This window comes from Xyrauchen texanus, chromosome 8, assembly GCF_025860055.1.
Source record: "Xyrauchen texanus isolate HMW12.3.18 chromosome 8, RBS_HiC_50CHRs, whole genome shotgun sequence".
Classification (NCBI taxonomy): domain Eukaryota; kingdom Metazoa; phylum Chordata; class Actinopteri; order Cypriniformes; family Catostomidae; genus Xyrauchen; species Xyrauchen texanus.
The window spans coordinates 24281926-24387008 of NC_068283.1; the positions used below are offsets into that span (position 1 = coordinate 24281926).

Here is a 105083-nt window from a genome sequence, read left to right on the forward strand (position 1 = left end):
ATAAAACTATACTCTACTGTACGAAACATGGGCCACGTTGATTTTACTATAACGTTTACTATAGTTTTTACTATAACGGCTGTTCTTAATTATTCTGTATAACAGAGAAGAAAAAGCCATCAGGTTGGTACAACTTAAGACACTTCAGTTTCTAATTATTCTGGACAGAAAATATTTTTTAACTTTTAAACTTAAAATTGTCTTTTCTGTTCTGTTTCTTTTCCAAAACTGCATCACAGCATTTGCTGCCGTATCAATACAGAATCATCCGTATCGATACGCGAATCAGCAAGGAATGTGTCACGATATATTACTGTATTGATATTTTGAGCACCGCGCTATTTAAAGCCTTGTTCCATGTGCCCCTTTTATACTTTGAGCACCTGCCCCTCCAAAGGTCTCTGCACGGCCCTGCTCTGTTGACCTCTCCATTCAACAAGGTGTTTCTGTCAACAGAACTGCCGCTCACTGGATGTATTTTGTTTTTGGCACCATGCAGAGTAAATTCTAGTGACTGTTGTGTGAGAAAATCCCAGAAGATCAGCAGTTACAGAAATACTCAAACCAGCCTGTCTGGCACCAACATTAGGCAGGTGGGTTTAATTTTGTGGCTGATCGGTTTATGTACTGTAGATCATAGATCTGTCACAGACTCTGTATGTGTTATTTTCTTTAGCTACACATATTTATATTCTTTGGTCCTCTCATCAGTACAGAAAAGTTCTGTATAGTTCTGAATTCTTGATTCCTTCACTCTATGGATCTTAACTCAAACTGCTCAGCTCTGCTCTGTAACCAGTCAATTACTGCCCACCCTCACAGCACCCTTCACCCTTCGTTTGCCTGCCAATCAACCTCCCTCATCCACAGGGTTTCCTGCTTCATCTCTGCCCCTTTCTCCCTCATCTTTACTTTATTCTTTGCAATGTACCTATTTGTGGGACAGCTTGCAGTACCATGGTACAGTGATGTACAGTGATGATCACATAGTAATATTGTGCTACTTTGGCATATAGATAGTTGACAAAATATTTTTTTTGAAATTGACGTGTCCTGTGAAGGGACATGCTTATCTATTCATCTAAATCTATTGAAACTGAAGCTATTCCTAAATAATTATTATGCAGGCCATTTTCATAGCCTAATAATAAATGTGAGGCAACATGGAACATTCATACTACTTAGTCAGTCACGCTGCAGGAACACATAAAATGAATTAGTAAAGGCAGAAATTAAATTACAATGGTTAAAAAAACCTACACAAATATGGTGATCTAAAATATACACTTTCCCTAATACATTCATATACTTTTCAACCTAAACTCTTCATGTTGTACTGAATGAGAATACACATTGCAGTCAGGTATAAGGTTCTGACACACAGGAAGAACTTTGGTTTAAGATTCAGAAGAGCTACACTACACAATCTACATCAATAAATTATTTTCCCCAGAAGCACTAGGTCTGGCTTACTCTTCTTAATGTATTAGAAGAACTCAGATACATTGGCGAGCCTGATATCTGGTCAGTCAACTATAAGAAGATATCACAGATGGTACTAACATGATACATTTTTGTTAATGCTTTGTTGGTTAATTTGATCCGCTATAGGCCTATGTTTTTATCATGTGGCATTTACATTATCTGTATACCATTAAGAGAGTAACATCCAGAGACCATTTAATGATTGTAGGATGAACACAGTAAAATGGCTAAAAATAGAATAAAAGCCAGGGAGAAACAGGGGAGAGAGATGACAGCAAATGCTGAACATACACAAACAGACGTGCAAACACTTATGAACAAGCATGGAAACAAACACAGGAAAAACAGATCACATGAGATTCAATAACCAGTCCAAACAATCATGTGTAACTATTTATACTGTATCCTTTTTTGTTTTTTGTTTTAATTACCTATGTCTTGCTGCTGTTTTTAGTATTGTTTGTATTGTTGAACACTGGAAGCTTCTGTCACCAAGACAAATTCCTTGTATGTGTAAGCATACATTTACATTTTACGCATTTGGCAGACGCTTTTATCCAAAGCAACTTACAGTGCAATTATTACAGGGACAATCCCCCCCAGAACAACCTGGAGTTAAGTGCCTTGCTCAAGGACACAATGGTGGTGGCCGTGGGGTTAGAACCTGCAACCTTCTGATTAACAGCACAGTGCTTTAACCACTACGCCACCACCATTGTGTCCTTGAAGGTGCATACTTGGCAATAAAGGAAGGTGCATACTTGGCAATAAAGCTGATTCTGATTCTGATTCTGATCATCTACCCACCCATTTAGTTGGAAGGTGCTATGGCATATAGCTTTTTAAATAAAAGAGATAAGAAGTGAATCGCTTGAGTTTTGTAGGAAGAGTAGAAGTGATGTGAAAAAAGCAATGAAAGCTGTGACAACAGCTTATAAGTCTCTGGAGAGGAAAAGTGATGAAAGCATCTCGACGAGAACTCTCCTCTCCCTGTCACCCACTCCCAGAACAATGTTCTTTACCATTCCCTCTGTTTCTTTATGCCCTTAATTTTCTCGACTCTCTACCAAAGACTTGCAGAAGAGATCTGAAAGGACCTCTTGGGTGCAATTGGAATTTTTAATAATACTGGCTGTTTACGTAACCTTCGTTCTCTGATGGAGGGAACAAGATGTTGTGTCAATGTTGTGACATTAGGGGTCACTCTTGGGAGCCCCAAAACACCTCAGATCTTTGAGAAAAGGCCAATGAAAATTGCCAAGTGGAATTTGTATGCCACTCCCCTGTATATACGGGTATAAAAGGAGAAGGATTGCCCACTCTCATTCAGGTTTTGTGCTGAGGACCCGAGAAAAGGTCCCGGCCATTTCACCGGCTAGTACAGCGTTGTGGCAAGAGGGACACAACGTCTCATTCCCTCCATCAGGGAACGGAGGTTACAATAGTAACCGAGACGTTCCCCTTCTGTCACTCACTTGACGTTGTGTTGATGTATTGACACTAGGGCTCCCTATAGAAAAACGCCACAACAGCTGAACCATGTTGCCGATGCAGGTGCAAGCAAGCTGCTGCATGCATAATAGCAGGTGCATCAATCTCACCACCTGATCCCTGAAGGGGGTCTTGGGAACCTTGGGCACATTGCCTGGCTGGGGTCTCAGGATCGCATGAGAATCTGCCGGACCGAACTCCAGGCAAGTGTCACTGACAGAAAAAACTTGTAGGTCCCCAACCCTCTTGATAGAGGTGAGCGCAATCAGGAGGGCCATCTTCAAGGAGGGGGCTTCCAGCTCGACTGACTCTAGCGGCTCAAAGGAGGCTCCCGAAGGCCCAGGAGGAGATCCTGCCTCTGGGCGCCACTGAAGAATCTGATGATAAGGTCGTGCTTCCCTAGGGACTTACTGTCCACTGCGTCGTGGTGGGCCGCTATAGTGGCTACGTATACCATAAAAGTGGCGGGACTGCATTCGCGGGGCCCTTGCTGCGAGTGTTCAGTATCTGGTTGCCATGACAACAGTGATTGTGAACACCAATTATGTGACCCAAGGATTGAGGAAATCACTCCTTTTTGACAATTTGGCAAACAAAAAGGAGAAGGAAACAATAGATTTATCTACTCCACCGGGAGATTGAGAGGTCTGATACCAGCTCCGTAGCGGACATCTCACTCCCTGGGTCCTCTGTCTCTGCTGCGGGGGGCTCTACACTAGGGCCAAAAGCTGGGCTTGGGCTGAGGCAGAGCCACTTGGGCTTTCGCTGTCGCAGGGGGGCATCCTCGGCAAGCAGATGGGGTGCGGGATCTTGAGCCACACGGGGCAAGATGTGCTGGATGGCCTCCAACTGCTTCTTCACAGCCGAGAACTGCTGGGCGAAGTCCTCAATGGTGTCACTGAAAAGTACAATCTGGGAGACAGACGCGTTGAGAAAGTGTGCTTTGTCGGCGTCCCTCATCTCGACTAGATTCAGCCACAGGTGGCACTCCTGGACCACCAAGGGCAGCTCCTGCATCACATGAGGATCATGTGCCTTGTCCTGTTGTACCTACAGGAGTGCCATGGCATACAGGGCGGAGGCGGCCTGTCCAGCGGCACTGTAGGCTTTGGTCGCCAGAGACGATGTAGTTCTACAAGCTTTGGAGGGGAGCGCTGGACGATCCCACCAGGTGGCAACGTTTTGTGGGCACAGGTGCATTGCAACCGCCTTATCTAGCTGAGGGACCTCTGTGTTCCCATGGAACGCCTCGCCATTGAGGGTAGTGAGAGTGTACGAACCCGTAAGTCTGTTTGGGGCAGCGAAAGGTGCCCTCCACAAACTCGTCTGTTCGTCGTGCACCTCCGGGAAGAAAGGAACCGGAGGGGGCGTGGCCGTGTGCGGCGGCCCAAACCCAGGAACCAATCATAAAGTCGTGAGCACTCAGGGGATGGTGGAGGGTACCACTCCAATCCGATACTCACGGTGGCCTGGGAAAGCATGGCGGTCAGCTCTGTGTCAGCCTCAGACTGGGCGGGCAGACCCAAAGGTGGCAGCCCAGTCGAGTCCTCAGCGTCCGACATCACCAGTGCGCTGTCTGATGCAGCGATCAAAGACTCATCCTGCTTGCAGGCCCCCAAAGAGACGTGATGGGGAACGGGAGGTCCACAGGGAATTTCCCGGTAAGACCATGCCCATTGTACTCCACAAATTGCCTCCAATGCCAGCCGGTCTGGCCTCATACATGTGAGTAGAATGCGCAGCGCTGGGGGCAGCCAGAGTGGCTTTTCCACTTCGGAAGAAGGAAAGCTGCGACCGCAACGTTGCCATGGTCATATTCTCGCAATGAGAACATGAACCATCCACAAATGCTGCATCAGTGTGATCGTTGCCCAGACTCATGAGGCAGCGCCCGTAACCGTCGGAGGTGGAGAGATAACGACTGCATCCAGGAATCACACAAATACGGAAAGGCATCTTTATAAAGATGCGTCTTTAAAAAGACGTTCAATGTCAATGTGTGTGCTCTAATAGAGAAAAAATACTCTTTAGCAGGAATATACACTCTTTTAGCAATGTCGATGCGCCCAGGGGCGAAATCTGCACTCATCGTGCAGAAGGAGAGAACGCTGCAGGAAATGCGCCATATATCCAACAGCATACACTTCTTAAGAGGTGAATGGAATAGCAGAAGTATTCAGCTCGCTGATAGTACAACCGTTTTGCTCCGTAGAAAAATCTGAATGTGAGAGGGCATTTCTTCTCCTTTTATACACGTATGTCCAGGGGAGTGGCATGAAAATTCCACTCTCCAATTTTCATTGGCCTTCTCTCAAAGATCTGAGGTGTTTTTGGGCTCCCAAGAGCGACCTCTAGTGTCACTACATCGACACAACATCAAGTGAGTGACAGAAGGGGAACTTTAGTTTGTCTTCAGAAAGACAAATGCAAGTGGACTGTAGAGGTGAATTGGTATGGACAATTTAATTATTCTTAATTGTGAGTTACATGAAATGACTGTCATTAAGTTTAAAGGGTTAGTTCACCCCAAAAAGAATGTTAATCTCAGTCACAATTCATTTTCATTGAATGGTAGAAGGTGCATAACAAGTCTAATTTCTGTCTGACATCTCCTTTTGTGTTTCATGGAAGAAAGAATGTCATACAAGTTTGAAACATCATGAGGGTGAGTAGTTGAAGACAGAATTTAACATTTTAGGTGAATTATCACTTTAACTTGAAACAAATAAACAAATAAATTCAGAAGATGTGTTTTATGGTACTGCTGTGACAGTAGCAATATGATTTTAAGAATTGCTTAATGTGCAGTAATGAGACATTTAAGTATGGAGCCAGAAATAAGACAAAACAATTTCAATTAGAATTGTGTACATTTGAATTATAGACTTTTGAATTTGAATTATAAGTGTGATTTTGCCAAATTTAATATTACGTTGTATTTTAAATAGGTTTGAATTTTAATTTTTAAACTCCAATCCTGGACATTTCATATTTAACCAAATTGAATTGTTTTTTTTTATGGCATAACTGTATAAATATGTATTTTCAAACAGAAAATACACTGTAAATATTCCATTTAAAATAAATAGAGCTTCAAGTTTTCAATATGAAGAACCAATTCAGAACACCAAATTCAATATTCTAAAATTCAAAACATCCGACTTGGATCTGATGTGGATTCTTATCACAGAATGAAGCAGAATACATTCATTATTGAGTAATATGTGATGCTTTCTCTTACGCATACTTTCATACTAAATATGATTTATACTAAAACAAATGCCAGAGACCATTAGACAAATGTCTCATGTGCTGAGAATGTGCTAACATGCTAGCCATAAAAATATAAATCATAAAAGTTTAAGAACCACTTCATGGTCAGAATGGCGACCTTTTGAATCACACTCGCACCAGAGAATTATTGCACCTCGACCTTTAATTGGCCAAAATGGTCCATTCGACTTTTCCTAGACCCTCTATTTTTCCCTGTGGAACACTGAAGCTTGATCTCTGACCCACTTTCTGTAGATCTGAATTTCTGCGAATAATGAATTTGGTGTTCTGAATTTGTTCTTCATCTTGAAAACTTTTTTTTTTTATACAGAATATTTAGTGTAAGAATTCAGACCAGAAATGTGCTGTTTAAAACACATAGAATACTTAAAGTGTAAGTTGGTTAAATATGACATTTCCAGGATTGGAGTTTAAAAAATTCAAATTCAAACCTATTTAAAATACAACGTAATATTAAATTTGGTAAAATCACACTTATCACACTACAAGTCTATAATTCAAATGTACACAATTCTAATTCAAATTGTTTTGTCGTATTTCTGGCTCCATATTTAAGGGTCAATGGAGCAATTTTAAGTAGGATATGAAAATTAATTAAATACGCAGCATAACCTGAAATTGTCACAGTCTGTCTCCCTCATGTTTTCCAAAGGACTCTTTTTGTGAAGAACTACATCTCCCAGAATCCAATGCCCTCATCACTTCCATCTGTTTCCAATCCTCCTCACCTGTCCTCCATTCTATCTACAGTCGTTGTTTGTATATATACCCTGCTGTTTTGTTAATTCCTTTGTCAGTCCTTAAAGTGTTACGTTGATGTGTTATGTTTAATGATTATGTTGTGATGTTAGTTTTATAGTTTGTTCCACTCCAGCGTTTGTTCCTCTCCAGCATGTATTAATAAATCATTGAAAGTATCCACTCCTGCATCTCCTCTCTTATTCTTCCACTCCTAGAAACCAACGTTACAGAAATCACCTTACATATTCACATCAATAAATGGCAATTCATGTAAAAGAGAACATTTATTTTGAAGTAAAATAAGGACACTACCTCATTCCCTGATTTCTTTTGAAAATGAAATATGGCAGTTAGGGAACATTATCTAATAAACTGATTGTCATTGGTGGGCTTTCAAACACTCACAGATTCAACAGCTCTGCTCCACTTATGAAGCTCACATGTGAATTTAGTTCTCAATCAGCTGTTAACCTGTTCTCTTTTTCAGATCTATTGTAGGGCCAGACAGTAAGTGTCAAGAAAGCTCTATATACAGAAATATATGTAAATCCCTTCATATTGGCATTGGGACTAATCTGAGCCACCAAACTGGGAGTGAATCAGGCTGTTTTAGATGTAATCTTAAACAAATTGGTCAGATTCAAGCCTAAATCAAAACCAACAAACCGCACTTATGCACCCATTCCAGATAGACAACCAGAAGACAATTAGAAAAGAAGACAATAATAAAATAATAAAATAGTATATAATCTGATATATTTTGTAAGAAATAACATGTACAATCTGTATGTATTTGGGATACGGATAATTCACCACTGCTGCACAGAAAATTAATGAATGGTATAGTAATCATTTGTAAGAACATATTACTCATTTCTCTTGTAATATAAAAATAAATATATATCCTTTGATAACAAATTAAATAGATAAAATAGGAGTCGGGAGCATTGATGATTCACAGGATGTGTAAAAATCTTGGTCTTACAGATATTTGGAGACTTTTGAATCTGGCAGGGACTATAATTTTTTTCATCAGTCCATAAGATTTACTCTAGAATAGATTTTTTCTTGAAATCAAAGTCATCTGTTGTGGATTGCTCAATCATTTTAGTCTCAGATCATGCCCTGGTGAGTTTAGAGGTATTGCCACATATGGAGAAAAGTAAATCATATAGTTGGTGCTTTAATGTATCCCTTTTGCAAAATCCTGATTTCCAACAGATGTTACAGGCTGAAATCAATGTTAATATGGAGACCAACTGGTCCTCAGTATCTTCTGTGGGCGTGGATGGGAGGCACTTAAGGCACTTAAGTTCTTAGGGTTCGGATCATACAGTATGCCTGATTCATCAAAAAATCCAAAGCACGAGAACTTGTGGAGAAGGAAATATTAAAAGTACAGAGACAGAACTGAAGCACTGAATGTCGTCTGATGGCCTCAGAGAATTGTCCTGATTGAAATACAGATATAATACTATTTTGTCACGGAAGGTGGAGTTTTGGTTATTTAGGGCAAGACAGTATAGTTTGAGTCGGGGAACAAAGCAGGGAAGCTTTTGGCTAGATATATAAAGCAGAGTTAATCCTTTTCTGCCATTTCCTCAGTGAAATCCGCTGATGGCTATTGATATTAATAATGCTTTTAAAGAATTATTTAATCTTGATCTCTATAGTTCCACGTCTTTGTCTATTGTTGAAGATTTTAGAAACTTTGTGGAACCATTGGATCTCTCTAAACTGATGACTGAGCAAAAAAAAATCTTTTGATTATGAGATAACCTTGGAGGAGCTTTACGTGGTAATTAAGGCCCTGCCTACAGACAAGACTCCGGGGCAAGATGGTTTTTCTGCCAATTTTTAGATCTTATGCTATAGAACTGGCTCCAATTTGTTAGAAGTTTATACGGAATCATTAAAGAATGGAAAGCTTCCGCCAACCATTACACAAGCCCGGAGAAGTCTGATTCTTAAAAAGACAAAGATCCAATTGAGTGTAAGAGTTACAGTCCAATTTCCCTTATCCAACTAGATGTTAAACTCTTGTCAAAAATTCTGGCTAACCGATTAAGTGAAGTTATGACATCTCTTATATGTATAGATCAGGTGGGGTTTATTCGGGGCCGCAGCTCTTCTGATAACATTAGGTGTTTCATCAATATCATGTGGTCAGTGCGGAATGATCAGACTCCGGTCGCTGCCATCTCACTTGATGCCAGAAAGGCATTTGATATGGTAGAATGGGATTACGTATGTTTTTAAGATTTTGGAAATATACGGGTTCGCAAAACTTTTATTAGTTGGATTAAGTTACTTTATAGACACCCAGTAGCGGCGGTACAAACAAATGTATTCATTTCAGATTATTTTACTCTGGATAGGGGCACCTGGCAGGGTTGCCCTCTTTCCCCATTATTGTTCTGTCTTGCCATGGAACCATTAGCAGCTGTGATAAGAAAGGAAGATGATTTTCTTGGGGTGGTGGCGGGAGGTGTGGCGCATAATATTTTGCTTTATCCAGATGATATTTCATTATTCGTCACCGACCCCACTAGATCTGTGCCTTGCCTCCACAGAATTATTAATTCCTTTTCTACATTTTCAGGATATAGTATCAAAAGGTCTAAATCCGAAGCTTTGGCTCTGACAGGTACTGCCCAGTAACAGCTTTTCAGCTGGGCGCTTTCCATTGGCCCAAACAGGGCATTAAGTATTTGGGCATTTTATTCCCAGCAAAATTGTGTGATTTATTTAGAGTTAATTTTAACCCCTTAATAAAACAGTTTTCGAGTGATGTGGAAAGATGGGCTTCATTACATTTATCTATGATTGGGAAAGTTAATAATATTAAAATTAATTGTATTCCAAAATTCAACTACCTGCTACAATCTCTCCCTGTATTCGCTAGTTGATTTTACGAACGTTCCATGATTGTCAGACGTCACTGGTGGGCGATGGCAGTTTCGGTCTAACGTTACGTTAGCTTCATCGACGACGCTGGTAACTGTCAGGTAAGACTAGGACCAGATAAACATGGCTTTCTACACCATATCCCTTCAACATCTGCCAAGGATAACGATAAACGACATACACCGAATAATTCAAGCGTCATCATCGTCTCCCAAGAGCAAGAGGGAAAAGGGTTTCAAGATATACGTCTCTTCATTCATTGACAATTATGAAGGTAAGTTATGCTATGTCTTTAGCTAGCTGTAGCCCTAATGTTAGCGATGATGCTAGGTGATGTTAGGCTAGAAAGTAACCTTTACAAAATACTTATTAAACGATTAATTTTAGTTGTTGGTCACATGTGGTTTATTATATGTTCATTTTACTATCTGACATTGAATAAATGTATGGCCGTTTCTTCAACAAAGGGCACTTTTAGGCTTGTGAAGTTGAATAAAAAAACTTGTTCAAAAGTCACGTAACACCGTCTCATAAGTTTAAATAATTTGTCTAGTTTTAAGGTCTGTAAGAGGACAAACTTAGATTACAAGAGAAGTTATGAGACTGTGTTAGTCTCATAACTAAGAAGTTATGAGTTATTCTGTTTTTAAATAACAGCATTGAAATGTCATTTATACCACATCTCAATGCTGTTATTTAAAAACAGAATAACTTATGTCAGTCAAGAATTGTCTAAGATCATTGTTGTAACTAGTTTTATCAGTTTTTCCACAATGTACAATAATTACACATTTGTCAATGAGATAAATTAACTGCCCTAAGGACCAAACGGTGAACTGTACACCTGTCACACTCTTAAGTAGAGCATGATCTCGTAAATTGTGGATACATTTTTAATGTGTGATGAGAACTTTTTAAATATTAAAAAAAAATGTGTGTGGTGATGGATGTGGTCACCGATGTCGTCGGAGTTACAGAGGAGTCATGCTCCAGTGGTAACGTTACTTCCATCTCGCAATCAGAGCCAGCAGTCTCTGACAGGGGGTCCGGCGGGGGAGAGGGGCGTTTACGGCAGCGCTCCCAAACGCTGCACTTTGGCGCTGGTAAACAAAAATTGTTCCACTTAAAAAGACATGGCACAGCTCCTTGAACAAGTTTTCGGCGTCCTGTGGTTGTTATGATGAAATCTTCTAGCTTAAAATGTCGACTGGCAGGAGGGTGAAGAGTTTGTGTGAGGGGTGTGTGGGGTCATTTACAATGCTGTTTGCTTTGCGAATGCAGTGTTTTTTGCAAATGTCTTTGATGGAGGGAAGAGAGACCCCTATGATCTTCTCAGCTGTTCTCACTATCCTCTGCAGGGCTTTGCGGTCCAAAATGAGGCAGTGATGCAGCAGCTCAGGATGCTCTCAAAAATCCCTCTATAGAATGTAGTGAGGATGGGGGGTGGGAGATGTGCTTTTCTCAGCCTTTGAAGAAAGTAGAGATGCTGCTGGGCTTTCTTGGTAATAGAGCTGGTGTTGTGGGACCAGGTGAGGTTCTCCAGGTGAACACCAATGAATTTGGTGCTTTTGATGATCTCCACAGAGGAGCCGTCGATGTTCAGCGGAGAGTGTTCACTCTGTGCTCTCCTGAAGTCAACGACCATCTCTTTTGTTTTGTCCATATTCAAAGACAGTTTGTTGGCTCTACACCAGTCCGTTAGCCGCTGCACCTCCTCTCTGTATGCTGACTCGTCGTTCTTGCTGATGAGACCCACCACGGTTATTATTTTAAATTATTACACCATTTATAAGAGAAAGATTGAGAAATACTAAAGAAGTGTGGCACAATTCCAAAAATGGATGAGGTATAGGGGGTGGAATGAGGTCGCAGGTCACTAAACAGGTATCGTTTAAGGGTTATTTAGACTTTTAAGAGGTTCAGTCTTTTAATAACCGCACTTTTGTTATTGTAGCTTGCCCTGCCAGAAAGGGGCCTGCTGCCAATTCATAAAGTTTCTAAGATAGTCATATTTATTACATTTCCTTCTTCATTCTCTTGTTTGGGATTTAATAAATTGCATCTTTTGTGTTTCTTTAGGTAAACAGGATTGTGCTTGAACAAGTGTTCAGCCATCAAAGCTGACAAAGAAGGGATGGCATGAATATACTTGCCCTACATTATTTCAGTCTATGGGATGTGTGTAGCATACTTAAAATCAAGCAAAAGCTCCTCACTGCAATGCTCCTTGCTGTAATGACAATAATAATGATACTGTCCCAATAGTAATCATGTTGTTGTTTTTAATTATTTAATCATCTAATTACAGTTTACCTGGTACAATTTAATATGGATGTGATTGTGTGTCAAAGAAAATTGTTAAACAGATAACAAGAATGAAACAGTACTCCAGATTTCCCACTTATGCTTTCATTATGGTGCTTGTAAAGGCATTGCTTATTTGTTACAAACATGAATGACACCTCAAATCATGTGGTTTGTTTGAGGAGAGGTGTGCTACTTCTTTTCTAAGCAATCAGACTTACAATTTTCACCTGACGGACAATAAAACAGGCAAGGAATCCCATAGACATTGAAGGAGTGCACTATGACATGGGCCCATGAACATTCACGTAACATCCCCCCAAGTAACTGCGTAGAAATGCACCAAAAAACACTTTGAACACCTTTGCAACTCCCAGGCAACCAACCACAACAGCCTTGCATTGTGGTGGCGACTTTCACGCAGACCAGCGCCATCACATTTCCAACAGAAAATATAAAATGTTATGTTCTTTTTACTCTATTAAACTTGATTTGGTCCAACTGACATTTTATTCATTCCCGATACATAAGGCTTTCAAACAAAGACAGGACATTTTTCTCCTTTATCTGTATTCTAATGAAAGTATTACCCTTTATAGTTTTCCACCTGAAATAGAACCCCTGGCCTAGAAATGATATGCCTACAATACAATATCCTCCTCTCCACATGCAACTTAAATGAGGATGATACCTTTGAATCTCTTCTGGGGCTTGAGCATTACTTTTGGTCTTGAATTTGTTCTTTGTATTCAGTGTGTGTTGTTTTTTGCTGATCTGATTTGATGTTTTTTGCATCTGAGCGAGAAGATAGCAGGTCTATGTGTTGCTCTAAGAAACGGACTGAGATTAATATAGATCACTTTAAATTCATTCACAGTTTTACAACAGTGTTCAGACAAGCATGAATTTATAAAGGAACATATGGTTGTTTCTCTCTTACTAAATGAGCAAATAAGTCTTTTTCTTGTTTTAAGCAGAACTAACACAATTTAGTCAAAATAAAAAAACACAACTTTAAAGTAAATTTATCTTGTTTAAAGAGTATTAAGATATAAGACAAAAATATTAATTAAGAAAATTATTTTTGCAACATATTTTCAATCGACTAAACCTTACAAGTGTTAAAATGTATTTTATTATAGTTATATCTGTTTAGTCTGTCTTAGTGGACAAACATGGATATTTTAACAATGTTGTTTTAAAATTGAGCTGTATATATTTTATGATCTGTATTTATGAAGACTGATGAAACAGACATTATTATTTTGGAGAGATGGCAAGAAATTCCAGTTCAACAGCGACAATGACAGGTGTCTAGGTAGATGCAGATGCTTTAATGTGTATATTCTTTAAAGCAGCAGTTCTTAACCTGGGGGTAAATAAATGGTAGCTGGGGGGGTCGTGGATAAACTTTAATATTGAACATAAAACACTCAACTAATGGCACCACCTACCGGTGACATGATAGAACTTATTAACTACTGATTGGAAGTAGTCATATGGGCATAGCAATTTGTGGTTCATAGTCATCATAGCTGGACTGATGATTAGAATTGGAGCGATTTTTAATTGGTGCCGACGCAAAAAAGCCTCCAGCCGAGAAAGAGTCAAAACAAGGAAAGAAGGCCAAAAGCAGGAAATATGAGGATTAGTACTTGGAATACGGCTTTACTCAGACCAGGGATGAGGGGATCCGCAACCACAGTGCATGATTTGCAGTGAGGTGTTGGCAAAGGAGAGCCTTAAACCTTCCAAAATGCTAAGGCACTTGACAACTAAACAGAAACCGCTGCTGACAAAGCCACCGGAGTTTTTCCAGTGAAAACGACATGAGTTACGTGGTCAAAAATCACTCATGCAGAAAGCCGTTACAGTGAATGAGAGGGTTCTTCACGCCTCTTTTATTATTTCTCATTGGATTGCCAAAACTGGGAAACCACACAATTTTGGTGAGAAGTTTTCCTTACTCAGTGCTAAAGAGACTGTTTATGTTCCCCTTCTGTCACTCGCTCAACGTTGTGTCGATGTAGTGACACTGGAGGTCTTCTCTCTTGAGAGCCTCGGTTACCTCTTAACTTTGAGAAAAGGCCAATGAGTATTGGCGAACAGAATTTGCATGCCCCTCCTCCCAACATACGGGTATAAAACGAGGGAAGAGTGCATCTGTTCAGACAGATTTTTTCTTCGAAGTTGAGCATATGTGTTCCACTCACCTCTATGAGATCATACACTGTTGGAGATATGGCATATTTTCAGCAGCTTTTCTCTTCTTCTGCACGCCAGCTTTGACAGCCCTCTAAAAGAGTATATATATAGAGGACACATTGACGTTGAACGTCTTTTTAAAGACACATCATTCTCAAGATGCCCTTCCGTCTTTGTGTTATTCCTGGATGCGGTCATTACCTCTCTGCTTCTGACGGCCATGGGTGCTACCTCACGTGTCTGGGCAGCGATCACACCGAGGCAGCGTTTGTGGATGGTTCATGTTCTCACTGAGAGAACATGACCATGGCAAAGTTGCGGTCACGACTTTCCTTCTTTCGGGGGAAAGCCACTCTAGCTGCCCCCCGCATCACACCTTCTACCCACGGGTATAGGGCCGGTGCACCTGGTGCTGGAGGCAATTTCGGGAGCTTAACGGGCGCGGTTTCGCCAGGTAAATCTCTGTGGACCACCCGTTCCCCAGCATGCTCTTCTGCCCTGTCCGGTTCCGAGATTAGACTGGCTCTCCTTACGGTCAGTCTGATGTCTCTTTTGGAGCCCCCGAGCTGGATGAGAGATTTGCTGCTGCATCGGAGACCGTCTTGGCGGACTCCGATTCTGAGGACTCGTCTGGGCTAGCGCCTTCGGTCTGAGGCCGATGCCGAGCTGACCGCTATGCTTGGGGCCACCACGAGTGTGGGGCTGGACTGGAACCCTCTATCATCCCCTCAACCCACGTGGCTAGACGATTGGTTCCTGGATTCGGGGCACCTCCATATGTGGCTGGTAAGCCCATGTGACGTATTTTGCCACAAGTTAACCTCCCCTGCTGAGCAGGATGTGGTCTCCGCGGGGTCTTGTCCCCTTGAAAGAATAGGATAGGAAAAGAAAGCCTTACCTGATGCGTGTTATAGCGTTAGATGACCCCAGCCGCATCTAACACTCTATGGAGAGAAAACATAGAGAGAGAAATGGCCGAGGCTGGCGCGGCCTGCTCCCATGCTAGTTACGTCACTTCCCCCCTCAGGGAAGTGGGGAACTACATGACGTCTTTTGTGCTGTTTGGGAAGCTTACGTGCAGTCTGATGTACCTGCTATTTTTGCATGCAGCAGCCTGCTTACACCTGCATCAGCAGTCCACGTAATACGGTTCAGTGTTGTAGCATTTTTAGATAGGGACCCCTTGTGTCACTACATCGACACAACGTTGCTGTCATAACCTCCGTTCCCTGCACTCTGACAGTGCACGGGCAATGACTGTTAAACACAGTGGATTTGTGACAAAAGTGTAGGCCGTCGCTCCACTTGCAGTATGGACACATTGCATGATACATAGACAAGATCTTGCGGCCAAGAAAATGCCACCCGATCTAAAAAAAGTAATGGATGAAGCTGTCTGCACAGTCGCAATAAAACGTGATAAAAACGAGTGCAACAAGCACCCGATCTTTCAAAGTTCTCTGTCAAGAGATGGGTGCAGAACACCAGCAGATGCTGTTCCGTAGTGAAGTACGGTGGCTTTCCAGAGGAAAAGTTCTCAGTCAACTGTATGAGCTCCAATAGGGGGTGAAGATCTTTCTTTTTGAGAAAAACTCCCTGCTAAAACATTTTCAGCCAACTTAATGATCTAAACGCGGGACTTCAGGGCAAAAATACATCACTCTTCACTCTTTCTGATAAGATTGAAGCATGGATCAGAAAAATGTCATTATGTTGAACACCCTTGGACAATGATATCTTTGATGTTTCCTGTTACTTGATGATTTTCTGAATGGGAACACCTTGAAAAAACCGAACTTGAGGACGATTATCGGGGCTCACCTAAATGACATGCAAATGCATTTCCGTGAGTATTTCCCTGAAAATCCAGCTATGTCTGTAACAGAAGTGTGGATTAGAAACCCCTTTACAGAGACATCATTGACAGGAATGGCATTGAATTGGAAGAGTCACTGGTTGACAGGGCAACAGACATGGCCTTGAAGCAGAGGTTCACAGAAAAGCCCCTGGCAGACATTTGGATATCCGTGCACACTGAACACCGAGAACTGAGTGATATTGCTTTGAAAAAACTTCTCCCATTTGCATCGACCTATCTCTGTGAGACTGGATTTTCAGCGCTAGTGTACCTGAAGAACAAGTATAGAGCCAGACTGTTGGATGAAGATAGTTTGCATCTTTTTCTAAGCCTACTCAGCAACGACTGGACTGCCTCACATCCTCTATCCAAGCTCAACCATCAAACTGAGTGAGTAGTCATAAACAGTGATGTTGTTTGATATTATAAAACTATACATTCATGAATACTGGGGGTGGGGAGTTCTTGAAAGGGAGTCACACTCGCAAAAAAGTTAAGAACCGCTGCTTTAAATGAACATATGTTTTACATCACTAGAATATGTTAAAATGCATGTGATAATGGTAAAAGATTCAGATGTCCTGGTTCAGCCTTACATAAAAATTTCTGTGTAAAGAACACCTGTCTTGAGGCAGACAGCTTACATTTACATTTTAGATTGATTCAGCAAACGCTTTTATCCAAAGTGACTTACAAATGTGAATAATAAACGCAAAAGCAATGATTCTTGAAACCTTATTCTGGAAATTCTTGAAAGTGTTTTTATAACACCAGTGAGTGGACAGCATCAAAGACTCTGGTTTAGGGATTAATGGTTATAAAATAGTCCAATCAATATCTGGATACCTATCTTTCCTTTAGGACCAATACTCTGGAAGATTTCTGAACACCAAATAAGGCTGATTTATCAGTCTTCTTTTTCTTTTTCTTTTTCTTTTTTTTTTTTTTTGGAGAGTTATAATTATATAATTCTGAGAGACATTTGAGTCATGAGTTGGATAAGATACATTTATTTTGCAAGCAGGTCTAGCTCTCAATCTCACACTGTGAGTAAACAGACTTCAAATAGCTATTTCAAACTTTTCTCTTCTTTTCTACAATTGTACTGTCAGAGCCAGATAATAATGAATCACATCATCACAAGGTTGAACTGTATACCAAAAACTAAACTGAATTCTAAGCTTCTGGAGACTTGAATTTTAATATTAAAATGCTGAAAGTGAGTCCTATACCAGCCAATCACCTCAAACATTATGCATACTGCAGACTGACTAGAATCCACTTTCTCTCCACGTCCTTTTATTTTTGTGATGTTACATAATTGAAGGGTGTGAATAATTTATAATTCCCAGATTATCTTTTCAGTGGTGTCGGCGTCTAAAAGATAGAGAGGAAACTTTAATGACATCCCAGGCTCGGTGAAGCCATCTTTCACAGTCTCTTTCACTCCCCACGGAATATCAGCCCCCTGGCCTTAAATAGACAATGCAGCAATATGTATGTGTCTGCATGAGGGGATATAATCTACTAAGAAAAAAAGTTGTAATCATGCATTTGAGAGGAGCATACAGTATGTTTGTTTCAGTTTTGAGTGCTGCATTTACATTAAAAAAAAATAAAAAAATAAAGACAAGGCTAAAGTCAGTTGGTAAAATACATGGAATCTCACACAAGACTTAATTAACGCCTGGCTTTAGACAATGGGGGTTATGCGCAACAAACTTCCGTATTCCGTAAAACAGGTCGCATTGCTTCCTGTTGTGTATGTTCTACGCTGACATGGTACTGTTTTACTCAAGATGCCATTAGGAACTACCTGTTAGGAATTCCTTGTCTTGTTTCACTGTTGCCCTTGTTTGCCTTTTTTGTCACCTTTGCTTTCCTTAGTTTTCTCTTCATTCCCCTTTTGTCTGCCCTGTGTCTCACTAATCTATTGTTTATGAACTACATTTCCATCAATCCACCTGCCGTCATCACTGCCATTTTGTTCATTGTTTTCACCTGTGTCTCATTTGTATTATCACTCCCTGTGTATTTAAGCCCTGCTTTTTGTTCACTCCTTGTCGTTCGTTGAATGTTGTTAGCCTGGTGTGTGTGTTCCCTGCCCGTGTTTTCTATGTTATGTTTATTTCCCCATTGAGGGTTTTCCTTTGTGTTTTGCCTGTTTGTTTATGTAATAAAGTTTAACTGCATTTGGATCCGCATCTCCTCGTCTGCCTTCGCTGCCCATTCGTAACACTACCAAAGATGAGCATAACCGATGTCTATTGCATATGCAAGTTTACATCTAAAACTTCTGCTACCAAAATAGATAAAGGATTTAAGCTATATGTTTCCTCATACATATGCGACTACGAGGGTATGTAGTAGACACTATGTCACTAGCTAGCTAGCGCTAACATAAACTACCTAGTCTTATCATGGATCTACATAAGCACATTAACACGTTGTTAATTTTTTCACCAGTATCAAATAAAGACAGGCTGACTGGTGCTGTCAGCATCAGGGCAGCCTGTCACAGGTCTATGAGGAAAAGCGAGAAGCCACACAGCCTGAGAGTAACGTTAGGGATGTTTGGGTGTTCTGTTCGAGTTCTCAGTTTTAATCAGGCCTTTCAGAGGTGGAATAAGAATAGATGAATCTGTGATCATGACCAAGACCCTTCGTTATCCTGAGATGCTTGTTAAATGCATGCACAATTGTTCCAAGTTCATTGTTGTAGTTGTTTGTCTACTTGTAAAAAGACGAGGATTGTGAGGTCACTGGGGTATAGTTGACTGACTGTAAATCCATGATTTTTGAGTGCCACCAATAACATTCCATGTTATTCCTAATCAGGCCTCCAAAATAAAAATCAACCAAGATCCTCCACTTTCTGCCACAAGAGAGCAGGCAGCAGAACAGGAGTGGCATCAGCTCTGTAGGTCTAGGATCACCTCCTCAGGTTTTAGAAATGTGTATTTTGTCAGGGGAGTGAGTTCTGTAGAGTCTCATGCAGAAAGAATCCTCAAAGGAACAAGTTAGACAGCTGTGACTTTTTAGTTATGTGTGGTGGTCTAAACTTTGCAGGGCACTAGGTCATTGATTCTGAATCCCTTGTCCACCTTTACAGCCATATTGTTATTCAAAAGAGGGATAATGCCAGATTGCCTGAACAATTCTTTGTCACTGACAGAACCAGAACACAGTGAGCAAACAAAAGTAACAGCACCATGTGGTGACAAACCAATCATTCCTTTTAGGGTATTGTGGGATTTATACTGAGAAAACATCTCACTCTGTAAGAGTAAAGATGAAGGCATCTGACATCTCAGCTCTGTACATTCAATTATGATTTAGGTGTCAGATTATTTGCCGAACATACTCTGCATTGTGGCTCTAATTTCCTCAGGAGACATCCATATTCCAACGGCACCCAGTAAGGTATACAATAGAATTGACCCAAGTTTTGACAATCCTGCTGACAGAGAACTGATGAATGTTGAAGCGATCACCTAGATCTTTCTCCTTCAGACCCATCGACAGGCACACCAAGAACAAGAACAGTTAATCAATCAGAGGAAGGCATCAGCTCTAGAAGGGAGGCAGGGGGACACGTCTTAGTGGTAATAATGATAATCATTGCCTGGTCATAATAAATGTATATATGTGTTTTTAATTAGATTGAAATATATATTAGTGTTGTCTTGGGTGCCGATTAATCAGCAAGCTGCTTTTAAAAACAAAATGATGGGTAACGCTTTATTTTACCGTGTCCTTGTTACACATGTTACATGCACTTACATGACATTACAGTAAATTATTGTAACCCGCACAAGAAGAGACAGTCACAATGTAAGTCAAACTGCGTTTTATTGCAGGCAGGCAAAAGTACAATCAAGGGGCAAATCCAGTGAAGAGTAGTCAAGGGGAGCGAGAGGTCGAAGCCGGGAATCGGAGAGAGTAAAGGGGGCAAATCCGGAGAGTAGTAGAGGGAGCGAGGGTCAAAGCCGGGGTAAACAGGATCAGCGAGACGGGACTAGAGGGAGCAAAAGACAGGGGAACAAGGGGAGCTGGCAAGCTAAGGGGTAAACGAGAGGAGTTTCAGAACTAGACGAGACTAGCGGGGGGCAAAGACACGGGAAACTAAATACAATAACCAACAACCGTGAGACGAAAGGGTAGTGATATATATAGGGCGAGTGCAGGTGTAAACCATGACAGGTGATGAGACGAGTGCAGGTGAAACTAATGTGCAGGAGTGCAGATGACGCGAGTGCAGGTGGTCATAATGTTCTGGGGGATTGGAAACGCGTGAGAAACTCGAGGAAGGGAGATTGCCTACGAGCATGTGAGCGAGTAGGAGCAAAGTGGGCGTGAGGGCTCGAGCGAGCAAAAAGAGCGTGCAAGCTCGAGGGGGCGGAACGAGCGTGGGAGCTCGAGGGGGCGGAACGAGTGTGGAAGCTCGAGGGGGCGGAACGAGGGAGCGGGGTTCGTGACAATTATGCATAATTGCATGCAACTAACTCTAAACCAAACTAATTCTAATCCTAACCCTATAGTAAGTGCATGCTGTTAATTAATATTTATCAGTACTTAACTGTATAATTACACTGTAACAAGGACACCTTAAAATAAAATGTAGCCAAATTATGTAGTATGAGCTATGCCTACCGGTTGGCGAGGTGGATCAGCTTCCTTGTCAGGAGCAGCTGTTGTGCTGGAAGTGGATATCCTTTTACCAACATGCACAATTCTCCTAGTTGTAGGTTCAATCTTTCTCAAAAATCCATGTAGATGACGGTAGCTGGCAAATCTAAAAGAGTGAAAGAAAATTATTTATTATCTGGTAGATCTTGCCAACAGGCTGTGGCATTACACATGTGAATTGCAGCATGATCTAAAAAATATTATATATGTAGTTCTATGTGTTCATGTATATCTTATCTTGCTTTTATTTATTGACTTTAGTATGGTTCTGTGTTCACAGTGTTCCCCTTATAAAAGAGTTCCTCTCATTGGTCACCCAGTATAAATAAAGGTTATTGAATGAATGAATGAATGATTGAATGAATGAATGAACGATTGAACGAATGAACAAATAAATGAATGTGAACACAATCTAGGTCTGCAACAAAGTCATTACCACAGGGGTATGCGTGATGAATATCATATGACAAAATACATACCTGGTATAGAATCTGATGTCATCGTCCAATTCTGAAAACCACTCCAAGCCAAATGATTGCTTCAGAGTAGCCTCTCCAGTTCCAGCCTCTTTCACAGTTGACATTTGTGCACTGTGCACATGTCTATCACCTGCTCTTGCGCTCCTTTCTATTTTCCCACATGCTATATCCAAAGCTGATGGTTCTGGTTTGGCATCGTAATCGTGGCTCTGAAGCAAAACTTCAACACACATATTTTCCTCTTCAGTTACTTCATCCTCTGGCCACTGTGTGCTCTCCCAAGATGCTTGGTCTGGCAGCCAGTAGCGATAAGTAATTCCAGGCAAACACAACAGGTACATCCCCCTCTTTTAAGCATCGTCGCCCACCGTGAATAACATCCATGGAGATTAAATATCTACTACAGACTATCGTGGCCTCTCAATTACCAAATTCTCACGTCTCACATTACGCATCCATATCTTTCTTAACGTTTCATCCTTTGGGAAGTGGTGGAAACTTAAGGTGGAATTGAACTTCCCTGACATCACGCATTGAGGTACACAGCAGAAATTACTGCTCGGATTTTCCCGCTTCTGGTACTTTATCAGTTTTGACAAAGACATTATCTTCTCACTAACATTCAGATATTAACAATAAAATAAAACACAAACAATAATCTGAATAATAATAACTATAGTATGAACTAGCTAGGTTAGCGGATTACTGTTACTTTTCCGGCAAGCGGATATGGTGAGACCAGTTTTCCGGTTTGGTCATGTGACATTCGACATATAACCTATACTGCCAGTTAGACACAGACTGTCACTGGTGGTGGCAGTGATGGAATCTTGCAGTCAATTAAATATCTATCGAAATACAATGAATAACTCCCCAAATAAATGTGGCTTCCTTTACTTCTTTATTGTTTTCTGTACACTGAATCTTTCAGATCCATCTAGTTTTTTAGGTGAGGAGGGACAGAAAGGGTTGAAGGCTTGCTCTTGCACTACTTGACCAACTGAATTCTCATTGTACTTAGATCTGTCACTTCAAAAGCACCACTGACATCATGGCATCTGGGATCAGCATCTCCAGTCTGCTTTACAAAGGCTAGGCTACTGAACATTCTTGAATGTATAGAATAATGTGGAGGTGAGGGCATGGTCGAGCGCCCGTCTGGGGAGAGAGAAAGCGGTAAGGACATCTACCTGAGATGTATTGTGACTAATTACCATCTCTATGTTCACAGTGAGAGTCGGGCAAAATAAAAAGATGGCCAGTTCACATAAAGTGGAGAGGGACAGACAGACCAGATTCTTCGTGTCTGACCCCTGAGAGAGAGTCTTGTGTTGTGTGAAGTGGACTGTTTATTTGAGTGACGCTGAAAAGCCGTCTTGTGTTTTGAGTGAAGCTGTACAGTGATTGCTGGTTATTTGTGAATAAAACTCACATGAACTGTGGAAACCGGTTCCCACTTTCTCCTTTATCTGCACAACCCGAATCTTTGTTACAAATAGTTTTTCTGAAATGACATTTTACTATTGTTTTTCTATTTGTAAAAAAAACTGCAATTTTACATAACAGAATTTCTTAATTATAGTACATTATCATTCTAGAACTAATCTTTTTAGTTAATTAACTAATGACACAACCTAAACCTAAGCCAATTTCTTATATCAAAAGATAAATATAAGAAAAGATGGAGCCAGGGAGGAGAGGAGAATGTGGGTAACTTCCTGTTTCATGGTAAATGCTTATATTGCAATATTAAGGCTCTGTGACTAACAATCATAGAAAAAATTATCCTGATGCACAGGGAATACAGAACCTAAGAATTATCATACACTTGCTTGGGGTATCATCAATCACATTTGATCTTGTAAAAACACATGACAAGCACATGTGCTATGACACACAAGTAAGGCCACCCCCACTAACACAGCCAAGAAATTCTGGGCATCCCTTCTCTTAGTCTTAGACTGACATGCCATTATTTAAATTAATTTCTAACCGCGACAGTTTTTTTTTTTAATGATATATCACAGATAGCCCCGCCTTTAAACAGCACATAATGACAGCACTTTAACTTTGCATGTCCTTTAGACTGCTTTCTGGCAATAGAGTTCAGGTATTTAGCCGTTAAGCCAAAAGTTGTGCAAGATGAAGGCATATGTGAGACTATCCTTGTCTCCATCTACCCTGTTGAAAAGAGCAGCATTTGTTGAGAAGACAAAAAAAACACTAAAACCCTAAAAGGCATGGCCATGAGCGGCACCCCGACCCCAAGAACCAATTGTCAAGCTGCAAGTGCTCAGGGGCGGGCAGAGGATTCTACTGTAGCCTGACACTTGTGGCAGCCAGGGCAAGCATGGTGGTCAACTCCGCGTTGGCCTAAGATTGGGCCGGCACACCCGAAAGTGTTAGCCCAATCGAGTCCTCGGCATCCGACATCACCACGGCGCTCTCAGATGCAGCGATCGAAATCTCATCCATCTCGCTCCAAAAAGAGATATTAGGCTGGCACTGTGGCGAGCTGCATATCTCGTCCCAGAGCTGGACGGGAACAAACAAGTGTGCTGGGAAAGCAAGATCTCGAGTTCCCCTTCTGTCGCTCTCTCCACATTGTGTCAGAGAAGCGACACTAGGGGTCTCTCTTGAGCACCGATATTCACCTCTGGACTATGAAAAAAGGCCAATGAGAGTTGGCAACCAGTATTTGCATGTCCCGCCCCCGGACATTCGGGTGTTTAAGCGGCGCAAATACGGGAGTTCATTCAGAAAATTTCTTCGGAGCCGATGGTCGTGCATGAACTCTGCTGCGAGTTACACACCAAGTTCCTGGTTAATCCTCTGACGCTCTGCATGCTGTTGGATCTGACGGCGCATAACAGCGGCTTTCTCCTTCGTGCACGGCTGTGCATTCTTGCCCTGAGCGCTCGACAGCGCAGACAACTCGAAAGAGTTATTCTGAAAGAGTAATTTCGCTCTAAAGAGCAAAACACAGCGGCGTTGAACGTCCTTCTCAGGACGTGTCTTTTTAAAGACGATATTTCCGCCCCTGTGTAGTTTCTGGATGTGGTTGATGTCTCCCCACCTCTGACGGTCATAAAAACTGCCTTGCATTCCTGGGTTGCGATCACATGCAGGCAGCGTTTTTATGAATGGTCTATGTTTTCAGTGCGAGAACATAGCCATGACAGCATTGCGGTCGTAGGCTTTCTCTTGTAGTGAGAGAAAGCCGCTTCAGCCGCCCCCCGCGCCTCGCCTCCTTCCCACGGGATTGAGGCAGGTGCCACGGGCGATGAAAACGATCTGGGTACAATGACGGGCTCCGTTTCGCCGGGTGAACCCCCTCAAAACCCCCTGCCTCCCCGGCACGCTTGCTTGTTTCTGTCCGAGCTCGGGATGAGCATTCTCTCCAATGGGTTATGTTTTCAGTGTGAGAACATAGCCGCGGCAGCGTTGCGATCTCTGCTTTCTCTTGTAGTGAGAGAGAGCCATCTCAGCCGCCCCCCCACGCCTCGCCTCCTTCCTACGGGATTGAGGCAAGCGCCGCGGGCGATGGAGAACGATCTGGGGAGAATAACGGGACGCTTTCGCCGGGTAAATCCCCCCGAAAACCTCCCGCCTCCCCGGCACACTTGCCTGCTTCCCTCGAGCTCAGGATTAGTGCGGTCCGCTTAACGGCCTACCATCCGGTCCCTCGAGCTCCCCAGCATTGGATGATGACATCACCGCTGCACTGGAGAGCGTAACAGCGGCGTCGGATGTGGATAACTCGCCTGGGCCGCCACCTTCGGGTCTCCGCCCAGTCTGAGCCTGACGCAAGAAGGTCCGCTATGCTTCCCCGGGCTTAATTGGTTCCGCGGGCATGTGCGCCGCTCACAGCCGCGCCCCCCCATGGATTCCTTCCCGGACGTGCATGACGAGCTGAGCAAGCCCAGCTTCCTCGCTCCTCCACTCTCACTACCCTCGGTGGTAGAACGGTCCCAGACCGCTCCCCCCTGCACGCCATGGCCCCCTCCTGCAAGTCCACCGGGCCAGGGTACTTCAAAATCTGCACTTGGGTAGTCCTGTTCTTGACGTGCTGCAGGAACTGCACTCGAACAGGCGATGGCCACTCCGTGGTCCAGAAACGCAACGATGGACAGGCAGTACGGGAGGCAGACAAAGCACGCTTTCTCAAACGCCCCCGTCTCCCAGCTCCATCCATTCGGCAACACCACTTGACGACTTCGCCCAGCAGTCCTCAGTGGTGAAGAAACAGATGAAGGCTATTTTCAAGCAAAAAAAGCATCCTGCCCTGCCGCAAACCTGCCGCCAGGGGCCATGCCCTGTCTGCTCGCCGAGGGCACCCTCCTGCGGCTTTCAAGAAAGAAAGAAAGTGGTGCTCCGCCTCAACTAACAAGTGAGTGGGCCAAGCTCTAAGCCCCAGCCTTGAGCCCCCCGCAGAAGTTGGATGCCCATCGTCTCACGGACCCCCTTGAGGACCCAGAAGGCTCCCAGGCTTAATTGGTTCTGGCACACAGCTGGCACACAGCTGGCCCGTGGGGCTGCGCAAGTACGCATTTCCCCCAGTGAGCCTTCTTGCACAGGTGCTATGCAAGGTCAGGGAGGACGAGGAGCAAGTCATTCTGGTAGCCCCCTATTGGCCTACCCGGACTTGGTTTTCGGACCTCACGCTCCTCACGACAGCCCTTCCCTGGGGAATTCCCCTGAGGAAGGACCTTCTTTCTCAGGGACGGGGCACGCTCTGGCACCCGCACCCAGACCTCTGGAACCTCCACGTCTGGCCCCTGGACGGGATGTGGAAGATCTAGCCGGTCTACCATCTACCGTCGTAGATACAATCAGCCAAGCCCCTCTACCAGGCATCTTTACGCCATAAAGTGGCGTCTGTTCGCGGACTGGTGTTCTTCCCGAGCCGAAGACCCGCAGAAGTGCGCAGTTAGGTCAGTGCTCGTGTTTCTTCAGGAGAGGCTGGAGAGGAGGCTGTCCCCCTCCACCCTCAAGGTTTATGTCGCCGCTATCGCGGCCCACCATGACACGGTAGACGGAAAGTCTCTTGGTAAGCACGACTTAATCGTCAGGTTCCTAAAAGACCCCCCTTCGAGCCGCTTGACTCAGTTGGACTCAGGGCCCTCTCTCTCAAGACCACCCTGCTGATCGCGCTTGTTTCCATCAAGAGAGTCGGGGACCTGCATGCGTTCTCTGTTAGCGACGCTTGCCTGGAGTTCGGTCCGGCAGACACTTTCGTGATCCTAAGACCGCGACCGGGCTATGTGCCCAAGGTTCCTACCACACCCTTCAGGGATCAGGTAGTGAACCTGCAAGCGCTGCCCCGGGAGGAGGCAGATCCAGCCCTTTCACTGCTGTGTCCAGTACGTGCCTTACGTATCTACCTGGACCGCACACATAGCACTAGACGCTCTGAGCAGCTCTTCGTCTGCTTTGGGGGACAGCAGAAAGGGAATGCTGTCTCCAAGCAGAGACTCGCCCACTGGGTTGTCGACGCCATTTCCCTGGCTTATCACACCCAGGCCGTGCCCCCCCCCTTTTGCGGGTCCGAGCCCACTCCACCAGGAGTGTTGCATCCTCATGGGCACTGGCTAGGGGCACTGCCCTAGCAGACATTTGTAGAGCAGCGGGCTGGGCAACACCTAACACTTTCGCGAGATTCTACAATCTCCGAGTTGGGTCAGTATCGTCCCGTGTTCTCTCAGGTACCGAGCCCGTAGAACTCGGTGGCACGCTTACGATCTGACCGGGTGAATCGCTTGCACCTAGCGCCCTTCCCCCTAACCAGGGGAAACAGTGCGCCTTCATTCCCAGGAGATCTCAGGTTTGGGAACTCACCGACCCAAGCCACTGCGGGTACCGCAAGCCACCCTGCACTGGTGTAGGTGCTCCACAGGTAAGGCCTCCTTCGGACTCCCCCTGTGTGTAATGCCACGGTTCTGTCCCCTCTGGCGAGCGGACTCCCGTGCTTCCCTTAGGCAGTCACGGCTGCCATTCTGTATGTTCCCCCCTCTATAGGCTGGATCCACCACCGCACCGACTTTTCCACATAGGCCCTAAGTCAGGCCTCTGATGGTTTTGCCACTTAAACTTGCCTCCCCTCTCGGGTAGGCGTGGCCTCCGCAGGGTCTTCTCCGCCCTGAATAAGGGCTAAGACCCCCTTCCCTCAATGTGTGTAAGGGCCCCGGCCTAAGTTGCTCTATGCGAGAAACATAGAGAGAAAAGAGGCCCGGCCAGGCTTGGCCCGTTCCCAGGTTGGCAGCCAGCACCTTGTTCCCCCTTCCAGGGTAACAATAAGGAATCCTGATGGCTTAAATGGGGCATTGGGGAAGGGTACGTGCAGCCTGATACAGTTGGTCGTCCTGCACGTAAGAATACCTGCTCGCTCCTGTATCAGCAGTTCACGTACACGGCTCAGCGCATGGCGCTTTTATAAGTGGACCCCTAGTGTCGCTTCTCTGACACAACGTGGAGAGAGCGACAGAAGGGGAACGTCTAGGTTACGTATGTAACCTCCGTTCGCCGATGGAGGGAACGAGATGTTGTGTCTCCCCTGCCACGTCGCTGAGCCGAGCCACTGTTGTGGCCGGACCATTTCCGGCTCCTCAGAAAAATCCTGAATGAACTCCCGTATTTGCGCCGCTTAAATACCCGTATGTCCGGGGGCGGGACATGCAAATACTGGTTGCCAACTCTCATTGGCCTTTTTTCATAGTCCAGAGGTGAATATCGGCACTCAAGAGAGACCCCTAGTGTCGCTTCTCTGACACAACATCTCGTTCCCTACATCTGGGAACGGAGGTTACATACGTAACCTAGACGATTTATTTGGCTCACACCAGTTTCATCATTGGCACAACCTTTCAGAGCTGGTATCATCCCTACAAGGACATTGTATATAAGAGTTTCTGGCTTTTAAACCATTGGCTTGCCTTCTATGAAGAAAAAAGGCTTCAGTTTATATTATTTATGCTTGGTGGAATTAAAAAACACAAGGGTACATCTGGCAACACCTTGTCTTGCTTCTTTTCAATTGTCAGATCTCTGCTGTCATATTTGAAAAACCAGTATTGTCATTCCCAGGCTGATTCATAGAGCATGAAATAGTGACATCAGCCTTGGTGTAATTTGTGTAGTTTGAAGGCGGCACAGACGCTGAACTCTTGACCTGCTCCTTAAGGCTGCAGAGCACCAACATAAAACTGTTATTTGGAAATGATTTGCTTGTCACACTCAGACAGATGGTGTAGGGATGCCTATAATCTGCTGAAAGATGTTGTATTAAGGCTTGTCAAAGCCTGTCATATTTCTTTTTGTGATGGTCAAGCACAAAGGGCGCCGTAGCCTCTGGGAATTTATTTATACTGATGTATTATTGTTGCCAAATGAATAAATGTAAATGTAAATGTAAATGTTTTCGCCCACACTGTGTACCTAGAGACTATGACCATTGCCCTAGTTTTCAAAGCCATTTATACACACATAGACACACATTCATACAAGAACATTACCGGGCGATTTGTGAAATCTGTAATGTAATGCAATCAACATGTTTCAATGTATATATTAAATGCCCACTCAAAATAGGACACAAACTGACACAAACATAGTCAGAACAGAATTTTCATAGGTATAATAAAGCAGTGAGACAGCTGATGGCATTACATTTACATTTACTTTTACATTTACATTTATTCATTTGGCAGACGCTTTTATCCAAAGCGACTTACAAAAGAGGAAAACATAAGCGAATCATCTCAAGGAGACAGTGGTATGAAAAGTGCCATACTACAAAGTTTCACTATCATCAGAATAGTGTACAAAACAGATTTAAGTTCAACAAGAATTGTATATATATATATATATATATATATATATATATATATATATATATATATATATATATATAGATATATATATATATTTAGTGACCGGTTAAGTGCTTTTGGAAAAGATGTGTTTTTAGCCGTTTTTTGAAAATAGAGAGTGAGTTAGCTTCACGGATTGAGTTGGGAAGGTCATTCCACCAACGTGGTATGATGAACCTGGAAGTCCGGGAAAGTGTTTTGGTGCCTCTTTGTTTTGGTATGACAAGGCGATATTCCTTAGCAGACCGCAGGCTTCTGGTGGGAACGTAGCTCTGCATAAATGTTTTTAGGTATGCTGGAGCAGACCCAGTGACTGTTTTGTATGCCAGCATCAGGGCCTTGAATTTAGTACGTGCATGAACCAGCAGCCAGTGGAGAGAGACAAAGAGTGGTGTAACATGTGCTCTCTTAGGTTCATTAAAGACCAGACGTGCTGCTGCATTCAGGATAATTTGGAGAGGTCTAATAGCACATCCAGGAAGGCCTGCGATGAGAGCGTTACAGTATTCCAGTCTAGTTATGACAAGTGACTGAATGAGCAGTTGTGTGGCATGTACAGAGAGGAAGGGTCTTATCTTCCTGATATTGTAGAGTGTAAATCTACATGATCTTGCAGTCTTTGAGATGTGGTCTGTGAAATTTAGCTCATCATCAATGGTTACCCCTAGATTTCTGACCGTTTTGGAAGGCGAAACTGTAGTTGGACCCAGCTGCACGGTGATGTTGTGTTCAACAGTTCAACAGGTCTTGGCTGGGTTGAGTTGATTTGCAGGTGGTGTTCCTTCATCCAGGCTGAGATGTCTGCCAGACAGGCAGCGATTCGAGCGGTTACTGTGGTGTCGTTGGGCTGGAAAGACAAGTAGAGTTGCGTGTCATCAGCGTAGCAGTGGTAAGAGAAACCATGTGACTGGATGATGGGTCCCAGTGATGTTGTGTATATGGAGAAGAGAAGTGGCCCAAGCACTGATCCCTGAGGTACCCCAGTAAGTAACTGATGTGGCTTGGATACCTCCCCTCTCCAGGCTACCTCAAAGGACCTTTCTGAGAGATAGGAGTTGAACCAACCAAGCACAATTCCAGTGATGCCCAGTTTAGAGAGGGTGGAGAGTAGGATCTGATGGTTGACTGTGTCAAAGGCAGCAGAAAGGTCAAGCAGAATCAGAACGGATGATCTGGATTCAGCTTTCGCCTGTCTCAGCGACTCCGTGACAGACAGCAGGGCAGTCTCAGTGGAGTGTCCACTTTTGAAGCCTGACTGATTGTCATAGTTTTTTTTTTTTTTTTTGCATCTAGCAATTTATTGAATTATGCCCATATATTTCAAATGTAAGCTATATAATTATTTAATTTATATTTATTTCTTGGGCTAATGTTAATGTTCTAATAAAGCACATTGAAGCTATTCTTCTACTATTGTGTATTTATTTTCCATTTAATACACCTTCTACATGGAAGGTTGTGATATTAAAAAGCATACTAAAATAACTTTACAGTGGAGAGGTTGTTAGGCACTAATTTTGCCATGGAGCGAACAGGGAGCGGGGTTTCTCTAATCCAGGAGTGTGGAGTGAGCGAGGAGCGGGAAATGGACAACCCGGAGTGGAGCTGGAGCAGAGTGATCAAAGAATGCCTTGCATAAGGAGAGGAAATTGTAGCTGCCTGGCAGCCATGCCTTACAAAACAATTGTAATAAATGGTGAATGTGGCAATTAGCAAATCTTTTGTGAATGTGAGTTGAAATCTTAACCCATGCTATATGAATACGTACATTATCTGAGATACAATACAAGAGGTGGACTGAGATTGGCTAATGCACATATACTAGCACCAACACATCCAATGCATTTGAAACGTCACATCCGTCAGCTGAAAAATGGCAAATAATCCAGTGTGGAAAAAAAACATTCCATTCCACGTGTCCCATTTGAGACAATACTGCACTTTGAATCACACTAAAAGGGCCAAGTGCATAGTGTAAAAGTAAGTGCACAATGTATTTGGGACACATATGTTGTTTAAGACATTGTTGTCACATTACCACACTATATTAGATGTTTAATTAATTGAGTGCCATTAAGTTATCTCAAAAATAAATAGACTTATATTGCATTTTGAGCTACAATTTCCTAATGATTTGCATTTCAATCAAGTAATGAGCCATGATGAGCCTTGTGGTCATTTGTTACTTTTAACATAATCTCAAGTCCACCATGTTTCATTGCAGAATATAGTAGTCCATGCAATGTGCTCTGTTAGTATAATGCACAATTGGTCAGATGTAACTATCCAAGGTAGGAATTAGAGGTCAACCTACAGTGGATTTTGCAGATAACAATAACTAAGGTGGTGGAAAAGGCAGATAACCTTTCTTAGTCTTTCCTTACAATTGCAGGCACAGACCCAAGATTACAAAATGGATAAAATCCCAGATGCAGTTAGTTGTCCAACCAAAATCCCAACAAAAAACTAAAAAATAAAGATTTAATGCATTATCCATTACAATGCTCGTTAAGTAGGCTATTTACCTAATTAAGCTTTTTATAGCCTATATATTACCACATGGTGGGTTTTGAATATATTATGTATGAATAATTGATGATGGACCATTGAATTGTTGAAAAATAATGCACCCCTGAGGTGGTAATGCGTTCACGATGTGCTGCGCAGATAGTTGTTGACAAGTTTTAAGGGGTTTTTTTGTACGTTTTTTTTTTTTCCATTCCTTTGTGTTCCTTTGTGGCCAGTGCTGAAGGATTCTATAGTTAAAACGGCTTGGTTCATCAGTAGCCTATAACAGCAGCCGTTAGAGGTAATAAACATGATTGGTTTTATGTAAGGAATAATAGATGACAGACCATTGAATTGTTGAAAAATACTGCACACCCGAGGTGGTAATGCAGTCACGACGCGCAGCGGATTCATCAGATTCAAATTCAGCATCCTGCTTTAATACATCTCAAGTCTTCGTTGTTCATTCGAAAACATCACATTAGAACTAGCAACGGAGGCTCGCGCTGCTCCATTCAACAATTCAACGGTCCATTGTCAATTATTCCTTACATAAAACCCATTATGTTTATTACCTCTATAGGCTGCTGTTATACTGCTGAACCAAGTTGTTTTAACTGTAGAATCCTTCAGTGCTGGCCACAGAGGAACAAAAAAAAACTGTCAACAACTATCTGCAAAGATTGTTGCAGATAAATGATAAAAGCAACTATCTGCACCAAATCTGTAAAACCGATATATGGTGTAGGAATGTCATAAATTACCGACTGGTTGCAATGGTATAAGATTTTAATGGTGCGATAACCATCTCTGAAAATATCACGGATTCACAGTATCACGGTATTACACTATTATTATTATCAGTTACAATGACCCTTAAAGGAGTGAAAACAGAAGTTATTTATTTATTTATTTTGGTTGAACAAACGCTTCATTATAATTTACATTTGAAACAATGGAAGTAGGTGTAAAAAAAAAAGTCTCTCTTTTGAAAATAAATAGAATAAATAAGAAAGCTAACAGAATTATAATAATAAACCAAATTACATGATGTAAATATATGTAACTATAACATGTTATATAACTAAAGCATGTTAGTTTACATGTTAGAAATGCATGTTAAATGAACTACTAAATGAAAAATAACACCAGCTGTGTGAGCTTTTAAAATAATTTCCTATGATTATTAATAATTAACATATACTGCTCCTGTCTGGACCTTTAACTCAGTGGTCCTCGTGTGTTTTTGCTTCTGGACCAGAATTTACATTGGAAATCAAGTGGTGACCACCATAGTAAGTTTTCTCTCCCCCCTTTTCGAAGAGCTATGAGCCCATTATTATCCTGTTTGTTTCCTAGTTTCAAACAGAATACATATTACTCAAGAGGAAAGGCTCCTCATTACCATGGTTAGTTCAGTGTAGTTAGTCTTAAATAATAGTAATAATAATAACAAATTATATTATTTATGAAAAATAAATACTAGCTGAAACACATCTTGAAACTTTAACTACAATTGCCACTGTTGATATTAAATGAGGTCTAATAGATTTTACCTTTAGATTATTTCATATGAAACTATACAATTTTCTCAAAATATAACTATTACTTTTACTCATGTAAAATCGTGAAACTATTTTTTAAAGGTGATGATTTATAATGAAAAAAATTTGTGTTGCTCTTTTTCTCCGCATGTCAGGGCTGCCTACTGTTTGAGAAATTCGACTTGACTTCCTCCATAATGCTTTAAACTCGAAAATTCTCACTCGAACTGAAGTTGGTCACTTCAGTTTTGAGGTCTGCGCTTCGCAATACAGAGGGAAGCCCGGTTACTGCACGCACACGCCAAAGAGAAGAGTTGATCATGATCGCAAACTTTTCCATTACACTCGTGCAAAATGCAGATGAGACGCATTTAGCTGATTGTGTAGATTATCATTAAATCTGCCTCGGCAGTCCTAAATCACTTGAATACTTGAGCCACGAAATATCTTCAATGGAAGAACCATGGCATGTTCTTTCCCTGCTGTCCGCTACCCAGTCCGAATAGACCTGCAACCCACTTTTGGGTCACGACCCATCAGTTGAGAAACACTGCTTTAACTCACACACTCACTCACTCACTCACTCAGACCCCCTCGCTTCTCTCTGACATTTTCTCTGCTGCATATGTGTGGTGCAAGTTGAGTCTAACATGCAGTCAAGGAGGAAAGGAGATGTGCAAGTGCAGGTTGCATTTTTTTAAATACTGTAGATAAGCAAATGTACATGGTATGACAACCGTAAATTTTCATACATTGGTATACCGTGAAACCGGTATACTGCTGCAACACTAATACCGACACATCGATTATTGATCGGCACATTATTTTCTTGATATATTTTTGAGGCATCGATGTTTTAACATTAGTCAAAATTTTATTTAGAATTAGAAAATTAGCTTAATTTGTGTGCTTTCCAATTCACAGTCAGTTGGCCTTACATTTAATGTTGTCTGGCATAATGGCTTTGGAAGACCTGCAAGAGGTTGGTATAAAATGTACTGTATTTAATACTAAGTTGGTGTTTCATTTAGTGTTTCATTGTGGGTAATGTTATTGTGGATAAACAAATTGGAGAGTTTTGGGGAAAGCACAAAGAAGTAAAGTTTGGATCCATTTTGAAATCTGGGTTGATGGAGCTGGCAAATACCTTGATAAATCAAAAACAGTGTGTAAAAAGTGCAATGCAGAAATGCCATACTACAGGAACAAAACTGATCAAATATTCCATATAAACAGATATCATGGCAGATGGCAGGAATGTGCAGTGGAAGGCAATAAACGGTTACAACCTACAACTGCGGAAGCTTTGAACCCTAGGAAAAAATTAGCAATTGATTCACCACAGGCAAAGAAGCTAACAAATTGTGTAGCTACATTTATAGTTGGAGATATGCAGCAACTTAAATTGGTGGAGAATCACCTTTTACATTATGTTATGCCTCCTAAACACTACACGACTTTCAAAGACATCAGATTGTGCCGCAATAAGTTTTATTGTACACAAGAGCAATATCTAGCTGTTTCAATATTTTAGTGCAGAGCATAAATGCAGTGTAAAAATAAAAGGATACTCGAGGCACCATTTGGGGTTCCTCAACTGCCACACCAGTAGAACCCTCTGAAGATCCTAGAGACATCTTTTTACCTTTTTAATGATTCCTTCAGTAACCTCATCATAAGGGAAAGACTTTGATGCTCTTGAAATACATCTTGCATTTCCTTAAGTGCATAAATAGAATATTTCAGGCTCCTTCAAATGGATTTCCAAAGGGTTCTGCCAGTATGACATGTGAGGAACCTTAAATGGTGCCAAGAGTATCTTTCAATTTTTTATAGTGTAGAAAAAAGTATACAGGTTTATTGAAGAGTGCATTACATACTAGGGGTGTAAAGATCCATCAATCCAAAGAGCAAATGATCCAATGTTATCAATACGATGCATAAATATCGATACAGAATTGTTTTAAGATGTATCTTTATTTCCATCTTCCATCAGTATCGCTGCGCTCATGACCAATTCAAATTTTACATGAGAATTTGCTGTTTTAAAGTACCATGGAAAAGTTCAACCATGTGAAACATCTTGACAACAAACATTCTGAACAGCACTAATGAGGGAAAGAGAAATCACCTGCTCAGCACTACATATATACACATTTACTAACATTTATTCCAGTTAACTGTAACATAATTTTTCATTACAACTGTGGAAGTTGCAGCCATGATAAACACCCCAGGTCATGGTTATGTAAGTATTTTGAATTGGACTAAACTGAAAAATTAGCTTTCATCAAACGAGTGATGATCATTTACATACATCTATTACATACATGGCTTTTTTTCTTTTCTTTCTTTTTTCAAGAACAAAACATTTTGAAGCAAGCAAGGTGCTATGCTTTGCACATTCTGGTGCAGTTTCAACACACTAGCTCCAAAGACATGTGCCCATGGGATTCACACATGTGCATAAAAAATACATACTGCACTGCAGAAGTAGTATGAGTAGTACAATCGTATGCCATTCTGAAAATAGACATAGACAAAAGTGTATGACACATGTGAGCCAGTGAACATGATAAAAACCCATCTGAGATCCTATTTGTGCATCTGTTGAAAAGACTCACATTCGACCTAAGAGACCGCCAACTTAAAAGCCAGATGATGCCATATAATTACATAAAACTGTCATATAACTTAGATCTGGTAAGAAACAGGTTGCTTTATGATGTTGAAGAACCTCAAGTTGTATTCAGTTCCAAAGGCTGGACAAAAAGAGCACTTATTGACAACATTTGCTCACACTTTCTCACATCAATGAAACTACACAAACATTCTCAGATCCTCAAAATGTGAACATCCACTAACTCCAACAGTATAGTGCCAATAGGATCTTAAAATGCAATATCCAATCTTCATTATGCACACAGCATATACGTATGTATGCATAATGAATCAGTTCATGTTGGCAAGTACATGTACACATATATATTATTAAATTTGCATACTCTTAAAAGCTCTGACTATCTAGTATGTGGTATTCAAGAATGCAACATTGCCATCTTTTGAGCTGCTTGAGAAGCCGCATTAATGCAGTGAACTAGGTGGGTAAATGAGCAGCAGGATTTATTGAGGTTTAGAAAATCTCTCTCTCTCTCTCTCTCTCTCCCCCCTCCAGCCCTCTCCTCCACTCCTCCATCTCCCTGAGCGAGGCCTGCTGAATCACACCCCATAAATATTAACACTGCCATGTGGGTCAATATCACCCCCCAATCCTGAAGCCATCTCACGTTCCACACGGTCTAATAACATTGATTCAACAGCCACATGAAAGAAAGAAAAATGTGCAGTGTCTCTCTTAAAAATAACCCACCATCTCTCTCACCCTCTCTCTTACTCTCTCCACTGACGTCACAGAGACTGTAGCTGTCTCAACTTCTAATGCATATCCGACACACTGATGAGCCAGGAGCAGAGGGGTTCAGGCACAGATAAGAGAAACAGAATTTAAGACTGATGGAGAGAATGGAAAAAGGAGGATGGACAGAGGGGAAGGAGGATATAGCTAGCAACAAAAAAGACAGTTGAAGAAGCAACAGGGCAGATGGGGAACATGCGAAGGATAAGAATGAAAGGGACACGAATCAGAAGAGAGAGAGCGTGTTGGATTGGACTCTGTCTTTGATAAGATGATAGTGCAGAGACACAACTAAGAAACTTGTTAAGAAAAAGATCAATTTCTCTCTGTCTTTGCTGCATACAAAAGCATAAATGTAGTAACTACGCCAGCACTGAAACTGAGAAAAATGGCTTCAGATTTTTTTTGGTTGTCCCACTAAATGTAGACGATTTTCCACATTTTCTCTGTATCTGAGCATAGTTGAGCGAAACACATCTGTCACAGCTCAAATCATAGTCTCAGACAGACTTTCAAACTGGGGTCCAAATCCAGAGGGAGCCACTAGGAGACGCTAGGTGATCCGTGAACATTTTTTATAGAAACAAAGTTCTATAGTTCATAAATGTAAAAAGCTAAAAAACGAAATGCACAAAAGTTGACAGTATTGCTATTTCAGTTTAACTGAAATGTTTCTCTTCAGGTTTATACATTTAACATGACTCAAATATTGGGTAGACTAAAAATACACTGTCAACTTAATACAAAGCCGGCTAAATATCCATGTAATATTTTATTAATTTCATTTGGCTTTAGTGCAATAGCAAAATAAATGCCATTTATTAAAATGTTCTTTATAATATCACACTTACACTGTTTAAACTGGTCTTTAAACTTGAAAATATATACCAACCTTTTTAAGAGGGGGGGATCCTCACAAGTAATAAAAAAAATTCATGGATATGAACTCAGCAAAAAAAATATCTTCCCTTTTTTAGGACACTACATATTATTTTGTAAAAATCCAAATAACTTTACAGATATTTATTGTTTTATTAAAAGTTTTCCATGCTTGTTCATTGAACCATGAACAATTCATGAACATGCACCTGTGGAACGTTGTTAAGACTGTAACAGCTTACAGATGGTAGGCTATTAAGGTCACAGTTATAAAAACTTAGGACACTAAAGAGACATTCCTACTGACTCTGAAAAACACCAAAAGAAAGATGCCAGGGTGCCTGCTCATCTGTGTGAACGTGCCTTAGGCATGCTGCATGGAGGCATTAGTTCTGCAGATGTGGCCAGGACAATAAATTGCAATATCCGTACTATGAGATGCCCAAGACAGCGCTACAGGGAGACAGGAAGGACAGCTGATCAACCTCGCAGTGGCAGATCACATGTAACAACATGTAACAACACTTGCACAAGATTGGTACATCCGAATATCACACCCTCAGAAATGTCTGAGAACTTGCAAGTGCCTTGGTGGAAGTGTGGGGTAACATCTCACAGCAAGAATTGGCAAATCTGGTGCAGTCCATGAGGAGGAAATACACTGCAGTACTTAATTCAGCTGGTGGCCACACCAGATACTGACGTTTACTTTTGATTTTGACCCCCCCCCTTTGTTCACGGACACATTATTCCATTTCTGTTAGTCACATGTCTGTGAAACTTGTTAAGTTTATGTCTTAAGTTGTTGAATCTTTTTATGTTCATACAAATATTTACACATGTTATGTTTGCTGAAAATAGAAGCAGTTGAAAGTGAGAGGACGTTTCTTTTTTTGCTGAATTTATTATGCATCAACTAGCCCTTGTGCTGACGTGCACATAAGACTGAATAATAACAAAGTGTCAGTTGTCATATAATCTTTGGATTGATGTATAATACACACACACACACACACACACAGTCTAGACAAATGGGAAGCTGATTAGGATTCTAAGAAAGTACAATGCTGCTGCTGCTGACTCAGGGTCTGAGTAATGCTGCTGGTCTCTGTGTTTGATTAATAGCTACATATAAAAACCTTTTTATCTTCTGAATACATACAGGAGCATATAAGCACATGCACATTCCACTAACGAAAGACTTGTTACCACGCCTACAGCCTCTGACCCGGAACTCTAACACACTCTGAACTGAGTATGAATGCTGGTGAATAATGGCTATGAACATCCTTTCACACTAAGTACATAGTACACAGTAAAACATGTAAAGTAAAAAACATTTTCCAGACAAAGCAATAACTTCCAGCAATGCTTTGAATGGGTACAAAATCTTGAATTGACTGAAAAATGGGTAAAATCGACAATGCAGATATGCTGAACTCCACGATTGTGTTTGCCAGAAAACAGCAATTTTCTTTCAATTCCACATATTTTTAAATTGGATTCGAGCCTAAACTCTGGCTGGTCATTCCAGAATACAAAACCTTTTTTTCTCCAAGCCATTGTTGAAAAAATTAAACTCATATGTGTAAGTGACTGAAACAGGCTCTCCTTAGACAAGGGACTTACCTGTTTGTGACACATTCTACTAACAAGCTGTGGAAATGGAAATGGTTCTCCAGAGCACGATGCTGCCATCACCAGCCTGGACAGTATAGATGGTGCTACCTGTGTTTTGGGCTTCCCTTGCAGGTAGAAGATCTCATCTTTGGTCTCATCAGACTACAATTTTCCTTCAATGGTTTTTAGATCATCACATGGCTTCTAGCGAACTTCAGGCATAACTTATATTGATTGGTTTCCTTCAAGTCTCTGCACTCTGCAACTCTGACAGCGTTGTAGTTTTCCTCTTGATCACTTCTCTGACCTTTTGGCCAAGTTGCTTTGGTAGTGTGGCCTATATGAGTGTCTAGGTATTACCATGTGTCATTTTGTTACAATAGACTTCACTGTTCTTCTAAAGATTCAAAGATCTTCATGATTATAACACTGATGTGATCTGATGTGTTAGTTGTTAAATCTTAAAACATATATTTATTGTGCAAGCAAGCTAATTAGAAAAACAATTTTAGTCAAAACGTATGAAATGCTATAAAATTGTAAACTTATGAATCAAGTGAGTACATACTCAGCAATAGGCCAATCCATGTGTGTATATTTGATTACATTTTTACGCTATTTAACAGTTTCATACCTCAAGAGACAGAGAGATCATGTGCTCTGAGAAAGGAGGTTAGCCAACACTGTTAGCCACAAACCTGTACAGTTATTATTTCTCAGTGTGTACTATAACCATGGTTGGGAGGGTTACTTTTTAAATATATTCTACTACAGATTACAAAATACATGCTGTAAAATGTCATTTGTATTGTACTCCATTAGATTACTCAAGGTCAGTAAGGTTTTCTAAATTATTTGGATTACTTCTTCAGCACTGGTTGATTTTTTTCACTTATTTTGACTATAAAATTCTGCCAGTACAGTAAGACAAAATACATGTTACAAATACATTCTCTGAAAAACCTAAATATCTTATGCAGTGTTGTTTCTAAAACAAGATCAATTAAATTGATCTTGTTTTAAGTTTTTTTTATATATATATTTTTACTGGAAAACAATACAAAAATTATCATCAAGAATATGATTTTTGCCCTAATATCAAAGCTCTTACTAGGAAAAAATTATAATTATCACTCTCGTGTCTGAAATCACTCACTTTTGAGTGTCTAACCCCTATAAAAATTATATTTTTGCAGTAAAGTCGAGTATATTGTAGATTTTTCACATTTTGAAGAAAACCTGGAATCGAACACCCCTATGCTCACCTGTGTGTGCGCGCACGTGTCTGTGTGTGAGCATGTATAGACAGAAATGACATGCCGTCATGTAAATAAGATAAATAACATAAGGGCTATTTCGTTTTTTTAATAAAAGAATAAGGTATAGACCTGTTATATAGGAAAGGTAACCTTAAATTACTTCTGTTGTGATCTGGCGCAATATAGAAAATACAATTAAATAAAATTAACTTGACATTCAAGGTTAACTTGATCGTGTCTGGGAACATGTGCATGTACATGTGCATGTAACATGGCTAGAAATAGCATTTTAGCTTAAGCTGACAATTTACACAAGGTTTATTTCTATTTCTTCTGCTGCAAACTTCAAACTTACATCTCTGTCTGCTCCTATGAATGTAACACATCATAAGGAAGTGTTTCATCGCTGTTCAAATGCACTTTGGATCACTTCGCATAATTTATGTTTAAATGTTTTCCATCTGAAAGGACTAAATATTAAATGAAACAAATGATAATAAAATGCAAAGTAACCTCTTCAGTAATCAAAATATTTTTTGACTGTATCTGTATTCTAATTACCAATTATTTAAATTGTAACTTTTGTGGAATACAGTTACTTATATTTTGTATTTTAAATATGTAATCTTGTTACATGTATGCCGTTACTCCCCAAACCTGCTCTAAACTTCAGTCCACGTTTTGTTCCTCTGTGTCTGTGTGAAGTATGTCATAAATAAAATAGGACTTTTTCCAATTATGAAATTTCAGTGCAGTAGGAGTTTGTCCTACTCAAGTAATGTACAATATTCTCCTGACACCTTGCGGTGAAGATTGGAACTGGCACTTTTCACATTATTTTGGTAAGTTTTCTTATGTATATTTAGTGATTGCTAGTCATAAATTTCCGATTTGGCTTAATGATTGTGAACTGCTCCAACAGCTGAAAACACTCACAAGCCCAAAATATGTCGCGTCATCTACCTGGAAAGCAGACAAAAATATCTCCCAGGGTATTGAAGATGGCAACACTCGCTCTCCTGCGAGTAGCAGCCGGAGTGGCTCTCCTGCTCCGAGTCCAGAAAATAACCCAAGTGCTGCAAGCAGCAAAAGTCCTGTCACCACCGGATGACAGGCTTGTCAGAGGGGAAATACTCCCCCTGGCTGTACAAGACTGATATTGGTATGTATGTATGTATGTATGTGTGGATAAGAGAGAGAGCGTGTTGGATTGGACTCTGTCTTTGATAAGATGATAGTGCAGAGACACAACTAAGAAACTTGTTAAGAGAAAGATCAATTTCTCTCTGTCTTTGCTGCATACAAAAGCATAAATGTAGTAACTACGCCAGCACTGAAACTGAGAAAAATGGCTTCAGAGATTTTTGGTTGTCCAACTAAATGTAGACGATTTTCCACATTTTCTCTGTATCTGAGCATAGTTGAGCGAAACACATCTGTCACAGCTCAAATCATAGTCTCAGACAGACTTTCAAACTGGGGTCCAGATCCAGAGGGAGCCACTAGGAGACGCTAGGTGATCCGTGAACATTTTTTATAGAAACAAAGTTCTATAGTTCATAAATGTAAAAAGCTAAAAAACGAAATGCACAAAAGTTGACAGTATTGCTATTTCAGTTTAACTGAAATGTTTCTCTTCAGGTTTATACATTTAACATGACTCAAATATTGGGTAGAATAAAAATACACTGTCAACTTAATACAAAGCAGGCTAAATATCCATGTAATATTTTATTAATTTCATTTGGCTTTAGTGCAATAGCAAAATAAATGCCAATTATTAAAATGTTCTTTATAATATCACACTTACACTGTTTAAACTGGTCTTTAAACTTGAAAATATATACCAACCTTTTTAAGAGGGGGGGATCCTCACAAGTAATAAAAAAAAATTCATGGATATGAACTCAGCAAAAAAATTATCTTCCCTTTTTAGGACACTACATATTATTTTGTAAAAATCCAAATAACTTTACAGATATTTATTGTAAAGGGTTTTTGTAAAAGTTTTCCATGCTTGTTCATTGAACCATGAACAATTCATGAACATGCACCTGTGGAACGTTGTTAAGACTGTAACAGCTTACAGATGGTAGGCAATTAAGGTCACAGTTATAAAAACCTGGGACACTAAAGAGACATTTCTACTGACTCTGAAAAACACCAAAAGAAAGATGTCCAGGGTCTCTGCTCATCTGTGTGAACGTGCCTTAGGCATGCTGCATGGAGGCATTAGTTCTGCAGATGTGGCCAGGACAATAAATTGCAATATCCGTACTATGAGATGCCCAAGACAGCGCTACAGGGAGACAGGAAATACAGCTGATCATCCTCGCAGTGGCAGATCACATGTAACGACACTTGCAGAGGATTGGTACATCCGAATATCACACCTGTGGGACAGGTACAGGATGGCAACAACAACTGTCTGAGTTCACATCACCGGCAACAATGTCGCCAATGGGCACAAACCCACATTCGCTGGACCAGACAGGACTGGCAAAAAGTGCTCTTCGGTTTTGATGGTCGAACTCGTGTTTATCGTCGAAGGAATGAGCGTTACACCAAGGCCTGTACTCTGGAGTGGGATTGATATGGAGATGGAGGGTCTATCATGGTCTGGTGTGTCACGGCATTATTGGACTGAGCTTGTTGTCATCGCAGGCAATCTCAACACTGTGTGTTACAGGGAAGACATCCTCCTCCCTCATGTGATACCCTTCCCGCAGGCTCATCCTGAGATGACCCTCCAGTATGTTCTATTGCCACCAGCCATACTGCTCGTTCTGTGTGTGATTTCCTGCAAGACAGGAAGGTCAGTGTTCTGCCATGGCCAGCGAAGAGCCTGGATCTCAATCCCATTGAGCACATCTGGGACCTGTTGGATCGGAGGGTGAGGGCTATGGCCATTCCCCTCAGAAATGTCTGAGAACTTGCAAGTGCCTTGGTGGAAGTGTGGGGTAACATCTCACAGCAAGAATTGGCAAATCTGGTGCAGTCCATGAGGAGGAGATACACTGCAGTACTTAATGCAGCTGGTGGCCACACCAGATACTGACGTTTACTTTTGATTTTGACCCCCCCCCCCATTTCTGTTAGGGTATTGAAGATGGCAACACTCGCTCTCCTGCGAGTAGCAGCAGGAGTGGCTCTCCTGCTCCGAGTCCAAGTACAGAAAATAACCCAAGTGCTGCACGCCCTGCCCTTGACAAGCAGCAAAAGTCCTGTCACCACCGGATGACAGATTTGTCAGAGGGGAAATACTCCCCCTGGCTGTACAAGACTGATATTGGTATGTATGTATGTATGTATGTAGGTAGGTAGATAGATAGATAGATAGATAGATAGATAGATAGATAGATAGATAGATAGATAGATAGATAGATAGATAGATAGATAGATAGATAGATAGATAGATAGATAGATAGACAGACAGACAGACAGACAGACAGACAGACAGACAGACAGACAGACAGACAGACATTATCATGAACACTATACTGAGTTACTGATATCATTTTGAACCTTTTCAGAACAAGACACAGCTGGCCATACTCTCTGAACTGTCCTCAAAATATGAGGAATTTTGTGTCCTGTACCCAACTATGAGCCTTCTGGCTTCCATTACCCTGACGGTCCCGGTCAGCAGTGTAAACTGTGAGAGGGACTTCTCAACCATGAACAGGGTAATAAATACTTTTCACAATGGGATTTGCTGCTTTAAGCTATCACTATTTTAAGCTATCACTTTTAAAGCCTGACAGTTAATGTATTTGCAGGTCAAAACAAACATCCGCAATACGCAAAAGAACCCCCCCAGGGTAAATACTGATCATATTAGGTCATATAACGATTCCTGTCTTTCCACTCCCAAATTTATTATGTGTGTGTGTGTGTGTGTGTGTGTGTGTGTAATATGTATTATTTTATAAATATATATTATGTAATATATATTTATTATTATAATACATATATTATAGGCCTACATTATAACATTAGATTTATAACATTTATATAAAGTTTATTCAAAATCTGTCTTAGGTATTAGACATTAATCTCATTTTTGTATTCCAGATGTATTTTAAATTATTATAATTTTTTTTAATTATGAAGGGCATCACAAAATTTCGAAAATAATGCGAAGTTCCTCAGTACCAAATTCGAGGCGCGTGACTTTGTCCTACAACACCATCTGTTTATCTCTCGCAGTAGATGGAAATCCTGTAGAGAGAAAAAAGAATAATTACATGGGGGAGCAAAAAACACACTTTAAAGCTTTAAAAACTTCAAAAGAGGTCATACAACCGAATGAACTGATCAATCAACGCTGTACAGCTGCTACAGCATGAAGTTTGATCAAGACGGCGGATGAATATGATGTTTTGTTGACTGTCTGCTCTAGTTCCGGCTCTCCGGCTTGATTTGCAAGTCAAGCCCCATTGTGAAAACACCGCTGTCACAGAATGACAGGTATTACACTAAACAAAATGCGCTACATGACGCAGCTGATGTGAGCAGTTCGTACTAAATACGTCTCTCCTGCGATGAGAGTTTCACTCTAGGTGTCTAGATATGATGAAGTAAATAATTTCAAATATAAAAAAAAATCTAATGCACTATAAATATGACTAATGCATTATGACTGCTTCTACAAAAAGTATTTTCGCGCTCATATAAATTAAAAGGCCATTATGTTTGCTGGCTGGGAGCTATTTCTTTTTGGAAATCTCTTTCGGCGGAAGGATATTGCTGCTCTGTGCGAGCCACGACAGGTGTATGACGCAAAACAGTCGGTCGACGCAGTTAACCGTCCACAATCAGTAAAGAGGAGCGTGTACACATATCTGCAATACAAATGCGCAGTTGTGTCACGCGGTGCAGCCATTCTGAAAGAGATTCAACATGACATAAGGTAAGAAGATATGGTGACATTTGTTGTTTCGCTAGCTCGGTGGCTAATCATCTCTATTGATTAATGATTCTTGAACGGCTGCCACTGATGGTGTCTCTCGGAGCTAAAGCGGTCTATTTTTTATTTTAGTCCTTTTCAACTGTATATGTTAGTAACATTATCTGCCACGAAAGCAGCAGATAACTGTTCTCTCAGCCGTAGTTTGCAAATATCGAGAGCATCGTATATTTATGTGCATACATTAGCACTGTTGCTATAAGTTGTCATGCATTGGCAATTAAACTTTCCTCACGTAAAGCAAGATAATATTAATTTACAAACATTATATTGTTTCAAGATGTACAACTCATTCTTCGAAGTTTGCTTGACTGGCAGCATCTTGTCACACACTGTATACTTCATGAAAACTCTCCCCTGTACGTGTAGATTCGTCAGTAGCTCTTCTAATGTCAAATTGGTGATTGACCTTCGTGTGTTTTGGCAGGTTCGGTAACGCTAAACCGTTATTGCTACCGGTCCGTTATTCTAGAGTTGTAGCCTTCGGCTCGCTAGTTCGTACTGAAACTTATTTCAGACGACATAAGGTGAATGAGTGTGTCTTCCCCACCCGTGCCGGTGTTTTACACCACCTTTGTGTATTACACACGCCTTTTGCCCACACTAGTCTATGTTTTTCTCAAGGCCCCTCCTGGGAGAGATGATTTGAAAGGTTGTTTTAAACAAGGAATATGCATGCATTGTAGTAAAATTCACGTATTGCACAAAAACTGTGGTGGGTTACTGTCTGTCTACTTGAATTTTTGAATGTATTTTTTAAACTGACACTTCCTTGAAATGCGTATACCGTGGCTGTAAGGCTTGGCTCTGTTTGTCTTGCATGTCTCACACCCTCCTTAATAAGAACAAGGTGCAGGCCAACAGATCCTGTAAAGAGCATCAGCTTACGAGACCCTGGACAAGCCAGTGCTTCTGATGCACACACAGCTGGTGGGCTTCACTTCTGGCCTCTGAGTGCAATTTGGAGTAAATGGTATTCATGTACAGCTCAGCTGTGACCGTAATATAAAAGCTGTTACTGTAAAATACTCTAAAAAAGAGCATAGTCACCTTAAACTGAAGGATCCCCCTGGCTTTTATTAACCCCACCTCCATCTTTCCTTCCTCCAACTTTTTTAATTCACAACACAAAGTGAGTCATGTAGTATTCTGGCCCCATCCCTCCCCAGCTCCCCATGTTCTCCCTGTCTTGCTGTCGTCAGAGAGCCTCCACGTGTCTCTCCACTCAGCTCTCAGCCTGAATGGCCTTCGGTAGGCAGTTGTCTAATCACAGTTACACACACACAAACATTTGTGTACACAGATGCACAAGAATTTCAGTTAAGTTAAATGTGCACTAAGTAATAATTTTTTTTTTATGTTGTGCTTGCTTATACAGCAGACATCTTAGACTAATATTAACTGACACTTACGGCATGGGTGCAGTGTCAGGCAGAAGTTTTCAGATAACATTTAGAGGATGACCTAGTGGATTTTGCTGATACAGATAATTAAGGTGTTGGGAAAAGCTGATATAGTTTTATAAATCGATTTATAGGCTGTTAAAACGAACAACAACAACATTTCCTTACTATGCCTGGCACAGACATATAGGCTACAAGAGTCCAAAATAAATCAAATCTAGGGCTGCACGATTATGACAAAGAATTATAGTCGAGCATTTCCCTTGATATTGTTTCACAGTTATTAATTAATTGAATTTCCAAAATATATTACTCATTTTGTGTGGGTCAAATGCAACCATAGTCTTTATTTATGATACACTTTCAAAACAAGTTAAGAACTGTTTTCCTTAATTACTTAATCTTAATACTGTTAAATTTCAAAAAGAGTGTTCTAGTTTTGTCGCACACACATCTCTGATAGGCACATTTACTCAGCGGCTTTGTCTGTGATACAATGTGGTTACAATGCTTAACTAATGAAAAAATGTTTAATGGAAAATTTGTAATAATAGATCTAAATGAAATGTTGTTATTGACACTTTTCACAATTAGTTAATTGCATCAGCCATAACTGTAATCACGTTTATTTTTCAGATGAATTGTGCAGCCCTAATAATATCCCAGATGTAGTTTATTGTTCAACCAAAATCCCAATAATAACCAGAAAAACAACATTTTGATTTGTGCATAAAATGAGACTTTAGCAATAAACAAGCATGAAACAATGGGGACTCTTATTTTGAAATGATAGAGATAATAACTTAATAACTTATTATAATATTTACCAAATTATATATATATATATATATGTCTCTTTCTAAACATTAGGTGACAAAATATGCTTCATCCTGATGTATTTTTCAGTCATCCACACAAAACCTACCCCACCAAATGAGTTGAAAACAGGAAATGAACACAATCCTATTCAAATTATGTACAAGATATGTAGGGCTGACCCTGACCAAAGATTTTCCTAGTCAACTAGTAGTCATTAGTTTAAGCATTATTCGACAATTGGTCATGCTGAGTGACTCCAGTCAGGCTTCCTAAGCAGTCAATTGGCCCGGTTGCTAGTGTTAACCTCCTCTTGATCGCTATAATGTGGTTCTTGCTCTTATTGGGGCATGTGGTGAGTTGTTCGTGGATGCTTCGGAGAATAGCATGAAGTCTCCACACACGCTAGGTGTCCGTGGTAACGCGCTCAACAAACCACGTGATAAGATGCACGGATTGACTGTCTCAGATGCGTAGGCAACTGAGATTCATCCTCTGCCGCCCGGATTGGGGTGAGTGACTACGCCACCACAAGGACTGGAGCGCATTGGAAATTGGGCATGCCTAATTGGGGAGAAAAAGAAAGAAAAAATATATATATATATATATATATATATATATATATATATATATATATCAATTTTACAAGCGCACACACAAAGCAAGCCACAGCGACACCGGCAAAAGCTGTAATGATTCTGAATGTGTCAGAAAAACCAGCAAGGAGACTGTCTGAACAGTTAGTTAATTTATAGACGATGATCTATAATCATCAGACAGACAATGATCTCAGCGATCAATACCTGAGATATTTGGCTTGTTTTCCCATTAATGTATTTTTATTATTATTATTAGGCTATTATTATTATCAAATTTATATTACAAATAATTTGCCTGTAGAAACAGACACATGCTTGAAGAAACACACTTTATTATATTATTAAAGGTCTAGTGTGTTTGATTCAGAAACCCTTGTTATTACTTATTAAACTCAGCCTTTTGTGATTCACAGAGCTATTGCACTACTTCAAGTGGCTTTGAACAAAATGCACGAGTCATATTATCTACTTTAATGGTTATTTAATGTCATTTGATTTTGAGCTTGACAGTAATGAACATGACTAACACAGTATTGGATTTGGATCGGTTTTAATATAGATGGGAGAGTCATGTTGAATTAGTGATCAGACACATTTAAAGGAGTAACAAGAATATTTGTGTTGGTACAGTTACGGTTAAAAATGAGGTCCAGCTGGTTGCCCGATCTGTGAGTTGCTGTGGTGTGTAGTCTTTCCAAGTCAAATGAGGCCATTAGAGCAAGAAGTTCAGTGGCCTGGGGCTTGTCTTGGTGTATGTTTAAATCTCCAAGAAGCACAAGTGGCCTGCCATCTTCAGGGAAGGAGGACAGCTGGACATCCAGCTCCTCAAAGTTTGCCAGCAGACATGGAGGGTGATTAGATGATGACAACAACATGGATTTTTGTGGGTTGCAATGTAGTAATAGCATGGAATTCAAAAGAAGGATTGTTACATGGAGAGAAGTGTGTTGAAAATGTCCAGTTGTTTGGAATGAGCAAATCTGTTCCCCACCCGTATGTCGAGGGATGTGAGGGAAGGAGAAAGTCAGGGTAGGTTGGTACTACCCTATCAGACCCACACAGACAAGAGTTAGGAGTACCTTAAAGAAGCATCTCATCAGGACCCTTTTTAGCATAAAAGTCATTGGATCAAACTCATTGCAGCCTTTATGTAGATGACATTTATATTTGTTACAGAGGCAAATTCATGAACCGTATTGACCAGAAAATCCAGCTGACAAACCGGGTCCAGGCCTGGTTAGTGTGTCCAACAGGTTTAAGTTCTCAAAGACTAAAACAGTCTATATGCATTTTTGCCATAGTTACGCGCTCTCCATCATGACCCAGAACTATTTATGGATGGCGATCCTATCAAAGTTGTCAAGGAGACCAAATTTTTAAAAGATAAATGTTTTAAAGCAATTTTAAAGGTTTTAGCAAAGACTAAGTGGGGAGCAGAGAGCTCAGTTCTCCTAAACCTTTACAGAACTAGGGATGCACCGATACCACTTTTTCTCTTCAGATTCCGATATTGGAAATCTCAATATCGGCAATTTCCGATCCAATACTGATGTTGTTTTTTGCATAATCGGTTTAGAATATCTTTATTGTGTTGGAACTAATTGGGAGTACTCTTAAATATGTAAAGAAATACAAACAAACACAAAATACAAAGCTATAATGTATAGCTTATTTAGGAACCCTTTATTATTAACTAGTATACCGGATAATGTGGCAGCAAAATTAACAGTAATTCCTGTACAAGTCATCAGTAGAAAAGAATCCTGGGTTTTTTTTGTTTGTTTGTTTGTTTTTTTTTTTTTGCAAAAAATTTTCAGCTTGTATCTGGACTTTAAAGGATTCAGATCTCTTTTTTTTGTTCAATTTAGTTGTAAAATATCAGCTCACTTTTCATTCACACAGTTATTTTTTTGGAACCCATTCAACTTAAATATGGTTATAAATTGTAAACAAATAATAATATATTATAATAGTAATATATTGTAATATATCTCAATCGTGCACCTTTAACTTTTAAACCCTCACACTTTTATTTGACATTATGAATTCTCTAAGTGTGTCTCTTTGTAGGCAAGTTCACAGTAGTTTAATTCGATTCTTATTCAAATTCTGGTAAATAGCACCTCCATTGCCATTCAAAATGCATATTATATGTGATATAATGAGCATCTACATCTGAGATGTTGTTCGTGAGTAGCGCTAAATTGTTGCGCACCACTGTGATGGCTAAAAATAGCCGCGGGTGTGTGCAAACAGAGCAACGCCATTCAATAACGTGCTGGAGCTGCGCGTGCATTTTATATATTTACTTATTAAACACAGCCTTTTGTGATTCATAGAGCTATCGCACGTCTTCAAGTGGCTTTGAATAAAATGCACGAGTCACATGAACTACTTTAATGGTGTTTTAATGGTTCTTTAATGTAGTTTGTTTTTTAGCTTACACTAACGAACATGACTAACACAAAGTATTTGTTTTTTTAGTGACTGTCTGAACAGTATTGTGGCAGGGCGGAGGGCGGGGCCGGGTCGTGATCATACACACCCGGTCCCATATTAGGCTAATCAAGCCTCTGAGGTTTAAAGGCCGACTGCAGAGTATCGTGCGGGAGAGAGAGATCGTTAGCGGACATGTCCGTCATGTGTGTGTGTTTGTGTCTTCTATTAAGTTTATCATTAAAATATTATTTATGTTGACAAGCCGGTTTTCGCCTCCTCCTTGCCCATCCTTTAACTGTGTTACAAGTATATTTTCAAATAACAGGAGATGTCATAACCATTGTGTTTTAATATGCGTGTTAAGTTGAAGTTCAGTTTTGAAGATGCTGCATTGTGTTCCATTTAACTGCACTCTGTCTAGCTGTTTGAAACACTCGCCTGCTGTACACTACCACACGCACCTGGTGCGTGCGTTTGTTCGTCCAAATGTTCGCTCTTGTGAGGAAAGCCACGATGCTCTCTGTATTGTTGTTGCTGTGATTCATGAAGCATTCCATTTAACACTGAGAGTCTGAATTTACACCTTTTGTGCAACGGAATGTCACTTTATATCAGATATCTAACTTGGAAACTCGAGCGGAAATCTTAATTTATTTCGTCGAGATGCAGGTGTGTGTTAGGGCAGGGAGGTTTAGTTAGTGACAATCATTCACTTTTGTTAAATAATATCCATTAGCGAGTCAAAGTTCACACATTAAATGATAATAAAGTGTGTTTAGCAAATGTTTTACAGAGACAGGTTTTCAAAACATGGTTAATTACACTCTCTTTGTTTTGATTATTGTAACGATAGTATTGCAGAATCATATCAGTTTGTTTGCTATGAGAAGTCTCTGATAATCAATGTACCCCTCAAAGTCGCAATGTAATCAATCTCAAAATTAAAAATAAGCTCCCTCTTTGACACGTTTGTGTTTAGTTGCTAGGTAATTGTCACTGGAATTTAGTGAAAAGTCACATCATGCGTGATCACTATCGATGATCGTTTTCATGATTGGTCATTGCTGCCACGTCCGATGTCAACAACAAAAATAATGTCACTTGATGCATGTCCTTGTACTTGAAAACCATGAACAAACTATGCAACATGAAAGCAAATGCGACCCAGGATGCATTAAATACAGATTAAATTTTTACTATGGTGTGTCGCCAGAAGCAAAACCAGTTGATAACCACTAGAGGTGTGAATCCTCACTGTCGCGATTCGATTACGATTCAAAGGGTAGCGATTCGATTATAAAACAATTCTCGATGCATCACAATGCTTCTTGTCCTTCAATTTCTTTCTTTTTTCAATTTCTTCAAAAGTTATTTTTAACTCTCTATTTTTTTCCCTTTCAGCTTTTTATTTAACAGATGTTTTAAAGAATCAGAATGAGTCATATTACATAAACTGGCCTTTTACATTCAGTATGAGCTGTGAACAAAACATGGAACATCCACAAGATTAAATAAATGTTTCTATAGTATGAGAGTATCTCAGTTTTTCAGTTTCTTTAATTAGAACCTTATAAAAATCTCTTGAGCACAAGAAAAAAAATATTGGTTCTCCATCAGAACACATTGAATACTATTACTTCAACTGATTATATAATTTAAGCATTGTAAATCATTTAATAGTATTTAATTACTATAAAAAATTAATCCACGCCATGCTATTCATTTTAATTTTAATTTTTTTTTTTTTTTTAAATAATTTATCAATTTATTTTCCTCTGCAATATCATCTCTGTTGTCTCTCTGATCTCCGTAAAGGCCATCTCGAATGTAGAATGCTTGTTACGTCCGCATTAGCTGAACTCATTTTATTTATTTTTTTTATTGAGTGAAGAAGTACTCTGCTGCAGATGGTAACTTACTACTTTTGTTGTTTGGGAAAACTTTACTAGTTGTCAAAACTTTATCCCGCCCTATGCCCTACGCCCAACCAACATAATTGGTTGAGACAAGCAAACTTTTGGTGCCAGTGTCGAACCAGGTTTTCAGCCCCGGAACAGCCTTTTCTGCGGTGGAAATGCAGAACAGTTTGAAAATTGGCCCAGGAGCCCGTTGCGGAACCATGTCGGTGTAAAAGGGCTATGGGCAGGGGCGGATTGGCCATCGGGAATACCGGGAACAATCCCGAACGGCCGGTCCATTTCAGGCCGAAGACCGGCCGGTGGTCAAAGAGTTTTTTTTTTTTTAATGATACGCGACCGGCCTAACCGGCCTCTCAGCTGCAGCGGAATGCTGTGTGTGTGTGTGATTCAGACCGGGCCAGACCAATACTTTCAATCTGAGTGGGGATACGAGCGGCCCCTCCCAACTTGGACTGATCCTCGTTTTTCCTGACATCCGATTGGCTCAAACTAGGCACCGATCAAAGGAGTTTACTTTTGGTCATGTTTGGCGGGTTTGTGTGAATGCAACAGATACGAACGGTAAAAATGGCAAAAAGAAGAGAAAGAAATGGGTGGGGCGCAAAAATAAGAATTAAAAAGAAAAAAAATTTTGGCACAAGAGGCAGCTAAATGCGCCAAATTAACAGACCTTTTCCGTAGTGGAAAGAGTGCTGTGGCAGCCGGAGGTGCAGATGAGGAAGGACCCAGCAGCATGGACAGAACAGGTGCACGATTAGGGATATATTAGTGATTTATTATACACTGAAATTGTTTATATTTGCATTTAAATATAGGCATTTATTACATGGCTTGGTAGAATTCCAATGTAGGAAGAGAGAAGAGGAGGAGCAGGAGAAGAGAGGAGGAGACGGAGGAGCAGCAGAAACCAGGAAACAGACAGGTAGAGTGGCAGTGTGCAAGGCTGGGTAGGCAATCATATTAGGCATATCAATCAATCAAAGCTTTATTTAGGACACACACACACAAAATAGAACAATACAGCAAAATATTACATATTTACATATAGGATAAAATGCCAATAGTTCCACATACTAGATAATAACCTGACTGAAGAACAGATTGAATTAGAAAATGTATTATTCTTAGTCATATTTATTACTGATGTTCTTCTCATGTTCTTCTCAGCTGTACAATCAGTAAGCAGAGGCAGGGTCCAGCACAGGGGAAACTGAGCCAGGGAGAGTTGAAAGTGAGGACACACACACACACAAATCTCTATTTTATGGGACTGCATTGTGGTTTTTGAGTATCTGAGTGGGTATTTGTTAGTATTTGTAACCATTTTATCACTCCGACTGACTGTACACATGACATGCTTGCTGGTAGTTAGCAGTATACTAACTATACTGTGACTTATGTGTTCGAGATTAGGTTTTGCTGACCTGGTTATGTTCAGTGCAGTGGTGACTTGCTTATACAACCTGAAGAGGCAGGTGTCATCCTAAAATTTCTTGAAGGTCTTCAGTGTAATCTGATTCTCTTTATACCATAAAAACACTATTAGAATTAAAATAACTGCAAAAAATCCTTCTGCTCGTGCACCAAGGGCACTTGTGTAAAAGGCCTCTCCATCTTAAAGTCCCGGGCTGAATTTCAGTCCCAGTATGTCCCTGGCTATGGGATAGCCAAGCGCCCATTAATCAAAATATTGAGGTTGTGCAGTGAGCATCCCCTGCTAATTTCAGACCATCTGAGGTATCCTATGATATTGACATTTATGTCATGCGAGAAGCAGCTTGAACTCCATCCTCATGAACATGCATACCACAGCTGGCCATAAGGTAAAATTTTTAGTTAGAAAAAGTTTTAAATATTGACCATTTCTTACACATAGCGTTTTGCTTCAGAAGACTTCATCCACTGGAGCTATAGTGCGTTTTGGATCTTCTAAATTTTGGCACTTACAGAGCTGAAATATTCTTCCAAAAACCTTTGAGTTCTTCTGAAGAAAGAAAGTCATACACATCTGGAATGGTATGAGGGTGAGTAAATGATGAGAGAATTTTCATGTTCGGGTGAACTATTACTTAAATAAATATGGTATAATGGTAATCTGAAAGAAGAGCAGAGTAGAGTTGCTTTCTGAGCATTTTTTTTATTGAGTTGGCCAGCGAGACTTAACATAATGAAAAAATATGATACATTATATTTTGATTATGCAATCTTTTGTATTTATTGTAACATATTACATAATAACAGCCTATAATAATTAATAGGCAAGACACTGGAACATCGAGACGCAATGCAGCAGCCAAAAACTTATGCTAGCACACATGCAGAAAAAAGCACACCTTAAGACAATTAACAGTGAAACCCTTAAAGAGACAATTAATCGCCATAGCCTTGAAAAAGACAATTAAGCATCATAATCGTAATTATTTATTTGACAATGAATTGTCAGCCAAATGTCATAATCGTGACCGCCTTAAGTACTGACCAAAATGCCCATCCCTAATTTATACTTCCTGTATACAGACCATTTGTTGATCAGTTGTTCAGGCAACCCACCCACTAGTCGATTATGAAATAATGTACTTTTATACATCCCTATTTCTCACTGTATCCATTTAGAACCAACTAGCCATTCAGTCAGTAACACTAAGGAAACATGTATTTCTACTATATTTTGCAACTTATTGTGACATTCATGCCCACACAAGTCAGTTTAACAACACAGGATGTTCCTGTTCAGCTCTGAACTATATTTTTAATTTGTGATTCTATGGCTCAGTAATTGTCACCATAGTCAAATAATTCTAGAAGGCACTCTGTCTATATTTTATTCCCTCACTGAGATGGATCTTTCAAGACCAGGGACTTATATTTGAATAATGTATATCCAGATATTATCTAGGTTTTTCCATTGCTTTCATTCTACAAAACAAACATGTAGGCAGAGCAGGAAGATAAGCTCTGACATTGTGTTAAGGTCCATTTATAGAGCAGGCCTTCCATCCACTTCCAAACAGACCTTGGCTTACTTTCAACAAGGAAGAAATGTATTTTACACATGATGGAAATTAATTGTTCATTATAATATCCAAAAAGCCGCATGGCTATTTCAGCAGCCATAAACCTTTCAAAGACTTTTAGAACAGTTATGGCAGAAGTGTCTGGAATGTTCTCAGAAGACCAAAAGATCTACAGCAGCACTTTTTGGTGAGAATCCAGTTATAAGAATAAGGATCAGGTTTGCTTCAGTCTCTACTGATGTGGGTGACCCTATAATCCTATTTCCCACTGTCGCATGCCTAATGGGTATGTCATGAGTTTAGTCGAGAAACAAAGGCTGCCTTATACTGGGCTGTAAACACAGTTGATGTTAGTGTAATGGAAAGAGAAGTCACGTAAAGTTGTGTGTTGTCTGTGGGCCAATTGGTACGATTAATTTATCTGAACATGCTGTGCTGCTGAAAGTTTAGTGCTCCGTTCAGTCTGTCCGTGTTGATTTGGGGAACTGGAGCATGAAGGAATACAGTATCAAGGTGCCTGCAGCTCAAGTTCAAGCTTTAAAAAACTCTCAGCCTCTTTACTTCCTCATAGCATGCCTTTTTTGTCCTTGAATTTCACTAAAGTGGCTTTGGTAAAGGTTATTCTGCTTTGCTATGCCTTTATTTCTTTAAAAGACTTTTTTGTTGTGTGATCATTTTTACAGATTATTTTGCATTGACTATCAAGTAATAATGCATTTTGTGTGTGTTGATTATTTACCATTGTCTTGTGGGACTGTTCGGGATCAGTGTTTCGGGCTAAAATTTTGGATTTCTTTTCTCTTCTAGTCTAGGGCGTGTGAAAGCTGACCTGCTCAAGTTCATCTACTCTCTTTAAGCACTCTTCAAACTCCAGGACCATGTCAAGTAAGTACTCCATTAGAGCTGCACGATTAATTGTTAAAAGACTGCAATCTTGATTCAGACACCCATGCGATTTTATTCCTTAATTACGAGTCAGCTATGTATATTAACGTTCCAGTGGCATGCCTTTTTAAGGCAGTCAAATGTCATTTTGAAATTCGTTTTTGAAAGTTAACATGATATGACAGTGCTCCTGCATGTGATGCTGAATAAACTAGGAAACGCGATGGCCAAACATTTTAATCTAGCGCAGTGGTTCCCAAACTGCAAGGTGCCAAGTTCAGTATTTTAGTAGCTACCAATGCAAAAAAAAACGCAGTATCAAGCTCTGACTCAATTTGGTAGCCACATGCTGTTTGATTTTTAGCTGCTACCTGTACTTTCAAATGCTCACATGCGTATATCTGCCATTGCGCTTGTGTCCTGTGATGAATGGAGCTTTGTGCATGAACAGCCAAATGCTCTATTTTATTTTAAGACAAAATGCTTGACACAATATTAATATAAACACTGCTGTTAATATGTAAGCAGACGGGACATATCTTATATTTCAAAATATTTGATCTGTGCAATGTGAAAATGCAGAATACACTTGCTGCTCTCGGTATTAGACATTCTTACTGCATCAAATTAAGCTAGTATTAATGTATATATATAATAATCACACAGTAAAGATTTAGATGCATTATATAACTTTTTTATATAAATATTTCTTTTAATGTTTAATTGCTACTGCTGCTGAAAATTAAAGAACTATTACTCTGTGTCCTATTTAATACAAGCAACTTTTACTAAAGAAGGTTCCATTGTTTTAGTTTAATGAGTGTTTAAAGCATAATTGCTCATTTATTTACCAGTGCAACATAAGACCTAATTCTCAGGTTTTGTATATAATTGAAATAAAATGTTTTTCTTCAAAATTATAAGAATTGTGATCATTATTCTAAGCAGAAAATGTCACTGTTACTGTTGTAACCTCCATTCCCTGAGGGAGGGAACGAGACGTTGTGTCACAAGGGGTCTTCCTTGGTAGACTTGCGTACCTCTGAACTTGAGAAAAGGCATTTTTCTGATTCTAACCTGTGTTCGTCATCAAGATTGGTTCGTGGCGGTAGACCTGAAAGATGCATACTTCCATCTCCATCTTGCCTTGACACCAACCATTCCTACAGTTTGCGTTCGATGGCCAGGCGTATCAAAACAAGGTCCTCCCCTTCGGCCTGTCCCTGTCCCCACGCGTCTTCACGAAGGTCGCAGAGGCAGCCCTTACCCCGCTATGTGAAGTGGGCATCCGCATACTCTACTAACTCAACGACTGGCTTATTCTTGCTCACTCTCAAGAGTTACTATGTGCTCACAGGGACCAGATGCTCAGGCACCTCAGTTGTCTAGGGCTTCAGGTCAACTGGGAAAAGAGCAAGCTCGCCCCGGTACATAGCATCTCTTTTCTTGCCATGAGTTAGACTACGTCTCAATGACAGCATGCCTCATGAACGAGTGCGCGCAGTCAGTTCTCAGGTGCCTCGCTCTCTTCAAGCCCGGTACAGCGGTTCCTCTAAAACAATTCCAAAGGCCTCTGGGGCATATGGCATCCTAGGCCGCGGTCGCGCCTCTCGGGTTGATGCATATGAGACCGCTTCATGGCGCCGTGGCACATACCGTGTGTTAATCACCCCTTCCTGCCGTTAGACTTTCAACCCTTGGACAGACCTCTGTTTTCTGAGGGCCGGAGTCCCCCTACAACAGGTGTCCAGACGTGTCGTGGTCACCACAGACGCCTCTCAACTGGGTTGGGGTCCCGTGTGCAATGGGTGCAATGGCTTCTGGATAGGGCCCCTGCTGCGTTGGCACATCAACTGCCTAGAGTTGCTGGCTGTATTCCTTGCCCTACTGAGGTTTCTCCAGCGGATTCGGGGCGAGCACGTCCTTAGTATACATAAATTGCCAAGGCGGCGTGCAATCTCGTCATATGTCACAACTCGCCCGCCATCTCCTCCTTTGGAGTCAGCAGTGACTCAGGTTGCTGCACGCCACTCATATCCCAGGCAACTGCAACACAACAGCGGATGCGCTGTCACAACAGGTTTCGCCCAGCAGAGAGTGGAGGCTCCACCCCCAGGTTGTCCAGCTGATTTGGGACCGAATCGTCATGGCACAGGTAGATCTCTTTGCCTCCCAAGACAATTCTCGCTGCCCACTCTGGTACTTCTGACAGAAGCCCCTCTCGGGACAGATGCGCTGGCACACACAGCAAGTCCTTGGGCAAGCACGACTTGATTATCAGGTTCCTTAGAGGCGCCCAGAGGCTGAATCCTCCCCGGCCAAGCCTGTTCCCCTCCTGGGATCTCTGTGATTCTCTCAGGCCTTCAGAGACCTCCCCTTCGAGCTGCTTGACTTAGTTAAGCTCATGGCCCTCTCCTTGAAGACGGGCCTCCTGATACCGCTAGCTTCCATAAAGATGATTGGGGACCTGCAAGCGTTCTTGAGTTCGGTCTGGCAGATGCTCACATCATCCTAAGTCCATGACCGGGCTACGTGCCCAAGGTTCCTACGACCCCCTTCAGGGATCCGGTCGTGAATCTGCAAGCACTGCCCCGGGAGGAAGCAGACCCAGCCTTTTCATTACTGCGTCCGGTTTGTGCTTTGTGTATCTATTTGGACCGCACACAGAGCTTTAGATGTTTGGTGGACGGCGGAAAGGGAACTGCGTCTACAAACAGAGGTTGGCTCACTGGGTCGTTGACACCATCTCTCTGGCCTACCAGACCCAGGCCGTGTCCGCCCCCTTGCTGGTTCGAGCACACTCGACGAGAAGTGTGGCATCCTCCTGGGTACTGGCCAACGGCACGTCCCTAGCAGACATCTACAGAGCAGCGGGCTGGGCCACACCCAACACCTTTGCGAGATTCTACAATCTCAGGGTTGAGTTAGTCTCGTCCCGTGTTTTGTCAGGTCCGAGCCAGTAGAACTCTATAATATGGAACAGCCGACCAGGTTTTCCGCTTGCACCTAGCATCCTTCACCAAGTTGATCCAGTGTGCTTTCTCTCCCAGGTTAGCCACTAAGCTTTCGCTTCCTGGATGTTCTTCCTCCCTAGTCTTCTGGCTTGCGAATTCGGTGGAGGAATTTGCGACCAGACCCACTACGAGCCGGAAGTGCTCTGTACTGGGGTAGGGCTCCACAGGGCTCCTTAATTCCCTTTTCAGGCAACTCCCTGTGATTTGTATTTTCCATGGTTAGGTCCCCCTGTCGGCGGACCCGCATCTCCCTTGGGCAGTTCCACTGCCCCCGGTCGCTGTGTTTGTAGAGCTCCTCCCTCATCAAGTAGGACCTACCACCGCGCCGTTCCCAAGTGTGGTCTGACAACCCACGTGGTGTATTGGCCACATATCACCTCCCCCTAGTCTGGGCAGGATGTAATCTCCACAGGGTCTTTTCCCCCTGAAAGAATAGGATCGGGGAAGACCGCCTTCCCCGACGCATTTTCATAGCATTAAGATATTTACACTGTGCGAGAAAAATAAAGAGAGAGAAAAGGCCGCGGCTGGCTGACTTGCTCCCATGATGGTCATGTAGCGCCTCTTCCCCCCTTAGGGGTGTAGAGAATCTAATGTCTATATATGACACCTTTTTCTGGGGGCGTTGGGGAGGGTTACATGCGGCCGATATAGTTGCTTCTAGGACCCAGCAGCCTGCTTGCACCTGTGTCAGCAGTTCACGTAACACGGTCTAGTGGATGGCGCTTTTGAACAGGACCCCTTGTGTCACTACATTTGACACAACGTCGAGTGCGTGACAAGGGGAACTTCACGGTTACTGTTATAACCTCCCCCTTGAGGGAGGGAACGAGACGTTGTGTCCCTTCTGCCACAACACTAGACCTACCACTGTAAATGGCCGTACCTTATTCATGACTCCTCAGTGCAAAAACCTGACTGACAGACATCCGCCCGCTTCCATTTATACCCGTATGTCTGTGGGCGGGACATGCAAATTCTGTCTGCCAATTTCTCATTGGCCTTTTCTCAAGTTCAGAGGTACACAAGGCTCCCAAGGAAGACCGCTTGTGTCACTACATTCGACACAATGTCAAGTGAGTGACAGAACGGTAATCGTGATTTCTCAATTTATCCAGAATTGTGCATCTCTACACTCCTACATATATACTCAAAAAATAAAGGTCAAGAGAATATTAGTGTGATGTGAAAGTACACACATGTAAGCAGGTGAACCCCCCTCTTAAACTCTTCTTATCTGTTTTACAGGTAGTTATACTCCAGCCCCAGGGGGACCTTTTTCGGCCCTTACACCCAGCATGTGGCCTCAGGAAATCCTTACCAAGTACAATCAGGTATTTTACTCCTATTGCTGTCAAGTTATTAGTGGTTTTGTTTTTATAATGTTAGGATATTTGGTACCTTAAAAAAGGCTGGTAGTCCCAAGGCTGAAACGTTGATCAATAAATAAACTTGCATTTTGAGTTTTTTCCTAGAAAATGCTTTAAGTCATATAGCCTGTTGATACAAGGGCTACACTGATATGAAATGTGTGTGCCAATGTGGATGTCTGATTATTTAGAACAAAAAGATACTGATAGTTTGGTGATTCTGCTTTTTTCATTTTATCTTGTTTTAAATCACTGAAAATTAATTACACAACTTGGAGAGTAAAATATTTGTTTACATTTCTATGTATTTTTAATGTATATTTCTGTTTTCCTGGTTTCAGTCTTAGTTATAAACAAAATATTGAAACAAAAAATTTTTTTTAACTCACATTAACTTAATTCTGTTTAGCCTCCTATTAGGCTTGTATTAAATTGGTAAGATTACAATATTTTCTTTGTTCTTAACCCTAGAATGCATTTGTGGGTCAAAAATGTCCCAGCATCTAGTTTTCCATTGCCTTGCCTAGTTCTTTGGTCATAATTTTTTACATTAAGTGTTTTTTGAACTGCCACTCCAGGTTTTCGTCACTTTAAGTGCCTTCTTTGCTATTAATATTTGTATTGATTCTTATGTGAAATATGGAATAAACAAAACGTATACGCACAGAATCAACTTAACTCCCATTATTTATATTTGAAAATATAAAAATCAACTAACAAATGAGAAAAAGAATTAAAAGAATAGAATTTACAATTATTACCACAATTCTGTTTCTCTCCACTTGGTCCTCACTAGATGTGTTTCCAATGTTGGGCTAAATGAAGGCATGCTTGTGCGTGCCAAGGCCAGTCCACTGTCACTTCCGGTGATTAATCGTGTATCCTCAGGACTTATTCGTTGCCAGGGGCCAATGGCCTTTGGCCCAACGAATTACCCTTGGGCTAAAAAAGGCCAACTGGGTATTGAGATGCGGTCAAAGTCAAAGGCGGAGATTAGCGAGACACTATTGCTGCATTTCATTGGTGTCGGATGTGGGATAATCCTACTTGAATTCTCTGATCTCCGACCATAAAGGAATTCCATTGCCAGATGCTTGGAATATGACCTTGTGTTGGGACAGCATCCTGCTGCTTGTGGAGAGACCACTCTGGACACCATGGCAGTTAAAGTCAATGAGTTGTCAATGTTAAATTATCTTGCTAGCTAACATTTCCATACAATATAAACTTGATATTCTAGATAACTGGAAAGCATGCGTGTTTGTTTTGACTTGTAAAATGGGTGGGGTGTGTGACATTTGCAGTAGGGCGACATAGGGCTGCACGATAAAGAGTCAAATGATAATCACGATTATTCTGCCCTTTTTAAAGTTTTGTTTTATTTTATTATTGTAGGGCTGCACGATTTGGAAAAAAATACTGTTGCCACAGCTTTTATATTTTGTTCTGAAATAATCAATAAAATTACATTAAACAACAGGTCTCTTGTTGAACAAGGTGTTAAAACTACAAGTAGATTATTCTTTTTGACTAACAATGAACTCATGATTTGCCCATGCTTTACTTACAATTTAAGTTTTTACTTTAAGAAATATTTAAAAAATATTTACTTTTATTATTGCAATAAACTGTAGTAATATATTTCTGGTATAATTTAGCAGGTGGCAATGCTAAGCCTTTACTGTGATTGTAAAAATTAAAAAACGAATGAAGTATGTGTGTTGTTTTTGTTGACAACAGTTTTGGCAGGCTCTGATGCTCCATCCAAACATGGTGAAATGCGCTTATATCCTCCTCGACCCACGAAACCCTGGTGCCATGGGTATACTTCAGAATTTTTTAGACACTTGTAATGGCCAAACATACCTGAAATTACGCAAATGTGCAATGAGGTAAATCTGGAGCACTTTTTAGCGTGTCAACAAATGTTACTGACGTGCACTAACCGAACTCAGAGCACTGCTGTTCTGTATATAATATATAATGAGAGCACAAGATGAAATGAATCTCTGTTGAGCACAGAACCACATCAAAACTGCTGTAACCAAAGTTTATTCAGCGAAGTTGCAGCATAATCAGTTAATGGCTGAACCGACAGAGATGTTAAATGACTGGTCTCAGAACAGTTTGAAAGGCACCTGATTTTCATCCTACTTCCATATAGTCACCGAAAGCACCATGTTCCAGCTTTCTGATGCAAGCCTCATCAAAGCGAAGCACATAAGAAACATACTTGTAAACATCTGCGACTCTTTATGTCAGTGTGTGCACAAAACTGAAGAAGTGATTGGTCAGTGGCAAACTTCTGAAGAGAGCGCAATTGGTCAGTTGAGGTGAAAATAGACTTCAAAAGCACTTGTGATTTGACCTATCATCTGTAGACACAGCCTATTATAAAAATTAGCAACAATTTGCTACTTTACCTGGCAAATAATTTCTGTTTGTTAGCTCACAAATATCGCAGACGATTATGCTTAATTAACTGTGAGAGGCAGAAATTGTGATCGCGATTAGAATATGATTAATTGTGCAGCTCTAGGGTGGTGTATTAAAGGCAGGCTTTAGGGCAACGCTGTGGGGCTTTTGGCCCAATGGTGGGAATGCAGAGCGATTTTGGTCTCGCGGCTCGTGACCAATAGTGGAAAAGCGGCTGAGAGCCTTCCAGAAAGGCCAAATACCTGTCCCATTTCTTACCATATGCATCTAATCTGCCAAGATGTTTACATGACGTCTTTTCAAATGATGCCACCCTGCCCAATTCGATTAACCATTCTTGAAATGAGGGAGCTCCAATTGACTTCCATCCTCTAAAGAGTTATTTGTCTACCAATCATTACACTGTTTTGGACTAGTGTTGTCAAATGTACCAGTACCTCAGTACCAAGTCGATACTAAAATAAGAAAGTTATAACGATACCAGTTTTTCTGCACTACAAGTAGTACTGAGCACTGACTCTTATCCGGTACCAGCATGCAGTATGACTGACACATGACAACTTTAAAATGCTTGCATGCTTATTTTGTACGTGTGCTCTGTTAGTCTTTTTACACTGAAATGGACAATCAAATGAAAATCGTGACGTCCTAGTGTGATATGTTAAACCGCTGAAGGCTGCAAACTTAGTGTGGATGAGCTGTGTACTGTATAAATCTGGCTGTTCATACACTGGAAACTCAACAGACATTGAGAATCATTCACATTGTTTGAGATAACAGAGCAGAGCACTAATCTACTGTGAACCACGCAGCACATGTAACTATATATTTATATAATTAAATCACAGCATTTGCGCTTTCAGCTCAGCTTTATTTATATCACATTTAAAACAACAGAGTTGACCGAAGTGCTTCATAGTAATACAATTTAAAGCATAACATTTCAAAATTGCCATGTACACAAACACCAGTAATCTAAAATACAAACACTTCAAAACTGTGTCCTGTATTTCATTTGTCAGACTCAAAGGCCAGATGAGATGGAATACATGGAGACGAGATGAGATTTCAATCCTGACTTATGTCACTGGCCCGTGTCATAAACTGTTCATCTGGAAAAGTGAAGCTTGCGGCAAAATTGTGTCGTCATAAAATCATGATTCAAAATAAAATCTAGATGCCTGAAATTTAAGAAATTGAATACAAATATACAACTGTATAGTAAAATGTAATATTCACTGTAATAATAATAATTAATCAAAATATCACAAGCAAGACTAAATAAAAAATTTGGCCAAAAAAAAAAAAATGCAATGACCAGTTGAAAAGTTATATTTTCTATTATCTAAGTTTTATACATGTATTGATCATACACCATTTTGATGATTAAATTAAATAAAACTTTTTAAAAAATTCTGGAAAGTTCTGGAAAATAATAATTAGTATGTGTATAGCGCTTTTCATAACACACATAATTTCAAAGCAGCTTTACAGAAAATCATGCTTTAACAGAACATGAAACTGTATTAACTATAAAGTCTTTAAATATTTAAATAATAAATAATAATTATATTTAGAACCCCAGTGAGCAATCCGAAGGTGACTGTTGCAAGGAACACAAAACTCCATAAGATGTTGGTTAATGGAGAAAAATAACTTTGGGAGAAACCAGACTCACTGTAGAGGCCAGTTCCCCTCTGGCTAAACAGCATAAATATAATGCCAATATTAGTTATTTGTGTGCCAGGGCCAGTGTTTAAACAAAGATTTTGCATGAACTGTAAAATTAATGACTAATGTCTGGATTTTCTGGATTAACTGCAGACGTTCGCATAGATGCATTCCCCTTTGTTAGTTGGCTAATGAAGGCTTTTGTTGGCAATTAATTGATAGTTTATGTATTACATCTCAAGAGTGTATTCCATCAATAAACAAAGGTGATGCAGGCAGAGATCAATGAGGTGCATCGCCGTTCAACCGGCAAGTCATTTCGATTAGGTTCGGTGGGGGCCAACCTAAATCCAATGTTCAGTCAGTGGCATATGAAGTATCTGATGTCTTACAGTTGGAGTTGACAAAAAACTTAAGTGTTGTCTGGCTAATTATTAAATAATTAAAAATAACTAAACTGGTATCATATTAGCATATTTTTGCTGTGGTATTGAAATTGGTATCGAGAACCGTGAAATTTCTCTGGTATCAGTACTGACTACTGAAATTTTGGTACCGTTACAACACTAGTTTGGACCCAGCTTTTTGTATATTTGTCACCTACTTTAATAACTGCCCGATCACCCAATATACATAGTCTAGGGCAGAATGTAATTTGAGTATCTAAAACTCTTACAGATAAAATTCTTGAATCTCAGCTCAGAACCACAGAGCATGAGCTATGTCTCCATTCTCCAACTGACCTCACCAGCAGGTAGGTGTGTCTTTTAAACCAAGCCTAAACAATCTAGAGGGAGTCCTGTAGAAACGATGCAAACCCTTAAACTGAAGAAGGCATACCCTTGCATCCCTAGACCTTTTTTTTTTTTCTCCCCTTTTCTCCCTAATTTGGAATTCCCAATGTGCTCTTAAGTCCTTGTGGTGGTGTAGTGACTCCTCAATCCGGGTGGCGGAGGACGAATCTCGGTTGTCTCTGCGTCTTATCACATGGCGTGTGTGTTGACTTAACGCTATTCTCCATGGCATCCACGCACAAATCACCATGCGCCCCACTGAGAGCAAGAACCACATAATAGTGACCACGAGGAGGTTACCCCATGTGACTCTACCCTCCCTAGCAACCACGCCAATTTGGTTGATTAAGGGACCTGGCTTCGAACTCGTGACTCCAGGGGTGGTAGTCAGTGTCTTTAATTGCTGAGTTACCCAGGCCCCCTCCCTAGACATTTATTTTTTTATTCTTTCCCACTCCCCATCCTTCAATACCAAGTAACCTCTTAAGAGCTGTTAATTAAGGCCCCATCACCAAGACTCTGAATCAACAAGGAATAAATACACTGATGCTTCATGACCCTTTCCAAAGGCTGTGAGCACCATACAGAGGGTGTCTGCAGATTTAGGGGTTGTGTACTACCACCAAAATTAGTACAAAGTAGATGGCGCAACTGGAAATACCTGAAAAATTGAGACCTAGAAATTGTTGGGTTATATTTTCAAATTATCTTAAAGCTCAGTTTTCATAAAGGTCACAAAGTGTAGCAACACCCCTCTCCATCCATTCTTTCCAGCAAAAGGGGGACTTATTAATACATAATTTGGGGTTTAGCCATGTGCTTGTGGAAACATTTAGGTAAGTATCAAAATGTAATATACAGGAAACCTTTCCACACTAAATGTAAGTGTGAAATAATGGGATGCATTTTTACTTCTCTAGGCAATTTCATAGAAAGTCTTTGCAATGGTGAAATTGGGACAAGGACCACTTGTTCAATGTTGTACCAGGGAGGGGCTCTCTCAGGTGGAAGAGACCAATGTGCCAAGTGTCAAAGATTAAAAGCATAGTAATAAAATAAAATTGTGAAACCCACCTATTAACATCACATAAGATATTTTTCATTAATGGGTCAAAAATAACCAACTAAATCTCTCAAAATTGCAGAAATAAAATGCCTGAATTCCTAATGTTTTGCTTGGGCCATTATGAGGTGCCAGGTTGGAAAGCTGTGGTAGGGCAATATGCTGTCAGAGCAAGAGCTTCCGATTTAGACTAATTTACCCTGTATCCTGAAAATTTGGAGAAAGAATTAATAATATATCATCTGCATAGAGTAGAAGTTTATGCACCACACCTCCTGCTACAATACCAGGAAAATCATGGGCAAGATGGAATAATAAAGGGGAGAGAGGACAGCCTTGCCATCTTCCCCTACCAAGAGAACAAAATCTGAAATGAATCCATTAGTTGGCCCTGCCACTGAGAGTTGTTTATAAAGTAACTTAATCCACCTGATAGAAGTGCTCCAGAAACCCATACATTTCCAAAGTCTTAAAAAGATAGTCCCATTCCACCCTATCAAACACCTTCTCGGCGCCAAGTGAGATGGCAGCGATCAGATTCTTATATTCACTACTGACCACATAATATTTATAAAGCGTCTTATATAATCTGAAGATTAATATATTTTTTAAACGCATAAACCCCACTTGATCTATGTATAATATATGTAATTACTCTGCTTAATCGATTAGCCAGCATTTTAGATGATATTTTAACATCTAACTGGATCAGGGAAATTGGATGATAACTTTACATTCATTTGGGTCTTTATCTTTTTTAAGAATGAGACTGATCCGGGCTTGCGTCATGGTTGGGGTAGTTCACCTTTCTTTAATGACACTGTGTAAACTTCTAACATAAGTGGAGCCAGTTCTATGACATTAGATTGAAACATTTCTGCACCAAAACCATCTTGGCCCCAGTGCCTTACCTGTTGGCAAGGCTTTGATTACCCCAACAAGCTCCTCCAAAGTAATATCTGAGTCAAGATAATCTTTGACCATTCGTCAATTTAGGAAGTTCTAATGGCTCTACAAAGATGCTAATATCCATATCGGTAGACGTGGACATGGAACTATAAAGATTGAAATATATTTCTTTAAAGGCTTTTTTAATATCTGTGGCAGAAGTAAATATATTGCCTCCAGAAGACTTCTCTGTTTTATGTATCTAGCAAGAAGTCTTCCTGCCTTGTCCCCCGACTCAAAATATGTCTGTCTTGCATTGTCCTGAAAAACCAAAACTCTACCTTCTGTGGCAAAATAGTGTTGTACCTATGTTTTAGCTGAGTCAGCTCTCTAATGGTACGTTCACATACAACGTGAAGAAACTTTTCACCTCACATTGTCTTTTTTCGGCCGGTCTCTGTACATGTATGACATGGGTCATACAATTCCTGGTGCCCACACACTGCTACAACAATTTTTTCATCCATTTTTCCAGATTTCTTCTGCTACTACGTCAGTGCCATCCGGACAATCTCAATGCTTATAGGCATTCGCGACAACGCATCATAAGAATTTCTCACTAGAGATGAAAATTTAAACGGTAGTACCGTAAGTTATGTTGTATGTGCGATTAGTAAATATTATTTTCGCTAAAATCTTCATTTGAATCAGACCTATAATGTAGTCTTTTCGAGTGGCGTGCCCTTTAATAGCGCAAAATGCTGTTTGAAATTTGGTATTTTTTATTTTTTAATGTGTGGTTGTCCCATGCTTGTCTGAATCCCAGCATGTTAATTTGATAGTCATGTCTCCTAATGGATAATATTAATTAAAAATAAAACTTTTTAAAAAACACAATTAAATTAGAGATTTAAATCTTCACCGGCCTCCCGATTCAATTCAATTACAATGCCACTGCACTGCCGCACTTATGATCAAATTGGTTTTAACACATCCTAGAGAGGTGTGTGTGTGTGTGTGTGTAAACTTTTAATAAATGTTTAAAGGTGTTGTCATTTCATCTGGCTGTTTTGATGCGGCCAGTTTTTTTTTTTTTTTTTATATCAAACTATGTATTAGGTAACAAGTTCTTTCCTTCTATGTTCATCCATCAGTTTTTTTCACTACTTCTGGAGCAACAAGTGGAATTAATGTGCCTTCTATAATGTTAAGTAACTTTTTAAAATTTAGTTAGAATATTTTTTTTTTGATTATAAGAATTTGCATCATTACCCCTAGAATGCATATGTGGATTTCAATGCATTTGACACTGGCATTATTTTTGTAATGCATTGTTTGTAATTATGTTTAGTATATAAATATAGGAAGTTGTCATTCAGCCAATGCTTATATCCAAAGGAGTCTTAATGGAGCAACCTGAGGAATTGAATAAAAGATGTATCCGCTAACTAAAATTTTAATTACTGATAAAATTACTATCATAGTTAATTTTCCTTGGAAAAAGTTTTAAAAAAGAATAAGCATCTCTATTACACCTGGGTCTTTTAGACCCACTTATTTATAAATGGTTGATGAAGTTACAAATGCTTTGGAGGGCTGACCCTGTAACTAAATTCTGAATGATTTAACTTTAGCTGAAGCAGCCTCCACTTTAGCTGTAATAAACTTTTCATGTTCCTTGCTTTGAGTTTTAAGGTGCGTGATCAAATTAGTTGTGTTATATGTTTTAATGTTCGTTCCACCTTGTGAAATTCTAGCAATGCAAAGTTTACAAATTGCAACTCTGCTGTCTTTGTTACACAGTTCAAAGTAATTCCACACAAGAGATATTTTCTTTCATTTGTGCTCTATTTGTCCGATGCATTTTTCCACTCTCTTTTAATTAACACTAAATAATTGTCCTCATTCATTGGCTGTTGTTAAACAATCTGCTTACATCCAATAGCGCAGATAGCTGCTTTTATCGGCTGATACCATTTTTTTTGTTTTTGTTGATACATTGCTGCATCAATACTTGATACAGTGCTAGATTGAGAAGTGTTGATAAAAGCTACTGTAGTTTTATAATCTTCATTGTCATGGGAAGTTCACAAAGACACTGTTCTGACTGTTGCAGAAAGACCCCAGTATGGAATCAGAACTACTGTACGATGAATTTGGGTTCCGAATCGACAGTGAAGGTTGGTGTGGGAACATCAGCACTCATCAAAAGTTAAAGAGCATGTCTAGAGTCCTCTTTGTTTGCCTGTAGTATGATCTGGTACTGTCATTCTTTTTTGATGAGCATTTGAATCTGTGTTTGGTGTCAGATGGGGTGAAGACACAGAAATGGCTACATGGTGAGGAAGCCCCTCAAAGAGAAGACCCTCAGCAAAGACTTCGCTGGCAAGCCCATCTGGAGTTCACCCACAACCACACTGTTGGAGACCTGACATGGGACAAGATCTCCCCCAACCTGCCCCGTTCAGACCGCCTTCGGTCATTGGTTCTTGGAGGCATACCACACAGCATGAGACCACAGGTTAGCATTGAGACCGAAAATATGCTTTTGTGTGTTTAGTCTCCACAGCGTATTTAAGGCACTCTTTCTATTGTTACACACTATCAGGCAGCTAATCTGCTGATGTCATGTTCCCATGGCAACTATGTTCATGCTTGAGGGTATCTTGGTGTCACTGAAATAGGACATGTCTTGCAAATGTCTTGTTTATGCTGTCTTGCTATTTTTAGAGATACCCTAGAGAACAGTAAAGCAATCTTCCAACCACTTTTTTGCTAATTTTTTGTGTTTATCTGTCGCCCGCTTTCTCTCCACACTGTCTCTTTCATCCAATCCTTTAGTTGTGGATGCGTTTGTCAGGGGCCCTACAGAAAAAGAGAACATCTGATGTTTCCTACAGAGAAATAGTGAAAAACAGCTCTAATGACGACACCACAGAAGCCAAACAGGTACGTGGCATCTCTGCCGCATATCTGATGTAACGTGATACTGTGTAAAATTCATATGATATGATCTCATTGTAAATATTAAAAGGACAGTTATAACTTTCTAACATAATATAATTTGCTGTCTTTCGTGGAACACAAAAGGAGATAAAGGCAGAATGTTTGAATGGAAAAATGATGCAATAAAATTGAATGATGACTCAGGCTAACATTCTGCCTAACATCTCCTTTAGTGTTCCATGGAAGAAAATCTTTGATTTGTGCTAAAGAAGCAAAAATACCATTGCTGTAAGATTTTATTGTTGATTTGACATATGATATTGAAACTAAGCTTGGCAAACCATTTTGGAGGTTTCTTTGAGAGTTTTAGGATTCTTTCCCCATTTAAGTTTATAGGAGCTGTACTTGAATGATCACATGAATAGCTGCTCTAAGGTGTTGCCAAAATAATCTTTCACTATACCCTTCATGATGCCTCTCTCTCGCTTCATCTCTGTTGCAGATAGAGAAGGATCTTTTGCGGACCATGCCCACTAATGCATGTTTCAGCACTTTGTCAAGTGTGGGGGTGCCCAAGCTCAGGCGGGTCCTGAGAGGGCTGGCGTGGCTGTACCCAGACATTGGCTACTGTCAAGGCACAGGCATGGTGAGAGGCCACTATATCACAGAATCTATGATTCTCTGCTATCTCATGTTCTGGTCATTGACTCAGATATCAGCCTCTCAGTTGTGTGTATGGTCTCCGATACAGGTGGTGTCTTGCCTATTGTTGTTCCTGGAGGAGGAGGATGCTCTGTGGATGATGTGTGCTCTGATAGAGGACCTACTTCCTCCCTCTTACTTCTCCTCCACTCTGCTGGGAGTTCAGACTGATCAACGTGTGCTCAGACAGCTCATAGTGCAGTACCTGCCCTGCCTTGATCAGCTACTACAGGAGCATGACATCGGTGAGACACACAACATAGAGAGTATTCCTTGTGGAGAGAGGGAAAATGTATTTCTAAACAAAAATCACTTTTGTTCAAAGAGACTGGACTAATGAATGTTGCTTTCAAATCATGTCAGAATGATCATATGACAGATATGAAAAGCACCACAATGTCTTAATTACTATTGGGGAATCTGAATTGGTATTGGACATTATTATATTGTATGACGGTACAATTCATTTTGTATGCAGGTAGTTTGTCATATACTGTTTTTTCTGGAATAAAAGTCACAAGTGTTTTATTTTTTTAATCATCATCTTAAAGGTCCTGTGACTTAAAGTCTGAAGCGACTTATATATATAATTTTTGGGCAACGTAACCGGCCGGTGAAACAGGCTGCACAATAAAACACATATGCTTACATGAAAACAGTCATAGAAATGATAGTAGCTATTTAAAGTAGCCTATTCAGAGTATTATCCCCCCCCAAAGTGCTTTATGCAACCAGTTTAAATATTCTGTCCATCATAACATTGTTTCTAACAAACTGTAGACCGCTGACAGACTCCTCACATGCCCACAAAATAATTTTTCATCTCACACAGTTAAAACACTCAGTCAGTGAACAGGACAGTGCATACTGTAGCAAAAAGGACTGCAAATATAAGAAACATCTACAGATAGACCGTCGTTAACGGTGAATCCCAGGTGTGCTGAGTGACTCCAGCCAGGTCTCTTTAAGCAACCAAATTGGTCCGGATGCTATGGAGTGTAGAGTCACATGGGGTAACCTCTTCGTGTTTGCGATTAGGGGTTCTCGCTCTCAATGGGGCGTGTGGTAAGTTGTGTGTGGATCACAGAGAATAGCGTGAGCCTCCACATGCTGTGAGTCTCTGCGGTGCAATACACCGTGAGCCACGTGATAAGATGCGCGGATTGACACCAGCCATCCGGATTGAGGTGATTAACTGCGCCACCACGAGGACCTACCAAGTAGTGGAATTGAGCTTTCCAAATTGGGAGAAAAATGGGATCAAATTTAAATAAATAAATAAATTCTTCATGCTGATGCAAGTCTGACATGCTGCTGAATGGCCTAAGGGAAGTCGGTTGGCTGCTCCCCAGTCCTAAAGCCTGCAGTATACACCCTATGTCAGTGCGACCTATGCACCGATGTGGCCTATCTGTGTGTGTGTGTGTGTGTGGGGGGGGGTTCTCTCAACAATGCAGTTTTGACCTGATGCGACATGTATTCAAGTGTGACTTTATTTACGGAAAATGCAGTACCAAAAAAAAGGTAAACTAAATTCAGTGCTTCTACTGAGTTAATAAAATGATAAAATACAAAGGGAAAAGCATCAATTACGTACCTAATGTGCATGCATTGCTTTTCACTTTGTTGCACCAAGGTTATAAAACCACCCTGTCTTTGTCGGTTTGTAAAAAAAGACAGAAATATGAAAGTGCACAAAAATAAAATAACTTTGTCATTATGACTTCTAAACTCAGGAACATCCAGGAGGGCTTGAAGGCAAAAGCTTTAGGCACTTGGGAAAAATTTTGCATACTGAGGATGTCTTCAAAAAATAATGCCATAAATTGTTTTCATGTATCAATTAATGTCATACAAAGTCCAGTAAACATAAAAAAAGCTAACTCAACATTTGGTGTGACCACCTTTGGCTTCAAAATTGCACTAATTCTCCTAGTTACACCTGGACAGTTTTTCTTGGTTGTTGGCAGATGAGATGTTCCAAGCTTCTTGGAGAATTTTTCACCGTTCTTCTATCTATTTAGGCTGTCTCAATTTTGCTTTTGTCTCTTGTAATCTCAGACTGATACAATATTCAGTGGGGGGCTCTTTGGGGAACATGCCATCTGTTGCATAGCTCCATGTTCTTCTATTCTATTTGCAAAATAAATGTTTGGGAGTCTAAAATGTATATTTCATATTAACACACTAAAGCTGAAAGTATAAAAAAAACATCTTAAGACAAATGTTTTTGAGAGGCATCTAATGTGCCTAAGAGCTTGATAACGAAAGAGACAAAGACCTAAATTGTATGTGGAGAATGGGATGTAATGGGACCACATATCAGTACATTGTGAACACTACATCTGACTAATGTTATTGTGCTTCCTCTTTCCTGTCCTCTTAGAGCTGTCTTTAATCACACTACACTGGTTCCTCACTGCCTTCGCCAGTGTAGTGGACATCCGTATCTTGCTGCGAATCTGGGACCTGCTTTTCTATGAGAGCTCTGTGGTATTATTTCAGGTGACACTGGGTATGCTGAAGTTCAAGGTAACTCACCATCTATTTTGTTGTGTTACTCCTATTGATTGACTTGGTAGAAGAAGAAAAAAAACTTAAACTAAGCCTTCAAAGGCAATGATGAGTGTTTGTTTTCACAGACAAACTTATACACTTAATATTTGAAATGCCAATAATTGTTTCCTCCTGGATGTTAAAGGAAGATGAGCTGGTGTCTTCTGAAAACTCAGCATCAATCTTCAACACTCTATCAGACCTGCCCAGTCAGCTGGAGGATGGGGCGTCAGTGCTGGGCGAGGCCATGCGTCTGGCAGGATCTCTGTCTCAGGAAAACCTGGATGCTCACAGACACAAGCATCTGGCCTACATCCTGGCAGAGCAGGCACAGCACAACTCCAACAACTCCCATTCCCTCAACAACAACTTCAACAAGGTGAAAACGTGAACACAATCTATGTGTAATGCACTTACTTTAGTATCCCAGTGACAGTTCCCCATACATTTAAAGGGATAATCCACCCAAAATTGTTTCTGTCATTAGATACCTACACATGTTGTTTCAAACCTGTAGACATTCTTTCTTCCTTGGAACACAAAACTTCAATGCAAGATGGTATATAAGGCAATGATGACTTATCATAACATCTCCTTTTGTGTTCCAGGGAAGAAAGAAAGTCAGTAATACAGGTTTGGAACAAAATGAGGGTTGGTAAATTATGACAATTTACATTTTGGGGTGAACTATCCCTTTAAATGTAAAATGTGTAATCCATTAGCATCTAAGAATATACAGTTTTGGTTGAAGACCTCTTTATAGGAGGCAGTGATATAAAGTGCTCTTCTCAAATGACAGCATTCTGGGTAATTGTGCAGGTGGTGCGCAGACAAAGCCTGCACAGGAAATCCACCCTGAGCTTGCTGCTCTTCGGGGAGGATGAGGTTGAGGCGTTGAAGGCCAAAAACATTAAACAGACAGAGCTGGTGGCGGCATTGAGAGAAGCCATCAGCCGTACTGCAGAGCACTTTCACTGCCTGGACCCCCGCAATTGCAGCACTGTAAGAGCTACTCAATCACAGCCATCACACTTCTGAATATATCACATCTAATTCAGTTAGAAGTGGAATATTTGCGCACTCAGTAGCACGAAAACCAAACCACTGTGTCATTTACCACAGCAATAAGCTGATCTGATGACTCACTGAATCGGGCCTATGCAACAAGGAATAGAAATGTACTTGCATTCCCTGCAAACAGATCATGAGTCATGTAGAGTCTTAGCATATTAATCAATTATAATAATTAAAGGCATCAAGCTGGATATCTCATTTAATAATACTGCATTCCTCTCAATATTGCCATATTAAAATGAGTCACTCCAATATTAGAATTTATTTTTCAAAGCAAATTTATTTCCAGCATATTTTTTGCCATGATTCTGAGGGGTTTTAGGCTCTGATATTATTTGCATTATTATTTCTGATAATACCATTTCATAAAGCCCATGAAATTTGAAGGTTTTAGTTGACATTGGTTTCTTCTTATTTGAATTTTATTTCCTGTGACTCTTTCTTTTATTTTTAGGATTTGACTCCTGACTACACTATGGAGAGTCATCAAAGGGATCATGAGAACTTCCTGGTCGTATCCCAAAATCGTCAGAGAAGAGCCAAAGCCTTACTTGACTTTGAGCGGCATGACGATGATGAACTGGGTTTCCGGAAAAATGACATCATCACTGTAAGCACCTGCTATTTCGGTCATCTGAAAATGTAAACTACTTTAGTTCTAATTCTTGTTTTGTTTTTTGTTTTTTATTTGTTTTCTTATCTGTTTACTTCCTGGTCCATTGTTAGATCATCTCCCAGAAAGATGAGCACTGCTGGGTGGGAGAGCTGAACGGCCTGAGAGGTGAGCAGTGTTACAACTATTAGCATTAAACCAGTCTTTTATTTGTGAAGTCTTCGTAGCTTTAACTGCAGTCAGAAAACGTGTTAATGCAATAATTTTTCTAAAGCAAAATCAGTACATCAATCAGTATCTCCTGCAACCCTCAAATCATTTTAGGCTGGTTTCCTGCTAAATTCGTGGAAATCTTGGATGAGCGAAGCAAAGAGGTATGTGCGGTTACATTTTTATGTATAAGCTAAAGAATGTCTTGGCTTTAAAACTGTCTCATATTATCTGAGTTTCTGAAGTTTGATTTGCTCTAGTGCTTTCTAAAGGATATCGGTTTTGTCTTTCAGTACTCTCTGGCTGGAGATGACACTGTAACTGAGGCAGTGAATGATTTGGTTAGAGGAACGTTGTGTCCTGCACTCAAGGCTATATTTCAGCATGGTCTGAAGAAGCCCTCCATACTGGGCGGGCCCTGTCACCCCTGGCTCTTCATTGAGGAGGTGCCTATTACCACTTACAAGACTCAATTAATTTGAATATTAGCACATGTACATTTGTACTGTAAATTCTACTTGTAGATTGGATTATTTATTTATTTTACATAATGATCTTTTAGCATGTTGTATTCTTGTTTTGAAAGAATAGATGTATACATGTTAGGAATTTGTGAAAATTGGTTGTGTGTGTATTGATTGCAGGCAGCCAGCAGGGAAGTGGAGAGGGATTTCAACTCTGTCTACTCCAGACTGGTGCTGTGCAAAACCTACAGGTGAGACCCATTTAAATAAGGGACATGTTGTAACCTAACTGCAGAACTTGCCTTCCTCCAACAAAGTGCTTTGTTGATGTAATATCTGGTCTGATCCTTGTCTCTTCAGGTTAGATGAAGATGGGAAGGTGCTCACACCTGAAGAGCTGCTTTACAGGGTAAGTTTGGATTTTCATTTTCACCTTCATGTTAAACTGGCAATTACACAATGAAAAAATGGTTAAATGGATTGTTCACCCTAATTTGAAAACTCATTTCCACATCCTCTTTTTGTTCCAAATCCAACTTACTTGCTTCCGTGGAACACAAGGAGATGTTAGACAGAATTTTAGAAACCGACAAATTTAGTCACCATTTACTTTCATTGCATCTTTTTTCCCAAACAGTGAAGTCATATGGCTTTGGTGAGTAAGTGACAGCAGAATTTTTATTTTTGGGTGAACTAGCCTTCACCGAAAATATTCAGTGGTTTGGGCATTAGCAGTTAATCACTTTTCGGTTAGTTTTAATGCTGTTTTATATTTGCGTGTTGAGTGCTCTCCATCTGTCATCTTAGGCCGTGCAGTCTGTCAATATGAGCCACGATGCTGCACATGTTCAGATGGATGTCAAATTCCGCTCGCTCATCTGTGTAGGGCTAAAGTAAGTCACTTTGTTTGCCTTTTTTGGAGCACATAGTTGTACTTCTTTAGTAAGTGTGTGTGTTTGTGTGTTGTGGCAGTGAGCAGGTGCTGCACCTTTGGCTGGAGGTACTGTGTTCTAGTATGAGTGCAGTGGAGAAATGGTACCATCCCTGGTCTTTCCTGCGCAGTCCTGGCTGGGTCCAAATAAAGTGTGAACTCAGGTGAGACCAAGACTTTTGACAGGTTGATAAGAATAGTAGAAGATGATTCAGGAATTCAGTGGGCGTAAAAGGTTCTGAATGAAGAAGAGAGGCAGATTTATATTCATAATGCATGGAAAGTAAACTTAATAGGTCATAGTACATTGTCAAAGGCATACATTAAGCCAAGCCCTCTACAGTAATTTGAGGAAACAAAGTCATAAACTACCATTTAATGAATACTTTACTCCAAGTAGCTTCAACTGTTTCTGGTTAGCTGATTCATAAACACAAAATTATTACTTGCTTGGAGAGAATCAACTTTGCAAATATATTTTAAATAATCTCTGTGTTACAGGGTTCCCATGGTCATGGAAAACCTGGAAATATCAGGCAATTTTAGAATTGTGATTTACAGGCCTGAAAAAGTAATGGCAATTAATACAATCCTAAAAAGTCACGGAAATTTCTATAGTGAACTTTAGTTTTTCTAGTTATACTCAGGTCTAAAATATTTAAGCAGCTAGAATTGCTCTTTGTGAGTGTGAAGTCTGTAAAATTAATCACAAATGATTGGAAAAGTCATGGAAATTAATTAAACTAAATGTGTGGTAACTCTGTTTTGAGGAATTACTATAAATGAGCCAGTTTAAATGCACACCAATACAATGATAACCAATATGATAATAGCTTATATTTAATAATATGACAAATCAAGAAAAGTATGTTTACATGAGATTTTAAATAATCCTGTTATTCTATGCTTTTGATGTGAAAACGTTAAGAGGCATGCACACAACAATTGCATACATTGGATTAGCTGGTAAGAACGCCGGTAGGCAAACATCTACCTGTGTCAAATAGTTTATTCTCAAGCTGTTTAACTACACGAACGTGCATGTTAACTTGCTCAATGTTATTTAGTTTATCTTTTTATTGCACAGTATATCTTGTGTATATCTGACATGGGTTTGCTTGTGCTGCTTTCAGAGTTCTCTCAAAGTTTGCCTTCAGTCTTTCCCAAGATTGTGAGCTGCCTACCAAAAAAGAGGTGAGAGGTCTGCAATTTAGTTACATTCACTCAATGTCTCAACTGAAATTTCCCTTCCCACACACAAATACACAGTGCGCACAGGGTAACAAGCATTTGCGTGTTTGTCTGCCATTCCAGAGGTCTCCCATTTTTAAATCAGAAGTGTTTAGTTGGGACCTCTAGGTAATGCTGGCAATTAGTTAGCCTACTGCATAGGAACTAGCTGCAATGCAGTGGTGATAGTATTTGCTTTGCCGCTGGGTGTTTCCCCTCTCTCCTGTTGAATGCTGTTTACATTGTTACATTACATGATGTGACTACTGAGTAATCTCACTAAAACTAAATCTCTAAGAACTGGTTTAGCAGCCTTTGTGTGAAATGCTAATTAAACACTAAAGCTTGTACTACCCTCTGCCCATATTTTAACTCTTGAAAGACCCTTGTATTCTAGTGTGCTTATAAAGGCCTGCTCCTGCCATGTTTGATGCCAAGGCCGTTTCTGACTATTCTTGCGTCCTAGGTGAGATCCCTATGGGTGCCTCCTTGGAGGTGACTAAAGCCATTATATTTACTATGGCTTTAGTCTGACTTGAACCAAGAGACTAAAAATGATCAACATCTTTTGACCCATAAGCTAATATTTATTGGTTAGGGTTTTGGCATCTGAACATATGAAAAATCAATATACCAAAAACAGTAAATCATCACAGTAAAAATTTCCAGTCTCTGTGTTAAAGAGGGATGCATAATTTTGTTTTGTGCTGAAAATACAAACATTTTCCTCACAAACACTTCCTGCTATTTAAATTGCTGTTTTCACTCTGTGTATCAATTGCCAGGTAGTCCACAATACCAAATTATCAATACTTACAAATTATACACTACCGTTCAAAAGTTTGGAATCACAAAGGCACTTTTGTTTTTGAAAGAAATTCATGTTTCTGTTCACCAAGGATGCATTAAAGTGTTAAATTCTGCCTTAACAATAGTAATATTGCAAATTATTATTAAAGTTTGAAATAACTGTTTTACATTTGTATTCATTTTAAAATTTTATTTTTACCAGTGATGGCAAAGCCCCAATTTCAGCTGTCTATTAAGAAAACTATGTCACCTAACCTTAAGAAATCCTTCTAATGAGCTAATTTGATACTCAAGAAACCTATTTATAATAATAATAATTATTATTATTACTATTATTTAAAACAGTATTTCTCAATCCTTTCCTGAGTACCACTAACACTTCACATTTTGGATGTGACACTGAATTTTTTTCATGGAGCCTCTATAATTAGATAATCAGTAGAATCAGGTGTGTTAAATAAAGGAGAAATCCGAAATATGTGGTACTCCAGGAAAGGACTGAGAAACAGTTTTAAACCAGTTTTAAACCAGTTATTGATTAGCACAACAGTTTTGAAAACTGTTGTGCTAATCAATAAACTTTGGACATTGCAATACAGTGTCTTTTTTTCTGTTGCTGAAGTATTGAGTACACTTGCATTTCTTGCAAGTCACTTTCACAAACCAAGTAAAATTCTGGTTTTAGAAAGGCTAAAAAGAAAAACATTTTTCAAGAAGCTCATCAGTCTATTGTTTTTTGAGAGATGATGGCTATTCCATACACTGCTGACTTAGAAAAAATCTAACAAACTTGATATAATCAAGATAGAAAGGGAGGTGGGTGGCCCAGATGCACATTAACAAAAATACAAGTACATCGAGTCTCTAGTTTGAGAAACAAACCCCTCACAGGTCCTTAACTGACTGCAATGACCAGTACATGCACAAACAACAGTTTTATCTGCAACAGTGAGGAGAAGACTCTGGAATGTTAGTATTTTTAGGAAGAACTTTGAAGGAAAACCTACATTTGACACTTGCAAATAGGAAAGAGTCAAATGGGCATAAGAAATGAAAGATTGCATGCTAAATGGTTAAAAACGAGTCTCATGAATGTCTAATTTTGAGGTGATGAGCTGCTGTTAGACAAGTTCGATCAGAAGGTCCATGAAAACGTTTGGGAAATGCTAAAGATTTCCGCTCTGATTTTTAACTACATTGTTGTGCATCGTGGTTCTCAATAGTGACCTGCATTGGTTACCTGCTCTCAAGCACTGAAAGAATGTTAGGTTTAATTACACTCTAATCTTGAAAATCAGTAGGAATGATGAGCACGCCATTTGTTTTAATTAGTGTGCCATTGGAAGCAATTGAGAGTGCCGTTTCATCAGTATTACTGCTGAATGTGATGGCACTTAACTGAAGGGCTCACTTTTACACCACTGTGATCTTTTTCCAGGAGAAGGAGCAGAGGCCACTGAAGGAGGGCGTTCAGGACATGTTGGTGAAACATCACCTCTTCAGCTGGGATATTGATGGCTAAATAATGGCTCTCTCCTGTAGCCTGTGAGCTATAATCATAGCCAAACCACACTCTTCAAACCATCTGCAGGAAACAGGGACTAAATGTGAAAATTCATGTTCATTTTACATATGGCTTTAGATCACATTAAAATGGTGTGTTTGTGTGTCTCCATGCAATATTTTCATGTTGACGTGTACCACAGAAGTGATACTGTATAAACAACAATCTGTACAAGGGAGTCCCATGCTTCCATTGCCAAGAGTTCACTCCGTATCAAACTACAGGAAGGGCCAGTGTGGTATGTATGCAAGCACTTCCTTTTCCTCCTAGAAAGATAAATGTTGCACCATTTGGAGCATGATTGTAGTGATCATGGATGAATGTAGGATTTGCACACTTTTGTTAAAATGCTCCATTAACAACTATATGTTAAGCCAAACAAACATTTTCAAGATCATGCTTTGCTGTATCAAACTATTTAAAAGTTTTTTTAATAGGATTTTCAAGTAGCGTTTTCTTAATTATATTATATTGTGACTTACATAAACAGCCTGCGGTGACCACTCCCTCATCTGTAACATGAAATTTACATGAAATTACATCAAACTAAATCATGCCTAATTATGGAAGGTGATGGAGAAAGCTAATTAACTGTAATCAGATCTCTTTCTCTCATGTCCCCAAGCTGAATTCTCACTGATGATGTTTGTACTGCAATCATTGATTGAATTTGCCTCTGTTGGATGTCAGTGATTCATTGTTGGTTGTTACATATTTTGCTATTTCTTATGAACTTTGTAAAGTATAAAAAAAGAGAGTTAGTAATGTAAATTAGATGAAGGTATTGTACATCATTAGTTATAATGGGTGACATTGAATTGCAGGCTTTGAAACTCAGTCAGAATGATGTGAAAAGTTGTTGTTCCTCTGCAAGAGCCTACTGCGGCACACGATGGAAAGGATCCATTTTGTAGTTCTTGTGATTGGTTGACATGAGCGCTATTAACCAAAAATTCTGTAATGTTTTAGCATGGCCAATTCACAGAGCTTTGTTCATATTCACGTACACTGATAATGATGTATACGTAAATAAATCGCCATATCTGGAAGAATTTATGCATTTTTGTCATTTATAAGTGCAACATCAACTTTTCTGTGGTATAAATATATTTTTTATTTTATATTTAAATGTGGGCTGTTGATTTAATTATTCTATGGAAAATAACATGTTAAAGAAAATAACGCAATTAATCCTGCTCCTCACCCTTAAAGGGATAGTTCATCCAAAAATGTAAATAACTTTGCCTGCACTTAATCAATAATATAGACTGCACATTGTACATTTTGCAGATGCAGTCGGAGTGGGTCCCCTCCCTTTATTGACTTGTTGAGTTAATTTAGTGGGTTCAATTATATTATATAAGAGGGCCTATTTTATTGAATATATTTATGTGCAATTTAATGGCACTGTTTTTGTTCAAAAAAACAAAAAAAACACCGGACTTGAGCAATCTGGTAGCAATAGTGTCGCGGAAAATGTCGTGATCGTGCGTGGCTCGTCGGATTTCTGGGGGATGGACGCCAGTTGGAACTTCAATCTGTTAATGGATCCGGTCCTTGATCATTGTGACAAAAGTGTGTAGACCCTTTAGAGCAGCGTTTACACTACAGAGGATGTGTAAACATCTTGGTCTTACAGACATTTGGATATTTCTGAATCCATGTAGGAGAGACTATACCTTTTTTCATCAGTACATAAGATTTACTCTAGAAACGTTTATTTTATATATAATACATGGAATGGTAATTGAGCTAGATTCCATTGCAGTCAGTTACATAGACCAACTGACAAAGGAGGTTTAGGCCTCCCCAAAATTTTATTTTATTACTATGCTTTAATCTTTGACACTTGGCACATTGGTCTATTCCACCTGAGAGAGCCCCTCCATGGTACAACATTGAACAACTCCTTGCCCCAATTTCACCATTGCAAAGACTTTCTATTAAATTGCCTAGAGAAGTAAAAATGCATCCTATTATTTCACATTTACATTCAGTATGGACTAGTGTTGTCAAAAGTGCCATAACTTCGGTACCAAGTCAATACTAAAATAAAAAGGATTCTGCAGTACCGAGCATTGACTCTTTATCCGGTACTAGCATAATATATGGCCCAGGACTGCTTTAAAATGCTCATGCTCCATTACTCCCTACACTGAAATGGAACATTTATAAAATGTAAATCGTGACATGTCCTAGTGTGATTTATTAAATCGCTGAAGGCTGAAATCTTAGTGTGGAAGAGCTGCATACATTGAATTAATGTATAAATCAAATCGCTCAACCATATTGAGAATCATTCACATTGTTTGAGATGACAGAGCAGAGCACTAATCTACTGTGAACCACGCAGCACATGTAACTATATATTTATATAATTAAATCACAGCATTTGCGCTTTCAGCTCAGCTTTATTTATATCACATTTAAAACAACAGAGTTGACCGAAGTGCTTCACAGTAATACAATTTAAAGCATAACATTTCAAAATTGCCACGTACACAAACACCAGTAATTTAAAATACAAATACTTCAAAACTGTGTCCTGTATTTCATTTGTCAGACTCAAAGGCCAGTGCAATGAGATGATTTATCCAGAAAAGTGAAGATTGTGGCAAAAAAATACGTCATAAAAGCCCAATTCAAAATATAAATTAGAGCCCTGAAATTTAAGAAATTGTGACAGAAATATTACAACAGTATAGTCAAATTTAATATTCACTGTAATGATAATAATAATAATAATAATAATAATAATAATAATGAAGCATTACAAGCAAGACTTGTTGAATAAAACTTTGGCAAAAAATAATGCAGTATGTTGAAAAGTTCTATTTTTACTTGTTGAAAGATTTAAGAATGAATTGATTAGACACCATTTTGATGATGAAGTTAAATTAAACTTAAAAATGGTGTTCTGGAAAATATTAATAACAAAAAGGAAAACGTGATTTGGTAAAGAATAAAACAGATGTCACTAGGGCGCTACTTAAAAACACTTAAGCAATGCATCGTACACTTAAAGAAAAAATATTATTTAACTTATTTACATTAAAAAGTAACTTTTTAAATGGGCTTAACTGGTGTGTTCAATAGCACATTATCATATTAGCATATTTTTGCTGTGGTACCATAATTGTTATAGAGAACCTTGAAATTTCACTGGTATCAGTACTGACTACTGAATTTTTGGTACCGTGACAACACTAGTTTGGGCAAAGGTTTGTCTTATGTTCAATTCAGATACTTACCTAAATGTTTCCTCAAGCACATGGCTAAACCCCAAATTATGTATTAATAAGTCCCCCTTTTGCTGGAAAGAATGGATGGAGAGGGGTGTTGCTACACTTGGTGACCTTTATGAAAACTGAGCTAATTTGAAAATATAACCCAACAATTTCTAGGTCTCAATTTTTCAGGTATTTCCAGTTGCGCCATCTACTTTGTACTAATTTTGGTGGTAGTACACAACCCCTAAATCTGCAGACACCCTCTGTATGGTGCTCACAGCCTTTGGAAAGGGTCATGAAGCATCAGTATTCCTTGTTGATTCAGAGTCTTGGTGATGGGGCCTTAATTAACAGCTCTTAAGAGGTTATGGGAAAGAGATTTGAACCTGGTATTGGAGGGTGGAAAATATTTGTTTTAAATGTTAAAACTATGTCTAGGGATGCAAGGGTATGCCTTCTTCAGTTTAAGGGTTTGCATCGTTTCTACAGGACTCCCTCTAGATTGTTTAGGCTTGGTTTAAAAGACACACCTACCTGCTGGTGAGGTCAGTTGGAGAATGGAGACATAGCTCATGCTCTGTGGTTCTGAGCTGAGATTCAAGAATTTTATCTGTAAGAGTTTTAGATACTCAAATTACATTCTGCCCTAGACTATGTATATTGGGTGATGGGGCAGTTATTAAAGTGGCAAATATACAAAAAGCTGGGTCTAAACTAGTGTAATGATTTGCAGACAGTTAATTCTTAAAGGATGGAAGTTAAAAGGAGCTCCCTCATTTCCAGAATGGTTCACCGAATTGCATTTGAAAAGATGTCATATAAACAGCTTGGTAGATTAGACGTCTATGGTAAGAAATGGGGAAAAACGTGACCTTTCTGGAAGGCTCTTAGTGGGAACCATGTGGAGAGAAACATGATTATGATTGAATTTGTCAGTTGTATCCTTTGTGGAATTATTTTTCTCTTTATTTGTTGTTTGTATTTTTGTATTAATCGTCTTGTTTGTGTAACTCAGGCTTTGACCACAGGGATATTTGTTGAGGGTCAGAGTGGGTGTTAAAAGTTGATTCTATGTATACATGTTTTGCTTTGTTCTGTTTCATTTGTTAAAATCAAAAAGTTTTAATCAGAAAAAGTCATATACACCTGGTATTTCATGAGGGAGAGGAAATAATGAGAGAATTTTCATTTTTGGGTGAACTATCGCTCCATATGTCCATAATGAGTTTCCCAACATTGGAGCATGCTTGAAGCTTCAAGATTGAAGTACCACCTTGCTAGACCTCACTGACCAAAAGAAGGCCACATAAAATGGGTAAAAGGAGCCTTAGTGGGTGTGTTCTTCCATTCAAATACAGTAGGACAGAATACATCAGAATGCAGGGGTCTCAAGAGAGATGAAATTACTTATTAATGTTGCTGTCAACTTGTCACGAGACAACCAAGATGCTTCAAAAGCGTCTGTCTGACGCATGTGTTCATAGACCAACAAGTCAGATTCAAGAATGTGCCCTGAGAACTGCCTTAAAGTATGCCTTTGACCTATTACCAGTGATAGGCTTAAGTACAATAACATGGAAATTCAATATATTGACCATCTAAAGCCGCTTTTTTTATTGTCTAATCAATGTGTTACTCATCTGCCACCATGTTATGTATTTTAATTATCTGAATTATGACGGTGTACAATTATTTCCCACAGGTAGCTAGATCAAACTCTTAAAAACAGACCGGAACAGAGGGAGTCACACGCTGATGAAATTGTCAACATCAGTTTATTTCATGGAAAATGAGTTTCACAACATGTAAACAGAGATATTGGTCCGGAAGGTTGTGATTACTAAAGCTCAGCTAATAGTAAAGCCAGTGATTACCAGTTTACAGCAAGTGTTTATTATGATGTGGAGAACTGTCAACACCAGAAAATAAACTTGATTCATAAAATGTTGCATGTAAACTGACTTTCATATTAAAAGAACAAAACTAACTACTGGCACTCTGTTTTGTAAATATTCCCTAAGAGAAACTTATTTTCAAATCTCTGATATCTACAATCTGCAATCCTCGCTTACGCTTGTGTATTTTTCTGGGTATCAATGTGGCAAATTGCACTCGTTAACGTAATTACTTATTTTACTATTTAAATGTGTTCCCAGAATTAGAACAAAGTCTTGTCTGGGGGTTTGCTCAACTTGACAGGATTTTGGAGCACTGTAAATAGACTGTTATGAGGTAATTAGCGATATTAAGTGTGCCATATTCCTTCAAGATTAAGAATTTTCAATTGTCAATTTGCATACCACAATAATCTAGCTGCCAACAAACTCTGCAGTCAGTCTCTTAAAGCCTCCAGTGAATCCAGACCATTACATCTACTGAAAATCAGGAATTCTTTCACTTCTTATCATCATGGTCCACATGATAATGTTAATTAGAATGAAACATGTTTGTGTGATGAGGCTTGTTAATACTCCCTTTAAAACAGTTAGCTACATAAGATTTCAGCCCAAGCTTTACATAACAATTTCCAAAAGGATTTTCTAAAAATGTGATAAGAATGACAGCCATTTAGCGAGTAAGAAAAGGGCTTGGTGCTTTAAGATTATAATTTTTAAGGTGACATTAACAGCCAAAACAGAACCACCATGCAATACGTTTGTCCTATATTCTCAATATCTATATCTATACAGTCTAAGAACACACACGCGTCTTATAATAAGTTAAATTTCACAAAATGTGCATGTTGGCTCTGTTAACACCTTATTCTTGCAATAGAGGTGGGATGGTCCATAAGGGCAGGTAAAAGGCAAGATTAAAACATGAAGGACTGTTCAGCTTCTTCTGTATTGAACTCTTAAAGGGGAAGTTTAGCAGCCCCCTACCGCACCAGCAAGGGTTACTGTGGTGTTGCTTTGAGGTTTGCTTTTATGCCGTTGACCCCCTCGTCTTCTGCCTCCAGACTTTGGCTGCAGAGGAAAAGAGGAAAAAGTTGTAAGATGATTGTTGAAGTCAAAACTTTACACTTAATACTGATATGGCAACAAACCAATAAAAGATATTCTCTCCAAGCTAATGCCGATAATTTGACTTTTAATCATTTTGGTCACATTTAAGCTTATTTTAAATGTACTAGTCCATGAATCAATAAATATACTATATTGTAAATATTTTGTTACAAGTTAATTGTTAATGAGCATCATTTGTATAAGTATTTACATTGATTTAGAGAAAACATGGTATAAAAATAGATACTGTCTCTTTAAGAAACCCAGCAGTTCTGTAAATGAGTGCATATTAACAAAAAGGACTTTCTTAACCTCATCTGTGCGATTCTGTGATGATAATTAAATGTTTATTTTTTTATTGTTTTTGATCAACAATTGACTTAAGAATATAAAGCAAGGGTCGGAAAACTTTTCACTAATGAGCTAATTTTTTTATTTTTGGTTGTGAACCATAGCACAAACTAATAATTTAAAAATTTTTAAAAATACAAATAATTCAATAAAATAAAATGTTTATTATGCCCATAGACTACTCGAAATAACAAAACAAATATGCAACAACTATTTATTTATTTAGATTTAAAGGGGTCATGACATGGGTTTTTTTATTGTATTATTATGTTCCCTTAGGTGCAATTATAGTATTAATATATTTTTTTTTAAGAAAAACGTTTAAAATCTAGTGATTTATGACCTTTTCCCACCCTGTTTCTCATCCTCTGATTCAAACAGTCTGTTTTGGGGGCGTTTTCCATTTAAGACTTCAGTGTTAACGCCCACTGTTATGATTGGCTAACGTCAGTGCCTATGTATCAATTATTGACGCTCCCAGCCAGAACAATATGCAAGTAAACTAAGTAAAAACACTGTGATTATTCATAATGAATGAAATTGCGCTTTAAAAAGTAGTTTAAAGTTTAAAATAGATTACTTACAGTTTGCGTCGTCGTTGTTCCCAGAATAGTCGGCACGGACTTATCTTTGAGCAACAGTTTTCTGGCAAAGCCAGCATCATATTGAGATTTGTTCTCAAAACAGTCATCCTTAAAATGTACAGAACAAACGCTTAAGTTAACACTGCCGTGACTGGGACGTCCGCAAAAATAAACTGCATCCATTTTTCCCTGACGTCTGGATCTTTCGGCAGCTTATTCAGAGGTTTTGTTTGACCACAGCCAGGAACAGCACATCTGTGTGGCATCGTAATTTTCCTGTGCACAAGTAGTCTCTGTCAGAGCTCGCTGTCCATCGACTGAACACTTGTGAGGCGACGGCGATACTGAAATGAGCGTAGTTGTCTTGCGCTTAAAGCGTAGTTATCTTGTGCTGGAGGCGGTCATATGCAAACGCTGGTACGTCACTTCTAACCGATCACGTCACTTCTAACCATGAATCCAGAACGAGCTGTATTTTGAGCTTGATTAAATAAATGATTCGTTTAGAATGGGGAGGACGTCTTAAAATATTAAACTTGCAGGACGTTTTAATGATACAAAGACCTCTTATATACCAAAAGATCAAGGCAAATTTGGTTTCTCATGTCATGACCCCTTTAAAGCCATGTCAGCAACCAGGCTATTCGCATGGCAAACAAAGGTTCATCAATAAATATTTACAATATTAGATAAGATTAACTCTGTATAAAAACGTTGTCTGATAGTTCCAAACATTTTACAGTTCAGTCAAATGTGCTTGATGGTCATAGGGGTTTGGCAAGGTATACATATGGGAACGTCTTCAACAGTCAGCAAAAACGCATGACTTAGTCTTGAATGGCCCAGTCGGCATCTGATAAACTCTATTTGGTCATGCCTTGATTTAAAATTTTGAGAGTAATTTCTTTGGACCCTGGGGTTTCTTTCATGTAATTTATTCCTGTTGCGCTTATTCCATTCTGATTGCCACTTATTGGTGATATAGGAGTTTATTAATGGCCATTACGTCAGAGGGTGGTATCAGACATTCCAAGATCTCCAAGTTTAATGCCTCTTTTGCAGCCATATTTGCTTTTTCATTTCCTGCCAGACCGATTTGTCCCAGCACCCAACAGAGGATAATGTTGAAATCCTTCTTCTGCAATCGATGTATTTTAGTCAAAATGTTTTAAGATTATGGGATGATCGGTCTCCATGGATTCAAGTGCTTGAAGCCAAGAGTTTGAGTCTGAAGCGATTCAAAAGTTTAATCCTTAAACTTTTTTTCTTGCTCAATGTTTTCCAGTGCCAGTAGTAGCGCTCGGGCCTCAGCTCTGGAGCTAGAGCTCTGTTCTGGAATATGTATGCCATATTGTTGATCTCCAATCACTACTGCTGCTGATACACTTATCCGTTTTGGATCCATCCGTGAATACTGTACTATGGAGTGGGAAACTACATTTTGGTTCCAAGAATTCCTGTTGATACATGTTGGGTAAGTAAGTGTTTCTGACTTTTTTTTAGTTGTGCCAATGCCATAATAATAGTTGGTTCTTCAAGGTCCAGGGGGGAACAGGCCAAAAATTATACGGTCTTATGTTGTCCAGTTTACTGTTTAAATTCTCCAAGTATGGTTTAATCCATATTCAAAAAGGTTTGATAGCTTTAGGTCTAGCTTCATACAGAACATTCTGGTTGGAATACTGGTGTAAAGGCCGGATTACTTAATTTGCTGAGTTTGACTCCATATTGTAAGGCCAGTTTCAGACCCCTTTCTGTATAAAGGCTTTGAATGGGACTTGTTCTGAAGGCTCCAAGAGCTAGATGTATTCTCTGACGGTGTATTGTGTCAAGTGTTCAAATGCATGACTTCCTTGCCTGGCCATACACAATACTCCCATAATCCATTCGGGATCGAATTAATGTTCTGTAGAGATGTAAAAGAACGGTAGTGTCCACATCCCATTTTGTATTGGCCAGGACTTTTAAAAAGTTTCCCAAATCATCTTCATATGTGGTATGCAAAATTCAAAGTAACATGTTGCCCTATGGAATTGAGTGCACGTGTTTGTGCAGGTCTCCATAAAATTACTTCATTTTACATTTGTTCATTTGTTCATTTTCCTAAGGGGCTGGGCGATATGCAAAAAATATTTTCACGATAATCACCTTAGAAAATATTGTAATGACTGATTATATAGACAAAACCCGTGCCGAGGGTCGGTGATTATTTTTGCTTTACTGATTTTGCTTTAAAATGTATTGAAACACGAAAAACACATTTCTAAATTAAAATTGCACTTTAAACTAAATAAAAAAAATAAAGTGATCAAAAAATCTTAATATAACCACCTCCCCAAATCCAAACATTTACCATCTCCAACGGCCCCATTTGTCATCACGCGAGCATCTGTCAACAACAGGCTAAAAATTACTAAGTCAACAAAAAGACAATTATAAATTTAAAGATAATAATAAACATAATAAATAAGCCTAATTAATTCCCTTGTGTTCCCAAATTAATGCTGCCAAATAGGTGTTCTTATCGAATGTATTTTTATTGCATTTTGGTACCAGTTTATGCTGGTAGGTTCAAGGTGTCGTATTATTTAATGATTTAATCACTTTTGTCTTTGTTTCTTTAATAGAAATATATATTTATATACATATAAAAAAAAGGAGTGATAACCTGTTTACCATCTCCTGTTTCACATTGTTTCAATTTGTCAAATTGTTATTAGCCCGACTCAACGTTTTTGGAGCGGGTTGCAATGATCTGATTTGTAATTACAGTACATTAAAAATAATAAAAATAATAATTAAATTCACAAGGTAAAACATCATATAATGTTTAATGTAGAGTTTTCAATATAGCAAAGGGTGAATATAATTTACAAATCACTCCTTTTTGTTTTTATCAGCATTTTTCTACTGTCCCAACTTTTTTTGGAATTGGGGTTGTATAATCATACGTTTCTTAAAACGTGCATCTTCGTGTCTAATTTCTCTCCAAAAAGTCTTACAGTTCACCCTCCACAGTGGGTGGAGAAAAAATTACCCCCCACTGCAAATTAAATATCTACATTTGGTGGGTGTTAATTTTAAACCTTGTTCACCAGGAGTAGACTGTATGATAAATTTGGGAGAAAGGAAATCAAAACTGACTTCAAAACAGTGTCAACAATTTTACAATCGCACCCACACTTTCTGCAGGAAAATTATCTCTAGAATGTTTTAAACAATCACGTGTTGGTGATTAACGAGACACCCGACGAGCCACTTGTTTTTAACAAAATGCCACAGTATTCCGACCCCTGCTATAAAGGATGTTAAAAGAGCTATTATTCAATTACAAATGGATTGCATGGATCTCGTCTTTGGATACACACTGAACAAGTAAACCAAACTTTTACTCTCAACATGCAGTGAAAGGATGCTGAATTTATACACTGGTGAGTGAAATCTGAACATTTACCAGCCAGTCATGTCTTTACTTAGACATTTTTATTAGAGTAGCGTGAAATTTGATCTCATATGCAAGTGATTCACTCGCCTTGTAGAAAGTTGCACATAAAGTGCTTTTGAAAAAATAAAAAAACGTTTTTTATCATGGAATTTAACAATCAATATCGCGATCACAAATGAAGATAACGATCCATTGGAAAATGTACAATCCTAGTGTATGTGTAACAGCACATGTTACAGTAAATTAAGTGATAACTAATTAGGAGCTGCTCACATTACACAGTATGTGTATTTTGTTCATTAGTATTACTCAGTACTTAGTCCACAATTACACAGCAACAACAGTTTGTTATCTAAAATGAGATCCATTTTTTAAGCCAAATTCCATTTAGAGCTTCCCATTTGACATGTAGAAAACGGTTTACAGCAAGTATTAAACACAGCCTCTCAAAATGAAATTCTGTGTTTACATGCTTGACCTACATGCATGTCTCAGTAAATTTGGGTAAAATAAGTGCCATGCTATCTTTATGCCATGTCTTTTCTATTTGTCAATACAACAGTCTTTGGTCAAATGTGAGACGGACAGATCCAAGTTTTTTCAGCCCTATAAACACAGCACAATTTCTATGAGGGGGTAATTGTGAGTCTATGAGCGAGTCATTTGAAATGGTTCCCTTTTTTACCTTGTTCTCTTTGTTGCCCACATTATTTTGAGGGTCTTCCTCCACCTCTGTCTGAAGCGGTTAAAAGTGTGAGAGAGAAGGGTAAATTAAAGCAAAATAGAGCAGTGTGTGGGCAAGGGATAGAGGGGTAGGAAAAATCATGTTGAAAAGAAACATGGTGGATTTCAAGGGATGAAAGAGAAACACAAGGACATGATGCAGGTGAAGAAAATGAAATATTGAACGTGACAATCGGAAGAAACATTTAAATGGTTGGGAGTGTGGGGAAAAAGTGATACAAAGTGATTAGATCGGACAGATGTGCACTGCTGTAAAACCACAGCAGAAAGAGAAACTGGCAATAGTTTTACATCTAAAGTTCATCCTAAATCCCTTTATTTCTTACAATCTGTACCTGTTGTGGTACATTGTGCGGAGTGGCTGGCACTCCTGTGGATGTGGTCTCCTCACTGAATGGTGCCACTCCATCCTCTCTCCTAGCTGGGGCTTTCTTTGTTGACTGCATCTTGATTTGTGGAGGTTTGGAGTTTGACGGCTGATTGTTTGTTGATAGGAGCAACTATAAGCCAGGAGAACAAAAGTGATTTAAACGGTCAAATAAGGGATAATGCAAAGTCAGTTGATCATTACTGCGTAATAAACCCTGACAGGACCTCAAAATTATTTACTTGCTTATCAAATCTGTAGGTAAATAAATGGCCATGAAATTGTATTATGCAAGAAAAAGACAACTGAGTGCTATGAGAGACATGAAGATAGAAACTGGGTTACTAGACTAGCAAAATAATTATGATTAAAAATTATTCCAGCATCCATTTCATAATCCTCATCTGCTTGGCAACCTCTTTAAAAACAATGCAACACTTTCATGCTTTTGGTCCTAACCTACACCCTTTTACAGGGTATCTGCAGGTTCGAAGGAATGAAATGCAAGACTTTTTAAGAATAAAAGAAAAATGTAAGACCACTTTCGCAATAAAAAAAAAACAATAAATAATTAATTAGCAGGTAAATGCAAAACCACTGAAGCTACTTGGATGTCTCTGGACATGTTTTTTTAAATATATTTTATTGTGCATTTGTGTTTCCTTTTTTTTAATAAGTTAATACAACATTAACACTTTATAGGAATTAATTATGAATGCATTTAGCCTGAAGTATGTAGCCTTTATTGTGACCCTCTTGTCACTTGATTCCAGCTAGACGTAATGCAATAGAACAATGCTTTGGCAATGTCACCTTATGTCTTACATGGACATGGTGGCAAAAACCATGCACAAAAAGTGTAAACTTTTAGTGGATTACATTGTTGAAAAATTTGTCCCAGGGCTCTCGTTGACTGCTGTGGCTTCAAGATCATCAACAGAGCTGACTGAACTGAGGAGATCATTTCAACTCACAACTTTGCAGCAAAAAGTTATAGCAAACATGATTACATGTTTGTTATTAACTCATTTCATTACAGTAATTGTATCGCTAAGAATATGTTTGTATTTATGATGGTTTTGTGTCATACTTTCGTTTAATCATCTAATCTGTCAAATCTAATGCAACAGTCAGTTGGAATAGACAGACCTTATTCACAGTAGCAACATGTTTGATTTTTAATGGGAATGGAAACAAGGCTGTGAGGGATAGACTCACATCTTTTCAATGGCACGAAAGGTATAAAGCTGTAAAAAGCTCCTAGATCCTATCTGATTTTCCACAACTCATGTTGTCTGGAGTTTTTTGTATACTGAATGTCTTTGAAAATATATTTTTTCAATGTTTTGTATGCGGAATAACCTTGAAAGAGTTTAAACTGCAGTACAGCCCACTGAAGAGACTATAAGTCTATCCTGCACAGTTTCGTTGTCATTCCCATTTAAAATCAAAGATGGCACTGCTGTGAATAGTCTAGCATGTGCTGAAAATAACATTTATATATTTTTTTTCTTGGCAGATACAAATACTTTAACAGGTAGTTAAAGGGCAGTTCATTTGAAAATATAATTTCTGTCATCACTGCTCACCCTTAAGTCTGAATGAGTTTTTCTCTGCCGTAGAACAAAAAATTAGATGTTAAGCAAAACTTTTAGTCTCAGTCACCATTCACGGTCACTGCATCTTGTTTTTCCTTCAGTGTAAGAGAATGGTGACTGAAACTCCCTAATATCTCCTTTTGATATCCACTGAAATAAGAAAATAATACAGGTTTGCAACAGCAAGAAGATGAGTGATGGCAATTTTAATTTTTGTGTGAAATATTAATTCAAAACTCGTCAGTTACCTTAAAAATGGCTGTTTAAAGTTGACAATATGTATTGAAAATATTAACAGATTCAATTATGAAAGAGAACTGTGCTGCATAATTAGTTATGATGTATATTGAAAAAAGATTACTTAAACATTAAACATAGATAATGTATATTATTTATATTATATAATTATATTATTATTGTTTTGTAAATTATTAAAAAAAAATCAAACTGACTGATTCAGATGGTAGAGAGAATACCTGTATATGTAAGATCTAGAGAGATATAACAGGTGTAACTCTGCAGCTGAGTAGTTCTGTTAGCTTTACAATTATCGTGAAAGGCGCCGAAAAACAGCTCCAACTTCGAGCGCTTTCAAATTACAACGTTGACAGCTTTGTGGAATATAAGCAGGAGCGATAATGCGCATTGCTTGCTTACAGAGATGCAGAATAACACCATTTGCATTTCGGATTAACAGGTTTTTGGAGGTTTATACATGTGTAACATCGTAAGTTCAGTAAAAATGTGCTTCCCTGCATGCACTCACACTAAACTTAAGCGTCAGCTGCTAAATGATGGATGCACGAGAGAGCGAGAGAGAGAGGATTTTAACTTGCGCAGATTCTGCTGTTTTAAGCATCTCCTCTTTTCACACCCCAAAATGTAAGACCTCAGCAAACAAAATGTAAGATTTCTTTAAATTTAAAAAATACTTTTTAAAGGACCAGCGGTACTCTGTTTAGACCCCATGAAGCTGACCTTTGTGATGGTGCCCACAGCCTTAGTCCTCCCTTCTCTGAAGACTAGTCTCTGGTCTATGTGCAGGTACTCTGGAGTTTTAATGAAGCGGAAGTGTACGGTAGCTTTGTCTCCTGTGCGTAAGCAGTCACTTGTCATAGACAGGATAGTGGCTGTCTGCCTGATGCTGCCGCAGTGCACTATGCGAAGAAAGAGAAAAGCGAGACAGATGGTAAGCAGGATTTCGTAAGATATAGGGTGCATTTCATTTCTAAAATTGAGCATCCTTGTTTCCTTTTCTTGCATCCTAGACCCCCTTTTAGAAAACTAGGAAAAGATGCAAGCAAAGGAAAGAGGATGAAGGAATCGAAGCAAGATATATTTGTAAAATGGAATGTCCTTGCTCACACGTCACTTCAGAGCACCACTGCCTCTGTGCAGCTGGATTACTCCAGAGCATTTGCCGTTATGTTGTTGAAACTTGATTTATTGATAATTTCATAACAAAACATAATAATTCAAGATTCACTTTTATATGGTTTACTTTTTTATGGTTTATTTAAACTGCAAAGATGAAACTTGAATTAAAATGTTTGTGTCAGATTTAAATGGGGAAGAGAATTGAGTTTGTCAGGTGCTTCAAGAAAAAAGTCAGCATCCTCGGAAAGATTCCTCTGTCCGAGCGGTGCATTTAGAGAACTGATACTTCCTTAATGATGCCGGTTTTCAGGTCACGGCCTCGAGGACGAAGTAGCGAGGATTCACAATTTAAGAAATGAGAAGCACCCCTGATTGCAATCTCTTGAATTCTCAGATGTTCAAAATGAGTGAGACACTGAGAGAGCGTTTGCATCTCACCCATGGCCTGATATCTAGGGGAGATGGTCGTCGGGTGATGTAAAACTAGTATCTCGGCCTCAAACTCCCAATATGCCTGTGGGTTTAATCTTGGTGACACCATGACCATGCCCTTCCTTATTGACGAGCGTTTAATCTGAAACAGAGTAATAAGAAGGGAAAGGGGTTGAAATGAACAGCAAGACATGAAACATAATTAGCAAGTCAACTTGAAACATTAGCAGGTAAATACAACTCTTTGTAACCTATTTTACTTTCTTAATCTTTCATACTTCAGAGTGGAACAGAATATTCAAAAGACAAAAATTGTATTTGGAATAACATGCAGAGTAAGACCAGGAATGAGCATTAAGAGAGTAAACAAGGTAATTTTTTTTGTTTTGATTGCAGGTTCAAACCCAAGTATGTACGTAGTGTTCCAGAAACAAATACTAACCGGTTTTCTATAGTTATTGACAGAACAGAAATTAAGGCTTAAAATTACATTACAAAATACCTTTTTCAGAGCAAAGGAGGCTGTCTGGCCACCACGGACCTCTTTCACAGGCATCCTCTTGCGGTGAATAGACTTGACAGTGATGGGGAGGAAAGCACCCAAGGGGTCTGGTCCGAGAAGCAAAGTGTCATTCAGTCGAATCAGCCCATGTAACGTGGTCCCTGATACTACTGTCCCCACTCCCTGTCATACAGATCAGACTGTTGAGAAAGGGGAGAAATATAACATGTATAAATAGAGGGAGACAGACAGCATGCTTACTGGTACTGAATAGGTGTCATCTATCTGGAACTCGGCAGGTTCATGGTCTTTGAATGAGCTTCTGGAGGTGAGCAGGTTCAGGAACATCTTGAGTAGATCCATGTTCTCTCCTGTGACATTAGAGATCTGGAAGATGGGACAAATTCTACAAAACAAACAAATATACACATGGGTTTGGATTTTGCAGCACTACAATAGGATTCAGAACGATGGTATGACGTCATGTGCAAATGATCCAGCAGAAGTTCCTGTGTTCCTCTGAGAAGAAACATAGCATATAGTTCAAAGTTGGCAGGAGAGCAAAGAGAAGTGTGGACTGCAGGGCATTACCTCTCTGAACTAAAGTTGGATGCTGTGACAATGACATCATCTTTGTTCTGGACTAGCACAGGGATCTTTCTACAGCCTGGAGACTTTAAGATCTTCTGTAGGAGCTTCAAGGTCTCTGAAATATTAACACCTTTCTTTAGTATTTTTTCCATTATTTTGTGGTCAATACACAATGGAGATTTAACTTATATCTGTGGATACATGTTTCACCTTGAAGAATATTAGCTGGACACATGTCAATCTTAGTGACCACCACAAAGACAGGAACATTGAGGGCTAATGCCAAGCCGAGGTGCTCTTTGGTCATGCCAACAATTCCTGCATTACTTCCAATCTGTGACAGAAAGAGAATAGCTATGAAGGTCTCAGCATCTGATTGTTTGAGAATCATCAGTGCAAATAAAGAGGCATACACTTAGTTATAATCCCTATTGAGTGGTCCACCGTGGCAACATTTTAAGTCTTTCAAACAGTACGCAGTACTTCTTTTTGGCCACCATTTAAGGTAGTATCTTATATATCCTTTGTGGATAAGGCAATCCCATTTTTATCCAAAAATGAAGTTGAGTAAAAACATCTAGAAATATTTTATTCTGTCCTCAAGGAGCGCTAACCATGCAACATGAGTGACAGTTAATGGAGTTGACCCATAAGAAATGTTTAAAATCATGAGATATGATTTATAAGGTTCCATTTAGGATAGGATGCTCCCTTAGAAGATAGCGGTCTAAGTAGACTTTCTTAATTTAACTTTTTCCTGAGGGGCTTACAGGGGAAACAGATTTTAGCTCGAAGTTGCTCTATAGCATTCACTAGTTTCGAAATTAGAATGCAGTCATTAAACAATTTTTACAACTGGTATTAATATGTGCGTTCACTTGATAATGGAAGTAATGCCCATATTTCACGTTAAGCATCACAGAAATATAGCATCATGTAGGAAAAGGTGGATAGTTTCTCCTCCTTACCATCAGCATACAGAAATCAGGTAGATGACCAGTCATTCCAAACACGGTGGTCTTTAGGTACTTCTCGTGGCCAGCAAGGTCAATAAAGGTGATGACTTTAGAAGACTTCTCGCAGATCTTGGTCCAGTCCAGGCAGCCCCCGTGACTGTCAGGTTTGTTGACTACCTGGCCCTCCTGGTCGAATCCCAGGATGTCGTTGCCCACGCTGCTGGTACGGCCACTCTCCATTTCATGCTTGTGCCTGAAGAGCTTCTGTCGTGCAAAGCCACGGCCATTATCTAACTCTCCATGAGTCAGCACACCCAGGAGAGTGCTCTTACCTGCGTCAACATTCCCCACTACAGCCACCCTGAGAGAGAGAGAGAGACCATCATGACTGAATCAGCAGTGCAGGATGGCTACTTGAAACATCATAAAAGGTAAAGATTCTTTAAAGACTTAGAAGACACATTAACAATGTGCCTTTAAAATAATGTTTCAGGTTCAAGCTTTTTCACCAGCATTTGTGGCATAATGTAAAATGCTACCATAGAAAATAAATGACTCTCCTTCAAATATATATATAGCAAAAATCACAATTCCAGCCACTTAATTACACTTAAAATGAAGTTAAACAGGGCAATGCAATATACATTCAAATAAACACTATTAAAAATAGTGTGACAGAATTGCTTACTAACCGTGTCTGCAAAGTTATAGGCTATTGGAAATTTCATTGATGAAACTCATTTCATGACTACATAATTTTCACATAATGGGGGGAATTCACCAATAACTAATCGCACCCTGTAAAAGCGGCTGTTATTTTCACAGGCTGGTTTAGTACCCAATTCACTAATGAGTGTTAATACCTGGCATATGTCCAGATGTGCATTTAGTCAAGTGACATTTCTGCATGTTAAAGAGATGATTCAGGTGTCTGGATCACAGTGGACAGTGATACTGTTCAGTCCCACCAAAGTCTGTCAGATAACTGTGCTCTGCTGCGTCCTACATTGTAAAGAGCTCAAAATTTAGGATTATGCAGATCAGGCAACGGTGCAAACATGCCCACAAAATCACTGCTGAACACACTTTGCATGCGCAATGTGAACAGACTATTCCAATCTTGCATGCCAATTTTGATCTATTAATAACGGAGGATGCAGCAGACCAGTTAGCTAACACACTTTAGCAGGACTGAGCAGTAAATCGGACCACTGTGATCCAGACACCTGAATCATCTCTTTAACATGCACAAAGTATGCTTGACTACAGGCACATCTGGACATGCCAGCTTATAATGCTCTTCTCTACCTTTGATCATTATTTGATTAATTACTGCTGATATGATCAATAGAAAATGTACACAAACATCTCTTTCAATAAAATAGATTTTACTGCCTGCTTTCATCTGGCGGTAATAGTGCTATGCACTCACCTAACCTCCAGGAAGTCGGCCTCTCCTACTCTGCGGCGAATAAGGTAATCTCTAACCTGGCCACCAGCCTCAGTGCGCTCCCTCAAAAGGATGAGGTCTGCCTCTATCTGCTCACACATGGACCTCACTGTGGCAACAGATGCCTGCATGTCACTCTCATTCAGACCATAGTCCCCTCCATCTGAGAGTGAGATAGAAACATGCTGGTGTGTTTTCATGAAAAACTCAAATCTCACAGGACCCATCTCAGAGTTTACAGTGTCCATGGTCTTACCTGAACCCACTCCCACAACATAAATGGTCTCCCCGCAGCCCTCATCCATCCTCTCACGCAGCTGCCGTAGTAACGAGTCATACTGTTCCCCATTGGGACTGACCAAGGCTAACTTTGAAACATAAAAAAGAATAGTACTTGTTACTTAAAAGTTTAAGTATACTATACAGATTGATTGTGCAACAGAGAATTTGTTAATTTTGTTTGTTTTAGAGGTGCAAATGGTAAGGTGGTATGAGATGTATTCCAGGTGAAAATGTGTACATGAATCTGGCTGTTGTCTTTTTTGAATAGCTTGATAAAAAGTCATGCTCAGTTCTCAGTATGATAGATATGCTTTGTTGTCGTTTGTGGGAAACATCCTGCAGTGCAGAAGTATCTTAATAAAATTATAGACAACAAATTTTAATAAAGAATTATTAGACTAGTTCTGGTCGTGAATGACTGCTTTTGGTTACATTTACTTTTACATTTATTCATTTGGCAGACACTTTTATCCAAAGCGACTTACAAAAGAGGAAAACATAAGCAAATCATCTTAAGGAGACAGTGGTATGAAACGTGCCATACTAAAAGCAATTACTTAAAAGATAGTCATTTGGCTACTACAGGCCATTTACAGGCACAAAAGCGTAAATGGAGGAATGGTCATTGAACGAATCAATGGCGAATATGAACAAATCTTTTTGGTGAACAACAGAATCAGAAGACTCAAGTTACAGAAGGGCAAAGTCACTTGGAATCAAATAATAATAATTTTAAAAAATGTAATTCGCAGCCTGGCATTAGCATAATTACGGAAGTTAACTCTAAAGTTTTATTAGCATGTAGTGTGGGAATTCCAGATCGGATTTATCTCCGTTTGGCAGAGACACATTCCTGTGGTCGAGTGTAAATGGAATGTGCAATCCAATTATTACAAATGCATGAAGTGTTAATTCCCCCAGTCTGACACCTAGTGGCACGGATGATTCACACAAAAACAAAACACTTCAGTTTCCAACACCATATTAAACAATGATTAATTTATTTTCCAGGCAAAGTGTCCAGTAACCGGAAGGTTACCAAAACAATGTGAAACATGTCCGTCCCCATGAAGTGATCCACTCCATGTCAAATAAAACAGCTTTTATTAGTCTACTGATATTACTAGAGTCTTCATCTCATAAGTAATTAATAAAAAAAAAAAAAATGTAAGTTCCTATTAATTCCTTTGTGTACAGCTTTTTAATGAGGAAAAAAAAAAATACATAGTGCACTTTTAAACCTCTTTCTTTGTGTAACTTGCCTCATAAAGAGGCAAGTTACACCGTGTTAAAACTTTAACAATGACTAAAAGTTATCAAGTAATTTAATCTCCATTTCCTGGTTTCCTTTTCAATATATCTCCTCTGTCTCCCTCTCTCTAAAGGCAAATAACCTCAACCCAAATTTCATCAGGTACTGTAATGTCAGGTTGTCGTCTCTTCTTGATAACGTCCGCCTTTCATTCATTTGTTTAATGCAGAAATGCAATCTATAATCAGACTGCATTAAAGCTAAACCCACACACAGATGGATAAAGCACAAAGACATATTCGTATACCTCATTAATTTAGATGCATATGATACATACGACCCGATATATGTGTAAATATTGCAAAGACTAACTTAGCCTGCTTAGCTAAAGATAGCTTCACAGTTGTAGGATCACAATAATCTTAGCTCGTATACGTATTAAATCTTACAATTCAAATATAGCGATATAAATAGTCATTTCGAAGTGCAATGCGATATTGCAGATATAAATGCGATAACTGAGCCTGTCAAGCTTGACTCTGTATAAGGCCTACCTTGCTACAGAAGTCTATGCCGTGTTCCAGGGTCTCGCCGTTGAACATCTCCCCGTCCTCGAAGCACTCTGACCCGTCATCATCGCCGCATCCCCGGACTGGAGCAAACATGCTAGCGGGGACAACAACAGACTCTGACAACCCCAAGGTCCCATCATTAAAACCCGGCTCCGTCGTCGTTAACGATGCCATCTCTCGAGCAGCAGTTTTTAAGATTAAGCTAAAACAACTTTAAAACGATGCCGCTTTAGGGGTAACAATTGCAAGCTGATACAGCACAAACACTTGTGAATTCACATTCAGACTGTAACGCCGCTCACCACTAGTCTAAAACCTGCTGCGCCGAGAAGATAAACAAGATTCACTACGTATTGCTGGCATCTATATAACAGTGTAAGCTGATAATAGTGGAAACATTGAACTTAAAATCATTCTCTTGTGGTGTTTCAAGTGTTCGTTTAAAATGTTAAGCAAATTAGTCATATGTGTTCTCATCTCCTTGTGAATTATTCAACAGCATTCCCATCCAACCATGTTCTTCCTAATCCAAATCGCATGTGTCACTATCCAATGAAAGTTATTGCGCGGTGCATGTCATTACAAATGTGACGCAACATTTATTGGCAAAGTTGCAAAGTTTATTTCGATGTAATCGATGATAGAAACCAGAACAACTTATCTTTACGTTAGTACAAATGTTCATTGTGCAGTTACTAATCATGCATTTGTCAGTGGACCACAGAATTTATTAAAGGAATAGTTTACACAAAAATGAAAATTCTCTTATCTTTTATTCACCCTAATGCCATCCCAGATGTGTATGACTTTCTTTCTTCTTCAGAACACAAACATTGTTTTTAAAAGAATACCTCAGTTCTTTTGTTCCATACAATGCAAGTGAATGGTGATCAGACATAAAGAAAACATAAACGTTTCAGCCAGGTCTCATAAGCAACCAAATTGACCCGGTTGCTAGGGAGGGTAGAGTCACATGGGGTAACCTCCTCGTGGTCGTAATTAGTGGTTCTCGCTCTCAATGAGGCACGTGGTAAGTTGTGCGTGGATCATGGAGAGTAGCATGAGTCTCCACATGCTGTGAGTCTCCGTGGTGTCATGCACAGTGAGCCACGTGATAAGATGTGTGGATTGACGTCTCAGAAGCGGAGACAACTTAGACTTGTCCTCCGCCAGTAGTAACCACACCACCACAAGGACCTACTAAGTGGGAATCAGGCATTACATATTGGGAGAAAAGGGGAGAAAAAAAGTAATTAATATGACTCCAGTGTTTAAATCTGTGATATAATACTTGTAGGTGAGAAACAGAACAATATTTAAATCCGTTTTTTATTCTAAATCTCCACTTTAACTTCCAGGTGTGAAAGTGGAACTAAACAGGCTTTCAGATGTAAACTTTAAAGTGTACATTGCAGTTAAAAATTTTATTTGTATCTGTTTCAAACCCACACCTATTATATCACTTAAATGGATTTAACCAATGGGTTATGAATTACTTCTATGTTTCTTTTATGTGATTTTTGGAGCTACAAAGGACTGAAAGGTAAAAATCTTTGTTTGACTTTCTTTTTTCAGGAGAACACACACACATATGGGATGGCATGAGGGTGAGTAAATTTACATTTACATTTATGCATTTGGCAGACGCTTTTATCCAAAGCGACTTACAGTGCAATTATTACAGGGACAATCCCCCGGAACAACCTGGAGTTAAGTGCCTTGCTCAAGGACACAATGGTGGAGGCCGTGGGGTTCGAACCAGCAACCTTCTGATTAACAGCCCTATGGTACGGTTAGCCACTACGCCACCACCACTCCGAGTAAATGATGAGAGAATCTTCCTTTTTGGGTGAACTGTTCCTTTAAAGAAGTATCATACACCTCGGTCACACCTGTACCAACATTTGTAATTACAAAACAGGATTATCAAGAATATTACATTATGTTACACTAGATTATCCTGTTTGTGTAATGGTTGTCTAATTAGATGCAGAGAAACCAAATGGGTGCCATGGATGGAACTAGGCCATTCTATAAAATGCTAAGCCGAAGTGGCATTTGAGCAATATGCCAATTGCTTTAGCCAATAATCAGTTCTATCACTGTGGTAGAAACTGACGTCAATCTAAACTACATTAAGTTGTTTCACCTCTTTTAGATGGGATTTAATTCTCTTTTGTGCCCCAGATTGTCAAAGTCTTATAATACAAATGTATATCAAAACGATTTTAGATTAGAAAAGGAGATTCAATTCCCAAAAAGTAATTGAGAAGTTTCTGGATCTAGAAAGGCTCCTTTCAAGCACAGCAGAAAGCTAGATTACTGGACTCAGTTCACCAAACACAACAATATAGATGAATATATGTATAATGTATAGGTGTTTAATTTTTAGGTCATTGCTGCTTTTTACAGTAGACTGCAAATGGAGATATGATCAGTTACTCAAAGCCAGTGGGATGACGAGAGCAAAAATGTGCAATGTAAGAATTTCAGGAGAACTGGTCATGAAGCATCAATTTGCATGTAGTCAAGAGGTCATTAGCAAATAATGGGTAATGAGTTGGAGTAATCCAACCCAGTTCAGCTCAAGTTTGAAAAAGCTACAGGCAATATGTTCACAAATTATCCAGGTCTCAGTATGAGCCAAGAAACTAAGAGACAATGTGCTAGCACTGGCAGAATGAAGTCACAGCATACACACCATTCTATAATACTTTCAACAGAGTTCCAAAGGGTTGGCGAGGTGCTGCAGTGATTGGGTCTCTGAAAACAATAAGGAAAGAAACAGACTGGAACAATGGAAAGAGAACAATATTTTGTCTGACACACTTAGTAAAAAGTGCTCTGTAAGCATAGTTTTGTAGGACAAAGGCTGGTGAATCGTGGTGTGACTTTGTCTGATGGGACCACTGAAGAAGACATGGATGATACACAGTTCTAAGTAAGCTGACTAAACCTAAGGATACTTTTTATTTTTTTTTTAACTTGTATGAAGTCTTGTCATGAGAGTAGTCATATTAAAACACTATAAAAAACATCCACATTAGTTCAAACAGGGAAAAAATACCTTGATTGCAAGCAACATTTTTTATAATTCTCTTGCTATTTCATTTTAATAGAGCACTAGATTTGAGAGATTCCACCCTTTTAACAAACAAGTTACAAGTCTAAAAGAGCAAAGCATGCCACAGTTATTATATGGTGATTCAAATAACTCAGGGAAACACAAGAGAAACATTCAGGATCATTGTGTCAGTCGTTTGACCAACAGCAGAGGGCGTCAAAGGGCAAAATACTGTATAGGTCTACTGTCTAATATGATTTTAACCAGCTTTTCAACTATGTGGCAGTCCACATGCCAGGCCACAGTACCCTTGAATCTCTTTACGTGTGATACATTAATGTATGCTTAAGGGGAA

General features: G+C 39.6%; 2 protein-coding genes across 6 annotated transcripts; one reads left to right on the forward strand and one right to left on the reverse strand.

Annotated features, from left to right (window-relative positions):
* Nucleotides 1–45313: 45313 nt before the first annotated feature.
* sgsm3 (small G protein signaling modulator 3) lies at nt 45314–81970 on the forward strand. 4 transcript variants are annotated; one of them, XM_052131570.1, is made up of 22 exons: nt 45314–45458; nt 56513–56590; nt 60853–60938; nt 69943–70006; nt 70136–70347; nt 70668–70775; nt 71275–71418; nt 71524–71719; nt 73861–74006; nt 74176–74409; nt 74850–75032; nt 75559–75714; nt 75831–75885; nt 76042–76091; nt 76221–76373; nt 76572–76642; nt 76752–76800; nt 77199–77284; nt 77364–77486; nt 77824–77858; nt 78456–78523; nt 80807–81970. In XM_052131570.1, the coding sequence occupies exons 2-21, from the start codon at nt 56584–56586 to the stop codon at nt 78518–78520; spliced, it is 2223 nt and encodes a 740-aa protein (XP_051987530.1). In that variant the 5' UTR covers nt 45314–45458; nt 56513–56583; the 3' UTR covers nt 78521–78523; nt 80807–81970. The 4 variants fall into 4 exon arrangements, with proteins under 4 accessions (XP_051987530.1, XP_051987529.1, XP_051987527.1 ...); XM_052131569.1 differs by having other exon boundaries at nt 78456–78516; nt 80801–81970; XM_052131567.1 differs by lacking the exon at nt 77824–77858 and having other exon boundaries at nt 78456–78516; nt 80801–81970.
* A 3955-nt stretch (nt 81971–85925) lies between these two features.
* On the reverse strand, nt 85926–102399 carry gtpbp1 (GTP binding protein 1). Of its 2 annotated transcripts, XM_052131571.1 has the most exons (13): nt 101647–102399; nt 99815–99926; nt 99541–99721; nt 98121–98469; nt 97363–97486; nt 97153–97267; nt 96823–96967; nt 96562–96744; nt 96066–96201; nt 95229–95407; nt 92621–92785; nt 92227–92277; nt 85926–87122 (listed from the first exon to the last, which is right to left on the reverse strand). In XM_052131571.1, the coding sequence occupies exons 1-13, from the start codon at nt 101836–101838 to the stop codon at nt 87024–87026; spliced, it is 2031 nt and encodes a 676-aa protein (XP_051987531.1). In that variant the 5' UTR covers nt 101839–102399; the 3' UTR covers nt 85926–87023. The 2 variants fall into 2 exon arrangements, with proteins under 2 accessions (XP_051987531.1, XP_051987532.1); XM_052131572.1 differs by lacking the exon at nt 92227–92277.
* Between the last annotated feature and the right edge of the window lie 2684 nt (nt 102400–105083).

Coding starts and splice junctions, on each gene's coding strand:
- gtpbp1 (XM_052131571.1), bottom strand. CDS start 101,838: ATGGCATCGTTAACGACGACGGAGCCGGGTTTTAATGATGGGACCTTG. Junction 96,202..96,561: donor CCTCCTTTGCTCTGAAAAAG/GTATTTTGTAAT, acceptor ACTCTGTTTCAG/ATTAAACGCTCGTCAATAAG. Junction 92,786..95,228: donor CTGTGGGCACCATCACAAAG/GTCAGCTTCATG, acceptor CCTGGCTTATAG/TTGCTCCTATCAACAAACAA.
- sgsm3 (XM_052131567.1), top strand. Junction 75,033..75,558: donor ACCCCCGCAATTGCAGCACT/GTAAGAGCTACT, acceptor TTTTATTTTTAG/GATTTGACTCCTGACTACAC. Junction 75,886..76,041: donor AGAGCTGAACGGCCTGAGAG/GTGAGCAGTGTT, acceptor AAATCATTTTAG/GCTGGTTTCCTGCTAAATTC.